Consider the following 129,994-nt stretch of genomic DNA (forward strand, 5'->3'; position numbering starts at 1 on the left):
ATCAACAGGTCTCATATATAACAAAAATTACACAAGGTTTATTGACTCAAATAAAATACTCATTTTTATTTTCTAACACCTCATCATTTATCTATATTAGAACCAACTGATGTTGATCCCAACCGAGTAGAACATGCTAATTCTATAACAGGAAATGCTTACAAATAGCACCAAAAAAAAAATTTTAATTCAAAATTGAACTATAAATCATTTTGACCTTTTTCAAAATAAAAACATAACAATCTAGCTGATTTGAACCACATTTCTGTCTCTAAAATAATCCAAAGCTCAAACTTGAGCTGCTCAACCACATTATCATATTTGACCTATATTTATTTTAACAATTAAAACATAGCTGGTTCATATCAATATTAAACATTATGAAAAACCAATGGTCAGCCCACATGGCCTTTGATCTGTTCATTGAAGATCTCGAGTAGGTATATCTACAAAAGAATAAACTCTGAGCCAATATACTTCGTATATAAATGAGAGTGAGTGAGGCTGGTCAAATATAATATTGGTTGTGAGGGCTGCTAACAGCAAGAGTGTGAGGGTTGTCATTACCAACATGGTAAGAGGGCTGCTACAACCAAAGCAAAAAGAGGCTGCCATTACCAAAATGGTAAGAGGGCTGCTACAACCAAAATGAAAAGGGGCTGCTATTATCAAAATGGTGAGAGAGCTTACACATGTCAAAACAAGGTGGGGGTTATACATGTCATCATGAGAAGGCTACACATATCAAAAAGGGTTAGGGGCTGCCATTATCAAAGTAGAAATGGGATTTGCTAGACAGTTTTATGAAAAGCCATTTTGTGGCTCACTTTTGCAAGCAATTCAGCCACTTCATAGCAGATTTTGTAGATAGGCCAAAGGAAAAGACAAACTAAACTAATGTAGCTAATTCAACCCCATGTGAAACCGAACAAATGTTTGAAGAATTCAACAGGTATAATTTTGAGCTAAATTTAAATGAGGAATAGGGAATGGGGAATGGGGAAACTTATATATCCATAATAGCACAGTATACACCCATATTTCTAAGAGTTAGCATCACAAAATCAAGATGAACAGTGTGGGGAAAATTGAATTTAAGAGAGGAGAAAAGAAAAAAAAATCTAGACATATCCTTCTAGTCTCCAATGTATACTCTACAGTCATTGGAAGAATATTTACAAGATAGATCAAAGCACAGACAATGTTGACTAGAAAATATACATTTATCCCTCCATCTACACCATCCAATTACCAACTCCTTTCCATTCTTTTGATATTTTTTCAAACCAAAATACTCTTTGAAAAAAGAAAAAAAAAATGACCTAATGACATGTGACAATATAAACACTTACATAAAAAAAAATTAGATGAATAACAAAAAAAATTAGATGAACTAAATACAAAGTTATCCAAATAGAAACAACAACTCAGATATATATATATAAATTAATTGCAATCTCATTCTACCAGATTCTTGTTGACCATAAATTTACACTATCATATGACAACACTAGCACAATTACAAAACTTATTCTGTATTCTAAAGTAGACTAAAATCAAGCTTCAAGGACTTAAATTCCAAACTCTTCCTTATTAGTATATAATTACATGCCTTTTTACAAACCAGAACATGAAAATCAAGATTCACACAATATACTAAATTTTTTTAAATCATTTATAATCAAATTTCTGCAATAAAATTCAAGAAATTCAATCTGTGTCTTGAAACTCAAAACAAATCAGATCATAATTATTTGATATGTCGATTATTTCCATCCATGAACATAAAAAAAAATAATTAGTGAAATTTCGAGTAAAAACAAAAACAGAGACTCTTACCTGAACAAGAAAAATTTATAACTTGCTGAAGTGAAATTCACCTCAAGCTCTTCAAATCACAGTGCAATCCTCAAATGAAAATCTACAAGCTTGCGACTACTACTCATCTACTGTGCCTTTGCTAATTTTGACAAAAATGAAAACAGAGGAGGAAATTCACCAAATCATGTATAAATTCTCTAAAGTCATGGTATAATCTTTGTGATCTAACATGTATAAGCATAACTCCATGACTTGATAGTTCGGATCTGAAATCGTGAGGTTATATATCTGAGAATGATGTTTTAACAAAAGCTAGGGTTTAAAAACCAAGAAAACAGGTTCTAGATAAGAACAAAAGGTAGATAAGCATTGAGTATATAACAAGGAAGAAGAAGACTTGGCTGGAGAAGAAAAAAAAAGAAAAGTTAGGGTTTCAATGGATGAAGAGAAAGGATTTTATCAAGAAAAATGAAGAAACAAGGCAACAAAATACGGATCTCTGCAAAAGATGAATATAGAATGCCGGTTGGAATCTTGCCGGAGCTTAGACAAGTTCGCCGGAAAAACTACCGAGGAAGGAGAAGATCGAACGGAGGGTTTGGTTTTTCTAAACTCTCTCTCTAATCCTCTGCTAGGGTTTCTAATTTGGGGAAAACTTAATTCCAGTAAAAATGAGAAAGCCTTTTCTATTTATAAATGATGAGGATAATTTTTGGCCACTACAAGTTGACAAAACACCCCCTATTAGTATATTTCTACTTGTTTTTATAAGAAAATGGGTGGTTCAAGGAAATTGTTTTAATGAAAATAAATTCGAGTCCCTTTAATTACAGGGACACCCCCTCTGCTGCAATATACATTGACTGGACTACCCCTAAACTAGATAAACCACACTCCTTCTGCTATCTTATGCTCATACTACATTATCCACCTTGCTTATTAGCTGGGCAAACCCTATCGGATTTTTCTGAAATTTTAGAGGGATCTAAATGGGGTCCTAACCTACCTTGAGGCACAATTTGAGACTCGAGAACACTCGTCCACTAGGGTTTCTAATCAACCAATGCCATTAGGGTTCGGTCAAAATGGGGTGTCTACAATATCATTTGGCAAATTCGATATTGGCACCACCATTTTACACCATGTAATCAATCCGTGTGAAAGTAGTAACGTGGGGCCCACCTTAGAAGAAAACAAAGTATCAAATTCATTACCACCGTCCTTACAATTTATAGTATTTTTCCTTCTTGGTTTAACTCCACCTGGGCAACAATTCATGCCATTTCTATGCCATGCATATATACATATATATATATATATATATATATATATATATATATATATATATATAGTGGGCCCCCATCAAGCTATAAAAAACAAGTTTCTATACAAACAAAAGTCCTTGTTGTCACCTTCCCATGAATATGCATGTTTGCCATTTTATAATCATCTGATCCATGCACAACCCATTTAATAACAGCCCTTGAATTTTGTTCATCCAAACAGCCCATTATGGATGATCCTAACCATTGATTTTGTTAATCCGAACCCCCCATTTGGCAGCTCATCACATGGATGATCCAAACGGTGCAAACTGTGTTGGTTTAGGGGGAGAGAGACAGAGATGAAATAGGGAAAAATAGGGGATTGCCAATATGGAGGAGAGAGAGTACGCAGTGGGCACCTTAGTGTCATCCAAACCATCCAATTTATTTGCAAATACATATGTTGGTGGCTTCTAAAAAAACACGCCCAAATGGGTCCCATGTATGAGCATATGCATGCCCACTTCTTTGGTGATCAAAACCGTCCATTTGTTGGATCAACATGCGAATTAGTTGTGCCCCCAAGAATCATTTTCGTGGGCTAATCCAAGCCATTCACTTGATTGGGCCCATATAAGTTGCATCACAAATTATAATTTCCATTGGTGAGGCCCACTTGGATTTTAATGTTACTATACGATCCTCATCATAGATGATCTAAACATCTTCCGTTTGAATGATCTAAGCGGTTCATAATGACCACCCTCCATTGTACTGACTTTCCAAAAAATAATTCGATTGTTGTTGATATCTACACCCCTTCCAATTCCCACACAAGATTTGATTTGAGATCCCACCACACAATTTCCATCTAATAGTGTGAAAATCCAGAAATATCCTTGAAACACCAAAAACAAGAAAATACCTTAGTAGCACCGCTTTAAATGACAAAATATGCATGCTTTTCCTACCTAGAATTCACACATAAATGTGCTCATCAATAAGTTATCCCTCTAGACTAGCCCATAGGTTGAGAATTTAGGTGTATAAAGGTTCTGTTGAAGGGAGGGCAAGAAGGTTTTCTTATCAGCTCTAGCTCTTTATTTTGATTTGGTTTCCATTTTGTATTTGCTTCATTTGAGTTTTTTGCTTTGCCTTTGATTCTAATGAGAATTAGAACTTTTGGTCGATTCGAGCAGTAGTGGGTTTGCATCCTACTGAAAGCTAAATGTTTCTATAAAAGAAATGGCCAACAGGTTTATATTAATACTCACATCCATTTGATGGCCCGAAGACTGTGCTTATGGAAAGAAAATCACCTGTGCTGATATTATTTTTACTATAGTAATAGTAAGGTGATGAGTTACATTCTCAGGTTCAGAACAATCTGTTCTATAGTTGTCCTGAATTCTTTCTTCAAAAATTGGATCCCAAGTTGTGTCCGGATCACATTCTCAAAATGATTCATGGCATTTATAAGAGGCCTTGCACACTAGGCATGCTTGGGCGAGCAGATCCCGCATCAAGTCGACGGGTCTAGGCATGCTTGGGCGCAGATCCCGCATCGTCTCGTCGCGTCTGGGCGCAAACCCGTCTCGTCTCGTTGCGTCTTCAGAAGTCGTCACTAACAGCACCTTTGGTTGGCACTGGTGGTTAGGCTGGTTGGTTGTGCCTGCCCCTTTAGTCATTCCACTTTGAATTTCCATAGTGTTGTCAAGTAAGTTTTGAGCTTGTGAAATGATTTCTATTGAAAACTTTAGACATGCTCATCTCGAAACCTTTATTGTGACTATTCGTTGAAAGATTTTCATTCCAAACATTGAATAATTAGTCATGGGATACTAAGTATGTTATTAAGAATAATCTTATATTGCTTTAGTAAACAATATAATTGTTATCCATCTTGCTTATAATTTCTGGTGCTTATGACTTATCTTATTAAGTTGATGATATATGTTACCAAAAATATCTCTTGTACCTCAATTGAGTTATGAGTATTAAAGTGCTCTATGAGAATGATTCATAGTGTAATATTCACAGGCGATGCGGTGATCATCAAATACTTACAGCTGATTATTTTTAGTTACATTCGGTGTTTAATTGTTGTTGTTAAGGATATTTTATCCGAGAAAATATAATAGAATATAAGGGTCCAGAATACAAGAAATAAGGATGTGAGGCCCCTGATAGACATATTATCATATCATGATATATGCAGCTTATCCCTTTATACTTTAGTTCCTCTTGTTATAGAGGCGATGAAGGTGCTAGCCCAAGCCCATCCTTAGGGGACATGCTCAGTCCAAGTAGCGTACCCATCCTTTGTATAGTAGACTTGCCTGATCTTTTAGACGCCTTTTAGATATTAGAACCCTTCTCATTGCAAGGGCAATGAAAGAGTTATCTAGAGCCCTCTATTTTAGGAGACCATTATGGTCTAATTAGTGTGTTACTGTAAGCCCAAGGGTCTACTCTCCTATCTTGTTTTGATGATTCTAAACATAATTGATTGTGTTTTTGAATACTAATCAATTTGCTTTGAAGTGTTGTGTTTAAGATATGATTGATCATTGAAGAAACCAACACTCAACTTGGTCATGCTTAAAGGTGTACCAAACAAGAGCCAAAGGAGCTAAGTGTAGCTCACATCATCACTCAAGCAAGCATCCAAAGATGGAAGATCATTTGAAGACCAAAGCTAAAGAGGGATCGAAGATTGCATAGGTATCATTGTACATCCATTCTCTTTAGATTTTCAAGTCAAGGCAAAACGTTTTCAAAGTGTTTTCAATTTGTATTTCAAAGAACACTTAAGAACTTAAAATGGATTAGTGAATGGTTATGTGGTGGACCAACATGTTGGGACCCTCATAAACATTCCAAAATAACCATAGGAGTTGAGTTCCAAAAGCTAAAAATCAAACAAGCAATAAAAATAAAAAACTGCGGATTTTTAGGCTTCTCGGAACTCCGAGCTCGGAACTCCGAGAGTTCCCTCGGAACTCCGAGAAAAGGTCCAGTAGCGTCTGGACATTTTCTCGGAACTCCGAGAAAATTTCTCGGAACTCCGAGAAATGGTCCAGTAGAAATTTTATTTCTTCTGGCCGTTGTCTCGGAACTCCGAGAATATTTCTCGGAACTCCGAGAATTCTCGGAACTCCGAGAATGATTCTCGGAACTCCGAGAACCTTGCGACAACTCAAAAAAGAGCCGTTGGGTTTTGAATTAAAATTTGTTTTTTGTTATCTACACCCCCAAACGGTCATATTTTGAGGAGAGACTATTTATACAATATCTAGAGGATTATTTCTCTCTCTCTTGATTTTTGAAAAACCCTCTTAAGCACTCAAGCAAACTTGCAACCCTTTCAAGCTTAAGATTTTTAGTTTTTTCCAAACTTGCCTTTCACTTGTGAACCTATTGAGTTTGGATTTAGAGCTATCACTTGCAATCTTTGTTGAAGAGCAATCAAGGAACTACAAAGGGCATCAAGCTTTCAAGAAGAAGCCAAGCTATCAAATCTTCCATATCTTGTATAGGTGGCTAGGGCATTCCTTTTTTAATTCCCTAGAGAGCAACCGCTTAGAACTCGGCGGAGAAGGAGAGTCTTTGTAAAGGTGTAAGGGCATCCTTGTTTAATATCCCTTGGAATTGTAACCGCCTCGGAGCCGGGCATCGTGGAGGTCTCCAATAGTGGAATCCCTCAAGTGCGACCTTGAGTAGAGTGGAGTAGGCCGTTGGCCGAACCACTATATATATCGGTGTGTCATTTCTCACTCTTGCATTTCCATTATTGTTTTGGCTTGGCATTTCACTTTGTTCTTTCAATTATATTTGCACTAACCAAATATTTAATTAAGTGAAGAAAAATTCCAATTAGGGTTTATAAATAATTTTCAAAAGGCCTAATATTGAGTTAAATTCAATTCACCCCCCCTCTTGAGTATTTCAGTTACATTAGGAGACACACTCTGTCTCATTAAGGTAGCCTTTCTTCGAAGCAAGCCTTATCATATAGGACCTCTCTCTTTGGAAGTTTGCTTTAATTTGGTAGTGAGTTTACCCATAGGAGGCATTCCTTGCCTCACTTATAGAAACCCCGTATTTTGGTGGCTTTTATTAGAGAGTCTTTGACTCATTCATCTCGTTCTTTCATAGTGATATTAGAGAGTCTTTGACTCATTTCCCCCCTTTCTTTAGTTGTTAATTAGGAGTTTCTCCTTAGTGTTGTCGTTGCTCTTCTTTATTAGAGACTAACATAATCTCATTAGAGCTTTGCCTTTTAGGATCTTAAATCATTTCCTTGTCATTGACTTTGGTTTGCCTGGTTTAGGGGTTTCCCCTATTGATTCTAGGGTTTGGCCTAGGGTGTTGCTTTGTGTATTCCCTTAAGTCTTTGACCAAATGGGTGAAATCAGTTAAAAATTCAGAAAACATCTTAAAACAGTTTAAAATCCAAAAAAATATTGAAATATCTTACAATATCAAAAACATTTGAAAACATCAAAAACCTAAAAATATCTGAAAAGGTTAAAAGTTTTAGGAGCGTAGTAGGAGAGTTCGTTTCGAACTACGTTGGCTTGATCCTCTTCCACGAGGTACGTAGTGCAGCTTGGGATCTTTATCCCAAGTCCAGCCAAACTTTGTAAATAGATTGCATAAAAATCTTTAAAACCTTGTTTTCAAAAAGATCTTCGTCTAGAGTTAGGATTTTGTCCTAGGTAGAGAGTTTTTTTTAGAGATAGGGGTTTGTCCTTGACGTATTGTTTATTTATTGTGTGCTTGTTTTAGAGTTAGGAGTTTGTCCTAGAGTTATAGGAGCGTCTCCGTCCGGTCAGTTGGCGATCCACATCGCCGACTGATGACTAGAATAGGATGCGTTAGTCTGCCCTTTGTTTTCCTTAGAAAACACAGCCTAGTTATACATAGGTTGTAGGAACCACCTGCATTAACTTAGGGCTAACCTACATTTAGTTAGGGCATATAGGGTGTCCTAAAATCTACATTTCATTGGAATTTAAATAATTGTTCATGAAGCTTTAATAACTAGTCCGGTCTTTTAGATCGAATTTAGGATAGAGGTCTAGGTGTCTTAGGCATCATAGCTTAGAATAGGCGCGAAGAACTACGTTGCTTTGATTCTCGTGAAGGCGGGGATACATAGGCTTCTTTAGATGAACATCGGACCATCCAAGGACTCGGGCTCAATCGTTTAGAGTCTTAGGATTTGTTATGTTGTGTGTTTTGCTATATTATCTTACTTCCATGCGCAGCCTTATACCTTTAGCTGTAGCATGTATGTGTCTGCACACCAGAACTTAGACACCCATTAGGCATGTCACTCATAACTTAGCAATGCTTAGGTGACACATCTTTTATTTATGTTGTGTTTGCTTATTATTTCATCCCCGAGTCATGCATGATTAGGTAGACGTCTTCTCGGGGATATTTGTTTCCATTTTACATGATTATGCCCAAAACTCTTTGGAGTTAATAATAAATGGCATAAGAGACCAAATGCTTGCACTCGGACGAATTGGGGGTGCTCTTCAGACCTTCCCCATTCATAATCAGGCACGAGCGCATATATATTTCTGGTTATCCGTTGCATAGAGGATTTGTTTTGGGGTTCCATAGCCTATCCATGGATGGCGACTCTGAGTTATTTTAGGTGCGTCTTGGTTTCGAGCCTTGGCTCCGGATCAAGAGGTATCTCTTTCTTTTTATATCACCACTCGTGCTATGCTATGAGGGTGGCACCGTTTCGAGAGTTCCTTGGTAAAGCTCTCTTTCACGTGGATGATCCAAGAGGCCGTTGGGGGCTCGTCTCTCACCTCTCTCTCAGATCGGGGTCCACACACATATACCCATCTAATGGGTCTAAAACACTGGATGAACATTGTCCAACTTCAACAAACCCTAAACAATCATTTGTGAATTATTTTTGGGTAAAAACTCTCACCAACCTCTTGTGCCTTGATTTGGAGAAAATCATTTGAGATTGGTTTAGGCTTTAAAATTGTGATTGATTTTTGAGAGAATCTTATGGGAGCTTGAGTGTGCATTTTAGCCTACTTAGAGGCAAAGCTAATCTTCTTCTTCGTTCAATTGGTGGCAAGGGCATCCGTGTTTAATTTCCTTGGGTGAAGCGCTTAGAACTCGGCGGAGAAGGAGAGTCATTGTAAAGGTGGAAGGGCATCCTTATTTAATTCCCTTGATTGTAAAAGTCTCGAAGCCGGGCGTCGTGGAGGTCTCAATAGTGGAAATCCTCAAGTGCGACCTTGAGAAGAGTGGAGTAGGCCGTTTGCCGAACTACTATAAATCTTTGTGTCACTTGTGTGATTGGTATTTCTCTCACTCTCTTATTTGATTATTTGTGCTTGCATTGCTACATAGAATTGAGTAAGTAGTTAGCATTGATAATCAACCTAAATATCTTAACCATGCTAACTAGGCTATTAATCACTTAATGAAGTTTGCTAATCAACAAGGTTTTTTGAACTTACATTAATTTATTTTAAGTTCAACCATTTCAAACTTAATTAAACAATGGATAAAACAATGGTGAAATTGGTAAAAGTTTTGTAAACATCCTATTCACCCCCTCTCTAGGTTGCCAAACCAAGTCACTCCTTAGATTTCAAGATCGTTTCTCTTGTAGATTTTTAAAGTTAAAAATCTCTCTAGGAGCATAAGCTTTAATACCAAATGAAATACATGTGTGACAACCCAAGAGGGGGGTTGAATTGGTCAATTATAAATTTTAGTCTTAATTAGGGAAAGATTAAAAATTAATCCATTTCATGAAGCACTAATTAGTCTAACCCTTGTTCAAATAGGTGTGTTAATAAAAGCTAGGGTTTAGAGATTCAAATAATGCACATTTGCTAACCCTTGTTCAAAAAGATAATATAATGCAATTAAGGTTTATATATTTAATTTAAGTGCATTTACTAACCCTTGTTCCATTTAAAACATAATCACAAGTTAGGTTAACCAATCACCACAGTGCATGAGAAGGAAAGGAAGAGAGAGAGAGAGAGAGAGACAATGAACACAAGATTTATAGTGGTTCGGTCTATCACAAGACATACTCCACTCTTCACGTCCATGCGCGAGTTCCACTATCTCAATCCTCCTTCAAGTCCGGATCAATGAGCCATTACATGACCAAGCTTTTTCATTCTCAAGGGCCAATGCGAAGCCCATCTGCACGAAGCCTTCTTTGTGACAACAAACCCTCATATGCCGTCTTCACCTTTCTTAATGGGTCGAAGAGGAGACCCTCATCTTCACGATTCTTAACGGGCCGAAGAGAAGACTCTCAATGAAGAACAAAGAAAATAAAAACTCTCATGCCTCTTGATAGGGGGATTACAACTTTGAAAGCTCACAATCACTCCAAGAAAATACAAATGTAAAGCCATATGGAGTGCCTCTTGATAAAATATAAAAATGGAAGATCAAAGAGGTTTTTAGCTTTTGATTAAAAACTTGAAGCTCAAAGAGAAAATGGGATTTGATTTTTCTCAAATGTTCAAAAGCTTATTTGAATAGGTTTTAATAGCGTATATATAGTGTATTTGAAAATATGACCGTTTGGGGGTAAAACCGTAAAAAACTGGGTTGAAAAAGTCAACATACGAAAGCCCCAACGGCTAGTTTGCCCGACCGTCGCGGTCGATCGAGCCACCGCGGTCGCCCGCCCCTATCAGGCACCTTTTTTTTATTTTCAAATTTCTTATCGTCGCGGTCGACCGACCCCATGGCGGTCGCCAGGCGAGGGCTACCTGTTTGCTCAAAAATTCGGCTAATAAAACCTATCTCGGTCGACCGACCCACGGCGGTCGCCCGCCCAAACCAATGACGGATTGTTCTTGGCGTTCCAGGGACACCTCTGTGGTCGCTCGGCCCAATAAAATTCAGCAAGTGCTGGATTTCCAACTACCTTGCTACGGTAGCCCGGGACACCCCGGTCGACCGACCCTGTGTAAAATTCCATTTTAACTTTAAAAGATCAGGGGCTTGTGGGCCATGGTCTTTGGGCTTAAGTCCTAGGTTTTCAAATACATTTTTGGGTGTGTTGATGGTTTTCAAAGATGTAAAATGTTAAGTGTAAAAACCATTTGAAAACCTTTTGAAAGTGCATTTAAACATAAAATCAAGAGGACTCCAAATACAATCTAAAAGATGTAAACCTTGAGTCTTCGTAGAATGTATAGGCTCATTTGCACTTTCTTGGACTTCTTTTGCTTGGGTGAACATCTTGAACTCTGTCTTGGCTCTTGTGACTTCCTCCAATCTTCAAATCATGTTGAAAGGTGCATGAGGAGTCACCATGGTATGTTCATCTTCAAGCTCCTTCTTGACACTTGTTGGGAACTTGTAGGATCTTCACGTTGAGCTTCTCGACATGGACATCTCCAAATGTTGATGTCTCCAATGTAGGTGCAAGCTCTTGGTTCCTTTGCTTTCTTATTCACAAGCCATGTGTTGAGATGAGTTGTGTGATGGCGATTATGACATGAAAAATCTGTATACAACACAACACCTCAAAGCAACACATCATCCCATAAATGCTAATCAATTTGGTTTGGTAGCATTAAAACAAAAAGGTAAGGTGAATTATTAGACCCATGAGAACCCTTGGATTTACAGACGAAAAATCATGTTTTTCAAAATCAAAAGAGACAAAAAATCACATTTTCCAACCCTTACCGACCAATGTCAGCCAATTTGGATTTCCTCCTGCGAATTTTTTGCAACCTGCGAATTACGTGGTTTGAAACCCTATAAATAAGGGGGTAAGTGTAAAATCAGAATTTAACTTCTCTCTGAAGAATTTTTAAACTTCTAAAATCCCTCTTTTTGGTTTTTCTAGTTCAAAAACCCTTCTGCCTTCCAAAAAATCCTACTTTCTTTGCTTTAGAAGAGAGAAGTAGAGAAATACTTAGGTAGCTCACGCTAGGTGTCTGCATTCTGCCGAATTTTTGAATACTTGAAGTGACATTATCAAAATAACGTTGTTACTCTGCTGAATTTTGTAGAACTACGAGCTATTTTTCCATAATAGCGCCGTTATTCTACCGAAATCTCGGCAAACCCGAAGTCCCTTCATCCAAATAGCGTTGTTACTCTGCTAAATTTTGCAGAACCACGAGCTACTTTTCCATAATAGTGGCGTTGTTCTACCAAAAGCTCGACAAAACCCGAAGTCCCCTTGTCAGCATATCGCCTTTGCACTGCTGAATTTCGGAGAACACAAGGCCCTATTATCTAAATAGCGCCGTTGTTCTACCGAAATCTCTGCAAAACCGAAGCTCCTTCGTCCAAAAAGACCATTGTTCTGCCGAATCTCGGCAAAACCGAAGCTCCTTCGTCCAAAAAGTGCCGTTGTTCTGCCGAAATCTCGGCAAAACCAGAGCCTCCTCATCTGATCAGCGTCGTTAAGCCGCCGATTTCTTAATAAGCCCTCTCGCACCACCAGTACATTTACATTTATTTTTCGGCTTTTTATATTTACTTTACAAAACTCGGTGCAGGGTAGTTACGGGGTTAAGGGCTCCGTTTGCCCTAAATCATGTAATGTCAACCCTTCTCCTCTCTGTAAATAGGGCTACGTTCCCTCTCCTTATCCCGTCACTCTATATCTGGTCCTACCATAGACAAACGAGACAAAGACGAGAGACCTGGCGCTCCATGGTGTTGGACAAACGGAGGGAATCATAAACCCAGAGTTTCTTTTCCTTCCTGTACTGTCTTTTCCGTTTGATTTAAGTTAACATGATTGTGGTCAGCTGTGAGATCTTTCGGGACTCATAAACAGTATACGATCTCAATAAGGATAACTACCGCTTATTTTTGGACTTTTTATAAATTCATTTTATTTACATTCTGGAACTAAGTATAATCCAAATAAAGGATAAAAAGATAAGTTATCCTGATTAAATTCTTCTAAAAATGCCAAATCAAATCAAGAGACTGGATTCATCCGGGCAAGAGGGGTGCTTAACACCTTCCTCGATTGTAACCATGACCCTTAGCCAGATATCTGTAAAGACCATGCTTTAACAAACATAGCAAAATTACAAGGTTCTAGGCCCAGAGCAATAGAACCCCTTGAGTTACTGTTCTCCCAATGAAACTCGGGTACTACTCCCCTTTTCATCGGTAGAACAGGCACGGGTCCTAGGCCCTAACCTAGGTGGCAACTCTAAGTTTCTCTTTCTTGCGAAGTCCGGATCACGGTCCTGAGTTCGCAAGAAACGCAGATCAACTAACACTCCCAGAGAACCCGATGTGGTGATCCCCTACCGTCTTGCGAGCACGGGAAAAAACCGGCTCCCACACTAGGGCATTTTTAAACTTCTTATTCTTTTATAGTACACAACTAGTACTAGTCTTGCCTGCATGCACGTGTCATGAAGTGGCTTGTCTCAGTCACCTAGGCAAGAAGAGTGGGTGCGACGATAGGATTGCGCACTGAACATGATCATATTAGAATAGCCTGTGGACAGGATATAGTAGGGCTATTCTACAAGATAGGACCCTTTTCATGTCCTTCGACCTGAGGGGTCATATTGGTCTATAGGCCCGTCCTTTTTTATTAGTCTATCTAACAGTGATTCTCTTAAGGATCACTTGAGGGTAGTACTTGAATGTTGGACAAACCTACGAGACTAATTGGGTTGCTCGACAAGGAATTCTCTGCCCAAATTATTGGGAAACATCTACAATTTTGGTCAGAGCAGTAGGCCTATAAAATTACATGGCCAGGTAGATTTGATAAAAGGGTTATCAAATGATTTTCTAAAATATATTTTGAAATGATTTTAGCAAATGTATTTGCAAGCCTGAACTACTTAATTGAAAGGTATACCACGGGTGGGCACAGGAGGTAGTCTATGTCCACCCTCCGTAGGACCCAACTCGGTAGATGTGGAAATTGAGAAGGGACTTGCACATATTAGATGCGATCAGGGGTATGATGATTCGGCGGTTATCTTTAGGATTACGTCTCGATGGAGGCTACTGATCCAATGCGATTTTAGTTTTGACTCTGGGGCAAGAATCGCAGTGGGCCCATCTTTGGGTTCTGCAGGATCGACCATTGAATCCCTACAACGATCCCACTCACAACTTGAATGGCCCGTTTATATCTATTTGATAGGGGTCTCGTATTTATTGGATTACATGGAAGAAACTAGTTTCGTCGAAAAGGGAAAGATATATGTAGTTCCTATGGTGTATATGCACTATAGGATACAATTGGAATACCAATTTAGTTAAATGTAAACTAAAGGGTATTTTGGGAATTATAGAAAATATGGATGGAGTTGTTATCCCATTGGATGAGAGGAAATAAGTTTATTTAATTAAAAAATATGGGTGGAGCTGTTATCCCATTGGATGGGAGGAAATAAGTTTATTTAATTAAAAAATTAAATAAACTAATGTAAGTTTAGCTTATAGAATCGTTTTATTAAAACAGGCATAACTTACTGACCTCTTCACCAAAATTAGTGTAGTACTCGTTTCGAACAACTTTGAAAAATCTAAAACTTTGTAGTTTATGATTTTTTTCTGATTCGGCCATTTAATTGTCCAAAATGAAGTCGAAAATTGGCCACCAGCTTTATAGTGGGAAAGTGGAAAAATAGAGAATGTATGAGATTTTTTAGGGATTGTCTTTTATCCAATAAAGTAACCCACATTTTGCAAAGAGCAATAAACACCACACCTGGAATGTGTAAAACGTCCAAAAAGGTTTTAAAAGGAATCCTATTATATTTGCTTTCTAATTTGCACAAGTAGAAAAATTAGTTTTCTAATTACAAAATGATCGTAAGAGAAATTATTGAAAACTTTGAGAATAGAAATCCAACTCTATTTAAACCTCAATAGAGACGTTTTCTAGTCTGTCCATAAGCTGAAAATCACGCCCACTTCTCTCTCCAAAAAATGTCCAAGCATTCTCTACTTCTCTCTTCTTCTAGTTTTTTTTGTTTTTGCTTCTAGTTCTTAGAAAACCCCAAAGCTCCATAAAAAGAATTAATATTCCCTTCCAAAGATCTGATTTGGATCAGAATATAACTGAGAACAAGAGTTGTTCTCGACCCCTTTGTGCAAAACGAAGGAATCCATCGATTCGAGTTGCGGTGCCATAGCAATCAGATCGTTTGAGGCCGTTCGAGGAGTAGATCACGTAGAGGTTCTTCTTCGCAACAACAACTGAGATAAGATTATATTTTATTATTTTATTTACTCACCATCAGATCATCTAGACCCTAAGATTCCTGGGCTTAGGGCAAAATCAATGAAATTTTTTTGTTCTACCCGATTTATTCTTCCGCTGCGTGTAACGATTTTGCCTTGGGGTTACAACCCTTCCAACAATAACTACACGGCTCAAATAGAATGAAAATGAAGAGTCATAGGAGAGGAACCACAATCAGGGTGGCGGATTTTTAAGCCATGAGAACCTAGGGTGGAAGACCTAGGATTAGGGTTATTTACTTATTTTTTGTTTTTTTGTGTTGTTTTTTCTGTGTGTGCGCGTGTGTGTGGGAGAACTAGGGTTAGGGTTTAAGACATAGAGAGCAAGGGAAGAAGGGAGTGTCGTGGGAATGGGAGGGGGGGTGCCGGGGGGGGGGGGGGGGGAGGGATGGGGTGCGTGGTGCCAGGAGGATGGGAGGAGGGGGGTTGCCGCGAGGCAGTGGAGGGAGCTGGGGGTTGCCGCGAGAGAGGGGAGTGGATCAAGTTGCTGGTGGTGCCGCGGGGGTGGGGTTGCAAGTTAGGTTAGGGTTAGGTGATGTGGGGAAGAAGAAGAGAGAAAGGGGTGGCAATGGTGGTCCATAGGGGATCAAAACCTTAGGGCTCTGATACTATGTTAAATGAGAAAATGAGAGAAAGAAGTGAGTTACGAGAGTCCTCCCAACACGCAAGTATTTATATTAAATGAGAGAAAGTACAAAGACAGCTCTGTTTGGTTGCCGGGTTTTTGTATTTCCTGGGATTTATGTGGGAGAAAAAAAAAATCCAAGGAGATTGGTGGGAAAAAAAAGTCCTAGAAGCATCCCGGTAAAATAAAAATCCCATGTTTCTTTGGCCGGACTATGGTGGGAAAGAAAATGCTTTGTTTGGTTGCTTGAACTGTTGGGAAGAAAAAAATTTCTTCTCAAGCTTATTTTTGGTTCCTGGGATTAGTTTGGGCCCACTAACCAAACGTGGGTTTCCTGAGGAAATCCCACAAAAGTCTCAAAAATAAAAAAAATTCCGGCAACCAAACGGAGCCAAGCATTCCACATGTATTCTAACTACAATAATTATGTCTGAAACATGATGGGGAGTCTCCTGAAATTTCAATGCAATATTAGCGACATCAAAATTTGAAATTCCAATAGATGTCGAGTGTTTGTGCAACCAAACACTGCCTAGATTTCATTTTCTAATGGCAGCCGAACAAGGGTGGGTTCCTGCTTTCTTCCAACCAAACTGAGCCGGCCCCCATCTTTAGTCCTAACCGACCAAGGCCTAAAAATTCGGTATATTCCGCCTAGCTCTCCACGCTTGGCCTGCATGTTTGTTATGCTGGCTACTCAGAGAGAGAGAGAGAGAGAGAGGGTAAAATCGCTACGAAATGGCCATTCTCTCTCGTTCAATCCACTCAGCATTTCATTCGCCCCGAATTCTTTTCCCTCCCCCTCTCAGATTTTCATCCTCCCCACTCTCTTCATTTCTTCCTCTTAATCTCCTCCCTTGTTCCTACCTAGGGTTTCCTATTTTGAGAACGCGCCAACGTTCTGGTCTCTATCGTGTCATGAACGCTGGCCCTCCGTCTCCAAAATCCGATGAGCCGTTTGACAAAGATCCCTTGTCGACTATAGGTCAGGATTTAGCATAATTGAGAAATTTTTTTAACAGGAAAGTGCATATTTGGGCTTTCATGTGCCTATAATTTCTAATATAAACGTGCAAACTAAAACCTAGTTTTGTTTATGGTTTGAATGATAGTTCCAATTTTCGTAAATTCGTTGCATTCTTAGTGCTTGAATTCCACGTTCTTCGTCATTTATTGTTTGAATTAGTTCAATTGGACTTGCAGTTATGGTCAATTTATGATTTCACTATGTGTTTTTTCCCTAAAGTGTTTGATTGTATGATTTATTGTATAGAGATATAAAATATGTATCTGATATGGAAAATAGTACAATTTGAATGGATTTTTTTTTGAATGGTACAATTTGAATGGATTTTGAAGCACTGAATCAACAATTTGGATACGCATGAAAATGAAAGCTTCTATAAATATAAACACAGATACACCCAATACTTGGAAACTCATTGTCCATGGATAAAGAAAGACCGTTTAAACATAAAAAAAAATAAAAACTAGAGCAAACATGGGCCTTGGTTCTGTGTGATCTGTCATGTGCTTTTTCCCAAAAGTTTTTGATTGTATGATTTATTGCATAGAGATATAAACTATGTATCTGATCTGTAAATATAGTACAATTTGAATGGATTTTGAAGTGCTGAAAAAGATTGGTATGTCTTAGAGCACGGTTCTTTGACGTTGGAATATGGTATTACTTTCTTATATTCGTTATTATATCATAGGTAATGTTTTGGCCGGTTTGGATACCTCCCATTTTGTATTTGGATTTGGAATTGAGTTTTGAATACAAATTGAATAGATCCGGCAGCTCATGTAGAGGAGACAGAGAGGGAAGGGGGTACTTCCTAGTCGAGGGGAGAGGTTGAGGAGCAAAGAGGGTGAAGGAAACTGCCACATCTGTGGATTTCCAATTTCTTATTTCCACAGCAAATTTAGAAATATGATGTTTTTCACTGTCAGCTGCTGAATTAGAAACCCAAGAATTTGATCCGATCCAAATTACAATGCAAAAAGGGCTGCAAATGTGAGAAATTCAAATCAAAATCTTCTTGGCATCCAAACGGGCCCTTATAGTATTGATGTTAAACTTATAAAATTTTCAATCCGCTGTCATAAACTTTGGCTCCTGAACAGAAATTACCTTCTGCCTTGAGGATATCCCATGACATGATTTGGGTGATGTTGAGGGATAAATTATGAACTCATGCTATACAAAAAGTTTGCTTAGTCTCCAACGGAACAGGAATGCATCATATTTTGTATTTAACAAGTGAAAACTGTTATTGAATGAGGGAAAAAAAGATAAATATGCGTGATCAAATGAACATTTTAAAACTTTACAGCGATGCAACGGCTACACAATGGAGGTAGGAAGAGCTTGTTTCATAATGGGAAAATTAGAGTAATGTGTTGATGAAAGTTTTTTAAATGATAACTATTCAAGAAAAAAAGTTCTTTAATGATTGAAAATTTCATGATTGTTTTTGAATGGTAGATAGCAGTTTCATAATGAACAAAATGATGATGAATTGGAAATCCATTTCAAAACTATATTGTTGATTATACACCTTTGCACCCAGCCTAGCTTTGTATTTATCCATAGAACCACCAATATTTAGTACACCATTTTCACCTTACGACATTCTTAACACGGGAGACGAGCTACAACATCCCAAGTGTCTTTTTATGCAATGCATTCTGAGAAACAACCAATTACTCCAAAATATTAAGCCTTTGGAGATGGCATTATTTAATCTTTTATACTTCAACCCTCTCCCACATGTGGCCCCTCTTTTTAAGGTTGGCCTACACGTGGCACATGTGACCCCTCTTTTAGGTTGGCCATTGCATGTGGATTTTTAATGTCAAGGAGTTTTGAACCCAGGACCTTTGGTCTGATACCATGAGAAACAACTAATTACTCCGAAAGCTTAAGCCGTTGGAGATGGCGTTATTTAATCTTTTATACACACATTCATTTCTCCTTATATAGAATAACCATTTCTCAATTTTCACATCTTCTGTAAAGGAGATGGCTCAATTGATGAAATGACTTGGGTGTTCTAAGCTGGTGTTTGTGCAGACAACTTTAGTAATTTTCACGTGACTGCATAGTACTCGTATTGTCATTTTGTGCAAGCCTAGTCAAAGAAGGGTTGGAAACTGCAGTGGACTCCCCCTTTATCTCAACCAATTTTAAGGGAATCATAAAAGTCAGGCTTTAACATGGCATGAGATTAGAATCTTACAAGAATAAAATGTGGAATCTACACCACCTCGTGTACCCATTGCTGCGACCAACAAATGTGTACATGATGACATTTGGAGAACTTTCTTCAAGTTGTGTAAGATATATGAGCATAACAAAAACAGCCTCATGAGCAAAGAGTATTTGTCAGGCATCTGTCTTTTCTGCATCTAAAGAGGGGCATCTGCCTCGAAATTGTCGATAGCAATATGTTAATGACATGTTGATGTACGTAATGCCTTTGGTAAGAGATGTTGCAGAGCTTAAGAGATGTTGTAGAGCTCCAAATGAAACATTATTGGCAAAACTTCGTTAGTAAAATGCTCGCTCTACGTCTTTGTGACTCCATAATGAAACAAAATACGTGGGACTGACAATTACTGAGATGTGTACTCGCACCATCACTTCTTTGGTGTTTAATACAGTTGCTATAGTGTTCAATACTAATGTGCTGAAGCAAGATAAAGCAGAAAATACATTTATGTATGTTTGAGAAACAATATCCAATTAAAAGGACTAAAATCAGCAACGAGGCTAACATAAAAACATGGTCCAGATAATGATGCAACAATGCTAATACCCTACACGTCAAAATAAATTAAATCAAATGGAAAATTACACAAAATTTTATTGGATGACAAAAAAGGAAGTTCACGATGCGTCTGGAGTTGAATGTAATTGAGAGACTTTTTTTTTGGTAGGTAAGCTGGGATCGAACCTGTGACCTCAAGGTTGAGAAACAAAGCCTCAACCATTGAGCTACAGGCCCAACCCCATTGAGAGACTAAATATTGTAGAATGTGATCATTTGCGTGCCCTAGGTGAGGATGCCAAATTGAAGATGGCAGATAGTGGGGACAAAAAGGTAGAGATTGCCTTAACTGATTCATTTGCAAGGAGTTTACCCGAATGTAAATCCTTCACAAGTAAAGATAAAATAACAATGAAGTTTGAGATGTAAATTGAGAAATTGAAAGAACTTACGTTAAATGTTATGAGTGGTATAAAACTTTGGGTACAGTAAATGAGCTAAATGAAGATTATATGGATTCTAAACCAATGTGTGTGATGGGTAGAGAGGATTGATAATCCGTGACGTTCCTGTGGGAACCAAAATAAGGGATAATACATGAAAAGTACCCCGTTTTAATTACAACATTTTGTGAGCGTCCATATCTAATAACCACACACACTGAGGGATGGAGGGAGGAAGGGCACCTTATAGATGATTTTAAATTTGTTAAGACCAAGGACCAATGTTGCAGAATCTTGGGGTCTATTAATACTATGCCCTCTGATTCTAGTAGTCGAGGACCTCTTCCAAAACCATCACTCGAAGAGCTAATTGTGTGTAATGCCTTAAATGTTTCGTTGTGTGAAGGCTTTTGTGTGAGGGGCTTAACCAACGCTTTTGTAATTGAAAGAAGACCATCATGTTGGATTCATAGTTTTACATTTCCACCAAAACTTACTTGGAACAACCAAAATGTTTTCATTTCCATCCCTGCCAAAACGCATGCCGAAATCGGAACACTGCGAAATCAAAACCGTAAATGTATTATTGGTATGCTATACTAGTATGTATTATATACTTATATTAATACTTATATTTATATGAATTTGATGTTAAAATGTAGTTTATGTATTATGTATGTCTATTTATAAGAATTACTTGTGAAATGTGGTATGTACTGAATTATCATGCATACGCGACAGCACATGTCACTACGCATTTTTTTGTTAAACTATTATGGGTGAATTTTTGGTTATGTGATGATCTTTTAGTATTTATTTGCGCTTATTCTCAAACTTCCTGAAGCTTCATCTTAAATGTCCATCATATGCATATGTTTCCTTAATTTTACATGATTTCGATTGAAATTTCTGTCTGAAACCAAACTGAAATCGAAATTTAAAACCTTGGTCGGACAAGAAGCATACATAATTCAACAAACATGGGGAATGCTGATCAGAAGAGATAAAACATGTGGGTCCTTTTGTTTTCTATTTAGTAGATGGAATAAAAGAGGTTACTTTCTAAAATTGTTTAACCTACACGGAAAGCAAGTGGACCAGAAGCCTAAGTGTCAAAGAGGGCTTAAAAATGAAAACCAACTAAATTGGAACTTGCTTAGTTTACCAATGGCCTTTATCTTAAGGATATGTCTCTAAGGAATTTTCAAATGATTTTAAAAGTATTTTTAACAGATAGTAGGCTCCCTTAGCTTTCCAGAGAGCACAAGATCATCAAAATCGGATAAGAAACGAGAGGGATATGAATTTATGAAGTTTACTGTGCAAATTGGAAAATTCCTGTAGGTTGGCTTCAGCGTGATTATCATCCTTGTGCCTCAATTTGGGAAATCTTGAAGGGATTAGATCGTAGGCTTCAACTTGTACATCCTTTGAGAGATAGATTTGTGGGGAGCAATCTTAATGTATTTGCCTTGTTAGAGGCATTGCATTTTTCATTTTCCTTATTTGTATTTTGGCGAGTGCTTGGAGACACAGAGCCTTCTTCTAAAGCGAATGGTGGGAGCGCAGAGCCATCTTCGACGGCAAGTGGTGGAGACGCAGAGCCATCTCCGTTTAGCAAGTGTTGAGGCGCAATGCTACCTCCGGTCATTGTATTGGTTTGATCTTCACCGTTATGAGGATCGGGTTTTAGTCACCATCAAAGTTTTGGTGGAGTGAATGTAGGCCTCGGTTTAGACCGAACCGCTATAGAAATCCCCGGTGCAATCTTTATCACACTCTATCTTTTCATTTGCACTTAGATTTTTATCTTGCTTGAGTTTATTGGTAGAATTGTTCTTTTGTTATAATTTGGTAATTAAGTTTTCAAAAGGGCAAAGATTTTCGAAAACCCAATTCACCCCCCTCTTGAGTTGCCATCACCTGGGCCTAACATTATTAACAATTAACTTTGCTTTTTTACCATATAAAAGCTATCTATTATCAAGGGTGGAGAGAAGAGAGAAAAGGAGAAGTGAAGAATTTCGTGGGGTTTCCCTTTCATTCTATATATTCTAAAATACAATTCCAATAGCTTTCATGCAATGGAATATAAAGTCGTCAAGCTACCATTAGTGAGATGCATCATAATGCTATGTGTTATTTCAGATATTTGGAGTTGTTGCAGATGTATCATAATACTATGTGTTATTTCAGATATTTGGAGTTGTTTGAGATTGCTAGTCTTCGTTCACCATTCCAATAGCTTACATACTATGTGTTCACTTAAGCACGTGCTCTTTTATGGTATTAATTTGGATGCTTTGGAGTTGTTGGAGATTGTTAAAGTTATGGGTTGCAGGGTAGATTCTCTTCCCATGAGATACTTAAAATTAAAATTAACTTTTGTGTTATTAGAGCTTTTGATTGGGATTTAGTGTAGAAGCTTGAAAACCAAATGCCCATGTGGAAGGGAAGACATCTATCTTTACTGGCTAGAGCGACTTTTGTAAGCCCGTTTTCCTACCTTCTTGTTGTAACATTATATGTTTTGACTTAGTGTGAGGAGTAATTATTTCCTAGTTAGTGAGTAATAATTGCATTGAAGGTCTGGTAAGGGAAAAATTGTCTACATATAGACAATCTATTTCTTAATATGAATTCTACTCTGTACATCTCACAATATTGGGTTTTCCCCTCCCTGATCAATACTATAATTGTTAATTTGTTTTCACAGGAGAAACATAGACTGCTTTGAACATCTACAATTTGATAAGTAATAATCATTCTGCAATAATTTTTAGCTGGTTATCTTATGTTCTATGCTCTCCTCCACCCTGTCCTCCTCCTCCTCCTTTTTTATATCAGGAGAAACTTTATGGTTTCGATCTTTGGAGCGTGGTTTGAACATTTAAACTTTTTTGATCAGTACGAAGAACAGTGACTATCAAACCTACGAGAAGGGAGTTTTTTTTGTCCCTATTCTTTTGAGACATGGATTGTTTTCTTGTAGTCTCTTGGAGCTATATGACAGACGTCAGCACACTGACTTGTGATCTCAGCGTGTCTGATAGCGGTGAAAAGGCTTTTACATATATCCATTGTTTTAAGATTTATGGTTATTTTAATTCCAAGTTTAAGAATCATCAATTTGGACTGTATGGTTAAGAAATTCTTCAAAGATCTGTTTGCAGTTTCAAGCTTTAATGTCAATTAAGGGTTAGAGTCCTATTTTTTCTTTGATTGGAGGCTTGTATGTGTTTCTTATGTCTTTTATTTTATTTTTCTACATGTTACCTTTCTCATTTTGGTTGAATTGGAGCTTTATGGTATTGCTGCTAATGTAACTTGACAACAGGTCTGTGTTCTGATTCTCCGAATGATGTGCTACAAGAACATCATTTTTCAAGGCAACCAACTTGTAAAAATTGAAGTTTCTCCTTTTAGTCTCCGAGTTCTTATGTGGCATTAATGTTTCCCATATTCCTCCTTACTATACTCCTCCCTCCTGCTTGGAAATGCGTTTTTTCTTATACTCTGAAGGTATTATCATTGATGCATGGTTTTAAATTTCGGCCGAAATATTTCGGTTTCGGTGGAAACCAAAACGAAATTCACTGTGAGTCGGAAAAGTACCAAACTTCGCCGAAACGTTTCGGAAATTTCGGCCGAAACGTTTCGTTTCGGTAAAATTTCGGTGAAATTTCGGAAATTTCGGTGAAATTTCGGAAATTTCGGTGAAATTTCGGAAATTTCGGTGAAGTTTCGGAAATCGGTGATGACCGAAACCGAAACCGAAACCGAAACCGAGATTTAAAACCTTGCATGGATGGAATGGATCACTACCTCCTTTTTATTTGAGGATTTTCTCAGTGAGGAATGTGCAGGTTTATGGTTGTTCGTAGCATTGCGGTGGGGCTGTGGAGGTGTTTGAGAAATCTCCTTTCGCCATGTTTTGAAGGTGTCAGTAACTCAGTGGCTCCCTCTTGTATTGGTCTAAAGTCTGGGTAGAGTATTTGTCTCCTCCCTGCTTATGTGATTTTTTGGTTGTACGCCTGGTTGGGGAATCCAGTTTGGAGGAACGTAGCAAGAAATATGCAGGACTTTGTCACCTTCATCATTGCTCTCAGTGGGTTGAGGGTGACTTCTGTTTTCTTTATTTGAGAAGTAAGCTGAGATTGTGCAGTACAATCAAAGTTGTGACGTTTAGAATATTACATTGAGCTGAGGGGATCAACCCCACTTTCCATTGTTATTGTTTTGTTACAAGGATTCAAAACTGACTGGAAGGTAAAAAGGGGGTCACTATGTTGCTTCTAATTGTTGAGGATAGGGCCCACTTTACGATGTTATAGTCATTGGAAAGAAGTTGCTTCTGTTTATTTGATAAAGCCTATTCTGGACGGCCCTAATGGCTTACATGTAATTTTCTTAGATGATTTATTATAAATATGATGAATTCGTGGGGTGGTATCTTCAACCCAATTCTTTCTTCTCCCGCTCTCTTCTTCCCTTCCTTCTCCTCTATCTTCTTCTACTTCCCTTCACTCCAACATAAACGGACAAAGGCTCTTATTGACATCATAGTATCAAATCACTGGATTTGATCTTGGTTCATCTTTTCTTTTGATATCTTCTTTGACCTCCACCTTCATTGAGGATAACATCCAAGAAGAATGATGCATATTGTAGGCCCAATAAGTGGCATATTTGCCCCTTAGAATTTTTAGGATTTTTATTTCTATGTTTTAGTCTTTAGGGATTTTATATTTCATGTTATTTTATTTCCATGCTATTTAAATTGCCTATATATAGGCCTCTTGTATTAGGGTTTTTAGAGATTTTGGATGATGAATGAATGAATGAATGAATGAATGAATGAATTGAGAATAGAGATTCTCCCCTTATCCCTCTTCTTCTTCCTTTTCTCTTTTTCTCTTATCCTTCTTCTCATATTTCTTCCCTCTAATTTCTTGTCTTCTCTCTTCTTTACTAGTGGATTCTAGGGTTCGTCTCTCCTTCCCTCCTATTCTTTTTCTCTTCCCCTTATTCTTCTCTTTTCAACTCTATCTTCTATTTTCTCCCCTGGATCACATCAATTTGGTATCAGAGCCTGGTTCTTTTTCTCTTCTCTATGCATTTTCAATCCCTAAAACCTGTCCTAAATAAACCTATCTGCCCTTACCCTAATCTTATAACCTCCCAAACTGGTTCAACTATACATTCTTGCCAATACAGCAGCAACCATTCTGGCATTTTTTTCTCATGAGGAAGAAGGGTTGAAAGCAACTTTTGTTGTGCGCTTCTCTCCCGAGGGAAAAGAATATGCTTCGTAGGGAACAAGAAAGTGGATCTTCTGCTAATCTCATCCAAGCAAATCTCGCCCAAGATAAGAAAGGAAATCTTTCAGTGTGAAGCTTTCCTTATCCTGCAAACCCAAGATAAGAAAAAGATATCCTTGCCTTGCAAGATAAGCAAGACACTTGTACAACGAAAGAGAGACACGTGAAAGCAAGTTGCCTATTAAACATTCCTTTCTGGTTAATACTTGAGAGGTAAGTTTTCTGGATAGATATTGTTGTACGTGTCAATAGAAAAGGAAACCTGCAATAGCCTTTTATGTTATTTGGTAACCTACAGCAGTAGGTAACAAGTTACAAAAAAAGAGAGAGAAAAGTTGTTGTCAGTGACTTGTGCAGTAAGTAATTTGTGGAGTAAGTTACTATCTAGTTTTGCATAGGTTGAGAGCCACCCAACAATACGATAGTATTGAGGACCACTGATTATTGTAGCCTGTGGCTGAACTAAAGGTGATTAAAAGAGACTATTCTAATGGGAATTTTGCACCGATGTCTTCTGCAAATTTATATGCCAACTCTTCTGCATTGCATCTGAATTATTCAACACTAGCCAAAGGTTAGAAATTGAGCCGATCTGGGCCATCCATTTCGATCTAGGGGTCCTGATGGTCTGATCTATTTGGATTGAACCATACACATCAAATTGTACGTGGCAATCAGATCACTACTACCAGAACACACCACGGAAGAGAAAAAGTCTCCAATTCAAATCATTTGAGCCACCCTTAGATCGAGGATCGATCTCGGCTGTTCGTTCAGATCAAGTGAGAATCTTTATCGTTACTCTCTCTTTACCGGGCCTTTTTAGGTGAGAATTTGTCCATGACGAGTTGTTTGGAACGACGTGACATCCATTCTCTGCAGTCCATGGTTTCAGCCAATCTTCATCATATGTCGATTTTGGTCCGATTGCTAATCTAGGCCATTTGGGAGTTCGATCTGAGATCCGCAAAAGGCATTTTGTTTCTTTCAATATCACGGACAGATCTAACGGCTGATTTACACAGATTCAATTTGGGGGGCCATGCGACATTGATTCGCCCCACAATGACTGCACCACGAGTTCCATATTTCTATGGTTCTGATCAAGGTTGCCAGGGCGGGATTCGAAAACGGGATTCGATTCCGGATTCGAAAGCGGGATTCGAAGGTTCCAGGGATAGTTGGGAGCGGGATTCGATTTTTCGCCAGGGATTCGCCGGGGCGTCGTCGGGGAGTCGCCGGAGAGCGATAAAAATTAATAAATGATAAAATTTAAGGAAAAATACATGAAAATCAAAATCTAAGCATTCAGCTGTACACCATTAAACATAAACACAGTGTTCTAAAAAGCGTTGGGTGGAGCTGGGCGGCTGACTGACCTCCCAGCGCCTAGGCCGCCTAGGCATTTTTAGGCGTTTTTCAGTTTTTTAGATATTAATATATTTTCATAATATCTTGCATTTTTTATATAAAATATAAATACTTAAATACATTTTATGCATAAGCACTAAACATTAAATAATAACAAAAGGTCAAAAACATAATAAGAAATTAAGTATAAAATACTTAATAATTTAAGTATTTAACAATACAACACAAATCTATGACAAAAAAAAAAAGATTAAAATCCAAGCACTTCTTCACTCTTCACCAATCATTGTCCTCTCCCTCCAAGACCAAGACTCTATCTTCATCTGAGTCTTCAAACCCGCCCCGCCTAGGCCCACGTTCCGCGCCCAGGCGCTGCCTCATCGCCTGGGCGGCCGCCAAATAACGCCCAGACGGTGAGACCGCCTTTTTAAACGCCCAGGGCCTAGGCGGTGCGCTTTTTCTGCGCCCAGTGCCTAGGCGGCCTGGGCGGCCGCCTTTTAGAACAGAGCATAAATATGATTCTCCAAATACCAAATTATAACAGTTTTTTCATTCAGGAGCCAGGAGGCCCAGGACTCCACCATTAAACAAAAAATTCAGTTTCAAAAAAGTCAAATATCAAAATTATTACAGAATTTCTCCAGTATTTTTAAATAAAAAGAAATAAAGTTAAGCTTTTCTCTTTCCCTTCGAATAAACAGGATCAGTTCATCCTCTTCCTTCTACATTTTCTGTAAAGGAAAAGTTTAAATAAATGAATTAATATTTATAAGACTATAATATCTTCAACGGGAAATTGAAAGTGTTAAAGATTTTAAATATGTCTCTTCAAATGTGAAATTGTACCTACCCTTGTACGTTCTCCACGCCCCAGGAAACTAGTAATACGACCTTGAGTTTTGGATGATCGTCCAATTTCAGGTTCCGAGTTGCTGACCACTCTTGGAGTCCCAGATCCTGCAGCTTCGTCATTGTCGTCTAAGTCACGAATAGTGAGTGAAGGACTTGAAGGTAATGCCTGAGATGACGCACGAAATGTAGAAGGTCTAAGGAATTCATCATCAAGATCCTGCCATTGCATATCCTTCATTTTGCTAGAGGAGTCATCCATAACTGGGAGCTCTGGGTTGATGTCCCATTTCCTATTTGGTCATTCTTTGTATGCAGCTGCATTATATCTAAATAATAGATTTTAAATTAAATAAATAATCTGACATAAGTAATGAAAAACAATTATTACATGCAAAAACAAAACAAAGAACTTAAACCTGGATAGGAGTTGAAGATTTGAGTGGGATGTACACAAGGGTATCGGTACGATGTGAATTTAAGCGATTACGCTTTACGTTGTAAATGAAGCTATACGTGCACCATATTCTCTTTGCAGAAGATGTGCTGATAGGCTGTGAGAGAATTTTGATGGCCACTGACTGTAACTCCGATACATGACTTCCATGAAAGTTCCACCATTTGGTCACAGACACCTTGGGATCTTTCGCATCCTCCCTGGCAAATTTACTGGAAAACCTTCCAACCCTTCCTATGAAATCATATAATTGACGTCTAATCGTACCACTCATCTCATCATCAGGGGAGAGATCCTTAATGGCTTCATACACAACATCCATGATTTTAGGGTCTTTATCTAAAAATAAAATTGAATAATTGGTCAGTCGGCAACATAAATGAAGATAAATACAATTACATTAGGAAAACTCACAATACGAGAAACAATTATATACCTGGGATGACTCGTTTACCATCGCCTGGTACTGGAATATTGAGATATGAAGGGTCATAATATTTTGGAGTGAGTACATGAGCCAAGGCCTGCATTCGAACATTCATCTTCCCCCATCGTTCCACCACATTACCATGAATATGATTGTACATGTCAGGCACATCTTTCAAGTTATCTTTTATTTGCCGTAACATATTGTCCATGCCTTCGTACACTTCTGATGTTAGACAGCCTTCCTGGTCAGTGAACTTAATCATTTTATAGATGGGCTTCGTAATTAATAATCCCAATCTTATGCTCGTCCAAAAGTCATCAGAGACTATACAGTTAGTTGTTGTCTCACCGCGTTCTATCATCACTCTGTTGGTTCAAGCATTCAACCAATCAAAATTCGTAATCTCTCCACTAACCAAACCTAAATAAAGAAAAAGTTAGGAATAATAATTATCCATAACCAAGCACATCATTCAAGCATTTTTAATAAACCATCTAATACTTACATAAAGAATGACGGAACTTCCCGAGAAGTCAGATCCAGTAGATCGGCGAGCACTATCTAGGCTATCAAAAAGTTCGGCTAAGACAGTAGGAGCTAGATTTTCACCTTTGCGAACTTGATCAACTAAGTCTACAAAATATAGCGGGATCAAGTCCGATAACTCTGATCGGCCCGGAAAGAGAAACATTGGATAAGCACATAGTGCTAAGGCATTTTCACGGCAACGACGATACTCCTTATCCAGTTCTCTACTTGGTGAAAAGACTTGTACTAGCTTGTGCACGAAGATACTACTTGCCTGACGGTAGTGAGCTAGGGACTTCTGTGGCACGCCAATCAGACGGCTCAACGCCTTATCATAGCCCTCCTTAAAGGAAGGCTTGGACAAGGGACGATCAGGAGAAATGCAGAGCATCATGCAAATATCTTCATGAGTCGGAGAAAGCTCTTGCATTCCAAAACGAAACACATGTAAATCTGGATCCCAACAACTGATTGCGGCACGAATCAAACCCCAATCAACACAGACAGAGGCAATATTGCATAAGCTGCATAGGCCCACCGTGCCAAGATTAATGCCTTCCGCTTGCTGCAACCCATGGATCCATGCCAGTAAACCATTGTTGGAGACCATTGTTGGAGACTTGAGACATTCCACTCGCCATCACTCGTACTACTATCGATTGAGAGATGATAAACAATATCTTATTAGCTCAATTTGATAGAGTTCACAATTCACACTACTATGGATATAACACCAAGATCTAGGATTAAAAATACTATTGACATTGGCACTCGCTAGTCGCTACCATGTATCTGATTAAAAATAAGAGACAATTTGCGCATTATTGAAGGTTTATGTGAGAAACAAGCAAGCAGTGAACCATTCTCACACAAACCATTCTCACAGAATGGTTTATGTGAGAAACCATTCACACAGACAAGCAATGAATCATTCTCACACAAACCATGTTCACATAATGGTTTATGTGAGAAACCATTCACACAGAAACCTCAAGCAACGAACCATTCTCTCAGAAGCCTGATTGTGCTTTTTGAGAACTGTAATATCCTCTGACATCCCTTTAAATACTACACGACAAACAAGTGGAGCGCATGTTTATAAAAAACACTTGGAGCAGATATCATTTCCCTTAACAAATATTGGCTAATCAAGCACAAATATAAGTATTTTAAACTAAAAATACTAATCAACAGTGTGTTAATACTAAAAAGAGTAAAGACAAGCTAAATAGAGATTAAGCACAATCATTTTAAGCACAATCAAGCTTCAATATCCCACAAATTAAGCACAATCATTTTATTTGGGCAGTGATATTCCCCCCCCCCCCCCCCCCCTCTGATGGATATTTCCCCACCTCTGAAATAATGGCTTCTTTTTCTTGAAATACAAACAAAAGAAAAAAAAAACAGAAGATTAATGTAAATTTCCAACACAAATCTGTCCATTCATGCAATCACAGAAAAACTAAGCTTTCCATTAACCCAGAAACAAGCAGAATCATAGAAACCATTAACCAAGAAACCATTAACCATTAACCTTAACCATTTAAAGTTTTAAACCAAAAACATTCTCGGTTTCTGTGAGAAACCCTAAGTCCCTAACCCAGAAACCGTTAAAGAGCGGGGGGATTCATCGGTTCATCCTCAAGCAGTGAACCATTCTCACAGAAATCATTCTCTGAGAATGGTTTCTGTGAAAAATGCCCACACAAAAACCGTTAAATGGGGGGGAGGGGGGGGGGGGGGTTCATTTTTGAAAAAAAATTGAAATATGAGATACCTCTGTTGATCTTTCTTCTTCTTCTTCTTGCCGTCGCACGGTCTCCGGCTGGCGGGGTTTTAGAACGGAGGGAGTGAGGGAGGGGCTAGGGTTTCAGAGAAGAGAAACGGTGAAAGAGGGAGAGATTTTCTAGGGTTTCCCAGCTAAAATGTTGTTTTCTACGATTTTTTAGGTTTTATAAAAAATTTACCAAAATGCCCCGACTCAATTTTACCCCCTATTCTTTCAAAAGTTGTTAAAATCTTAATTTCACATCAAAAATGGGAATCGTGATTCCTATAACTAAAAAAAACAGATTCTACTAAATGGGAATCGCGATTTTATATACTGGTAAATCCCGATTCTCATTTTTTACAATCGCGAATTATAATTTCCTGAAACGCGAATTCATAATTTATAAACTGCGATTCCTAATTTGGGATTCGCGTTTCCTATAGAATCGATTTGAGATTCCCCTATTTTGGGGAATCGAATCAAGAATCTGATTCGCGAATCAGGGATTCGCGATTCCCCACTTGTATGAACGAATTATGCTTCCTTGGTTCTGATGCCTACTACTATCCCTATGGAGATTACGATGATGCGTGTCTAAAATGGATCAAGACTCTTGATGCATACCATAAATACTATGGTTATGATCATCAAATGCCATTCGTCTAGTTAGGGATACAGTTTGCAGAGATGCCAAGGTGAAATGGAGACAATTCTTGCGAGAGCGCAGTTACTTAGGCATATCTTGTTTTAGTCGATGGCAAGATGTTCGTGATGATTTCGCGAAGGTTTATGCTCGAAAGGCTTATTATCAATATCATCAGAAGCAAAGACAAGTCCAACCTCGGGGAGCTTTGGAGAAACACACTCAAGCTACTTTGGATCAGCACTCGGACATGATAGCGGGTATGAAAGTAACCATGAGTCGCATTAAGAATTACTACTTTGCGCTTACGGCTCCCATAGAGACCACGACTATCAGGAATTCATGCTCAGCCTACCCATCTCCTTCTTCCCCTGTTGATGAGGCTACATCTCTAGAAGGGAAGGAAGATGCCACGACTGATATTGCCGACTCCCACGACATGCCATGCACAGATGATGCTAGTGGTCTACCAGAGGCCATTGTCTTAGAGCCAGACACAGGTATTTTCAGTGGTCTGTTAGATGATATTGTTGATGAGGCCGACGTCGATGAGCATGATGATTCTGAGATTCTCTCAGGGCCGCCGAGCATCTAGAGAGCGAGCTTGACACTTCCACAGCGGAGGCAAATATTGTGGCTTGGCCACGTGAGGCTGGCCCATCGACAGAGTCGATAGAGCACGGTCGTGAGTAAGAGGCGAGTGTCCTGACCGATGAGCCATTACCAGAGATAGATGATCGAGAGCACATTGTGGAGGATTGCCATATCTTTGAGCAGATTGCAGGAATTTGTGCTAACACAGAGGAGATATTGGTAGATATTATTCATGCGGATATGGTAATGCCTATGGATGTTACATCCAGCACAGGCGAGATCACTTGCATGTTTCAGCAGATGATTGGATTGATTGGGATTACTGTTTCTACATTCTGTTGTACTTGTCAGGATGGATTGCTTATGCCGATCTCTATTAGGCAGATGTATGACACCGATGGTCTTCTATTACTACTGGAGTGGGTCATTTATATATTTGATCCAGGTGCACTAGAACTTGAGGTGAGTTCTTTTCAACAAGGGTAGAATGATGCGTATTGTAGGCCCAATAAGTGGCATATTTGCCCATTAGAATTTTTAAGATTTTTATTTCCATGTTTTAGTCTTTAGAGATTTATTTTTCATGTTATTTTATTTCCATGTTATTTTAATTGCCTATATATAGGCCTCTTGTATTAGGGTTTTTAGAGATTTTGGATGATGAATGAATGACTTGAGAATAAAGATTCTCCCCTTATCCCTCTTCTTCTTTCCCTTCTCTTCTCTTATTCTTCTTCTCATATTTCTTCCCTCTAATTTCTTGTCTTCTCTCTTCTTTCCTAGTGGATTCTAGGGTTCGTCTCTCCTTCCCTCCTTCTATTCTTCTTCTCTTCCCCTTATTCTTCTCTTTTCAACTTTATCTTCTATTTTCTCCCCTGGATCACATCAAAGAACCATTAAATCTGATCGTGCCTTCCCCCTTACTGGGGATCACACCTTTTCTTTTCTTATGTTTTCTGTGTTGGGTTGAAGACTTATATTTGATTATGCATACACCAATATTGAGGATCACGTCCCTATTATGGATCAAAATCTAGATCTGGACCAGATCTGGACTAAGATCATTACCCTCCCTTCAAAACCCTAGATCTTACTTCTACTCACCTCACAACTCTTGACCCTTCCTCTACACCTTTCGAAACCCCAGATCTATTAGATCATATTCTCAACCATTCGAAAGCATGATCTCCCTAAATCTATCTTCTCATCCATTCAACCCTTGATGCCATACCCTAGATTGACACCCTTGATACCCAGATCTATCTCATTGACCCCCAGATCTAATCCCATTCCTTCTCTTAACCCCAGATCCCATTGCTCTGCTCCGAAATAACCCTACCTCTCTTTCTCTCTCATGCCTTGAACACTACTATTTTCCATCCCCCAAACCCCGATCTTTCTCTTCATTTCGAAACCCTAAAACCCACATCCTCAATCTGCAAAATCCCTTTCATTCCTTGTAGGCCCAATCCCTCATGGTTCCCATGGTAATCCATGGTGTTTAAAATAACCATACTCCATTGTGCTACTTGAAGGAGGTTTCTTCACGCCAATTTAATATATAAATTAATAAATCAAAAGGATGATGATGTGACCTGATTTTTAATTCATTCAAGAAGACCGAGTTGTCCCCTTGTTGTGGACTGTTAGGCATATGAATGGATTGATGCATTGTGCCAAATTTGACTGTTAATGAACTGTTGTTATGTAATTAAGGATCATGCTGTTGCTGGATTGTTGTGCCGTAGTGGACTGGTGGTGAATTGTTGTGGCGTAAGAGGCCAGTTGAGGGACTGTTAGTGGACTGCAGTTCCGTTTGTTTCCTGCTGATGATGTGTATGGTCTTACTGTGACCGTGCTGTTTTTTTGGTGCTTGATGCTTTCTTTCTCTTCCCCAGTAGGAATTCTGCGATAGATCCTTTTTCCTTGTGACGACTTTTGTTCTGCTGTCTTGCTGTTCTTAATCCTTGCACAATGAGTTATCGTGTCTTCTCTCATGTGTGACGGTAAACCTTCATTCATGGAACTGTCATAAAACACACTTTTGTAAAGCTAAATGGGTCAAATTACCTTATGTGTGCCCAATCAGTCAAAGTTGCCTTGGCTATGTTGCATCAGTATGGGTACGAGTGTCGGATTCCGACATGAATAACAAGTGTTAGATTCATTAAATATAAAAAAGAAAGATTTGTGGATTCATCGAAATATTTTAATCAATTCTTAAATTTTAAATTTGGTATATAATAATCTATGATTTGTAGAAACGGACATGGGTGTTGCGTGTCAACACTGACATGGAGTTTCAAATATGGAAACCTCCCAAAATGTAGAAATGGGGACACAACGAATAGGAGGGACACGGCTACAGACACACATAATAACAAGCTGATTTTGTGCAATTATTAAAACATGGTAGTGCCAAAATGCAGAAAATTAAGAATAATAGGTCTGGTAGCAGTCATTGCTTAATGTGTTATAGGTTTGTATCCCTTTATATTTAAAACAAGTAAAATAAGTTTTGTAAAAAAATCGCCAAAAAATTCGCCACATAGGTCACTCCAACATATGCCTACTTTCCTTTTTTCAGATTTTTAATAGCTATGATTGATTTCAAGAGCATTGTTGCTGTGTTTTTCTCCTTTTTTTTTTCCTGTTTTGAGTGGGCTTAAAAATATGGAAAATTGCTTGTACGGCAGCCTTGATGTTGACAACTAGCCTTGATGTTGTCAACTTGACACACTTGCAGTTGTAGTAACATATAGGCTTTCAAGAAGTTTAGAGTGCAGTAAATACAGTCGTCAGAACAATCCTTATAGACAATATAAAAGCAAAGCTTGCAATTAAATAAAAAGTTATAACTAAAAGCTCACACCTGACCAATCAGCAGAGCTCTCATCTGACTAATCAGCTGAGTCTCTCTTTTCTGTTGACACATGCAAACTACATGTACACGAACCTAAAAGTAAAGATAAGGTACGTAAAAGATAGGTAGGTTTCTTTTTTTGGTGTAATAGTATAGGATACCTTCGCTTTTTTGCTTAACAGAGTAGGACCACAGTACAAAACTAGCGGACGTGTCGACACGTGTCCATTCCGACATGAGTCGATGGTTAAAAATTGCCGCATCGACTAATCATAGTTAATAATATGATTATAAAAAGTAATATATTGAAAATTTTAATAAGTTAACTATATATACCACTGACAGAAGTATGTTAGAAGAACTGAACGTCTATAAGCCACTGACTATTGATCTTGAAACCTTAAGACAATAGGGAGAGTTATTTTAGGTTGTGAAATTCCTATGTGGACCTGGTCATGATTTCAATTCTATACGTGGACAAATCTTGGCTAGGAATGAGCTTCCTTCCTTGAGTAGTCGGTACTTCCACCTTCAATGTGTTGGCCTCCTTTCCTCATCCAAATTGTCCTTTAGTGAGGAGCTGGCCTTTGCATCCTCAACTAGCTGTGGAGGGTCTGTAGTAGTCATATTTCTAGTGGCTATGGATGTGGTCGAGGCCGTGACTCAGGTGTGGAGGTAGACGAGGTGGTAGGAAGTATACTTGTTGTGGAAGAATGAATCACATGTTTGATATATGTTGGGACAAATTTGCCAAGCCAACCTGGGCTAATCAAGTGTCCTATTCGGAATTCGGAGACAATACTTCTTAACAATGTTCCATCGAGACTAAACCATCGGCACCCATGCTCATGATGTTTCCAGGCTCTTACAAAGATAATGAAGCATTGCTCAGGGGTTCTCTGTTATTTGTCATTACCTCTCCTCATTCTCTGCTACAAAGACTCGCATGCGTAATGCTTGCCTTGTTGCCTCTAAGTGTGGTTCATCTTGGATTATTGATACAAGTGAGAGGGTTTCAAAGTTTTTGATACTAGTAGAACTTAACAAAGTCAAATAGTCCTCTATATTTTTTAATAAAAACACTACTGATGTAAGATGATCTATAAGAGGAATTTAACAGAAAATACCAGAACTGAACTTGTGAGAAAAAACTGATTGTTGGCAGGATTTGGGCACAATAACAGGTTCAGTTTTTAGATGATTTAAGGTTAGGATTAATTTGGACAGCGTAGGTTCTTGGAATCTCTTTTTGAAGGTTGGAAGCATTCAAGAATTATATACTAGGAACATCACTTACTAACTTCCGCAGGAAGTAACAAGAAAAAAGTAGCGGAAAATTCTAAAAATGAATTGTTCGTGTGTGTGGGATCAAAGTGAAGCAGTTTGTGTTTGTAAAACTTTTGAAGCAGTTCATTATTGCTAGAAAACTAAAAACTGGAAATCAATTGTGAGTTGATGATTGGAAGCAAGATGAGAATGAGAACTGAAATTTAAATAGATTTAAATACCTTTTGATAGAAGAAGAAAGGAGTATATATAGCCGGCGACACCAACCAATCCAAGGGTATCACACTTGTGAAACAACCAGTTACTCCAAAAGCTTATGCTGTTGGAGATGGTGTTATTTAATCTTTTATACTTTAACACCCCCCTCACGTGTGTTCCCTCTTTTTAGGGTTGGCCTACACGTGGCACATCTGGTCCCTCTTTTGGGTTTGGCATGTGGATTTTTGCTATCAAGGAGGTTTGAACTCAGGACCTTTGCTCTGATACCATGTGAAACAACCAGTTACTCCAAAAGCTTAAGCTGTTGGATGGTGTTATTTAATCTTTTATACTTTAACAACACTGACTGTATTCCTTAGGCATCATATCAAGAAGAAGGAATATTATGTACATAAGTTGCTTGCAACAAATATAATTTTATTAATAAATCATCATAATCATTTCGGCCAAAGGCCTACATTATCTAGAGTAAACCCCATGAATTGCGTATTTAGTTCTCAAATCTAAAGTGGAAACTCAAAATCCTAGGCAACTTAAAGTTTCAAAAAGACCCGTCCAAAAAGTTCTAATTTTATGACTTTCCCAAAAGAGAGACTACGAAATTGGAAACTACTCTAATTAAAGCACTTAACCAAAATTGGAAATACCTCCAAATTGAAGACTAACTCTAAGCAATAAACTTTCGTCAGTAACTTTAAAGACTCCCAACCAAAATAGAAAAAACGGGCGGCCCAGTGCACGAGGCTTCCGCCATTGCGGGGCCTATGAGAAACAAAACCGAAAGAAAAGTCCTTTTGATAGGTACGACTCTTTGACCTTGGTCAGCCAATCAAAATGACAAAACTTCTAAAACTGGACTTCTAACATCCACTTCTAAATTTGTGTGTAGATGGAAAGAGGACTGGCAGCAACATCACACCTGATCCATGCTTTTACCTTTACCCACTTTTGCATGCGTGAGGGCATCAGTCCACCTCTCGATTCTGTCAAGCTGTATAGTCTTGTCTTCTTTCCTCTAATCCTTCAACCTTTTCAGTTGCTTCTGAATCCATGGGCTGATAAGAGATGACGCGGTGAACTGAAAAATATTTAGTAGGCAGAGGAAAAGAAAGCAAAAGTGACTCTCGTGGTAGCGACAAACTATAGAAAAAACCGAGAAATACCTTCTCAACAAAGATCAAACACAAAATGTCACAAAATGTCAAGTAGAGATGCAAAGAAACACAATCTCACACGAAAGAACATAAGGTTTACGTGGTTTGGCACTGTGCCTACGTCCACAGGATAAGAGCTTTCATTATTTTGGTTTATGGTTACAAACTTTGTCTTCTTGGCCAAGAAAACACAAAGAAAACCTAGCACCCTACAACTCTAACATGTGGCTTATATATCAATGCCAATACATCGAGAAAATTACCGAAATATTCTTTAGCTCGACCTGCGTGTGTGTGTCATGCACATTAGTCCGTCAGGGTCCTGTATAATGTCAGAATACAAGACATATGTACAACAGTCAAGATCTGTCCGTTCATCACTATGATGGTTTTGTGGTTGATGCGAGGGTCCGAGTTGATACGATCATGGCTTTTTGAAGCACTCGGCCCATGTTCTTCCAAGGTTTTAAATCTCGGTTTCGGTTTCGGTACGAAATTTCGGACGAAATCTTGTAAAAATTTCACCGGAAATTTCCGAAACGTTTCACCGAAATTTCCGAAATTTCACCGAAATTTTGTACTTCACCGAAACGTTTCACCGAAATTTCCGAAACTTTTCACCGAAATTTTACCGAAATGAAACGTTTCGGCGAAGTTTGGTACTTTTCCGACTCACAGTGAATTTTTCGTTTCGGCCGAAATTTAAAACCATGTGTTCTTCATGTTCTAACCAGTTCGATCACCAATTTTGATCTTTCGGCCTTCGATCGGCTTAGATTCATCTGTATCAACATCACCCACATCTAGGATAAAAATATAACTAAAAATAAAAATAAATCTTAAAACTAAATAAGTCTCATGAAATAAACAACTAAATAAACTAAAGTATATGGCTACTGGATCACATCAGTTCCCCATTGTGGGGAAGAACTTGACTCTGTTGAGTAAAAGCGTGCAACATGTTGAAATATATCATCTTGAAGTCTCCACACAACTACACTGCATCCAACCATGAACACTCGAGTAGTCCTTCGCCAATGAATGATGTATCTCTATCGAAATCCATGAAGTATTTTTCGTCGTTCGAATATCCATAACATAAACTCCGAAATGTAACATAACGATGAGAATAAGCTCCGACAAATTTCTAAGGTGCTAATGATGACCAGCTCCAATCACGAATCGAAAGTATTGATAGAATGTCGTCGATAAAGCCCCCATGCTGTAGAAGTGCTCTATCTAACATTGATCAGCGCTCTCCACTTTCCCCTCAATACTCAGCTGCAAGCTCTCTAGCACCTCTTGATGTACCTCTTCGATGTAGTGGACAAAGGCGTCGGCCTTGGCAATGCCTTTCCTAGGACAAAATATTGTGATACGATCTCGGATGTTTGGAATAGAAAGACCCCAAATAGTATCAATGAGTTGGGTCCTGGAACTATATTATATAAAGTTATAAACTCTATCATGGATGAAATGAAGTTCCATCGATGATATCCCTGACCAACAAAGCACTTCCATAAATGTTCTAAGTTGTGTCTGATCATTTCTGTCGGTTCATCTGTTGGAGAGTAGTATGTGCTATAAAATTGAAATATAACCCCTATTCTGCTCTATAAAATTCTCCAGAAATGAGATATACATCGGAGAACCTAGCTACACAAATCGTCATGATATGAGATATCAAATAACCTATCAACAATAACAATGATGGACTTGAATCTCCTTGCAGTACTTATTGTAGAAGAATACATGACGGTGTTGGACTTTAACTTTTAATAGACTGACTTACCATGAACTGGGTCACACAAACTGTCCCCTCATAATCCCTATCAATATGGTTTCATCGTGCTGGCCCTCATGATATTGGTCAATCGTCCCCTTATGTGGAGCACTTTCATCATGGGGACCATTTCCTCCCTCAAGGTCAGTTTCATCGTCATCATTTACTGGTTTTGTGTTACGTGGTTAGTAGTCAATAATTAATCCTTGTGGAATAGGACTTTAGTTTTTATTTTCTAAGAGTCCAGTAGAAATAAGTCTTGTGGATAGGTTAGGACTGTGACTTGGTTGAATGATGCCAGTGGCAAGCATCTCGGTAACTAATCTTTCAATTTCTGCTTCTTGGAGATGGGGATACCGATATGGCTTTGCTGAAACCGGTCCCTGTCCTGCCAATAGTGGAATTCTATGATCCTGCGCACGCCTGGGAGGGAGGCCTTTAGGTTCTGCCATTAACTCCTTAAATCTTTTTAGTAGTCATCCCACTTGGGAAGAATTCTGAGAATAATCTGGTTGTGCTCGTGGAATTCCCAAAGAAAATATCTGCAGTAGAGCCCCTCCTTTTTTCTTTCTTGCTGCACGTTCTATAACATGACTAGATACAACCTTGTTCTTAGGAAAAGATAACCGTTGAAGTGCGGCCTCCTTGCCATCCATCTTGAATTTCATCTGTAACTTAGAGAAATCCTATACAATAGGCCCTAGAGTACTCAACCATTGAGTCCCTAAGACTACATCATATCCCTCCAGTGGTAATAAATAAAAGTCAACATAAGTAGGGACCTTTTGTAGATGCAGTTGAACATGGGTGCATTTACCTGAACTCGTAAGCTTGTCGCCTGAAGCCACCATGACCTCAAATGGGCCTCCACATATGGGCTGCAGTCCTGCCTTCTCACCCACACTTGTGAGTACTCCCCGAGTCTTTCAGTACAGTAACGGTTATACCACCGAGCCTGCCATTAACCCTCATTGTTTCAGGTGCACGGATTCCTGCCATGGCATGGAGTGAAATTTCTGGAGTTTCCACTGGTGAATCGTCAGATCCTTCTTCAATCTCCATCTCGACATAATCCTCACTCTCCTCTTGACACGCCTGAATAAGAAATAGTCTTTTACAGCGATGCCCCGGGCCATACTTTTCGTTGCATCTGAAACAAAGTACCTTTCGTCTCCTTTCATCTACTCCTCGGGAGTCAGCTTTTTTTATTGTTGTAGTTGCAGAAGTCATGAGTGTTGAAGTGCGCGGCTGAGGTGTAATTTTAGAAACAGAACTTATTCCCCTACGTTGAGCACTGTTGCACTCTTCATACAAGCGTGCCAACCCAATAGCAGAGGACAATGAAGTGGGTTGTTTGGCTTGCACATCAGCTCGAATAGAGTCTACTAACCCGCTGATGAAGCAGCTGACTTGTCGGGCTTGAGGCAAGGCCCCGACCTTGGCAAGCAATTGCTCAAATTTGGTCTGATATTCACGAACAGATCCAATTTGATGTAGTTTGGTTAACTCGCCAAAGGAGTCATGAAACTGGTTGATACCATATCGCGCATGGAGCCCTTGTTTGAACTCTTCCCAAGTGATAATCACCATCTCCTACTTGAGAATTTGGTACCAAAGTTGTGCCTTGTCTTCCAGGTGAAAGGACGCAACGTCAACACGTTCAGCCATTGGTGTGTCATACAAGTTGAAGAATTGCTCAGCCCTGCACAACCAACTGGTAGGATCTCTTTCGTCAATAAAGCAAGGAAAATCCATCCTCACCTTGTTGGGTGCGTAGGAGTTGTGACATTGGTTGCCGTCATAATGCCCCCCAGTGCCCCTTGGTAGAACTGCAGAATTTTCACCCTCCTCGTGATTGACGGACTGATTGGCGATACTGTCCATCCACGTGGTGAGTTGATTAAACAACTCGGTCATGCGGTTCATCATCTCATCTTGCTTCTTTTCAATCTGCTCCACACGCTGGTCCATAGCCAGGCTCTGATACCACGGTGGTACAGTTCCTTTTCCTATTGTGAAAGTAGATAAAGAAACCAAAATTTAAGAAGAACAGAGGGTTAGTTCGAGGAAACCCAAGCCTCCAAAGCAACACAAAGTGTGAGATAATTCATCGATGTCCTTCATTCATTACTTGAACTCTTTTAAATAGAGTTTTGATTGCAACAGCTAACAAATTGCTAAATAAGAGGAAACAAATATCAGCTACCAAATAAAAAGCGAGAGTAAACTAACTAGCTGCAAAATAGTAGGAAGACCAAGTCCTAACCTATCCACAAGACTTATTTCTACTGGACTCTTAGAAAATAAATACTAAACAGTTCTATTCCACAAGGATTAATTATTGACTACTAACTAGGCACGTAACATTTTGTTTGGTTAATTTTACTGTCGAATGTCCTAACACGGACAATCAGATGATTTGTGACTCGGTTAATCACATTTGAATCTTAAAAGTCCACGATCCATGCTTGTCTCACCTACCGGTGGTCATGGTTTTAAATTATGGCTGAAAGGAAATGAAATAGCTGAAATATTTTGATTTCGTCTCCCACCGAAACAAAATTCACTTAGATTAGGAAATTTATAAGATTTTGCTCAAAGTTTTTGGGATTTCATCCGAAATTTCGGTATTTCATTAAGGGTTTTGTTAACAGGTGCCTGCATTAAGGTGCATTGGGAAAGGAATTTTCCAATCATTTTTCACATTGTTTGAGAATTTTACAAATGTTTTGAGTCATTTTTATCAAAACATGTGTAAAATTCCTTTCCCTATGCACCTTAATGAGTGCCCTAAGGGCCCTCATTAACAAAACCCTTTCATTAATATTTTGGTCGAAAGATGCGAAATATGCAGCTTTTCATACATATAAAAAAAAAAGCAAAGTGACATTGCAACAGAAATGCTGACAAAAATCAACTCCACTCTCAGAAAAGTGAAGGAAAACAACATTCCTTTAAGATATTTATAAAAAGGGACAAAATAAAATGAAAAACCAGCGGCGAAGAATCTTATCTAGATTTTTGCCGTGATTTTGTAACGAAATGTTTCCATGATTTTACAAGATTTCGGCCGAAATTTTGTTCTGTAACCGAAATGTTGCCATTTTGCTAATAACTAAAACCAAAACCGAAATTTTGCCGAACACTTGGAGGGCTGAAATTGAATGAACTCTATAAGTGAGACTACTTAGACTCTACAGGGAATTCGAATGCCTAGAAGGTTTATGGTCATGGAAGTGACAAGAAATCTGAGCTGGTATTTCATGAGCATTAAATGGATCCTAATTAAACGAAACAACAACATGCATTTCCATAACAACATAAACATAAGTAACTGAACAACAAGGATGTTCAAAGAAACACTAAGCTTATGAATTCAACCATCACAAGAAATCCAATCCATCCATTCAGATTCCATAAAATAATCCCACTTGAAGAAAATAGTCCTCCAATGAATAAAATTCAGATCTAAGGTGAATTTGTTCTAGAACATAAGACTTACTAAAAAAACCACCTAAGTATGGCCCAAGCAAGGTTTATTAGGGTAAGATAATAAGTGTGTGAAAATGGGATTAGGGTATGATGTATGGCTGATAATGGTAGAGTTGATTGGGTTAGATCTGGGTGTAAAATTGATGGGAGAAATAGATCAGTATCGGGTATGGCATGCCTAACCTTGAGCATTGATCATCCCCTTCAGGCAGTGTCTGAGAGGGGAAGAGTGCCGGGGGGGGGGGGGGGGGGTGGTGGTGTGTGGAGGGGAGGGAGTTTTGGGGTCCTATGTTGACGCAAGAGGGAGCTTCCCATTTTTTGATTTCACAAAACATGGGTTTGGGAGAGGGTGTGTTATTTTGTTTTTGATTTTTGAAATGGTAAGGTTGTGTTAGGGTTTTATAAGGAGATCTTGCGTAAGTAGTGGACTCCTAATGGAAGCCAATATAAATAAAGAGGGTTGAGTGGTGGGTCCTAAAGGCCAGTAAGATAAAAGGATATATAGCTTGGGTTTAAGTGATGGTTAGCCATGGGTAAAGGGAATAGATGTAATTGATGGAGGGCTAAGGGGAAAGGGAATAGATGGCTCCTGAGTTGGCCATGGGAAAAGAGTAAAAGGTGGTCATATGTGGATGTGGAATCCTCCCCCCTCCAAACCTAGGATAACCATGTACTGAAAATGGAAATAAACAATAGAATAACTAAATAAGTCTCTCATAAAAAAAAAAAACCTAAGTAAACTAAAGTCTATTGCCGATGGATCACATCATTGTGTATCCTCTTCTACTTCTTTTTCTCCTCTCCTTCCTTTCTTTTACCTCTTCCCTTTACTTTTTCTCGTTTCTTGAGAGAGAGACATTTTATGCATCATGCCACCACCAAGTTTATCACGTAGACAACATACCTTTTTTTTTTGGAAAAAAGGTAATATGAGTTCATAACCAAAGATACAAAGTGGTGTCCCAATAAACAGCAATTTGCAAAAAGAGAATACATGTTATCCTAAGGGGAAGAATCGGTTGCTTATAGCTAGATAATATACCATTTACCTAGATTTTGGTTTGGTGGAGCTTTTGAAATTCCTGTTTTTTATGGGTCGCCATCACAATGCTCTGTTCTCTAGGAATCTTTTGCTTTTCACTCTTTCAATTCCAAACAATCACTACTTTTAATGTCCCAATGAACAGCAATTTACAAAAAGAGAATACATGTTATCCTAAGGGGAAGAATCGGTTGCTTATAGCTAGATAATATACCATTGACCTAGATTTCGGTTTGGTGGAGCTTTTGAAATTCCTGTTTTTTATGGGTCGCCATCACAATGCTCTGTTCTCTAGGAACCTTTTGCTTTTCACTCTTTCAATTCCAAACAATCACTACTTTTAATGACAGACCTATATAACTTATAAAGAGACGAGGCTTGAAGTTGATCTTCCTGGACCTCATGTTATTTTTTGTGAAACAGGTCTGGAAGCAAATTTCTATAGGATCCGTGATGGAGCACAGATATTCTTTGCTGTTCTTTTCTGGATGTCTCTGTTCTTCTGGGCTAGTGCATGGGATGGGAGGGACAATGGCAGACCAAACAAGGGATCTCGATTTAGAAGGTGAACCATTTAATGTAAATAGATTTATAGAAAGAATCATAATATACTTGAAAATCAAATGCTCTTATACAGATTAGTCGAAGAGATACGTTGTACTGGTTTGAGATGGAACCGTTGTTACGACTAGTCTATTGCTAAAAATCCAAGTTTATGTATCTAAACACAGATATCAGTAAAACACCTCATTCAGATATCTTATATGTGTTGATGAACATTTGTATGCTTTAATTGTCGGATTTGTATACATTATGTGATAGGATGTTTTTTTTTTTGGGGTAATGAAAATCCTAGTGGATGCTAGTGGTCATTCTTTAGTGTGTGTGTATACTCATCCGGGGCTGATAATAATGGGTCAATTTATTTATGTTATCATTGTCATGGGATCAAAGCTTTTGTTATTAAGCTCGTCAACTGATTTGATCAATTTGTTTATTTATTTATTCATGGCCCCCTTTCTTATTTTGTTTCAATGTTTGCATTGGATCTTTCAATCTATTAGTTTTTGGAAATTGAGCTATGAATCTTAAGGTTCTTTATGCTGAAGGCAAGTTATCATTTACTGGTTTTTATACTGTTTTGCAAAATCTGAAGGGACTTTATATGCTAGTTTTTTAACCTAATCATTGAGAACTAGCAGTACAACAAAGCGTACAACAAAGTAAGTAGTTCCTTTATCCAAATATGGTAGGGTGGATATCAGTCCCCTATATATATATATATATATATATATATAAGAATAGTGTTTTTGAGCTAGAGCTCAGATAAGCTTATCTGAGCTCGAGCTCATAAACAGGCGTGGGCCCACATTGTTGGGGGATCCAAAGCATTCATTTGGAAGCCCTATCATGGATAGGGTGTCCACAAAAAGTCAGCTCCATTGGATCATCCTAACCCTTCCATTTGTGGAGGGAAAAATGGGCAGATTTGTGGAGAAACAATATCTGTCCATTTTTGCCTCCACAAATGGAAGTAATTTTTGGTTCACACCCTATCCATGATAGGGCCTTTTAAATGAATGCTTTGGATCCCCACCAAAACCATGGGCCCACATGAGTTTTTGACGCTCGAGGTTAGATAAGCTATCCGAGCTTGAGCTTAGAAACACTATTCTCTCTCTCTCTCTCTCTCTCTCTCTCTCTATATATATATATATATATATATATATATATATATATATATATATATATATATATATATATACTGATTCCCTTGATCTGGGAGGTGATAAAAGTTCAACTTGCGACCTACGACCATAGAGAAAGCGTCAGCGGTCCCAGAGGTTTGGTTTCTGGAAACCGCTTCGATAGTCAAGTCAGGTCAGATATCGATTCCACAGTTAAAAGACCAAGTAGTGGAGTCATGAATATGGGAGAAGATAGTTAGAAAGAACCTCTCTCTCCATTGAGCGTTGAGCTCTTTATAGGCAAAGGGTTCATTACACTGAGTCCTGGTGTGAGCACTACGTGTCAAAGACTTATTTGTGATCTAAATCATAATTACCCATCATGAGATTTGTTAAAGTATAAAAGATAAATAACGCCTTTCTCCAACAGCTTAAGCTTTTGGAGAAGTTGGTAAGTTAACATGGTATCAGAGCCAAAGGTCTCGAGTTCAAACCTCCCGGACAGCAAAAATCCACATGCGTTGGTCGGCCCAAAGTGGGACCACATGTGCCACGTGTTTGCCAAGTGGGCCACATGTGCGGGGTAGTGTTAAAAGTATAAAAGATAAATAACACCTTTCTCCAACAGCTTAAGCTTTTGGAGAAGTTGGTAAGTTAACAAGATTAATAAATGCGGGTGATGTACAAAGAGGCCTTCTTGGAGGAGGGGATACGTTGTCTAGCACACACGTGTGTGAGTGGGGAGGCGGTAAGGGATTGCTTTGGTCAGAAGGAAGGAAGGGTGATGTGGTGACCATATTGGACCTTATCTGAAGACACTTGTTTCTAAAGAATATCTGAAATCTCGCATCAAGAAATTGATTTTATGCTAATCCCATCATAAGGCCCCCAACTTCCCCGAGCTCTTTTTAAAGGGTCGGGGAAGTAATTTTATCCTCCCTGGGTCAGTGAGTCCTTTGGAGAGAGATTCTTTAGGTGGGAATTTGAACGATCAGGTTCTTTAGGGGTTCATATTTCAAGAAGATGTCCTGACGCCGTTGATATGGGTTGATGCTCCTCGCATTAAATGAGGATGTCACAATAGGGTGATTGAGGTGCCTAGAGGAATAAGACAGCGCCACATGTTTTAGGGTTTCCGCTTCCCAAATTGACGGGATTTCTTGGCAGCGTAATTCCTTTTTTCGGGTATATATGAGTAAAATAAAAAAGAAAAGGGGTTTTAATGTTTTCTTCTTTCCCAAGTAATCTTCATTTCCGCGTTTTTAATCTTTTCTGGCGAGTCTACATATTTTCCGGCTTATCCTTTTCAGGGGTGTTGATGTTTTTCTTCCGGTTTTTCTGACGTGTTTCCTCAGTTTTTCACGCTTTTTAGTGAGTCTTTTATCCTGCGACTATTTTCTTTATTTTTTACTTTTATCTTTCTTTTGTTTGGAATCATGTCGATTACAACCGATTTCCAGAATCCCGCAGAAATAGATGTCTCCGCGGAGTCATCTGATTCCTCGCCGATTCGTAGGGTAATGGAGAGCGAAGGTGAGAGTTCGGTGGAGGAGTCTGGCATTCGTGCAGAGGCGTCAATAGAATCTAGTAATAATAGGGACGACGATGACTCCGAGAGGGTTTCCAATGGTTCCAAGTCGACTTCTTCTCTGAGGAGCAAAGTGTACCGGCTTGAGGGCTTCATGATGTCCGTAAGCCTTTTAACAAAGGAGGATATTAGGAGGGTAAGAAAGGATTATAGAATCCCGGAGGAATATGGGCTTCGTCTTCCCTCGAAAAACGAACGGGTCTGTGCTAGCTCAAAGGAGGGGGAGTTTGCTTTCTATGAGGAGGCCTTCCGGGCAAGGCTTAGGTTTCCAAATGGATGGAGGTATCTACTGGCCTTCATGGCCAAGGTAGAAAAAGGAGGAAATGGGGCTTCATTTTTTGTGCTTTGAATAAGCCGAATGGCGAGGAAGGGTGGTGGTATCTTCCGCATCGTAGGAAGGTTAAGATCAAGGTTTTAAATTTCGATCGAAATCAGAAATTTCGGGTTTCGGTGGAGAACGAAACTGAAATTGGGTAAATCCGAAACCGTACAAAATTTCGAGATCGAAATTTTGTTCCAAATTTCGTTTTTCCGAAAATTTCAGGGAAATCCCAAAATATCTGGAATTGTTATCGTTGTTTAATATTCTCCCGAAATTTTAGGCGAAAGTACCGAAATTTTAGGGCGAGATAAATCTCACTTATTTGATTTCGCCCGAAATTTCGGTTTCGTTGAGGGACGAAATGCATTACGAAACCAAAATTTAAAACCTTGGTTAAGATTTCCTCGGGGGTTCCTTCCTCAATTAAGGGGTGGAAGAATGAATTCTTCTTTGTACGTCCCCCTCGGGATGTGTTATGGTCCTTTCCACCCACATGGAGAACGGTAATAGTAGAGGATCGAGGTCCTTTGCCCGTGCTGGAGGTAGGGGTGTTCGTTTGGTTATAACTGAACCGAATAGACCGAAATTTGATAATCGAAATAATTTCGGTTATCAAATTTCGATAACCGAAACAAAACCGAATAGTGGGAGAAAAAGAGGAAAAAAAGCAAAATCTTGATTTGGATAGGAGGGCTAGGATCATCCTATCGAAATGATTTTTTGAGCACAACCTAATTAAGTTGTGATAAATCAAATGGACAGTTTTGATCATCCTACGGAGTAACCATATGGCATTTTTTTTTGGAAAAATAATGGTTTTTATCCATAATTTTGGTTATTCGGTTAACCGATTTTTTTTTTGCGATAACCGAAACCGAACCCGAATAACCGAATTTCCAAAAAAAAAAACCGAAACCAAATCAAAAAGAAAAAAAAACGAACTGAACCGACCAAACCAATTCGGTTCGGTTATAACCGAATAATGAACACCCCTAGTTGGAGGGGGCTGAAGCAACAATTTTCCATCGTATCTTAAGAGGCGATCGCATAGATTGTAAAGAATTCAGGTTAGAAAGGAATTTGATAAAGTACAAATTGGCAAATGCCCTACTCTGAAGATCATAGCAGGAGGGTCGGTGATAAGAGGGCCACGGAACTTGATGATAAGGCCGAGGAAATTAAAGGTCCCGACGATGACTCCTTTTCGAGGTTTGCTACTAGGCTCGTTTGAGAAATGGTTTACGTTCTATCCTGACATGTTTTTCTTTGGTAGGAATGGCTCCGAAGAAGGTCTCAGCTTCCCCTCGGGATTCTATGGCAATTGCGGAGGTTTGCCCGGATTCGACCGAGGGTACTCCGCGACCGTCTTCAACTTCTTCAAAGGGCGGTTGGGAGCAAAGATAAACGATCGGGTGCGGAGAAAGGATCATCGAAGAAGGTTTCAGGGACAAAAGGGAAGGTTCCTAAGGAGAGTCGTTCCCATAGAGTTGATGGGTGTGAGGATACCCAGATGATTTTTTGCGGCACAAGATTAGAGAAGGAGCTTGTGGAGATGCAACGTGGTTTCTTCCAACCTCAAAGGATGGTCGGAACTGAGGATTCAGCAATTCGGAATCCGTGGGTGGTAGTGGAAATGGGGTTCCAGGGAGGAGCTCCAGGTGACGCTGTCTAATTGGGAAACACTTCTCAGAAAGAGATAGCTATGGGTTATTTTTGGCATATAGAATCTGTAAGTGGTCCTTCGCTTCTTAATTTTTCTTTGGTTGAGAGGTTAATTTTGCTTCCTCTTCTCCAGGCTCAGGCTTATGGGAAAAGGGCCATCACGTCCATGCTAGAGTCGGAAAACGAGCTGAACGTATGGCGAGAGCCAAGGATGGGAAGCATGATGAAATAGTCCAGAATCTCGAGGGAGAGCTAGAAATGGCCAAAGCCTCGATTCATTCTTTGGAGTCTTCTCTTAAGGAGATGAAGGAGACCTTGGAGAGGACAAAAATAACCGTGGCCGAGGCTAGGGCATCCTTTGATAAGAAGCTCCAGCAAGCCATAGATCAATATAAGGGATCATACAAATTCCAAGTAAAAGTGGCTATGGACAATATCCCATTTGAAGCCGACGGTTACGCTAGAGATTTTGCCGAATGCCTGGCCCGGGTATAAGAGATTCAGTTAGACTTCCCGATAGACAGGCTTGTCTCTCCTTCTAGGGTTGGCAGAGGGGTCGGGGTGGAGATGGAGCAAGTGCAGCGGCCCCTCAGAGGGTTGATAATTAGCGGGTTTCTTTGCCTCATGCCTTCCGGCTTTCATTTTGTAGTAATGTTTCTTTTGTTAGGATCTTCAATGTAAACAACTCTGCGAGGCCGATCTTTTATCATATTTTTGACAAGACTGACTTTGTATTTATTATTCATTTTTTGAGATTTGTTCAAATCTTCCCGAAGTTGAGGTGCGGTCTGAGAGTATCTAGGTTCCATAATTTTAACTTTGGGTTGTCGTATCAGCAAGGAGCCGGGGGGTCAAAAGATGGAAAGTCGAAGAATCATGACCTCTTAGGAATTTAAAATGTCGTTTTGGAACGGTTAATGACGTTTTGGGAGGAAGAGTTGTCATACTAATGAGACGTTATTCCCGTTATTTATTCCTGAAGTGCCACGTATTCATGCAGCGCAAATTCCCAATCGAAGGGACTTTTTCGGAAGGGATCAGTTTTTATATTTAAAGAGGCATTCATTGTCTCTTTTTCTCCACATCCTTGGTCATTCTCTGTAGTTTTCTTCCTTTTCTTTATTTTCGCTATTATGTCAAACACTCCGGGTATTATGTCAAACACTCCGGGTCTTCTCAGCCGGCTGGGGAAATCCTGGTGGGGGAAGCGTCGAATAACCCCGTTTCCCCTATCCCATCGGCCGGGGAAATACTGGTAATTTGAGTTGGGCATAGAATTAGAGCAGGTTGGTTAAAGTTATTTATTCCTGAAGCGCCACGTATTCATGCGGCGCAAATTCCCAACCGACGGGACTTTTTCGGAAGGGATCAGTTTTTCTATTTAAAGAGGCATTCGTTGTATCTTTTTCTCCACATCCTTAGTCATTCTCTGTAGTTTTCTTCCTTTTCTTTATTTTCACTATTATGTCAAACACTCCGGGTTCTTCTCAGCCGGCTGGGGAAATGCTGGTGGGGGAAGCGTCGAATCACCCCGGTTCCCCTATCCTATCCGGCCGGGGAAATACCGGTTCAATTCTACATGAGGAAGGAGAGATTGAAGAGGATGTTAACCATAGAATAAGAGCAGGTTGGTTAAAGTGGAAGCTTGCCTCAGGAGTTCTGTGCGATCTTAAAATTCCTACCAAGTTGAAGGGAAAGTTTTATAAGACAGCTGTGAGGCCAGCCATGTTGTATGGCTCAGAATGTTGGGCCACCAAGAAGCAGCATGTACATAAGATGAGTGTAGCGGAGATGCGAATGCTTAGATGGATGTGCGGCCACACAAGGCTAGATAGAATTAAAAATGAAGACATTTGTAAAAAGGTGAGGGTGGCTCCAATTGAAGAGAATATGAGAGAGTACCGCTTAAAATGGTTTGGACATATCCAACGTAGGCCTTTGGATGCTCCGGTGAGAAGAGGCGACTCGTGCCAAATTGATGAAGTAAAAAGAGGTAGGGGCAGACCAAAAACAACTTGGGTAGAAACAATGAGGAAAGACTTGATAGCTAGGAACATAGCAGAGAACATGACCTTGGATAGAATAGAATAGAAGAAAATGATCCACGTAGAAGAACCCAACTAGAACTAGGATTAGAGCCGGGTAGATTCCTTTTACCTTCATGAATTTTTTCTAAAGGATTCATTTAGTCGACCCAACTAGTTTGGGACAAAGGCTTTGTTGAGTTGAGTTGAGTTGAGTTGAGTTGGGCTCTTCCTCTGATATTCCTAGGCCTCCACCAGAACCGGTGGCGAAGAGCACAAGGAGTGGACATGGAGGAGGCACTCCCGGTGCCACTGGTGGTCCTCTTGCGGTATCCTTGGTGAAAACTGTTAGATTGGTTGTAAAACTCCGAGCAAAATCGCTACACGTTGTGGAAGAATAAACCGTGTAGAACAAAAAATTTGCTCTAACCCAAGATTCCTAGGGACTAATTGATTTTAATGTGATTTAATAAACATAAATATAAATACCTTATTTTGCTGATGAGAAGAAAAACGTCTGCGTGATATACTCTTCGAAAATCCGCCAACGATCTAATCGATGCGAAACCGCAAGTTGAACCGATGGATTCCTTTCTTTGCATAAAGGATCTTGTAAACAACTCTTTGTTTACTTTATAACCTGATCTAAATCAGATTATACTGTGGGAATATGTATTTAGATCAATGGAGCTTTATTCGATGTTTGTCTTTGACTTAGAAAAGACAAAACTAGTTGATGGAATTGAAGAAGAAGAGAAAGTCTTTGGGATGTCTCTACCAATTTCCAACACATGGAATTATGGAAGAGCTCTCACAAACTCTATTCATTTGTCTTGTATTTATAGAGTTCTCATTTTCCATATACACAACCCAAAGCTTCTAGAAAAATCTCATAAAACATGAAAATTAGACACAATTAGAAGCTCCAATTTGGAAACAAGCTAGTTGGCTTTTTCAAAATAGAAATCAAACAATGTGGGAGTGTTTTTAGAAATTCTTGAACTTTTAGAAATCCCTAAATTTAGTTTTTTCCAAGTGAAAAAACGTGGGAGAGTGTTTTTAGAAATTTTTTACTAGAGATGAGTAAGTTATGACTATTTAGTAAAACCAGTCTATAAGCTAAACTTACAATTATTTATTTAATTCTTTTAATTAAATAAACATATTTCCTCCCATCCAATGGGATAAAAAGCTTCATCCATATTTTTCTATAATTCCCAAAATACCCTTATGGTTTATACTTAACCATTTTGGTATTCCCAATGTATCCCATAGTGCATATACACTATATACATTGTATATATCCTTTCAATGCATCCAATGCCACGAAACTAGTTCGTGTAAGCAACCAAATAAATGCGGGACCTCTATCTAATAGATAATAATTGGTCAATTGAGTAGTGAGTAGGATCGTAGCAGGGATTCAACGGTAGATCTTGCAGAACCCACAAGTGGGCTCCACTACGATTATTGCTCCGTAGCTAATGCTACAATCGCATTGAGTCAGTGACCTCCATCGAGACGTAACCTTGAAGATAACCGTCAAATCATCATACCTCTAATCACATCAAATGTGCAAGTTCTTTCTCCAAGTTCACATCTACTGAGTTGAGTCCTACGGGGGGTGGACATCAACTACCCCTTGGGCTCACTCACGGTATACCCTTCAGTCAAGCAGTGTTGGCCCACAAATGCATTTGCTGAAAACATTTCAAAACTTATTTTGTGAAATCCTTTTGATAAACATTTTATCAAATACACTTGGCGAGGTATTTTTCTAGGCCTACTGCTCTGACCAAAATCGTAGTTGTTATCCTATAAAATAGGTAGAGAATTTCATGTCGGGTATCACTATTGACCTCAAAGGTTTGTCCAACACTCCAGTACTACCCTCTAGTGACTCCAAGAGAATCACGGTTAGATAGACCAAGAATGAGAGACTCGCCAACAGACCAATATGACCCCTCAGTTCAAAGGACATGTAAAGGGTCCTGTCTGGTAAAATAGCTCAACTGTCTCCTGTCCACAAGCTATTCTAATGTGATCCTGTTTAGTATTCAATCTCATTGGCATACCATTCTATCTTGCTTAGGGTCCACTACCCGAGTGATTGAGATAAGTCACTCCACATCTTGTGCATATTGGCAAGATAGATGCTAGTTGTATACAGAAAGAGGTGTCCAACCTCAACCCCAATTAGGAGCTATTAAGGTCTGCAAATAACTAGAATCCCATATCTCCTTGCTCCCTAGGATCTGTGAATCCATGAGTGTGGATTTCCAACTTTGCTACCTAAGGACAAATACGTGTCAATAACAAGTAGCATGTCACACATATTTAACTTATAGTTACCCATTAATTGTCATGAAAAGAAACTTTTATTGATTAACATGCGAAATATACTGGATTTTAGGGCACCTACTCTAACAAAAGCGAAATCGGTGGAGAGGGGGTTGTCCTCCTCCCGCAAGTGGTTGCGGGCTTCTAGGAATCAAAGGCGTCCGATTTGGGCCATTTCGTTAAGAACTATCGCAAGTTTTTTGCATACGTAATTTCTTCCTATCGTCGTTTTCCTTTTCTGCTTTTGCTTTTTCCCTTGAGCAGCTTTTTCTTCTTGTTTTTCTTTGTTTTAGGGTCAGAACCGGAACATGGCGTTCTATAACCGCATGCTGGAGCTTGGCACCGAGGTGGAGAGCCTCAAGGTCAGGGTGGGCGAGTTGGAAGAGGAGAATTGGACTTTGAGGGTTCAGCTATTGGGTGCTAGTCCAGGTAGCGGGGCACGAGAGGTGTTAGAAGGTAGAGAGCTCTTCGGACGGGTTTGCTGGTTAGTGGGGGCCTTGGCGTATATGCCTTCGGCGATCGTGACAAGTTCCTTCTAGTGCTTGTAACAGACCGGGTGGCAGAAAATGGTTCTGAATGGCGGGGCGTCTTTTATATCTTGTTGTTTCAGTTGTTTAAACGTATCTCCGAACTTTTTATTTTTGTAGTAAAGTATGTGGATGTTTTGGCCTTGGAGGCTGTTTTACCATAATCTTCAATGGAACATTTCTTTTACTCGTCTTATCATTTCATGCAATATATTTGTCCTAATAGTTTTCTTTTGGTATTTGATTTTGAATGGTAGAAAAGATATTGGGGATGACTTTGCAGAAGAGGTCCCTTTTTCCTCCTTCAGAGAGTTTTGATAGCAAGAAATTGCATCTGGGCTGAACCAAGGGTGGCTTTAGCCGAAGATTTGAGGGGTCTAATTGCTTCCCTTGAGGCCCATTCAGGTGGGATTCAGTCATTTTTAATGGTTCTAAAGGCAAATTGCCTTGACATAACGTTATTGACCTTTAGGTGGGACCCGGGTTCCATTGATGTCGTGCCGCAATACCCAACCGTGTAAGGTGGGATCCGGGGCCCTTTGATGTCATCCTCGGTATCTCCGACCATATAAGGTGGGATCCAGGTTCCGTTGATGTCGCGCCGCGGTACCCGACCGTGTAAGGTGGGATCTGAGTTCTTTTGATGTCGTGCCGTGGTACCCAACTGTGTAAGGTGGGATCCGGGGCCCTTTTATATCGTCCTCCATACCTCCGACCATATAAGGTGGTATCCAGGTTCTGTTGATGTCATGCCGTAGTACCCGATCGTGTAAGGTGGGTTCCGGGTTCTGTTGATGTCGTGCCGCGGTACCCGACACCATGTAAAGTGGGATCCGGGGCCCTTTTATTTTGTCCTCGGTATCTCCAACCATATAAGGTGGGATCCTGGTTCCGTTGATATCCTTCTTTGGTACCCGACCGCACAAGGTGGGATCCGGGTTTCGTTGATGTCGTGCTGCGGTACCCAACCATGTAAGGTGAGATCCGGGGCCCTTTGTTGTTGTCCTCGGTATCTCCGACGATATAAGGTGGGACCGGGTTCCGTTGATGTCGTGCTGCGGTACCCGACCGTGTAAGGAGGGATCTAGGGGCCTTTGATGTCGTCCTCGGTATCTCCTACCATATAAGGTGAGATCCGGGTTCCGTTGATGTCGTGCCGCAGTACCTGACCGTGTAAGGTGGTATCCAGGGCCCTTTGATGTCGTCCCCGTTATCTCCGACCGTATAAGGTGGGATCCGGGTTCCGTTGATGTCGCTTTTTATTAAATACGCAGTAGTAGCGAATTCTTGAGGTGAAGGGCCTTCATTCTTTTGATTTTTAATCAATTACATCATGAGATACTTCCTGCACATAGACGAAAGCAAAAAAAGAGGCCAAAAGGGAGAAAATGTAAATTCAAATTCTTAAATTGTCAGATTGTATTTACAATGGAAAAAAAAGCCGTACGGCTCCTATTCTCTGTGCTGCCAGTGTCAGGGGGTTTCAGTTGGTTTTTTAGAGCCATGGGCATGCCTGGAAGACATGGCTGTGACAGACCCTTTACGCTCGTGGGCGCGTTTTGGCAAGTTAGTGGGAGTGGGCGCCCTAGCATAGTTGGTTCCTTTGAGAGTGGTGAAATAGCAAGTGTGAGCCTGACCTTGGTCGCTTCACACCTCACCGATCTCTTCCTTGGTAGGTAATTTCATTTCTATGTGGGAAGTGGAGACAATAGCCTTGAGGTCATTGAGCACTGGTCTTCCAATTATGGCGTTGTAAGCAGAGGAAACACGCACCGCATGGAAGGTCTCCCAGATGGTTCTTTGCAGAGGTTCTTGCTCCCAAAGGTCACATGCAAGTCTATTTTGCCTTCCACTTTTATCGACCCTCCTGCAAATCCATAGATTGACCAATCCACGAGGTTGAGTCTGTCCATCCCTAAGTGCATATGCTTGAATGCATTGTAGTGGAGCACGTTCACCTAGCTACCATTATCGACTAAGATTTTGCTAACATTTTAGTTGGCAATCAAGAGGCAAACTACCACTGCATCATCATCATGGGGGTTAAGGACATCCTTGTAGTCCTTGTCAGAAATTGAGATCACTTGTCCTGTTTTAGGGAGGTCGGGGCAGCTGGCCCTTCAAGGGAATGTATTCGATCGGCATAAGTCTTTCGACTGGTTGTAATTGGACCACCCACAGTGAGTCCCTCGCCCCCCCCGGATATTAGCCTGATATAGCGCGCCTTCCCTGTTGTGGGTCGGCTGAGCGTCAAGGTCGCTCATTCCTCCGTCTTGTCGGAGAGTTGTGACGACTAGGGGATCGTCACCGGGTAGGGGACCTGCGAGCCTCAAGCCTCGGCGGGAGTTGTTTGTTCTGAGAGGGAGGCTGTATATACTTGTTAAGATGGCCAGCCTCAACTAGTCTTTCGATCTCTTGCTCGAGGTGACGGCATCTATCAGTGGTATGCCCATGGTCCCGGTGGTAGTGGCCGGGCCTTCCTCCCTCGTCTCTCAGTCTCTCTCGGCCATTGGAGGAACTCCTCTCCCTGATTTCATAAAGAATATTGGAAATCGTGTTATTCAGAGGGGGAAGGTTGTACATGTCAGGGTTCAGCAGTGGTCCTCGAGGAGGGGGTCGGTTGCTGTGATAGGGCTGCTGATTCCGCCCAGTGGTCGCTCTAGGTTCCTTTCTACACTTCTCTCCAGTTCTGAGACGAGCCTTCTTTTTCTGCAGCGAAGAAATCCTATGAAGCTACATATTGGTTAACGTGCTTCATCAGCGCCTGAATGTTACGTGGGGGATCTACGTTAGCGGACAACTTTAAGTCCCTGTCATGGATATCGGCTTTTAAAGAAGCAACGACCATATCAAAGTTAACATTTTGTATCTGGTAGAGCTCCGTGGTGAATCGGGCCAAGAAGTTTTGCATCCTTCTCCTCGCGCAGGGCTAGGAGTACATCAGCGGGCTTCGTGCGGGGGCAATTGTTGCCAAGGTCGGCTAACTCTCGTCCGAGCTCTTGAAAGGAGGAAATTGAACATAGTTTCAGATGTGTGTACCAGGCACTGGCTCTGTTTTTTAGGAGGGACCATAAGGCCTTGCACATGAAGCCCTCCGAGCCCCCCCGGGAAACTCATTGCGTGTCGGAAGGTTTGAAGGTACTCCAGGGGTTCCGCAATTCCATCGTAGAAGCCGAACCGGTAGAGGTCGATGGCAGGGTCCGCTAGAGCGGCCTCAATGTTTGGTGTGAAAGGAGAATCGGCCTCCTTTTCCCACTCGTCTAGGAGGTTGGTGCCCTGGGGTCTTTTGATATCCTGACGCATTTCTTGCAGCTAGCATTGCAGGTCGAGCATCATAGGATGCGGTGGGGCGGGGTCAGCAACGACTTCTTGGGGGTGGACCTGGGAGGGGTGTACTTCAGCAAACGGTGGACTCCCCCTGCTGATGTCCTGGGTTGAAGCTCGGCGCAGTAGGGCGTGAGGCCGGGCTAGCCACTGATGCAGAGGCCGCATGATCACGTGGCCAGTAATTCCCCTGACATCCACCCTCCGGGTAGTTGGCGCCCGCCTCTGTAAAGTTGGTCATGGGGTTCACTGCTGGAGGGGTGATGTTAGGGGCTACTCCGACTGGAGGAGGGACGCCACAGAAAATTGTTTGGAGTATTCCCTACATAGTGCCCATTTGTTGCACCAACCCATCATACATGTCCCTCACGGGAGCAAGCGGAGAGGCGGTGGACGCAAGAGATCCACCTGCCATCAAAGGCTGGTGGTCGATAAGCAGGTGAGCCTTCTCGGTGACAGAACGTCGATTCAATGTACTTCTTGTAATTCTCTTACTTGGCGGTGGGTTATTGCTCTTAGTCATCTCTGACTAGATTTACAGGTCCCATGGATGATGGCGCCAATTTGATGGCGTTGAAAATTGATTCCCTTGATCTGAGAGGTGATAAAACTTCAACCTGCAACCTACGACCACAGAAAGCGTTAGCGGTCCCGGAGGTTTGGTTCCGGGAAACCACTTGATAGTCAAGTCAGATATCGATTCCACAGTTAAAAGACCAAGTGATTGAATTATGAATAAGGGAGAAGATGGTTCAGAAAGGACCTCTCTCTCCATTGAGCGTTGAGCTCTTTATAGGCAAAGGGTTCGTCACACTGAGGTCTGGTGCGAGCGCTACGTGTCAGACGTATTTGTGAGCTAAATCATAAGTACCCATCATGGGATTAATAAATGCGCATTAAATGCGAGTGATGTACAGAGAGGCCTTCTTGAAGCAGAGGATACATTGTTTAGCACGTGTGTGAGTGGGGAGGCGTAAGGGATTGCTTTGGTCTGAAGGAAGGGAGGCTGCTGCGGTGGCCATATTGGACCTTATTTGAAGACACGTTTTTAAAGAATATCTGAAATCTCGCTTCATGAAATTGATTTTTTGCTAATTCCAATATATATATATATATATATATATATATATATATATATATATATATATATATGAGGAAAATGATTGTGAGCTTGAAGCTCATATAGGTTATATGAGCTTGAGGGCCCAAACACATGGGTCCCACATTTTTTATGGTGATCCAAACTATTCATTTGCAAGACCCCATCATAGATAGGGTGTGTACCAAAAATCAGCTCCATTGGATCATCCTAAACCCTCCAAAAGCGGAGGGCAAAAATGGGCAGATTTGTGGCAAACGGTGTCTGTCCATTTTGCCCTCCAATTTTGGATGGGTTAGGATGATCTTATGGAGCTGATTTCTTGTAAACACCCTATCTATGTAAGGGCCTTTCAAATGAATGCTTTGGATCATCCTAACAATGTGGGCCCACATGTGTTTGGGCCCTCGAGCTCATGTAAGCTATATGAGCTTCAAACTCACAATCATTTTCCTCTCTCTCTCTCTCTCTCTCTCTCTCTCTCTCTCTATATATATATATATATATATATATATATATATATATATATATATATATATATATATATATATATATATGGGAATTATGGGGGCGAGGTTTCTGAGGTATCGCATAGGCTGAGCAACCCACTAAAATACACCATCTCCCATGTTGTTTGACTCATACAACCCATTCATTCCATAGGACCTCGCATAGATAGGGTGTTCCTAAGAAACAATCTCCATACCATCATCCTAACCATTCGATCTATAGAAGCCAACTTCCTAGCCATCCATTCTAAAACTCCACAAATCAACAACTACCATGATCCTATGGAGATGATTTCCTAGGGACATCCTACCTATGGTACGTCCTATAGAATGAATGGATTGGATGACTCAAACAACATGGGAGATGCTGCATTTGCAGTGCTGCTCAGGCTGCGCGATACCTTAGAAACCTTTTCCTGATATATATATATATATATATATATATATATATATATATATATATATATATATATAGAGAGAGAGAGAGAGAGAGAGAGAGAGAGAGAGAACGGTTTCTACACAGTGTAGATAAGTTATCTACACACTAGCTTAAAATACAATGGAGGGCATATTGTTTGGGTGATCCAAACCATTCATTTGATTGGCCCTCACATAGATAGGGTGTCCACAAAAAATCAGCTCCATAGGATAATCCCAACCCTATGATTTGTGGAGGTAAAATGGACGTGTATAAACCTTCACAAATTTGTCCATTTTTTGCCTCCACGGTTCGAAGGGTTAGGATGATCCTATGAAGCTGATTTTTTGGGCACACCCTATCTATGTGAGGGCCATCAAATGAATGCTTTGGATCAGCCAAACAATGTGGGCCCCTGCTGTATTTTAAGCTAGTGTGTAGATAACTTATCTACACTAGTGTGTAGTAACCGTTTCCTCATATATATATATATATATATATATATATATATATATATATATATATATATATATATATATATATACTAGTGAAGAACTGTACGGACCACATCATAGGTTGATCCAAACCGTCCATGTGATGGAACACAACATAAATAGGTTGTGCCCCAAAAATCATTTCCATAGGCTGATCCTAGCCCTCCAATCTATCGAGGTTTCCATAATATGTTGTTCCTCTCAAATCGGATGGTTAAGATCACCCTTTAGATTTTTTATTTAAAAAGCATAAAGGAGGGGGGTAAGATTGAAATTATGTGGCTTTATGGGTTGATCCAAACCGTCCATGTGATGGAACACAACATCAATTGGTTGTACCCGTAAAATCATTTCCATAGGTTGATCCTAGCCCTCCAATCGATATAGGCTGATCCTAGCTCTCCAATCTAGAGGTTTCAATAATTGTTGTTCCTCTTCAGGTGCCCGGAATCCGTCAATATTTTGCAAGTGTCCTTCAGGTGCCCAGAATCCGTCAATATTTTGCAAGTGTCCTGCATGAGTAATATAAAGTACTTATTTCGTCATTGTCATATGTCTTTACCTCTTCCCGGTAGTTTTTTTCCGTAATTGTCATAGACAGGTACCTTGTGTTGGTACTTTTTGTATGTAGATTACGATTTTACCCCCAAATAAGTTCTCATATGTTAGATATCAGCAAAGGGGTTAATGGTAAAAGAGTAATGATGATGGTAGAAGAGTAATGATGACTGCTATATTTCGGGTGAATTAAATGTCTATTTTACCCTCATAGATTGTATGTACAGATAAGTGGGGAGGGCAAAAAAGGGTAAAAATCATGCACACTGACGTGTTAAATTGACAATAATTCTCCAATTTCTCTTCTGCTATATAGTAATATATATATATATATAATATATATATATATATATATATATATATATATATAGAGAGAGAGAGAGAGAGAGAGAGAGAGAGAGAGAAAACGGTTCCTACACATATGTGTAGATAAGTTATCTACACACTACCTTAAAATACAGTGGGGGCCACATTATTTGGGTGATCCAAACCATTCATTTTTAAGGCCCTCACATAGATAGGGTGTCCACAAAAAATCAGATCCATAGGATCATCCTAACCATTCAAACTGTGGAGGCAAAAAATGGACTAATTTGTGAAGGTTTAAAGACATCCATTTTACCTCCACAAATCGTAGGGTTGGGATGATCCTATGGATCTGATTTTTTGTAGACACCCTATCTATGTGAGGGCCTTTAAAATGGATGGCTTGGATCACCCAAACAATGTGGGCCCCCACTGTATTTTAAGCTAGTGTGTAGAGATCTCTCTACACATATGTGTAGGAACCATTTTCTCATATATAGAGAATAGTGTTCTTACGCAGCTGCTCAGATAGCTTATCTGAGCAGCTGCTTCAAAAACTCATGTGGCCCACATTTTTGGGGTGATCCAAAGCGTTCATTTGAAAGGCCCTTCCATGGATAGGGTGTGTAGTTGTGTACAAAAAATCAGCCCTATAGGATCATCCTAACCCAAACAAAGGTGGAGGGGAAAATGGACAGACACTGTTTCTGACCATTTTTTCCCTCCACAAATGACAGGGTTAGGATGATCCTAAAGGGCTCATTTTTGGTACACACCCTATCCATGAAAGGGCCTTCCAAATGAATGCTTTGGATCACCCCAAAAATATGGGGCCACATGAGTTTTTGAAGCAGCTGCTCAGATAAGCTATCTGAGCAGCTGCGCAGGAAAATTTTTTTCTCTCTCTCTCTCTCTCTATATATATATATATATGGGAATTGCTAGCGTCCATCGCAAAAGGCATTTTGCTGCTGGTCTGTCGCACGTCAGACTAGCCGCGAAAAGCCTCTTGTGATGGACCCTAGCAAATCCCTATATATATATATATATATATATAGAGAGAGAGAGAGAGAGAGAGAGAGAGAGAGAGATTTTATACGGTGTAAGCCCTTATAGTCCCTTATTTTTCAAGAAGCACTGTACGGACAACACTACAGGATGATCCAAACCGTCCATGTGATGGGCCATAACGTAAATAGGTTGTGCCCAAAAAATCATTTCCATAGGATGGTCCTAGCACTCCGATCTATAGAGGTTTCCACAATATGCAGTTCATCTATAGATCGGAGGGCTAGGATCATCCTATGGAAGTGATTTTTTGGGCACAACCTATTTACGTTATGGCCCATCACATGGACTGTTTGGATCATCCTGTAGTGTTGTCCGTACAGTACTTCTTGAAAATAAGGGACTACAAGGGCTTACGCCGTATAAAATCTCATACATATATATATATATATATATATATATATATATATATATATATATATATATGAGAAAACGGTTCCTACACATATGTGTAGATAAGTTATCTACACACTAGCTTAAAATGCAGTGGGGGCCACATTATTTGGGTGATCCAAACCATTCATTTTTAAGGCCCTCACATAGATAGGGTGTCCACAAAAAGTCAGACCCATAGGATCATCCTAACCATTCGAACTGTGGAGGCAAAAAATGGACTAATTTGTGAAGGTTTAAAGACATCCATTTTACCTCCACAAATTGTAGGGTTGGGATGATCCTATGGATCTGATTTTTTGTAGACACCCTATCTATGTGAGGGCCTTTAAAATGGACAGCTTGGATCCCCCCAAACAATGTGGGCCCCCACTGTATTTTAAGCTAGTGTGTAGAGAACTCTCTACACATATGTGTAGGAACCGTTTTCTCTCTCTCTCTCTCTCTCTCTCTATATATATATATATATATATATATATAGGGAAAACTGCTCGAGCTCAAACAACTTATATGAGCTCGAGTGTCAAAAACTCATGTGGGCCGACATTTTTTGGGGTGATCCAAAGCATTCATTTGAAAGGCCCTTAGATAGGGTGTGTAGCAAAAATCTTGTCCACAGTATCATCCAAAGCCATCCAAAAGTGGAGGGAAAATGGACAGATGTTTCTCCACAAATCTGCCCATTTTTTCCCTCCACAAATGGAAGGGTTAGGATGATCCTAACCACCTGATTTTTTGTGGACACCCTATCTATGTATGGGCCTTTCAAATGAATGGTTTGGATCACCCAAAAAATGTGGGCCCACACTCTTTTTGTGGACACCCTATCTATGTATAGAGAGCGTGGTTTCTGAACTCTAGCTCAGGCCGAGCTAGAGTTTAAAATACACCATCTCCCATAGTAGTTTGACTCATCCAACCCATTCATTTTATACTACCTCACATAGAGAGGGTGTTCCTAACAAACCAACTCCATACCATAATCTTAACCATCCGATCTATAAGACCATAATTTCTAGCCATCCATTCTAAACCTCCACAAATCATAACCCAAATCATAACCATAACCCTAACCATAACCATAACCCTAAGCATACCCTATAAACTAAATGGGTTGGATGACTCAACCAACTATGGGAGTAGTGGTTTCTGAGCTTAGCTTAGAAACCTTTTCCTATATATATATATATATATATATATATATATATATATATATATATATATAGAGAGAGAGAGAGAGAGAGAGAGAGAGAGAAAGAGAGGAGAGGAAAGTGATCCTGAGCTCGAGCTCAGATAAGCTTATCTGAGCTCGAGGTCAAAAACTCATGTGGGCCCACATTTTTGGGGTAATCCAAAGCATTCATTTGAAAGGCCCTTACATGGATAGGGTGTGTACCAAAAATCAGTTTGTTAGGATCATCCTAACCCATCCAAAAGTGGAGGGAAAATGGACAGATACTGTTTCTCCAATGATTTGCCCAATTTTTCCCTCTACAAATGGAAGGGTTAGGATGATCCTAACCCCCCTGATTTTTTATACACACCCTATCCATGAAAGGGCCTTTCAAATGAATGCTTTGGATCACCCCAAAAATGTGTGACGCCTGAGTTTTTGAGCTCGAGCTCAGATAACCTTATCTGAGCTCGAGCTTAGCAACACTTTTGATGTGACAACTAGAAACACAGTGGCCCCTCATAGATAGGGAAAAGTGAGTATGAGTGGCCCCTCATATAAGCTTATATGAGGTGACGGCTAGAAACACAGTGGGCCCACATTTTTTGGGTGATCCAAACCATTCATTTTATAGGCGCTGACATCGATAGGGTGTGCCCAAAAAAATCAGTTCCATAGGATCATCCCAACCCTTCGAACTGTGGAGGTGAAATGGGCAAATTTATACCCGCCCATTTTCATCTCCACAGTTCGAAGGGTTGGGATGATCCTATGGAGCTGATTTTTTGGGCACATCCTATCGATGTCAAGGCTTACTAGATGAATGGTTTGGATCCACCGCAAAAATGTGGGCCCACCTGTGGATCCCGTCCGAAGGTTGTCTTGTCCCCTTCCGTGACCCACGAGGGTGTGTGTTACGATAGCGCTTTTGTCGATTGATTTTGAATATGATTGCTTGTCTCGTAAAGTTGAGATTAAGATCCTAACTTTACGAAAGAAGCCATGACTAGAGTCGCCACCTAGGTTAAGGCTAGGTCTCATAGTTAACTCTGTAGGTTTAGTCCACGAAGCAAAGTTGGGTAAGTTACCTGATTACAAGAAGGGAAGGTGTTAAGCACCCTTCTTGCCCGACAAATGTCGATCTTTACTTTTAAAAGCTTTAATTGTTTAAGTTCTAACTAAAGGGGATAAAATGGATATTTTTTTTGAATTAACCTAAGGATTTCTAATTATTCACAGTTTAGACTCATGCGGGCCGGGAGGGCATCCTACATGCAACTACATGCCTATTTTTTGACGTTTTATGAGATTGATGACTTAATTTGAGTTGAATTAGATTGATTGAATTGAGTGAGCTACATTACATGCTCCAAAGACTAATGTAATGGTCCTATTGTTGCATATTCAGTCTATTTATGAACTTTGGATTCCAAGAATTCTATTTTGGGGAACCTAGAGTGTGATTTTTAAGTTTCCCTAAATCTAGAACTTTATGTTTTGAAGATTGGGATTTTTCAACTTAAGTGATTACGAGTTCTTGGATTCTTTAAGATTTTCGAATTCTTTTGAGTTCCAAATTTAAACAAATACAACTAATCATGCAAAGAAAATAACTAACATGCAGAGTAACAAAACATGAAAAGAGAAAGCAAACCAAAATAACTAGCAAGATACCTAAATATATGATTTCTAAGCAATTAATACATATAGAAATCTAAACATTCAATTAATCATGCAACTAGGCAAAAAGAAACGTCTAACATGCAAAAAGGTTTAAGGAAAAGGGGAGGGTGAAAAAATGAATAGAAGAGAAGAAGAAGGGTGTGGGGGAACGGAAAGGATGGAGAAATGTGCGACTGAACTTGGTTTTGCCAAGTTGCCTACGTACCCTGTGGTGGGGATCAAGCCACACGTAGTTCCGTGGGTGGTTGAGATCGTTAAAGATGGAATCAGTGTTTGGATTGGGAATTGGGTTTGGCTTTAGCTTTGGATTTAGAGAATTGATCGTTGGATTTGGGGTTTGGATTGGGTCTAGGTTGGACTCGAGTCCGGTTGGATTCGGGTTACGGTTCGGGTCCGAGTTGGACTCGGTTGGGTCGAGATTGGTTAGGAGGGTAGAGTCTCTTGATGCGCTATTAGATTATGGGATGCTGTTGGTTCTTGGTTTTTCAGATACTAAAGGGACCTATAGATTGGATTCTAGAATGGGTATGGTTGAATCGGATATGGATGATAAGTATTTATGGATGGGCTGCTGTTGGATGGCGTAGGTAAAGTATGTGGCTGATGGGCATGTATTAGAAATGGCTGATGGGCATGCATTAGATGGCTGATGGGGTGATGGCTATGTATTGGATGGCATGGGGGCTGATGTGTATGGAATGGCATGGGGGCTGATGTGTATGGAATGGCATGGGTTGAGTTCGGGTTGCGGTTCGTGTATGGATTGGGGTATGGGCTGAATTGTATGGGGTTTGGGCATGAGTATGGGCTGGATCGTATGGGGTTTAGGCATGGATAAATAGAGCGTGGAGGTGGTTATTGGGTGAAAGCGTAGGTGATAGGGGTTAGGATACATGGTATGTATGATATTGATGGTTATATTGGAGATGGGATGTATGGTATACATGGTATATTTATGGATTGAACTAATGCAAAGATGGATTGGATAAAGGTTAGACTCATGTTCTGTTGGAGAACAGAGGTATGGTGTATGGATATGGGGGCTGATATGGGTAAGAGGTTTCATGGTCTGTTGGAATTATGCTATATGAGCATGGTGAATGGGCATATGGGTTTATGAGATGATGACCGAATGGATATGGGATATAATGGGTTCTGTTGGCTATGGGATTTAATGGATGTGGTGGATATAAGATGGATGAAGCTGATGGCTATGAAATGGTATGCTGATCGGGTGGAGCATGGGGATGGGTATGTGAATTTGGTGGGGATTAAATAAGGATGAGGGCTGCTCGGTTGGGGTTGGGATCGGGTTGCGGGTAAGGGGTGTGACTTGGGGGGCGCGGCGTAGGGGTGTGGGTTAGGTGTATGACTTAGGGGCGCGGCTTAGGGGTGCGGGTTAGGGGTATGACTTAGGGGCGCGGCTTAGGGGTGCGGGTTCGGGGTATGACTTAGGGACGCGGCTTAGGGGTGCGGGTAGGTTAAAGAAGAAATGACAAGAGAGATAAGATGAGAGATGAATATTATCTTGGTCATGCAAATTTCTTAAACTTTATTCCTTTCACAATTTTGGAAAGTTCCCTTAGTTGTGAAAAGCCTCTTAACTTGGAATTAAAGTTTCTTTCTTAGAATTTAGCCACTACTTCTTAACAGTTGAAAGATATAGAATTTCCTTCCTAAAATTAAATTGCTCTTCTAAATTTAGGATTTGCTAATGAAATCTTCCAATCTCAAGTTCATATAAATTACCAAATTTGCAAAAAATTTCATTAATTAAAGAAATTTTCTAAACTTAGAATTCTCTAAGATAAAGAAACTTCTAAAATCGATATAATCTTGCAATTTTGGAAACTTTGAAATTTAAGAAATTTTCATGACTTTGAACATTCTTCTTTTAGCATAAGAAAATTATTCGGACTTACCTCTCCGTTGTTTGCTGTCGATCCTCTTTTCTTGATTTTTTTGATTTTCCACAAATTGACGACGGAAATTAGAATAGCCTAACCCGGCCAAATGTTTTCGATGAGCTCGTTCCAAGAGAAAGAAGTGTGCTGCGATATTCGGCCAAGGGTTGGATGGAAGGGTTCGGCTATTAGATTTGATTTTCGGGTTTTGGGCTTTGAGGGTTCGACTATGATAGAGTGTGGCCAAAGTTGGTTGGGCTATAGGTTATGGGGTCTGATGGGGGCATGCTCTGATGAGTAGAAGGGGCAGGTTCGGATGGCTACAGATTAGATGGCTACAGGATGTTGGGTAGAAAATTGGAGTATGAGTTTTGTATACGTATGGTGTATATGGAGATGGGCATAACGATGAATGTGGGAGTAAGGTGAGAGTTTCAGTTAATTGGTGATGAGGGCATGAGCTAAAACTATGGTTAGAGAAGGAGATTGGGTAACCAGTTATGGGGAGAGAGAGAGAGAGAGAGAGAGAGAGAGAGAGATTTCGTAATGGCCCTTCTTCGGTTATTTTTTCTTGTCCTTTGGGGGGAGGGATTGATAGGTATTTATAGAGTTTGGATTGCAAGAATTTCTAAGTTTATGGCTTGCAAGATGTAAGGTCAAGATTAAGAGTTGATATCTTGGAAACAAAAAGGATGGACAAGATTGCAAATGCCCAAAATATTCTTTTCTTACTTTGGAAATCTCTTTATTGGCAAAAGAAAACGTCCATATTGGACGTGAACTTATGGAGAATAGAAAGTATTTGGATGGCAAGGGTTGAGCACCAAAGTATAGAAATAGTTGAAGGATTGTGCCACTTGTCTTGGAAATTTTGCATATTGAGAAACAAATTTGGAGTACAATGGAAACCTCCAACTTGGGTTTTCTTTCTGTAATTTTAGCCACAAATCAGTCCAATTGAATGAGGACATGTGTGCTCTTGAATTTAAAACAATCTTTTTGAACCAATGAGCTCACGCCATCCATTCCTCTTCCAAATTTGCAAATATTCCACAAGAATCTCCAAAATATTCCTAAATCCAAAAACATAGGAATGATATCACGATGGTCACGTTTTCCAATGCATGGGAAAACGTGCACAAGAAGAGAGAGGAAATGGGAACCCAAATTGTAGAAAAGTGGATTTTTGGGAGATTTTGTTGCCAATTTTCAATGATCATTCCCAATTATGAATCCCTGATTTGTCCTTGTTCTTTTAATCCCAATATTGCTATAGATATTTCAAATTTAATTTTTTTCATCCAATGAGAGCTGTCGGTTTTTAACGGCGGATCATTTTTCCAACCGTTATCAAATTGGTGATCCTATTAGACAAACCAACTTGATCAACTTTGGATCGATGATCCGAGCCTTCAAACTACCAATTGATGAGTTAAAATCTGTTGTTGATCATAGGATTGAATACTTTTGACAGCTCTCATTTATTCTCACTGATCCGAGGCTTTTCGCAGGTTTTACACTCAATGAAGGGATCCAACGTTTAATTAGGATTGGGATCGAACTCTATTGATTCAATTTTGACCAAATGACCTTAAATTATTGGCAAAGACACTTACGTTAATCTCAACCCTAGATTTGATGATTTAAGAAAACTTAGATCTCAGAATGGAGTTAGGGCTTGGGTTATGAGGTAACGTTACCTAATTCTACCCTGATTGATGATCCGTAGGGTTGGATTAAGGTTTTGACGGCCTTAAGTATATGAATTCACAAGAGAGGATCCCTCACAATATTTAGTACACCCAAGCCATCAAACAAGGTATTTTCGAACCTTTTGGGCCAACTACTTCTTACCAGGCAAATCCTGCCGTACATTTTAGACCTTGGGAGTGTGAGATTGAGTGATTTAGAGGAAAATTTTCACGGATCAGTATGGGGTTATCGTAGGTTAAAGTGTAGCAAAATGAGAGTCTCTACACCATTGTGTTTCTAGCCGTTACCTCATTTAAGCTTATATGAGGGACTGCTCATACTCACTTTTCCCATATATATATATATATATATATATGAGGAAAGTGTTGGTGAGCTTAAGCACCCCAATCACATGGGTCCCAGATTTTCTGTGGTGATCCAAACCATTCATTTGCAAGGCCCTATCATAGATAGGGTGTGTACCAAAAATCAGCTCCATAGGATCATCCTAACCCCTCCATTTGTGGAGGACAAAAATGGGCAGATTTGTGGACAAATAATGTCTGTCCATTTTGACCTCCACAAATGGATGGGTTAGGATGATCCTATGGAGCTGATTTTTGGTACACACCCCATCTATGTAAGAGCCTTTCAAATGAATGCTTTGGATCATCCTAACAAAGTAGGCCCCAATGTGATTGGGCGCTTAAGCTCACCATAAGTTTGGTGAGCTTAAGCTCACCAACACTTTCCTTTATATATATATATATATATATATATATATATATATATATATATATATATATATATATATATATATATATATATATATATATATATATGAGGGCTAGGTTCTAGCTCAGAATACACCATCTCCCATAGTTGTTTCACTCATCCAACCCATTCATTCTATACAACATCACATAGATAGGGTGTTCCTAACAAACCGTCTCCATACCCTAACCATTCGATCTATAGGAGCCTAATTTCTAGCCATCCATTTTAAATCTCTGCAAATCATAGCCATAACCATAACCGATAATCCTAACCATAACCATAACCGTAATACTAACTATAACCTATAGAATGAATGGGTTGGATAACTCAAACAACTATAGGAGATATGGTTTCTGAGCTCTAGCTCAGGCTGAGCTCGAGCTCAGAAACCTTTTCCTATATATAAGTAAACAGTTCCTGCGCTCGAGCTCAGGCAGCTTATCTGCACTCGAGTGCAGGAAATAAGGGTGGGCCCACATTTTTTGGTAATCCTAAGCATTCATTTGAAAGGCCCATCATGGATGGGGTGTGTACCAAAACTCAGCTCCATTGGATCATCTTAGGATGTCCATTTGTGGGTGAGAAAATGGACAGATACTATTTGTTTTAGAAAATGGACAGATACTGTTTGTTTTACAAATCTGCCCATTTTTTCACCCCACAAATGGAAGGGTTAGGTTGATCCAATGGAGCTTATTTTTCGTACACCCCCCCATACATGATGGGGCCTTTCAAATGAATGCTTAGGATCACCCAAATAATGTGCGCCCACCATGTTTCCTGTGCGCAGATTAGCTTATCCTGTGTGTGTGTAGTCAAAAGTTTTGCCAATTAGACAATCCTTTATCCATTTGTCCAAGGAAAAAATAAGGGAAATGATATTTCCCCCCCTAAAACGGATAAAATCCCCTACCCCTTTTACCGGTTTCTGTGAGAATGGTTCACTGCTTGAGGATAAATTCACCCCCTTTAACATTTTTCTTTGCCTTTAAAACTTATCGAAAAACGTTAAAGGGGGGATTATATCCGTCGGGGAGGGGGGTATCAGTTCCCTAAAATAAACCTCAGATTTCTATCCCTATGACGATCGGACACAAAAATGTCTGGTATTTTCAAGAGAAGGTCCCACTTGGTAGATTGGAGGGGGCTTTGCAAAGCCAAGTATGCTGGGGTCTGAGAATTAGAAGATTGAGAATGGATAATGGATTTGGAGATTTGCGGAAGATCACAATCAACTATGGAGAAGTAATTGCAAATAAAGTACACCAAGGCTTCGGATGATGGGCCTCTTTGGATGATTACAGATTTAGAGGAGCTACAATGTGGAGGGAGATTTTATCTAGATTACATCGGTCAAGGCAACAAGATCAGGTTCTGGCATGACGTGTGGTGTGGGGAAGCGCCTCTTAAGAGGAAGTTCCTAGATTTATTCCTTGTGGTATCAGATAAGGGGCGCCTTGTCAAGGACTCAATCTAGGGGCATGATCGTGGTATTAACTGGAGTGTTCAGTTTCACATGAATTTTTTTGATAGGGAGCTTGATAGGGTGGCTAATTTTGTCGAAATGCTGGACTCGATCATCGTTAAAAGAAATAGAGGACAAGAGGGTGTGGGTGTGTATAGCGTGGCTAATTTCGTGGAAATGTTGGACTCGATCATCGTTAAATGGAATAGAGAGGACAAGATGGTGTGGGTGTGCGGGTGTGAGAACCAAGTGGAGCTTTCTCAGTTCACTCTTTATTTATCCATTCATGTTACCATTTTCGCCTGCCCGCCCGCAAGCAGAGCTTGGAGATGCCATGCTTCTCCTAGAGTATTTTTCACCTAAACTGCGTGCCCCATTAAAATTATTGTTGTGGATCATTTAAGGAGGCGTAGGATGATCATTGTGGATTATTGTGCTCTCTGTCTGGAGGCGAGAGAGACCGTGGACCATCTATCAATTCAGTGCAGGTTTGCTTGGGCAATTTGGTTGTACATGTTAAAGGTTGCTTTGATTCAACTGGCCCCCATTCATTCACGGAGTTTCCAAAGGAATTCATAGCTGCCAAAGGCATATTTTTTTCATTTCTTGTGTGGTGGCCTAGTGTATTGTCGGAATTTAGAGGGTTCATGGAAAACTCCTTTAGAAGATTGTGGCACGAGATTCGGTTAGGCAAACGACAGAAGGATGACTCCTAGATGGTCGCCTCCTCCACCTAGAGTGCTTAACTTGAATTTCGGTGGATACAACCTAGAGAATCCTGGGCCAACAGGAGTTGGCGGGGTTCTACATGAGCAGGACCACGAGGTGGGTGGGATGGAAAATTGCTACTATGATGGAAGTTTTTTTTTTTGAAAGATACTATGATGGAAGTTCAAGCTATTCTATGAGGCATTCGCCTCCTGGATGTGAGAGATTGACCGTGTGATTATGGAGAAAGATTTCAAAATGTCGTTAACTAGTTAGTTAATGGATCAAACTACCATTGGAGGTGTGCAGACACCATTGAAGAAATATTAGCTAGAACGGACGGATCCGCAAATAACGAGGTATGCCACTAAGCTTGCTCTGGAGTTAAAAGAAAATCCGTTGAAGTTTTTGATTTTCTTCCACCCTAAGAGGATAGAGATGTATTGTTTTCTATGTCTCGTATTCTTATTTTTGTTTGTTCATACTGGCCATCTCGATCACCTACCGTTTGGCCTCTTTTTTGATTGAATATAATTATCATTTGAAAAAAGTAAATCATTTCAACACAGGTTTTTAGGGTGGCAACTCTCTGATAGGTTTTTAGGGAGGCAACTCTCTCTTTTTTAGCAGAGGGCTTAGCGAGAAAGGAAATGGTCTATTATACGGTGCTGAGTTCATTCACTGTATGTAGTACAACCCATGTTGGTTGCCCGTATATGCTAAACCCATGGTCCTAAATTCTGCAGTTTCAAATGGGTTCTTTAGTAACCTACCCGAGAGGGTACCAATGGCAAGAGGAAGCCTGGTTTAGTACGAAGTATCAAAGTTGCTAATCTACCCTACTTACACTTGTATCGTGTTTGAAAATGGTCCGCCAGTAAGTTCCACCATTTATGTACAGTTTCACAAATTAGACAATCATATCCATCTGAACCATGAATTTTATTGTAGAAAACTGGTACTTATTGGACAAGTGAAGAAATGCCTCACAGTGAACTGAAAATAGTCGATGCAAACATGTACAAAATGAGACGGGTATCTTTAGGAGATGGATGGTGCAACCCAAACCCATTCATATGGTGGGGCCCACCATTTTACACCCGTGACTGGGCCCACTATCTCCACGCAAGTGCATGCATAGGTTGGTACCCACCATTTTACACCGTGCTTTGATAGGGTGGAATGGTGGATCCCACAAACTCCACTCAAACCCAAGCATTAGTGGGCCTCCACTTTACCTCTTGTTGTGATGCTGTGGGTACCACCCGATCTCCACCCAAATACACTTAGAGGGTGGGGCCACCATTTTACATTTCATGTTATGATGGGGTGGGGCCTATTAGTCTACACTCATGCATAGCATGGACCAAGAATGCTAGTCTCTCTCTCTCTCTCTCTCTCTCTCTCTATATATATATATATATATATATATATATATAGAGAGAGAGAGAGAGAGAGAGAGAGAGAGAAGGGTTGCTGCGCTCGAGTGCAGCTAAGCGAGCATAGAAATAGGGGGGGTGGAGCCATTGGGGAGGTGATCCTAACCATTCATTTGGAGCCTTCATTTGGAGCCTAACAAATATCAGCTCCATTGGATCACCAATGGGTGTCCATTTGTGGGGCCAAAAATGGACAAATACTGTTTGTCCACAAATTTGTCCATTTTTTGCCCAACAAATGGACACCCTAAGATGATCCAATGGAGCTGATTTTTGGTGGACACCCTACCCATGAAAGGGCCCATCAAATGAATGCTTTGGATCCCACCCAAAATGTGCCCCCACCCTGTTTTTGTGCTCGAGCTTAGCTAAGTTTAGCCGCGCTCGAGCGCAACAACTCTATCCTTATATATATATATATATATATATATATATATATATATATATATATATATATGCACGAACCGACAAAGAACTGTACGGACCACATCATAGGTTGATCCAAACCGTCCATGTGATGGAACATAACATCAATAGGTTGTGCCCGTAAAATCATTTCCATAGGCTGATCCTAGCCCTCCAATATATAGATGTTTCCATAATTAAAAAAGCATAAAGGAGGGAGGTATGATTGAAATTATGTGGCTTTAATGGGTGCCTTTGTTAAAAGGCATAAAGGAGGGGGTATGATTGAAAATATGTGGGTTGAATGGGTGCCTTAGTTAAAAAAAGTCAAAAAAAGTGTTGTGTAATTCTCATAGAATTTTGGGAGAAATTCAAATAATTCTCTCATTTTCTCTTTTACTATATATATATTCTAGTAAAAAATCCCGGGCGATACACGGGCCGACAAAGAACTGTACGGACCACATCATAGGTTGATCCAAATCGTCTATGTGATGGAACACAACATCAATAGGTTGTGCTCGTAAAATCATTTCCATAGGCTGACCCTAGCCCTCCAATCTATAGAGATTTTCATAATTAAAAAAGCAAAAGGGTGGGGGTAGGATTGAAATTATGCGGCTTTAATGGGTGCCTTTGTTAAAAAGCATAAATGAGGGAGTAGGATTGAAAAAATATAGGTTGAATGGGTGCCTTTGTTAAAAAAGTAAAAAAAAAAAGTGATGTGTAATTCTCATAGAATTTTGAGAGAAATTCAAATAATTCTCTCATTTTCTCTTCTGCTATATATATATACACACACACACTAGTAAAAAATCCCGTGCGATGCGGGGCCGACAAAGAACTGTACGGACCACATCATAGGTTGATCCAAACCGTCCATGTGATGGAACACAACATCAATAGGTTGTGCCCGTAAAATCATTTCCATAGGCTGATCCTAGCCCTCCAATCTATAGAGGTGTCCATAATTAAAAAAGCATAAAGGACGGGGGTAGGATTGAAATTCTGTGGCTTTAATGGGTGCCTTTGTTAAAAAGCATAAATGAGGGGGTATGATTGAAAATATGTGGGTTGAATGGGTGCCTTTGTTAAAAAAAATAAAAAAAGTGATGTGTAATTCTCATAGAATTTTGGGAGTCATAGGTTGATCCAAACCGTCCATGTGATGGAACACAACATCAATAGGTTGTGCCCGTAAAATCATGTCCATATGCTGATCGTAGCCCTCCAATCTATAGAGGTTTCCATAATATGTTGTTCCTCTGAAGGAGCCCGGAATTTGTAAATATTTTTAAAGGTGTGTCGAATTCGTAATATCCTCTAAAAATAATAAGGAAAAGTAGTTTTTTCGTAATTGTCATATTTTCATACCTCTTCTTTGTAGTTTTTTAAGTAATTGTCATATCTAGGTACCTGTTGTCCGTAATTTTTCTCCCAAACTTTATTATTGCTAGCTTCTTTCTTTACGTATTATTGCTAGCAACCTTTTAAGAAATACGATTTCGGTGCAGTTTTTCATCAATTCTAATAAGACAAATCTCTGAATACATACAATTGTAAAGGATGGGCGAGACGTAGCGTTCGGAGAAGGTGGCTAGCAAATCAAGTTTCAAAATTACCATAGCGACGTGTTAATGCCACAGATTTTGTAAATAATTCCTAACATTCATATCTTTTTTACCCTCACATAGCTAGTATGTACACATATGTGGGGAGGGCAAAAAAACGGTAAAAATCATCCTCATTGACGTGTTAAATGGACAAAATTCTCCCTTTTCTCTTCTGTTATATACTATTAGATATATATATATATATATATATATATATATATATATATATATATATATATATATATAGCGGAAGAGAAAATGAGTGAATTATTGTCCATTTAACACGTCAATGGGGATGATTTTTACCGTTTTTTGCCCTCCCCACATATTTGTACATACTATCTATGTGAGGTTAAAATCGTAATCTACATACGAAAAGTACCGACACAGGGTACATGTCTATGACAATTACGGACCGAGAAGAGGTAAAGACATATGACAATGACGAAAGAACTACTTTATATTACTAATGCAGGACACTTGCAAAATATTGACGGATTCCGGGCACCTGAAGAGGAACAACAATTATGAAAACCTCTATCGATTGGAGGGCTAGGATCAGCTTATATCGATTGGAGGGCTAGGATCAACCTATGGAAATGATTTTACGGGCACAACCAATTGATGTTGTGTTCCATCACATGGGCGGTTTGGATCAACTTATAAAGCCACATAATTTCAATCTTACCCCCCCTCCTTTATGCTTTTTTAATAAAAAATCTATAGGGTGATCTTAACCATCCAATTTAAGAGGAACAACATATTATGGAAACCTCTATAGATTGGGGGGCTAGGATCACCCTATGGAAATGATTTTTGGGGAACAACCTATATATATACTAGTAAAAAACGCATCGGGCCGACAGAGAACTGTACGGACCAAATCATAGATTGATCCAAACCGTCCATGTGATGGAACACAACATCAATAGGTTGTGCCCGTAAAATCATTTACATAGGCTGATCGTAGCCCTCCAATCTATAGAGGTTTCCATAATTAAAAAAGCATAAAGGAGGGGGACTGGATTGAAATTATGTGGCTTTAATGGGTGCCTTTGTTAAAAAGCATAAATGAGGGGTTAGGATTGAAAATATGTGGGTTGAATGGGTGCCTTTGTTAAAAAAAGTGATGTGTAATTCTCATAAAATTTTGGGAGAAATTCAAATAATTCTCTCATTTTCTCTTCTGCTATATAGTATACTAGCAAAAAATCCTGTGCGATGCACGGGCCGACAAAGAATTGTACAAACCACTTCATAGGTTGATCTAAACCATCCATGTGATGGAACACAACATAAATAGGTTGTGCCCGTAAAATAATTTCCATAGGCTGATCCTTGCCCTCCAATCTATAGAGGTTTCGATAATTGTTGTTCCTCTTAAGGTGCCAAGAATTCGTCAATATTTTTACAGGTGTCCTGCATTCTTAATATCTAACTTTCCGTAATTTGACCCGCACATAGTGAATAAGAAAAAGTAGTTCTCGATTTCCAACCTGACTAGGTTCAACCCGACCCAACCCGATTTGCAATTTCATAAACCGACCTAACCTAATTTCCAATTCGGGTTGGGTTGGGTCGGGTTGGGTTGGGTCGGGTTGGGTTGGGTCGGGTTAACCTGATTTGATATGGTACCAATTGTTGACCACCTCAACTCAAGCCGGGTTGTTTTGGATTTTGAGAACCAATAGTGGGTCACCAATCACCAGTTTTTAATTCACAATCGGTTCTCAAAATCCAAACCAAACAGGGACTAACAATTAACAAAGGGAAATGTTATCCGCACTACTATTTTTTGATGATCACACTCCTCACTTTATTAAAGTATGGTATGGCCCGCACCATATGATTATCCAAACCGTCCATTGTGGACTGTGGAGACTATTTCAATATTGAAAAAGAAAAACACATATACAAAACTTCTTCAGATGGAGCCCAAATTCGGGTTTCGGGTCGAGTCGGGTTGCCCGACAGCCCAACCCGACCCGATTTCCAATTCGGGTGATTTTTCCCAACCCAAACGCACCCGATTTGCGAAAAAGCTTAACCCGACCCAACCCAAATTCGAGTTGAACCCTTTGGGTTCGGGTTGAACCCCACCCGCGTGGGAACATCCAAGTAACAACGTTGGTTTCAAATTATATATAGTGCTAATGTCCTCACTACCATATTTTATAATGGCACTACTCACCGTATTTTGATGATCGCACTCCTCACTTTATTAAAATGCACGGTATGGCCCGTACCATAGGATGATCCAAACTGTCCATTAGATGGGCCACTGCCTACATAGGTTGTGCCCCAAAAATAATTTTCATAGGTTGATCTGAACCCTCCGATCTATAGCCGGTTATAGGTTGATCCAAACCGTCCATGTCACAACATCAATCGGTTGTGCCTGTAAAATCATTTCCATAGGTTGATTCTAGCCCTCCAATCGATATAGGCTGATCCTAGCCCTCTAATCGATAGAGGTTTCCATAATTGTTGTTCCTATTCAGGTGCCCGGAATCCGTCAATATTTTGCAAGTGTCCTACATGAGTAATATAAAGTAGTTCTTTCATCATTGTCATATGTCTTTACCTCTTCTTGGTAGTTTTTTTCCGTAATTGTTATAGACAGGTACACTGGCTCGGTACTTTTCGTATGTAGATTACGATTTTACCCTCAAATAATTTCTCATAGAGATAGATGTTAGATATCAGCAAAGGGGTTAATGGTAAAATAGTAATGTTGACGTGTAAATCCCAGATAAAAAGAAAAGAAATTTCTTTTTCCTCCCGCTATATTGTAGTAGATACCAGTAAAAAACCTCGTGATATGCACGGGCTGACAAAGAACTGTTCGGACCACATCATAGGTTGATCCAAACCGTCCATGTGATGGAACACAACATCAATATGTTGTGCTCGTAAAATCATTTCCATAGGCTGATCCTAGCCCTCAAATCTATAGAGGTTTCCATAATTTGTTGTTCGTCTGAAGGTGCCCGAAATTTGTAAATATTTTTACAGGTGTGCGGAATTCGTAATATCCTCAAAAAATTAATAAGGAAAAGTAGTTTTTTTGAAAATTGTCATATTTTGATACCTTTTCTTTGGGTTTTCTCCGTAATTGTCATATCCAGGTACCCGTTGTCTGTAATTTTCCTCCCAAACTTTACTACTAATGATTATTATTGATTATTATTGCTAGCTTCTTTCTTTACGTATTATTGCTAGCAACCTTTCAAGAAATAGTATTTCCGTGCAATTTTTCATCACATCTAATAAGACAAATCTCTGAATACATATAATTGCATAGGATGGGCGAGACATAGCGTTTGGAGAAGGTGGCTAGCAAATCAAGATTTGAAATTACCAGCGAGGTGTTAATGCCACAGATTTTGCAAATAATTCCGAACATTCATACCTTTTTTACCCTCACATAGATAGTATGTACAGATATGTGGGGAGGGCAAAAAACGGTAAAAATCATCCATATTGACATGTTAAATCGACAAAATTCTCTCCTTTTCTCTTCTGCTATATAGTAGCGCGCGCGCGCGCACACATACACACACGTCAAAAACCCCGTGTGATGCACAGGCCGACAAAGAACTGTACAGACCACATCATTGGTTGATCCAAATCGTCTATGTGATGGAACACAACAGAAATAGGTTGTGCCCGTAAAATCATATCCAGAGGCTGATCTTAGCCCTCCAATCTATAGAGGTTTTCGTAATATGTTGTGCCTCTTAAGGTGCCCGGAATACTTCAATATTTTGAAAGGCATCCGAATCCGTAGTATTATGTAATATGTTCACAAAAATCCGTAGTATTATGTAACCTATGTACCCAATCCGTAATAAGTGACTTTGTCCACTTTTTTTTATTACAAAAGCATAAAGGAAGGGAATATGATTGAAATTATGTGGCTTTAATGGGTGCCTTTGTTAAAAAGCATAAAGGAGGGGGTAGGATTGAAAATATGTGGGTTGAATGGGTGCCTTTGTTAAAAAAAGTCAAAAAAAGTGATGTATAATTCTATTAGTATTTTGGGAGAAATTCAAATAATTCTCTAATTTTCTCTTCTACTATATATATATACTAGTAAAACACGATAGGAAAAAAAGGTTTGACTTAATTTGTTTTTTAACAGAAGTATTCAAAAAAGAAAATTGAAGAGGTCAATAACCAAAAAATGAAGTTAAAAAGAGGAAATATTTCTGAAATTAAACCACAACAAATTAAATCCAATCGAAGCTAACTTCTTTTGGTAAGCTATGGTAAACAAAACACCCAGAAAATCTTTTCACTGAGCAAAAAACAAAAGATTCATCAAAATGTACAAAGAAATGTGGTTGAATTGGAAAATCTTAATTTAAGCATGGGATAAAATGTGCTTATGTGAGATGCAGTCCATACCAATTGCTTCATGTGTTCAGTCATATTCATTTTTATTTATTGTTTACTGAATATTGGACTACATTATTATTATTTATAAATGGTTATATTGGACTAAAAATTAAACGTAATATTGAGCCCAATAATCAGCTTTGGACTGAAAATCTAAGGCCGTGTTTGTTGTGGAATTTGAAAATGTGTTGTGAGTCCAAAACTGAATATTGAACTCAACTTATATGTCAATTGGATCATCCTATGGTGTAAGTTGTAAAGTTCATTTTTCTAAAATACAGGGTGAATTCATCCTAGAAGGGGGTGAATTTATCACCTCCCAAAAAACATTGCTGTAGTCAAAGCTAGTTTGAAGCTCCATTAAATGGACGGTTTGGATCATCCTATGGTGCTTTATAAAAAACTGCTCTGAAGGTCCATCATATGGACGGTTTGGATGAATCGTATGGTGCTTTCTCAAAACAACTATTTTTTAAAACACTTGTTTGAAGGCCATCAAATGGGAGGTTTAGATCATCCTGTGGAGTTTCATATAACATTTTTGTTTATCTCGGGATTTCTTAGCCACCTTCTCTAAGGCTACTTCTCGCCCATTCTTTGCAATTGCATATGTTCATGTGATGTTAGCCCATTGTTGTTGACTTGTTAAGAGATTTGTCTTATTATTATTGAAGTGTGGAAACTGCAAAGATTGGCAGAAGTATTTGTGCAGAGGTGGGGTAGCAATAAATCATAATGGGTCGTAAGTGTTATAGACAAATTATGGTCACATGGTACCGAACTAGGAAAATGATGAAAAAAATACCGATAGCTTGTGCCAGAATATGACAATTATGGTAAAAACTACAACACACATGCCACAAGGTATGACAATTACGGACAAAGAGCGAGACGTGGCCTTCGTTTAGCAGTGATAGGGGCGTCATTTTGGAGAGACCATAAGGGCATTCATGCCATTTTTTGAGAAAAATCATTAAAGGTGAAGGTTGGGATGGCAGAAAATGTAAATATTATTGCTGATGTGTAAATCTCAGATAAATAGAAAAGAAATTCCGTTTTTCTCTACCTATATATAAATTACGGTCACATGGTACCAAAGTAGGAAAATGATGAAAAAAATACTGATAGCTTGTGCCAGAATATGACAATTATGGAAAAAACTACAACGCACATGCCACAAACTATGACAATTACGGACAAAGAGCGAGACGTGGCCTTCGTTTAGCAGTGATAGGGGGGTCATTTTGGAGAGACCATAAGGGCATTCATGCCATTTTTGGAGAAAAATCATTAAAGGTGAAGGTTGGGATGGCAGAAAATGTAAATATTATTGCTGCTGTGTAAATCTCAGAAAAACAGAAAAGAAATTCTGTTTTTCTCTAGCTATATATATATATATATATATATATATATATATATATATATATATATATATATATATAGTGTCCCTGCACAGTTGCTCAGATACTGCATCAAAAACTCATGTGGCCCCACATTTTTAGGGTGGTCTAAAGCATTCATTTGGAAGGTCCTTCCATGGATTGGGTGTGTACCAAAAATGAGCCATTTAGGATCACCCTAACCCTGCCATTTGTGGAGGGAAAACATGGTCAGAAACAATGTCTGTCCATTTTCCTCTCCAACTTTGATTTGGTTAGGATGATCCTATAGGGCTGATTTTTGGTATACCCCCTATCCATGGAAGGGCCTTTCAAATGAATGCTTTGGATCATCCCAAAAATGTGGGCCACATGAGTTTTTGAAGCAGCTGCTCAGATAAGCTATATGAGTAGCTGCGTAGGAACACATCTCTCTCTCTCTCTCTACATATATATATATATATATATATAGAGAGAGAGAGAGAGAGAGAAAACGGTTCCTACACATATGTGTAGAGAGTTCTCTACACACTAGCTTAAAATACAGTGGGGGCCCACATTGTTTGGGTGATCCAAGCCATCCATTTTAAAGGCCCTCACATAGATAGGGTGTCTACAAAAAATCAGATCCATAGGATCATCCCAACCCTACGATTTGTGGAGGTAAAATGGATGTCTTTAAACCTTCACAAATTAGTCCATTTTTTGCCTCCACAGTTCGAATGGTTAGGATGATCCTATGGATCTGATTTTTTGTGGACACCCTATCTATGTGAAGGCCTTAAATATGAATGGTTTGGATCACCCAAATAATGTGGCCCCCACTGTATTTTAAGCTAGTGTGTAGATAACTTATCTACACATGTGTAGGAACCGTTTTCTCATATATATATATATATATATATATATATACTATAATTAGCCGGAAGGGTTTTTTACTGTTCCCCGCCACGTGTCGTCGTCCCTTACTCCCCCAGCCTCTTTTTTTGTACTTCTTTCCGGTTGAACCCTCCAACAAATTCTAATTTCCTTCTTTACCACGAGTGTTTTTTGGTATGGGAGATATTTTTGTGGGATTTTTTGAACGCTTCTATAGCAGAAGAGAAAATGATGAATTTTTTTCATTTATTTGAAAACTCTGTGCAATTAACACGTTAAGGTGGTTGATTTTTACCGTTTTAAGGCTCTTCCCGTGTATCTATCCACCCATTTCGTGGGGGTAGTTTTGCCCTTTCAGTAGCCTTATCCTGAAAGGAGAAAACTACTCAATGTATGTAATTTAACACGTCAAGGTTGTTGCAGAGATATTTTTCCTTTTCTATTCAACGTGTCAAGTCATTCTAGAGATATTTTTCATTTTTTTTGTCTCTATTAACACAAGACAAGAAAGAGGCCTTGAGTTCTCCTCTCTCGATGGCTATATAGAAGGGTAAAATCGTACCTCCACTCTCTTTAATATGTGTCCTCCGTTTCTCTCTCTGGAAAGTCAGAGATATTTTCTCCTCAGCAACTTCTATGCTTAACCCAACACGTGTCATTTTCTCTCTTCCATCTGTCCCCAAAAACCCTAATATCCCCACTGTCCTTACTTTCAGAGAAGAAACCAATATATACTGGCCAAGAGATCATGGCCAGTACTTGAGCTCTGAGGATGACTTCTAAACCATGTAAAGGGTTTAGAAAATAGAAATCATGTTTTCCTTTCATTCATTTACTTCCTTGATGAATTAAAGATACTATGCTATATTCTTTTTCCTTTTCTCTGTTCAATTTACGAGCTCTCTGTCTTGCTAGTTTTTTTTTGTTTAGCATTAAATTTTTTCACTTTTTTGTGACTAGACTAGAGATTAATCCTTTATTTGCTTGGCTTTTGGAGGGATTTCAAGTCGTCTATCTGACTAATTTCTTGCCTTTGTTCTTCTTTGCAACGGATAACCATATATCATCAGCTTCTTCTCCATTTCCTGCGAAGAGACGTTTTGGTTGTGCTATCACTCACAATTGTAATGTCCAAAAATCTATTGACCTGGCACTTATGGCAAGCAATTTCTTGGAGGATGGGAGCATCGGGACTGATTCAAGTTGCAGTACTGATGCTACTCTGGTTTTATTGATCTTACCCATCTAGCCAACCAAAATTTGGTTGGTACTATTTTCTAGGCACTTTCTTCTTTTATGAGTTTTTGGATTAATATGTGAATTATTTATATTTCTATTTTGTGGATTTGATTTTACATTTCAGTTGTGTTTTGAGTATAGACATTTTAATTTCACCTGTGTGGATTTATCTCTGCTGCTTTTATCTTTGCTCTGTGTATTACAAAGAGATCCATGGATTATGAACCACTTATACAAAGTCCAGTTACGGATTTGCTTGCATTTTATAAGTTTGTTGGGTCGTTGATGCTTCTTCTTGGATATCAAGAAAAATGCTCAGGCTTTAGCATCTGCTTCTTTGACAAAAAAGTGCAGATTGGTCATTATACATTTTAGTATGGATTTATTAGATGCACGCCACCTATTTGATGGAATGCCTCAAAAAAGATATTGGTACACCGGATTCGATTATTATAGCAAATTTATTCATGCTTTGATCCATTACTTTCTTTCTTTTTTCTTTGTCATTTTTTACAAATTAATTTTTTTATTTGTTTGGTTAAATTTAGCCCATTTTATGGACAAATTGATTTTACAAATTACTCTTTCTTTGTTTTCTTTGCTTTAATTTTGTCCATCTTAGGGACTGTTGAGGATAATTACTTTCAAGAAAGAGATCATCTTATGGAAATGATTTTTGGGGCACAACCGTTGTGGCCCATCAAATGGATGGTTTGGATCATCCTATGGTTTGCCGTATAATACTTTTTGAAAAATACTGAACTATGCAAGGTTACACCAGGTAAAAGCTCTAAAATAAGGGGGTTTGGGAGTATCATAATCCTACCCCTAAAATTCTTGGGGCACAACCTATTTACATTTAGACCATCAAATGATCCTCCATAGGATGATCCTAACCATCCTTTCTATAGTGGTTTCCATAACACCCAGTTCCTTTTTAGATCGAAAGGCTAGGATCATCTTATGGAAATGATTTGTGGGGCGCAACCTATTTATATTGTGTCCTATCAAACGGATGGTTTCGATCATCCTATGGTGTTCAATACAATACTTTTTGAAAAATACTGGGCTGCAAGCTTACACCATATAAAAACTCTAAAAATAATGGGTGTGGGAATATCATAATCCCACCCGTAAAATTCTTATATAAAGGGTAAATTTGTCATTTTTAAATTTAAAATAAAATGTGGAAAGTAGGTTACTGTTTTTAGTGCATAGTAGGTTACTGTTTTTAGCCAAAACTCCTACTTTTGTTAATTTCTTTGGTTAAATTGAGCCCATTTTAGGGTCATTGATTTTATAAATTACTTTTTTCCGCTATTTTCTTTGGTTGAATTTAGTCCATATTAGTGACTGTTGAGGATGATTACTTTCTAGGAAAGGTCATTACCTCATTTATTGTTTCCATGTAAAATTTAATTTTTAAGAAGATTTTAATTATGATTGTTTTTTTCACAGTAGTCTACCAGCCAACCTCTATATTTTCATCCCCCATGCTGCATCTTTGTTTTTTTTTTTTACTAGTATCTACTACAATAAGCTGGGATGAAAAGAGGAGAGTTTTTTGATTTTTTTGAAAATTACATGAGAATTACACATCACATTTTTTGACTTTTTTTAACAAATGCACCCATTCAACTCATATAATTTCAATCCTACCCCCTCCTTTATGCTTTTAACAAAGGCACCCATTAAATCATATAATTTCAATCCTACCCCCTCCTTTATGCTTTTCACAAAGGCACCCATTAAAGCCATATAATTTCAATCTTACCCCCCTCCTTTATGGTTTTTTAATAAAAATCTATAGGGTGATCTTAACCATCCGATTTAAGAGGAATTATGGAAACATCTATAGATTGGAGGGCTAGGATCAGCCTATGGAAATGATTTTTGGGGCACAACCTATTTATGTTGTGTTCCATCACATTTCAATCTTACCCCCCTCCTTTATGGTTTTTTAATAAAAAATCTATAGGGTGATCTTAACCACCGATTTAAGAGGAATTATGGAAACATCTATAGATTGGAGGGCTAGGATCAGCCTATGGAAATGATTTTTGGGGCACAACCTATTTATGTTGTGTTCCATCACATGGACGGTTTGGATCAACCTATGACGTGGTCCGTACAGTTCTTTGTCGGCCGATGCACGGGTTTTTTACTAGTACTATATAGTAGAAGAGAAAAGAAGAGAATTTTTTGAAAATTCTATGAGAATTACACATCACTTTTTTTGACTTTTTTTAACAAATGCACCCATTCAACCCACATATTTTCAATCCTACCCCTTCCTTTCTGCTTTTTAAGAAAAACACCCATTAAAGCCACATAATTTCAATCTTACCCCCCTCCTTTATGCTTTTTTAATAAAAAATCTATACAGTGATCTTAACCATCCGATTGAAGAGGAATTATGGAAACCTCTATAGATTAGAGGGCTAGGATCAGCCTATGGTAATGATTTTTGGGGCACAACCTATTTATGTTGTGTTCCATCACATGGACGGTTTAGATCAACCTATGATGTGGTCTATACAATTCTTTGTCGGCCCGTGCATCGCACGGGATTTTTTGCTAGTGTATATATATATATATATATATATATATATATATATATATATATATATATATATACCTACTCACTTGTGTAGTTAAGTTACCTACACACTAGCTTAAAATACAGTGGGGGCCCACATTGTTTGGGTGATCCAAACCATTCATTTGAATGGTCCTCACATAGATAGGGTGTCCACAAAAAATCAGATCCATAGGATCATCCCAACCATTCAAACTATGGAGGCAAAAAATGGACTAATTTGTGAAGGTTTATACACGTCCATTTTACCTCCACAAATCGTAGGGTTGGGATGATCCTATGGATCTGATTTTTGTGGACACCCTATCTCTGTGAGGACCATTCAAATGAATGGTTTGGATCACCCATTATGTGTAGAGAGTTCTCTACACACTAGCTTAAAATACAGTGGGCGCCCACATTGTTTGGGTGATCCAAGCCATCCATTTTAAAGGCCCTCACATAGATATGCTGTGTACAAAAAATCAGATCCATATGATCATCCCAACCCTACGATTTGTGGAGGTAAAATGGATGTCTTTAAACCTTCACAAATTAGTCCATTTTTTGCCTCCACAGTTCGAATGGTTAGGATGATCCTATGGATCTGATTTTTTGTGGACACCCTATCTATGTGAGGGCCTTAAAAATGAATGGTTTGGATCACCCAAATAATGCGGCCCCCACTGTATTTTAAGCTAGTGTGTAGATAACTTATCTACACATGTGTGTAGGAACCGTTTTCTCATATATATATATATATATATATATATATATATATATAGAGAGAGAGAGAGAGAGAGAGAGAGAGAGAGAGAGAGAGAAAACATTTCCTACCCACTTGTGTAGGTAAGTTACCTACACACTAGCTTAAAATACATTGGGGGCCACATTATTTGGGTGATCCAAACCATTCATTTTTAAGGCCCTCACATAGATAGGGTGTCCACAAAAAATCAGATCCATAGGATCATCCTAAGCATTCGAACTGTGGAGGCAAAAAATGGACTAATTTGTGAAGGTTTAAAGACATCCATTTTACCTCCACAAATCGTAGGGTTGGGATGATCCTATGGATCTGATTTTTTGTAGACACCCTATCTATGTGAGGGCCTTTAAAATGGATGACTTGGATCACCCAAACAATGTGGGCCCCCACTGTATTTTAAGCTAGTGTGTAGAGAACTCTCTACACATGTGTAGGAACCGTTTTCTCATATTATATATATATGTGTGTGTGTGTGTGTGTGTGTGTGTGATGATATTTAACCCTTGATGTGATCAATAAATAGCCATTGTTTCACATTCAACATGATCTGATCAACCTGCTAGCAGTATGTTAAAACAGAAAAGCTAATGGTTCACATGCAAAGGGTAAAATTCCATTGTTGAACAGTTAAGATTGTCTGATCAGTTCATGATGTGGGGGTGGCCCATCTATGGTGGGCTCCACGGATTTTATTACCTTTACTTCTGTCATGTACAGACGATATTAGGCAACCTGACTCTAAATTTTTCCACTGCAAATAATGTCCTTTCTAAATCTCACAGTTGACTTTTTTGGACAGATAATCTCAACATCTCATTGTTAACCATCTTAAAACTAGTTAGGTTATAAGTTAGTGAACTACTAGACTGCAGCTTGTGTGGAAAATATTAGATCCGTGTTTTATACTGGGAAATGTTATCGGCACTACTGTATTTTGATGATCGCACTCGTCACTTTATTAAAAGTACGGTATGGCCTGCATCGTAGGTTAGGATGATCCAAACCATCCATTATATGGGCCACAACCCAACCTAAATAGGTTGTGTCCTAACCCTCCGATATATAGAGGGTTAGGATCAACCCTCTAACATTCAATACCTCTACGGATCGGACGGTTAGGATACGGTTTGGATCATCTTAAGGTGCCGGCCATACCGTACTTTTAATAAAGTGAGGAGTACTGATAGCATTTCCCTTTATATTACTACCTTACAACTGATCTTAATGTCGGATACAGAATTTTCTCTTTCCCTTGGGTCGATCGTTTTTCCGTTACTATCATTACTGGTGGGACCAACCACGGTTTGGAAGCTATTCTATTTAAGATCGGGAAAAAATTAAAAATTAATTAAACAAAATAAATGGGAGAAGCAATGGTATGTGTTAGACCGAAAATCGGTAACAGGTACAGCAGTGGCGTAAGAGCTGAGCTGGATGACCAAAGGAGCTGAGTTCTGAGGAATCGAAGTGAGGGAGCTGAGTTCTGCACAGTAGCAAACGAGGTCAGAAGACCAACCCGGGTGTTACTCCGGACAGGCCCTTCAACACTCAAGTCAGTAATGAGCAGGAGTGCAGAGCTAGTTTAAGAGTTTCGAGGGGAGGAGGTTTTTCATTACCCTTGGTTTGAGCTTTGAACCTCCTTTTATAGAGGGAGGTTGATGACGTGGGGTTGCCCACCCAAGGACAGGTGGTGACCTGCTATAGGCTGGAGTCCACCTACTCCAGGAAAGGTGGTGGCCTGCTAGAGACTGGAGTTCACCTACTCCAGGACAGGTGGCGGTCTGCTAGAGGCTGGAGTTCACCTACTCCAGGACAGGTGGTGGTCTGTGATAGGCTTGAGTTCACCTACTCCAGGATAGGTGGTGGCCTGTGATAGGCTTGATTTCACCTACTCCAGTACAGGTGGTGGCCTGTGATAGGCTTGAGTCCACCTACTCCAGGACACGTGGGGTTGCCCACCCAAGGACAGGTGGAGGCCCGCTATAGGCTGCTGTTTTTACACCCCATCAGTTGCCCCCCAGTTCTCCAAGTCATTGTAGTGACTTGGGGAAGTGTGGTGAATTACATTCCTGAATGGGCGGAATCTGTTCGGAAATTTGCTGGAGACGAGTTCGGAAATGAGTCCGGAAATTTGCTGGAAACTTGCTGGAAATGAGTCCGGAAATGAGTCCGGAAATTTGCTGTAAATGAGTCCGGAAACTTGCTGGAAACGAGTCCGGAAATTTGCTGGAAATGAGTCCGGAAATGAGTCCGGAAACTTGCTGGAAATGAGTCCGGAAATGAGTCCGGAAACTTGCTGGAAATGAGTCCGGCTTGGGCCGGACTGACTTTTGTCGTTTAGCGAACTCGCCATATCCAGTCCGGCTTGGGCCGGACTGACTTTTGTCGTTTAGCGAACGCGCCATATCCAGTTCGGCTTGGGCCGGACTGATGCACGAGCACGTAACGGATGCCCTTAGCTTCTTGGAGATACGCGCGTATTCGCTTACGCCTTCGCCTCGAAGTGCGTGTCGTCATTAATGAAAAACACGCGGCCTTTATACAGTGGCTTTTGAAGTGCGTGCCTTGTATTAAATGCGAACCGCCTCAGCAAAGCTTATAAAATGAGGTTTTTTACCTTTCATTTTTTACTTCTTACTTTTTTCTCGCCTCCTCCTCTCCTCTCTGCCAGTTCGGCTTGCGTAGTGCGTGGCTCTGAGCATTTGTGGATTGGGAGCTTCCTACTCTGCCCGGTATTCTTCTCAGCCTTTCTTTTTTCTGCTTCATGTCCCATAGTAGTTCTAGTTCTGAGTCCGGTTCGGAGTCCGGTTCAGAGTCCTCTTCCAGTAGCTCAGAGTCTAGTCCAGTAATGGCAAGTCCCAATATTAGAGTAGAAATCGTAGATAGCGATAGCGAGGTGAATAAGGAGGAGGTGATTCTTGATCTCAACACGACTCCACTCCCAACGGATAGTTATCTCCAAGCAGGAGGGAGTGTTGGTAGTGACGCCGCGGAGGCGTCCACAACGTTTCTTCCTGGCCAAGCCGTTGAGGTCATAGCTAGGGCCCGGATGGAAGCCAACTCGAAATACAACATACGGGCTCTTGTCGAGGAGAACTATCTTGATGAGTCCATCATGAGGGACATTAGAGACAGATACTGCGTTCTCCCCAGGTTTGGGCTGAGGGAGGCGACAGAGGGAGATAGGGCCTGCAACGAAAGCTCCGACGTCTGCATCTACGATGAGTCATTGAGGGCTAGACTCAGGTTCCCTTTGCACCCGTTCTTCGCCGCGGTGCTTCGATATTACGGACTGCCCCCGGCTCAGGTTGCCCCGAACTCGTGGAGGTTGCTGACGGGCTTCGTCTATCTTGTCCAGGGCCGGCTAGAGAGGAACTTATCTGTGCCGTTATTCCGCGCTTATGCCCACTTAAAGAGGCACAAGGAGGGGGGCTGGATTTACATTAGCCAGCACCCAGAGTTGAAAATAATAACTGGCATTCCTTCTTCCATACACTTGTGGAAGAATAGGTTCTTCTACGTTGATGACAGGGAGTCCAGTGAGCCCTGGCCGGTTTCTCTAACATGGGATGTCCCTGACACAGTAGCACTAAGTCGCAAGCCGCTTCTAGAGGACGAAGATATGAGGACATTCGCCCTAATGCGTGAGGAGCCGGAACGAGGGGGCCTCATTCTTAGTACTGTGACCCCGGCATGTATGTGGCTAGACTTGCTTTAAACTCCCTGTTTGTTTTCTTTTCGCTTCTGACTGTCCTATTCATGTTCACTTGCAGAGATGCGGCAACAATCAACGGTCGAGAGAATAAGGCAAGGGGCTTTTCCAAGGGCTCAGCAGGGGGCTCAGCAAGTGGCCCAGCAGAGCCAGAAAAGAAAAGCAGCTGAGATGGCGAGTCCGGCTCCTACCTGTGGTACCCGATCCCGCGAGAGGGGTGGGGCGCGAGCCGCCGCGCTCTCTCTCTTGGTCTCTCGTATCCACGCGATTGGCGTGTGCATTTTAATATTGATTTGAATTCATCTTTCATGTGAACTTGGGATCACTAAGGCAATCCGAACTCCACACGAAAGAGAATGACAGAGTCGCCACCTAGATGTGGGATCTAGGACCCGAAATTAACCAGAAATCTAGACTCGCTACCTGGTTACGAGAATGGAAGGTATGGGGAGTTATCCACCACATGCACCATTCCTGCCCGATAATCGGTCTTCGATTCCAAAAGCTAACTCTTTTAAATTTATTTTAAATGGCTCATTCAACTCTATGTTAAAGTGCGAACTAAGTGACATGCATCCTAACATCTAATTTCAATGTGAATCCTAAATGTGTATCTTGATTTATTAATTTGTCTGGATTCAATCTAAGTGAAAGTTCTCCTAGAATTCTAATTTCATGGAAAGTCCTAAGTGATTTGATTAAGTATTTACAAGAAAATTAATATACAAAACACCACAATTTGTTGTGGTGCCGACTCGCGGGTGGTATGCCATCAGACATCCAAGCTGCCTACGTACCCAAGCCTCACTGGGATCAGAGTCGACGTAGTTCGGTGCACCTAAGCTAAGTTACATATGCCTAACTCAACTAAGACACCGACCTAGACGGGATTGACTGTTTCAACAGTTTTAGGAGAAGTTATTTAATTCAAGTTGAAGATTTTATTATCTTAGGATTTCATCTAAGATGCTATATGATTCTCATCTAAATGCAAATGGTCCCTTAGACTAATGCAGGTTTGCCTTACATCCTAGTTTACTAGGCTTGTCCTAGGGAAAGATTGGGTGACTAGTGTAACTAGACCTATGGCACGGTTGCTATACATAGCAAGCGTCCGTGATGAGGCCGGACTCCTGACTCTAGGACTCCCTAAAACCTAAGACTCCCTAAAACTTAGGACACGACACGACACGACACCAGTGTTCCTAAATTGGGCTCTAAGGGTTCCTAAAGGAATTTTGAATCCACCGGCTCTTGGGAATCTCGAATTCTTTTGGGTTTGTGGAAACTTTTAGAGTTTTCTTGAAGCTTTTATTATCTGAAGGTATTTAGTGTGTTTGGTAGCTTTTAAAGTTGTTTATTTAGAAGGTTTTAGTTTCATTTGAAATTTTTAGTGGTCTTTTGGTTAATGGCTTTTAACGGATTTTTATCAGTGGATTTTAAATGGGTGAATTTTAGTTTTGTTAATTTTAGGTTGGATGTACTTTAGATTAATGTCTTTCGATTTTGGTTTGGAAAATGACGTTAACACAACCAAGTTTTGACAATTGCACAAATTCGACAAACCATTGACCATTAAAAGATCTGACAAATGCAGCCCACTAAAACTGTCGTAACTCTTTAACCGCTTGGCCAAATTCAACGTACAAACATGCGTTGGAAAGATCTTTTATAGGGCTACAACTTTGTAGTTCTCCATTGTTTGTAAATCTGTGATTTAGAGGTTCGAATTTGTGTTGCAAACAAAAGGACAGCAACATTAAACTGGAAATGCCTAAAGGTGTGCCGCAACCATTTTGGACTTAACTTTTTAACCGCTCGCTGTCTGATCTAGCACGAATACTCGTTGGAAACGGCACGAAAATATCTACGACTTTGTAGTTAACCATTTCCCACGATTCTGTTGATTAGAAGTCGAAAAATCTGTTTAAAGTCTAACAGCTAGCACTATGACGGGAATGATATTGGCACCCCCATGTTTTCTTTTGATAGTTCTTATTTTTTTAGTGATTAAAAGACGGTGAATATGAAAAATGGCTTGAATGGGCCTGAGATTAGATTCAAATGGGATGTTTGAAAAAGGGGTTGTTTTTATCTACTTGGCAAGGTGGGGTATGGATATTGGGTTCTTGAGATTGAGTGGGGGCTGTTGTTATCAATTGAAAGATGGAGGTTTTGTAAGCCAAATTAAATGGGTTTTGATAATTCATGTAAAATTCAAGTTTTCTTTCTTGTAAATGTTCAAAATTTTTAATGAATTGTTTTCCCAAAAGAAATCTAAATTCCCTAACAAGCCAATGATTTCAACATCCCATTGCAAATAGGTTCTAATGACCCTAACACATTAATTATATTTAGCATAAGTGAGAACATGACCAAGGCCAAACTAGTACAAAATTAAACATGACATCAACCAAAATATACGCAAAACAACACTCAATCCTACAAATATAGAAAAGAAAATAAAATTCCAAAAGACATACCTTTTTGTAGACGATATTCCATGCAAACTTATGGAGAAGAGGGATTTGGTCTAGAGAGAGGGCTTGAATTTTCTAAGAGAGGGGTTCTCTCCTCTTTTCTTTTTTTTCCTTCATTCTCTTTGGTGAGATGAGAGGGTATTTATAAGAGAATGGGATAGGAGGTTAGGTGAGGTTAGGTGAGGTTAGGTAAGGTTAGGTGAGGTTAGGTGATGTTAGGTGAGGTTAGGTGAGGTTAGGTGAGGTTTGGATGGTTATGATGGGAGGAGAGGTTAGGTGAGGTTAGGTGAGGTTTGAATGGTTAGGATGAGAGGAGAGGTTAGGTGGTTTTGGATGGTTAGACCCAGGTCATGATCTGCCATTGATCTAACGATTTACGGAAATCGGGTCTCGGAATGGAATCAGGGTCCGGGCTATGAAGTGACCCTAGCTTATTTTGTCCCGATTGATGATCCGTAAAGTCAGATCAAGATATTAATGACCTAAAACATATAAATCAATGATAGAGGGGGTTCTCACATGGATTTAACACACTAATTTATTTGTTGATTAAAACAAAACAAAATGGGGTGTCTACAGATGCCCCTCTTTGGTAGAGATGACGTAGTCATTGAATACCAAAGTTAAAAATGACAGAACCATTTTGCGTAGTTTTAATCGACAAAGGACTCTCTAGATACAACGCACCTTAACATAATGCAAAACCTTAGATGAAACCCTAGAACTTGAATAATAATAAAAACTCGATGCGGCGCCGTTCACAAACGGGCAATTAGAGAATGAGATATCATTTTCGAATGGATTCTGAAGGGAAAGGACAAAGATCGCTCTCAAACAGTTTTTAGAAGGAGATGAGACGCCGCTCACAAGCGGGTTCAACGAGGATAAGAAGCATTCCCAAATGGACTTGGATAATGAGGCACCGTTCACAAACGGCCTCAAGGAGGATAGAAAACCATTCACAAATGGACTCGAGAAAAGAGGCACCGTTCACAAACGGGCTCAAGGAGAAGACAAGACCATTCACAAATGGACTCGAGAAATGAGGCACCGTTCACAAACGGGCTCAAGGAGGAAGATACCATTCACAAATGGATTCGAGAAAAGAGGCACCGTTCACAAACGGGCTCAAGGAGAAGACAAGACCATTCACAAATGGACTCGAGAAATGAGGCACCGTTCACAAACGGGCTCAAGGAGGACGATACCATTCACAAATGGATTCGAGAAAAGAGGCACCATTCACAAACGGGCTCAAGGATAAGACAAGACCATTCACAAATGGACTCGAGAAATGAGGCACCATTCACAAACAGGCTCAAGGAGAAGACGAGACCATTCACAAATGGACTCGAGAAATGAGGCACCGTTCACAAACGGGCTCAAGGAGAAGACGAGACCATTCACAAATGGATTCGAGAAATGAGGCACCGTTCACAAACGGGCTCAAGGAGAAGACAAGACCATTCACAAATGGATTCGAGAAATGAGGCACCGTTCACAAACGGGCTCAAGGAGAAGACAAGACCATTCACAAATGGACTCGAGAAATGAGGCACCGTTCACAAACGGGCTCAAAGAGGACACGAGACCATTCACAAATGGACTCAGAAAATGAGGCACCGTTCACAAACGGGCTCAAGGAGAAGATGAGACCATTCACAAATGGACTCAGAGAATGAGACACCTGTTCACAAACGGGTTCGAAGAGAAGACGAGACCATTCACAAATGGACTCGAGAAATGAGGCACCGTTCACAAACGGGCTCGAAGAATTTAGGGATTTTTTTATGAACTTGAATTTGACGTAGGAATGGATTTTTATTTTTATTTTTTAATTAAGGATTTGGATTTGATAAAATTTTTTATTTTTGGAAAATGAGGTACCGTCCGCAAACGGGCTCAAGGAGAAGATGAGACCATTCACAAATGGCCTCGAGAAAAGAGGCACCGTTCACAAACGGGCTCAAAGAGGACATGAGACCATTCACAAATGGACTCAGAGAAAAGAAACCTGTTCACAAACGGGTTCAAGGAGAAGACGAGACCATCCCCAAATGGCCTCGAGAAAAGAGGCACCGTTCACAAACGGGCTCAAAGAGGGCATGAGATTTTTCATGAACTTGAATTTGACGTAAGATTGGATTTGTTTGAATCGGGGATTGGTTTTGATGAATTTTTTATTTTTGGGAAATGAGGTACCGTCCGCAAACGGGCTCAAGGAGAAGACGAGACCATTCACAAACGGCCTCGAGAAATGAGGCACCTTTCACAGAAGGGCTCAAAGAGGACATGAGATTTTTCATGAACTTGAATTTGACGTAAGATTGGATTTGTTTGAATCGGGGATTGGATTTGATGAATTTTTATTTTTGGGAAATGAGGTACCGTCCGCAAACGGGCTCAAGGAGAAGACGAGACCATTCACAAATGGGCTCGAGAAATGAGGCACCGTTCACAAACGGGCTCGACGACACAAGATAGCTTTGATTGATGAATTCAACAATGAAAAATTTAGAGATTTTTATGAATTTGAATTTGACGTAGGATTGGATTTTTTGAATTGGGGATTGGATTTGATGAATTTTTGATTTTTTGAGAAATGAGGCACCGTCCACAAACGGGCTCAAGGAGGACATGAGACCATTCATAAATGAACTCAGAAAATGAGGCACCGTTCACAAATGGGCTCAAGGAGAAGACGAAACCATTCACAAATGGACTCGAGAGATGAGGCACCGTTCACAAACGGGCTCAAGGAGAAGACGAGGCCATTTGCAAATGGGCTCGAGAAAAGAGGTACCGTTCACAAACGGGCTCGAAGAATTTAGAGATTTTCCATGAACTTGAATTTGACGTAAGATTGGATTTGATGAATTTTTTATTTTTTTGAACTCAATGAAATCGGGGATATTATGGATCGTGCCCGACAAAGATGTTGGAAACTAGGACTTTGACGAATGATGAAACGGCAAACCTTTAGAACGAAGAACCATTACTAGCAAGAATGGATTAGGAACATTTTTATGAAACTTCAACAAGATTTTTCTCAAAGAGACTGCTGGTCTTGTCTTCTGGGGATTTTGATAACTGAAACCTTGAACAAGACATTTGAGATTGGTAATTTAGAACAACGACTCTCTTGGATATTAACATGGAAAAGCGGGATCTGCTTCTTGACAGGTGTTTAGATAAACATTTCTTGACCAGGATAACTAACCGGAAGGGAATTATGAATTTGAATGGTTCATCTTTCTGAGAAATTGGCTCAACCACCATTGCATCTGAGGTTCTTCCAAGCTTAAGGTGCCTTCCTGGGGTATGATCTTTTTACGGAAGCTGGGCTTTCTGATGTTTCTACTTCTGAATTTTTCTGAGCTGATCTTCTTTGAAATGAAGTTGTTTGACTAAATTCTCGAGCTCTTTCAGGTATAATTGCAGGGAGCTGCCTAGGCCTGGCCTCCTTCACCAAGACAGTTACATCATTTGGACATAGGAACGACAATTGACTCTTTCTAAAGAGAAAACTTAGATGAAAGGCACTACTCAAAGGATTGAGCAGCCCTGAAGGAGTGAACTTAGAATAATAAAGATTGACTGACTATACTGACAAACATAGTGATGCTTCTGACTTAGTTAATGTTTTGTTTGGTAAGTCTATCCTTTCAAGGAATAGTTTTTCAATTGGTAAACACCGGACTTCTTCCTCGAAACAGTAATGCCTCAAGAATTTAATTACGACCCCTAAGATTGCTTAGCTTCAATGCCCCCAGTTTTGAGGATATCACTTGAATTTGCTTGAACTTCAGTTGATCTTCAGTCTTGATACCGGCTGTTGCCTTCTTATACTGATTCTCTTACCGTGACCAAGTCACCTCTTCAGGGTTTTTAACTTGGCGGACCGCGCTAGCCTTAACTTTTGCCTGAACCACCTTTCTAGGTTTTCGATCCAGCAGGCTATCCCCTTAGCTTTTGCCTAAGCCGCCCTTTCGGGTTTTCAACTTAGCAGGGAAATGATCTTAAATTTTGCCTAGACCGCCCTTTCAGGTTTTCAGTCTAGCAGATCTTCAAACTCCATTTTTTTTTTATTCATCATCATTTTTTTTTTTTTTTGTTTCGGGACCTAGATCATTAGTTCTGAACACCGGAAGGACTTTATAGGTAGGATAGGGCTTTTCAAAGAATGGCTTAAGGTTCAACAAAGATTTCGACCGAACCTGTGAATAGGTTGCCTACATATCCCAAGGTAGGAATCAGGTCGTGTATAGTTCAGGGGGAATGCCCCTAGTTTGAAGATAAATTGTTCGAAAGTTTATTGATTTTTCTTTTTTTTTCTTCTTTCTGGAATAATTGACTTATCTTCTTTAGGAACTTGTCCCCTTTTTTTTTTTCTGAAAGGATTGAATTTCTTTTTTTTTTGGATTGATTGAATTGCTTTTCTTTTTTGAATTGACCGAACTCAGTTTAACCGAGCTGCCTACGTACCCCAGTGTAGGGATCAGGTCTCGCGTAGTTCGGGGCGAATGCCCCTAGTTTGATGGGTTTTCAAGAAAATTTCATTTAGGCTCGAAGGGTTTGCAAACCAGTATTCTTTTGACGTTGGGTTCTGATTTTGGGATTTATTCAGCCAAAGGAGGCCTTCCGATGTTCAGATTGGGAATCGATCTAGGTTACTAGAGTCCCTCTGGTGCTGATTATTATTTTATTTTTTATTTTTTTTTTCTTCTTTTTTTTTATGGAGTTTGACGGCATTTCCAGGTAAGAGATAATATATCTTCTTCTTTCAAGATTCTAATACGCGCCTTCGACTTTCATAGAGCAAAACTTGTTCTTCGACATCCTCCATCTATGGATTTGTAACTCTTGATATCTGATGATCACTTTTCAATGCTTGCTCTTGAACTTCTTATCTCGAATTTGATGGCTTCATGTTATGAATTTGAGAACCAAGGTCATCGATTGGAAATATGAAAGTTGTTTCTACTCCATGCCCCTTGCATAGCATATGATATTCACTTCATTCATTTTCTTTGAGCTTTCCATCTATGTCTTGCCCCTGGTATCGGTTGTAGCTTTTCTAGACAATCTTCTTATTCTTGAAATAATTTTATCAATTCTTCACACTCTTTAGAGGGTAATGTATTTTCAATCGGCATTCACTGAATCAAAGTTTCAGTGCCAGTGTTTATCATTTCAATTTCATCTTTGAAAGGTTGGGATTGGCGCTCCTCCTCTCGTTCAAGTAATTGCTGTGACTCAAGTGGAGTTTCGTCAATTTTGTCCTCATTTGAAGAGGGAGTCTTATTTTAAGATCAGAAGCACACTTAAGAACAGACACAAGTGAACTTTTTGGAACTGACCGAAATTTTATTTAAAGAAAAGCTATTACATCAGACGACCTATCCTGAACATGCTCAGGATTCACAACTCTAAATAAGAAAGGGAAACAGAAGATAACTTGCCTGGACTAGGCATTGACCTTTAACTGTAAGACCGGACTCAACAATTATACTGACCATGATGACTGACTCAACATAAAATAGTAAGTGACTAAAACTTTAACTGCTGCAACTGTTTGGCGTTGAAGGCTCGGCGAAGGCTGGTTCGTTCTGAACATCATCATGGCTGATACTTTCAATTTTGGACAATGATGACTGATTCGCATAGGGAAATGCCCCTAGCTCAAGGATTCTGAGAGTGAACTCTGAAGGACTTAGCAAAATAATCTTGAAAAAGGTAGCCCCTAGAGGAGGAAGAGATCAAGGGTACAGGCAAGATTGGATCATCAAGATTGCACGATCAAATGATTGAGACACAATTTCCGCCAATGAAGACACAATCGAATCCCACAAAAGACGAATGATAGACACATGATCAAAAGATGAGATTGCATAGGATTACTTTCAACGGATAGATCATGAATGACTAATCCTATGAGATCTTTGGAAATGATGGGATTTATATCCTAACCCCAAAGGGAAAGTTTTTATTCTTCACACATTTTATCAGTGTTACCTGAAGGCATCAACCCTAATCCTAATCTAGCGGAGTGGAGATAGGATCTCAACTCATGACTTTGTTTATGTACCTAGGACCGATCGTAGCCATTGGAAGATGGACTACGGTCTAATCTAGACACAAATGGGTAGGATATCCTAAACTAGGCTCACACATGTGATGCACATGTGTTCGTATACTACATGCATGTGTGGGTTAATCTAGGGGTAAGGCCAAGAGTTCCCTTAGCGCGAATCCATGTTCGATATACTGTACCAGTGTCCGGCGTATCAGTACGTGAACAATAGATCCGTTTACGCACCATAAAGGTACTAGGCTAAGGGTGGAATGCTTCTCTAGCACAGAGGCACCAGGTGATGAAATCCCAGTCAACCATGCTAGATAACACTCCGGGTTCCTAAAATAGGACGTGTGTGAATGTGAGATGCAAGGGTTTAGATGCAAGTGATGTAAGTGTGTGCAATAAGTTCGCGCAATCTATGATGCCTTCAGGTTTTGTTAAATTAAGTTCGAGTAAAATGTGATGAGAGAAAATAAAACAAGACAAACTAATCTAACAAGTATAGAGTTTTTATGAGCCAATTAAATTAAATTCAAATGAATTATCTTTTGAAATTTTAATGAAGTTAGGTGGTCCCCAGCAGAGTCGCCAGACTGTGGTACCCGATCCCGCGAGAGGGGTGGGGCGCGAGCCGCCGCGCTCTCTCTCTTGGTCTCTCGTATCCACGCGATTGGCGTGTGCATTTTAATATTGATTTGAATTCATCTTTCATGTGAACTTGGGATCACTAAGGCAATCCGAACTCCACACGAAAGAGAATGACAGAGTCGCCACCTAGATGTGGGATCTAGGACCCGAAATTAACCAGAAATCTAGACTCGCTACCTGGTTACGAGAATGGAAGGTATGGGGAGTTATCCACCACATGCACCATTCCTGCCCGATAATCGGTCTTCGATTCCAAAAGCTAACTCTTTTAAATTTATTTTAAATGGCTCATTCAACTCTATGTTAAAGTGCGAACTAAGTGACATGCATCCTAACATCTAATTTCAATGTGAATCCTAAATGTGTATCTTGATTTATTAATTTGTCTGGATTCAATCTAAGTGAAAGTTCTCCTAGAATTCTAATTTCATGGAAAGTCCTAAGTGATTTGATTAAGTATTTACAAGAAAATTAATATACAAAACACCACAATTTGTTGTGGTGCCGACTCGCGGGTGGTATGCCATCAGACATCCAAGCTGCCTACGTACCCAAGCCTCACTGGGATCAGAGTCGACGTAGTTCGGTGCACCTAAGCTAAGTTACATATGCCTAACTCAACTAAGACACCGACCTAGACGGGATTGACTGTTTCAACAGTTTTAGGAGAAGTTATTTAATTCAAGTTGAAGATTTTATTATCTTAGGATTTCATCTAAGATGCTATATGATTCTCATCTAAATGCAAATGGTCCCTTAGACTAATGCAGGTTTGCCTTACATCCTAGTTTACTAGGCTTGTCCTAGGGAAAGATTGGGTGACTAGTGTAACTAGACCTATGGCACGGTTGCTATACATAGCAAGCGTCCGTGATGAGGCCGGACTCCTGACTCTAGGACTCCCTAAAACCTAAGACTCCCTAAAACTTAGGACACGACACGACACGACACCAGTGTTCCTAAATTGGGCTCTAAGGGTTCCTAAAGGAATTTTGAATCCACCGGCTCTTGGGAATCTCGAATTCTTTTGGGTTTGTGGAAACTTTTAGAGTTTTCTTGAAGCTTTTATTATCTGAAGGTATTTAGTGTGTTTGGTAGCTTTTAAAGTTGTTTATTTAGAAGGTTTTAGTTTCATTTGAAATTTTTAGTGGTCTTTTGGTTAATGGCTTTTAACGGATTTTTATCAGTGGATTTTAAATGGGTGAATTTTAGTTTTGTTAATTTTAGGTTGGATGTACTTTAGATTAATGTCTTTCGATTTTGGTTTGGAAAATGACGTTAACACAACCAAGTTTTGACAATTGCACAAATTCGACAAACCATTGACCATTAAAAGATCTGACAAATGCAGCCCACTAAAACTGTCGTAACTCTTTAACCGCTTGGCCAAATTCAACGTACAAACATGCGTTGGAAAGATCTTTTATAGGGCTACAACTTTGTAGTTCTCCATTGTTTGTAAATCTGTGATTTAGAGGTTCGAATTTGTGTTGCAAACAAAAGGACAGCAACATTAAACTGGAAATGCCTAAAGGTGTGCCGCAACCATTTTGGACTTAACTTTTTAACCGCTCGCTGTCTGATCTAGCACGAATACTCGTTGGAAACGGCACGAAAATATCTACGACTTTGTAGTTAACCATTTCCCACGATTCTGTTGATTAGAAGTCGAAAAATCTGTTTAAAGTCTAACAGCTAGCACTATGACGGGAATGATATTGGCACCCCCATGTTTTCTTTTGATAGTTCTTATTTTTTTAGTGATTAAAAGACGGTGAATATGAAAAATGGCTTGAATGGGCCTGAGATTAGATTCAAATGGGATGTTTGAAAAAGGGGTTGTTTTTATCTACTTGGCAAGGTGGGGTATGGATATTGGGTTCTTGAGATTGAGTGGGGGCTGTTGTTATCAATTGAAAGATGGAGGTTTTGTAAGCCAAATTAAATGGGTTTTGATAATTCATGTAAAATTCAAGTTTTCTTTCTTGTAAATGTTCAAAATTTTTAATGAATTGTTTTCCCAAAAGAAATCTAAATTCCCTAACAAGCCAATGATTTCAACATCCCATTGCAAATAGGTTCTAATGACCCTAACACATTAATTATATTTAGCATAAGTGAGAACATGACCAAGGCCAAACTAGTACAAAATTAAACATGACATCAACCAAAATATACGCAAAACAACACTCAATCCTACAAATATAGAAAAGAAAATAAAATTCCAAAAGACATACCTTTTTGTAGACGATATTCCATGCAAACTTATGGAGAAGAGGGATTTGGTCTAGAGAGAGGGCTTGAATTTTCTAAGAGAGGGGTTCTCTCCTCTTTTCTTTTTTTTCCTTCATTCTCTTTGGTGAGATGAGAGGGTATTTATAAGAGAATGGGATAGGAGGTTAGGTGAGGTTAGGTGAGGTTAGGTAAGGTTAGGTGAGGTTAGGTGATGTTAGGTGAGGTTAGGTGAGGTTAGGTGAGGTTTGGATGGTTATGATGGGAGGAGAGGTTAGGTGAGGTTAGGTGAGGTTTGAATGGTTAGGATGAGAGGAGAGGTTAGGTGGTTTTGGATGGTTAGACCCAGGTCATGATCTGCCATTGATCTAACGATTTACGGAAATCGGGTCTCGGAATGGAATCAGGGTCCGGGCTATGAAGTGACCCTAGCTTATTTTGTCCCGATTGATGATCCGTAAAGTCAGATCAAGATATTAATGACCTAAAACATATAAATCAATGATAGAGGGGGTTCTCACATGGATTTAACACACTAATTTATTTGTTGATTAAAACAAAACAAAATGGGGTGTCTACACTACCCAAGACACTGCGCCTCCCCCGCCTCCCAAAGGCAGAACCTCGGTGAAACTGGTTGGTGCCTTCGGCCAAGGAGCCTGTTCTTCAAAGTCTAGTGGCACACCCGCAGGAACTGGAGCCCGTCCTCCCCCAGCGAGGGCAGGAGACAATGTTTTTCGGCCCAATTGGGTCGTTCAGAAAAATGATACTAGCCTTGGCGAGAGCCGAGTAGCTGCTGAGATCCTGAGCAAGTGTATCCTCAGCAAAGATAAACAGCAGGTTCTCCATGAACCGCCAGCTACGGCCGAAGAGGCCGTATTCTCTTCACTTTATCAGGTAAGATGGCCAACGAGTATGCTCATTTTCTGTCCGTCTTTTGCTTCGCTTTCCTGTGTTAACACTTGCTTGTCTGCGTCTGTAGATTGGAGTGTACTTCAATGATCTTCAGGGGAAGAGTAAGAAGTTCTCTGAGGCGATCACAAAGTCAGAAGCGGAGAATGGAAAGTTGGCGGAGGAGCTTCAAACGAACATCGGGTGGGTAGAGGCGGAGAAGAAGCTGCTTAGAGAGGAGCTGGCCCATCAGAAGCAGAAGGCAGCCGAAGCCCTCAACTCCCAGAGGGAGAGAGCCAAGGAGAGACAGATAGAGGCCGTGGCGGAAGCCGTCGCGGAGGCCATACAGAAAAAAGAGAACGACCTCTTTAGTTTGTCCAGTGAGGCCTACAAGATTGGATTCTTTGACTGTCTTGAGCAGGTCAAAGCGTCCAATCCAGTCGTGACCCTGACCGGCCTGAATATCCCTGATCCACCGGCGCTTGACGACGAGGAGCCGTTAACCACTGCGGCCGTAGTAGTCCCGGAGACGGACTTACCTCGGGGCAGCAGCCACGGGGTTTTCTTGAGCTCTCTTCTTTTTTCTTTCTGAGCCATCTCATCTGATTCTTTCTGTAATGGTCTTTAGAGACCCAACTTTTGTAACAGGCTTTCGAGGCCTCACCTTTTGTAATGGTCCTTAGAGACCCAACTTCTTCATGAATAGAAATCATATTTTGATGTCTACTTGCTCTCCATTTGTCTGCCTCTGAATAATAATACTGTTTGATTTCTTGTTGTGGGCAGACATTTGAGATGAATTAACTTGCAAGTTTCCAAGTTTTGGTAAACTGGGTTTCCAAGCGTCAGATACCCAGGTTTAGAGAACTAGGTTCCAGATAAATAATAAATACCCAAATTTTAGCGAACTGGGTTTCCAGATAAATAATAAGTACGCAAGTTTTAGCGAACTAGGTTTCCAGATAAATAATAAGTACCCAAGTTTTAGCGAACTGAGTTTCCAGATAAATAATAAGTACCCAAGTTTTAGTGAACTGGGTTTTCAGATAATAAGTACCCGAGTTTTAGCGAACTGGGTTTCCAGATATAAGTACCCGAGTTTTAGTGAACTGGGTTTCCAAGCGGCTTTGGTTTTTGCTGTCCGGGCTGGTTCCGGACTAGGAGTGAGCTCCTGGTCTTTGCGGAGACGAGCCGTGGCGAACCAAGCAGCGAGTACCCTAGTTTTAATGAACTGGGTTTCCAGATATAAGTACACGAGTTTTAGCGAACTGGGTTTCCAGATAATAAGTACCCAAGTTTTATTGAACTGGGTTTCCAAATATAAGTACCCGAGTTTTAGCGAACTGGGTTTCCAAGCGGCTTTGGTTTCTGCTGTCCGGGCTGGTTCCGGACCAGGAGTGAGCTCCCGGTCTTTGCGGAGACGAGCCGTGGCGAACCAAGCAGCGAGTACCCTAGTTTAATGAACTGGGTTTTCAGAAGGTGAGGGGATCTGCAAAAGAATTTCCATATCATTTATATTTAACACGTATTTACATTTACAAAATCACCTTTTACGCCCGACGTTTGGCTACTGATAGTATTTCCTGAGATTCTTGGAGTTCCATGCGTGGGGTAATAGGTGCTCCTCCAGTGTCTCCAGCTTATAACTTCCTAGGCGAATTACTTCTTTCACTCGATACGGTCCCTCCCAGGCCGGGGAGAGTTTTACGAGTTTCGTTGGTTGGGAGATGGCAGCTTTCCTCAGGACTAAATCTCCTGTTCGGAATTCTCTGTTGCGTATCTTTGAATCATGGTAGTTGGATACTTTCTGCTTGTAGGCGGCGACCCTGATTCAGGACTCTTCCCGGGCTTCCTCCAGCAAGTCGAGGTTCGCACGGAGCCCGTCATCATTGAGTTGCTCACTGAAGTTGGTGACTCTGGGAGACGGGACGCCCACATCGACGGGTATTACCGCCTCCGTCCCAAAGGACAAGTTGAATGGTGACTCTCCCGTCGATGTGTGCGGGGTGATTCGATACGCCCACAGGACATGATAAAGCTCATCTGCCCATCGGCCAGCCTTATCATCCAGTCTCTTTTTAATCCCCTGAAGAAGAATTCTATTTGTCACTTCTGTTTGCCCATTCGTCTGAGGGTGCGCCACTGAAGTAAACCTCTGCTCGATCTTCAGGTCAGAGCAGAATTTTCGGAAGTTGCGGCAGTCGAATTGTCTACCATTGTCCGTTATCAAAATGCGAGGAATCCCAAACCTGCAAACTACTGACTTCCAGAAGAAGTTCTGGACGTTTTGCTCTGTGATCTGGGCCAGAGGTTCAGCCTCCACCCACTTGGTAAAATAGTCAATAGCAACTACTACAAACGTGCGCTTCCTGGAGGCCGGTGGAAAGGGGCCTAGGATGTCCATCCCCCATACTGTGAAGGGGAGTGGGCTGATGATCGGGGCCATCGACACAGCAGGCTGGTGGATAGTGGGAGAGAATTTCTGGCATCTCTCGCACCTTTTAACCAGACTCAGTGCGTCTTGCCTTAAGGTAGGCCAGTACAGGCCTCTGAGCAACACTTTGATCGCCAGGGCCTTGCCCCCCCAGATGTTCTCCGCAGATCCCTTCGTGCGTCTCTTGCAGGGCGTAAGCGGTGTCGCCGAGCCGGAGGCACTTTAGGTACGGGAGGGTGTACAATCTTTTGTACAGGCTCTCACCACTGAGGGAAAATCGGGCGGCTCTCTGTATCACTCTGCGGGCTTCTTTCTTGGCTTCAGAAAGTTTACCACTGCGCATGTATTCAATGATTTCGTCCATCCAGCACGACTCATTCTCCACCTGCATTACTTCACCGGCCTCACTTTCGATACTGGATTTCTGTAAGAAGTCCATGCATATACTCCCAAGAGTAGTGTATCCGGAGGCAGCAAGCTTGGACAACACATCTGCTTTTGCATTCTCTGTTTTGGGGATTCTAATGACCTCAAAACTTTTGAACTTGCTGGCTAGCTGGCGGACCTTGGAGAGGTATTTGATCATACGCTCGTCGCGGGCCTCATATACTCCTTGAATCTGGTTTGCAACCAGCTGGGAGTCGCAGTATGCTTTAAGCCTCTGGGCTCTGGTCTGGACTGCGAGATTCATCCCGGCGAGGAGGGCTTCATACTCTGCCTCATTGTTGGACGCGCGAAATCCAAACCTCAAGGCATAATCTGCAGTGAAGTTATCGGGTCCGGTGAGAACCAAACCGGCTCCACAGCCACCCTTGTTCGAAGATCCGTCGACGTATACTTCCCAGTTTGGTTCGACGGTTGATGGATTCTGTTCTGCTGGTGCGGGGATGATTGCTGCTTCAGTCCCATCTTCTGATTGTTCCTTCGTTGTGAATGCCTTTTCCACAACTGGGGTTTGAACAATTTCGGATTCAGTGATCTGTTGGGGGATGGTGCACTCAGCTACGAAGTCTGCCAGCACTTGAGCCTTGATCGCTGGCCTTGGTACGTACTGGATGTCGAATTCGCTCAGCTCCACGGCCCATTTCACGAGTGTAGACACCCCATTTTGACCGAACCCCGGATAACCCTTAAACATCTTGGTTTGAATAATTTTCCTCTAAATAAGTGAATTAGTGTTTCCAAATATGCCCTAACCTGGTTTAGAACCTCAACAATGTGTCCGCCAAATTTCGTCGAAAACCGTCAGGGTTTGCCTAGCAAGCGAGCGTAGTGCAGTATGCATAGTGAAAAGGCAGAAGGGGAGTGGATTGTCCATTCAGAAAGGTGCCCATATCAATCCAGAAAAGAAGAGAAAATGTGCCCTGTTTTCTACTTGGACCACCCCTTGTAGAGTTAAAAAGAGCATTCATAATACACTAGAAGGGGCTCTTAAGAGTAAGAGAAGGAGTGCTAATATATCATTATTTTGTATGGTCATTTTTACCCTAGTCCTCCCCTCGTAGCTAAAAAGAGTAGTCGTGAAATACTAGATGAGTCTGTCCAAGGCAAGAAGAAGGGGACCGAATTTGTCCTTTTGGCTTGTCTTGCAAGCATCGAGCAAGGACCATAGGATTAAAAGGGAAATGGATGGCTGAGATTAGGAGGAGGGTGGCAACCCTAGCTATAAAATCATAAATCTCGTGGGTATAGAAGAGGGATTTTCGTAGAAAATGACAGAGTAGAGAGAAGAGGGAGAGAAAGCAAGAGGAGATCAAGTCCTCTTCTCCGACCGGCCAGCTACCCAACCACCATCCCTCTAACCACCATTCTTCTTCTTCTTCTTCTTCTTCTTCTTCTTCTCAAACCCCATTTAACCCAAAACCCAAATCCGGCAGATCCTCCTCTCAGCCGCACTTCACGCCACCACCATCTTCTCCGGTGGAAAGTCCCCAAATCCGACCGAGAACCCTCTTTACCACTCCCTCTTCAAACCCTCTTCCATCCATTTCAAAACCCATCCACCTTCAACAAAACAGCCAGAAAACCCATTTCATTTTCCCCTAAACCCTCTTTCATTCCTTCAACCTCTAACCACCACCTCCATCCCTGCTCCTCATCTCCAAAACCACCCCCATTTTCATCTTTGCAACTCCGGCCGGCCACCTCTGTCACCTCCGACCACCATTATCAACCCAGCCATCGCAGCCACCCCATCCATCTTTACCTTCATATTCATCTCCATTTTAGAAAATCAGAGAGAGAGAGAGAGAGAGAGAGAGAGAGAGAGAGAGGATTTGGGCTTTCTTCTCCGGCGGTTTTGCCGGTGCCGGCCATCTCCACCTCCATCTTTGCAAATCCGACCATCTCCTTTCTCAAACCCCACCATCATATGCCCTGTTTTCTTCAAAAACCATATCTAAACCACCCCATCTGAAATTCAAAACCCTCTTCTTCTACTTCCATTACCTAGACCTCCATCTCCACCACCATCTTCTCCAAACCCACCTTGAAACCCATTTCATTATCCCCATCTCCACCATTTTCTACCTTCTCTGCTCGAGCCACCACCCTTATATCTCCACCCACGTCCATTTCACCATTTTCCAAAACCCCCAACCTTGTCTTCTTTGGCAGCCCCGTCGGAGCTCCGGCCTCGCACCCCCAATTTTGTGCAAGAGCAGAGAGGAAGAGAAAGAGAGTTTTGGGCTGAGATCCTAAGATTGTCATGAAAAGGTAAGGAGAAAAAGTGAAAAGGACTTCTTGGGGTTCATCTATTTTGGGTTTTGGAAGCTGGGAGGAATGGAGGAGAATGATTTGCAGCCATTTTCTTTGATTAGATCTGTTGCTCCGGCCACTTTTCCCATCTCTGGTAATTATCTTTGATCACCCTCCATCGCTCCATTACTCCCACAATCAGCTCCTTGGCCGTCAACTTCGCTCCGAGAACCATCAATTTCTGTAAATTCTGTAGTCCAGCGAAATTTTCTGGCTATACGCCATACCCGAGCTCCATTTGATCTTCTTCGGCTACGCCAACTCAAATCCGATCACGGCACTCCGGTCTTCATTGCAAACCCCATCTCCATCTCTGCAAATCCCCAAACCGTAGATCTGTTCATTTCTCTTATCATCGCCCTTGTTCGTGGCTGGATGGAAAAGGAGGGCCTAGACGAGAAGAGACTAAACTGAAGCCTTCGGTAACATCAGTAACAGGTAACATTTTTACCATCTTGTATTTTTTTGAAACCTGCAAATTTGTTTGCTCTAATTCTCTCAAAATATGGCGTTGATTCGTGGGTTTGGATGCTAATTTGATCTTTGAATGCAAGATGAAAATACAAGTTTCTATGATGAATGGAGGGTGAAGTGATGTATGCCTAATTGATGTAGGAAATCAGATGATACAACTATCATCTGATTTCACAGGAGACCCCATGTCGAGGGTTTGATTGTGTTCATTATTTGATCTCGTTTCTTTACCTCATATCGAAGGAATAAATGTTTGAATTATCAGATGATAGAGTGTGTTGTCATTTGTATGGTTATTCCCCTGTTAGATCTATCATTTGTATTTTTGTTTTCTTGGAAGATTTAAAAAAATCCATTTGGATATGATATTACTGAAAAAAATATATTTTTGTTTTGGATTTGTAATGGCCTCAGAACATAGTGGGTTGAATGCCTTTTCTTGTGAAAGCTAAAAATAAAAAGCATGTTGTTATCACCAAATGCTGTGAGTGAATGAAAAATGAATCGCATGTTTCCCTTCACTGATTGGTCTATGATTGTTTTCTTTGAAAAATCATAATTTTTCCTGGATATTACTTTATTAAGTTCATCTTGAGGATCGATAGTGATGATGTTGTGATAGTAACTATGCCTGATGGTCTTTAGATCTTACAGTTGTTGAGTATTTTGTTCAAGGCGTGATGGTCATGATCAGTAGTGTATGAGAGTTGTCCCATGGTTACCTTGTCTTCCCAAGCAATTCTCCTTAACTTTCGCAGGAAATAATATCAATCAAACCATCTGTTGTTGAATATATGATTCTGGAATAGGTTTTTTGGGACTAGTTTCATCTTGTTTTTGATCTTTGATCTGTGAGGAGGGGCTTAATTCTTTACTTTAGTTTGGTTTGGATTTGAGGCTCTTAGCCTATATTTGATGGAAATGTCTCTTTTCTTGAAAATTGGTGTCTATATCCCCATGTTTCTATAAGGACATTAGCCCGCGCGCTCAGAGCCCCACTCTTCTCTTCTTCTCCTGCTCTCCCCTCAGGTTTTGTGTTGATATCTGAGTCTCGTTTATGAGCCTCTTCCCGTATGCGTGATTTTCATCAGAGTTTTGGATTGTCTCCAGCATTTGATCTTTCCATGGGTTTTCAAAAATCTCCCTCTCAGATTAGGGCGATAAAGGCGCTAGCCCAAGCCCATCCTTATGGGACTTGCTTAGTCCAAGTAGCATATCCCTCCCTTGTATATAGGAGACTTGCCCAGTCTCATCAGAGCCCTTGCTTACGTCATTTGTGTCTCAGAGACAAGCCTTGTCTCATATAGAGAGTTTCCCCTTTAGGAGGCTTACCTAGCCTCATGTTAGAGCCTTTCTTGCTTGAGATCTTAGATTGTTTTCTCTGTTCTTGGGGCACTATCTTTCTTGTTGTGGTTTGTCTCTTTGAGACGCCAGTTGCTTATTTGGGGTTTCCCCCTTTAGATTTAGAGCTTTGCCCTAGTTTGTGGTGTTACTTGCGTGTTCCCTTTAAGATTGAAAACATTTAAAGGTTCAGAGCATTGGAAAAGCTTTAAAATCCAAAAACATTAGAAATTTGAAACTCAAAAACATTTGAAAACTTCAAAAATATCAAAAACATTTAACAAACAGAAAAATCCAAAATCATCTAAAGTGTTGAGTAGTTTTAGGAGTGTAGTAAGAGAGTTCGATTTTCGAACTACGTTGGCTTGATCCTCTTCCACGAGGTACGTAGTGCAGCTTGAGATTCTTATCTCAGGTCCAGCCAAACTTTGTAAATAAATATATTTTAACCTTTTTTTCTTTAAAACCGTGTTTAACAAAAATCTTCCTCTAGAGTTAGGAGTTTGTCCTAGATAGAGAGTTTTAGAGTTGGGAGTTCGTCTTTGATTTGTTATGTGATCGTTTGTGTTTGTGTTAGAGTTAGGAGTTTGTCCTAGCTAGGAGCGCCTCCGTCCGGTCAGTTGGCGATTCACATCGCCGACTGATGACTAGGTCTAAGATGCGTTAGTGATCCCATTGTTTTTCTTAGGACGCACAGTCTAGTTACACATAGGTTGTAGGAACCACCTGCATTAGCTTAGGGCTAACCTGCATTTAGTTAGGGCATATAGGGTGTCCTAAAATCTACAATTCACTGGAATTTAAATAATCGTTCAAGAAGCTTTAATAATTAGTCCGGTTTTTTAGATCCAGTCTAAGATAGAGGTCTAGGTGTCTTAGGCATCCTAGCTTAGAATAGGCACGAAGAACTATGTTGCCTTGATTCTCGTGGAGGCGGGGATACGTAGGCTTCTTTGGATGAACATCAGACCATCCGAGGACTCGGGCTAAATCGTTTAGAGTATTAGGATTTGTTGTGTTGTGTTATATTGTATATTTTGTTGTGTTTCTTACTTTCTTGTGCTGACTTATACCTTTAGCTGTAGCATGCATGTGTTCGTCCACCAGAACTTAGACACCTGTTAGGCATGTCACTCATAACCTAGTTGTCATTAGGTGACACATCTTTTATCTTACTTTATGTGTGTTTATTATTTCATCCCCGAGTCATGCATGATTAGGTAGACGTCCACTCGGGGATATTTGTTCCCATTTCACATGATTTTCGCCCAAAACTCTTCGAGGTTAATAATAAATGGCATAAGAGACCAAGTGTTCGCACTCGGGCGAATTGGGGGGCTCTTCGGACCTTCTCCATTCGTCACCAGGCACGGACCTTTTGTATCTCTGGTTATCCATTGCAGACAGAGCATTTGTTTTTGGTTCCATGGCGTGTCCATGGATGGCGACTCTGAGTTATTTTAAGATATATCTTGGTTTTGAGCCCTGGCTTCGGATCAGGATGTATCTCTTTCTTTTTATATCGCCACTCATGCTATGCTGTGAGGGTGGCAACAGTTTCGAGAGTTCCTTGGTAGAGCTCTCCTTCACACGTGGATGATCTAGAGAGGGTGTTAGGGACTCGTTCCCTCACTCGCCTATCTCGGATCGGGGTCCACAACGAGTCGTCCCGAGATGTCTAGTCGATGGAGAACTTGCCTGAGTGGCTGATCAGTCAGGACTTTTATAGTGTGGGCTTGAAAATACGGCTTTAACTTCCTGGCTGCCATTACCAGCGCGTAAGCCAATTTCTGGACCCGCTGGTACCTGATTTCGGCGTCATGGAGAACTTTGCTGACATAATAGACAGGCTTTTGCTGGTGGTGCTCTTCACGAACTAGGACGGCAGCTAGAGCCGTGGGGCTTACAGACAGATATAGGAGTAGCTCCTCACCTGGCTCCGGCTTTGACAACAGTGGTGGAGAGGATAAGTACTGCTTTAATTCCTCGAACGCGGTTTGGCACTCTTCTGTCCATGGCGCAGTCTTGAGTCCTTTGACTGCGCTGAAGAAGGGTAGGCACTTCTCTACAGATTTCGAGATGAAGCGCCCCAGTGCGGCCACCATTCCTGTCAGCCGTTGCACTTCTCTGATAGTTTTTGGTGGAGTGAGCTCCACCACGGCCTTAATCTTCTCTGGATTGGCCTCTATCCCTCCCTGGCTTACCATAAACCCCAAGAACTTTCCCGAGCTGACACTGAATGTGCACTTGGTGGGGTTGAGCTTCATGTTGTGCTTCCTCAGGACTTCGAATGTTTCTTTGAGGTCTAAGACATGATCCTGCGCACTTCGGCTCTTGACCAGCATATCGTCAACGTAGACTTCCATGTTACGGCCGATCTGGTTCTGAAAAAGCCTGTTCACGAGCCTTTGATAAGTGGCTCCGGCATTTTTGAGGCCGAAGGGCATGACACGGTAGCAGTACATCCCCTGATCTGTCACAAACGAAGTCTTTGGTATGTCTGACTCATACATTCTGATTTGGTTGTACCCGGAGAAGGCATCCATGAAGCTCAGCAGCTCGTGACCTGCGGTGGCGTCAATGAGCTGGTCAATTTTCGGGAGCGGATAACTGTCCTTGGGACAGGCCTTGTTCAGATCAGTGAAATCAACACAGGTCCTCCACTTCCCATTTGTTTTCTTCACCAGGACTACGTTTACCAACCAGTGCGGGTACTGGATTTCTCGAATGAAGTCAGCCTTTAAAAGCCTCTCCACTTCTTCTCTTATCGCCTGCCGCCTTTCAAGGGCGAAGTGCCTTCTTTTCTGTTTTACGGGCCTGCAGGTTGGGTCAACACCAAGTCTGTGAGTGCTGATCTCCGGGTCTATGCCAGGCATATCAATGGGAGCCCATGCGAAGACGTCTACATTGTCTTGAAGGAACTGGGTGAGGCGGTGCTGGACGCTGCTGCTTAGAGAGGATCCGATCTGGACGACTTTCTCATTATCGTCCTTGCTCAGAGGGATGGAGATGAGATCTTCGGCGGGCTGAGTCCCCTGGGATTTGTCCCTCAGGTCTAGTAGCTCAATTGGCAGTGACTCCACCGCCCTCTTGCCTTTGAGTGCCATGGCATAGCACTCCCTAGACTGGGGCTGGTCTCCCCGGACTTCTCCCACGCCATTTGGCGTTATGAACTTCATCTTCTGGTGATACGCCGAAGCCACCGCGCGAATCAAGTTTTGGCCAGGCCGTCCTAAAATAGCGTTATAGACCGAAGTGGCCCTCACTACCAGGAAATTGACCATGGTGAACGCTTGGCAGGGCGGCTCTCCGACGAGGACTGGGAGTTCAATCTGCCCCTCCACTTTTACGACTTCTCCCGAGAAACCGAAGAGATCTGAGTTTGCCGGCTTCAAACGGTCGTCACCTATCATCATTTTCTTGAAGGCATGATAGTACAGGATATCAGCTGAACTCCTGTTGTCGACGAGAATTTTCTTCACTTCCCAGTTCGCGACGAGCATGGTTAAGACCAAGGCGTCGTCGTGGGGCAGTATCAGGTTGTCCAGGTCTGCGTCTGAAAAGGAGATTTCATTCTCCGTCCTTGTCTTCTTGCTGCATATGTGCACGGCGTTGACTCGGCGTGCATATGCTTTACGAGCAGTAGCTGAGGTGCCCCCCGCGGCCGGTCCGCCCATAATCGTGCCGATGACTCCCCTTGACTGGGGTCGTTGTGCCTCCGGCTGCGAACTAGGCGGCAGAGGAGATCGGTTCCGGACAGGGGGCGGCTGCGACCGTCGAGGGCTGTGGCCCTGAGGACTCTTCTCTCTTCTCTCTGGTCTGCGGCCGTCACTTCGGACATATTTTTTCAAGTAGCCCCGGCCTATCAGCTGCTCAATTTCTTCCTTGAGTTGCCAGCATTTGTCTGTGTCGTGGCCGTGGTCCCTGTGGAACCGACAGTATTTTGATTGGTCTCTTTTGCTCCCTTTGGAGATCATTCTGGTTGGCCACCTCACGAATTCTTCTCCACTGATGGCGGCCAGTATATGTTTCCGGGAGGTGTTGAGGGGCGTGAAATTCTCTTCCCTCCTCTGGGGGACTTCTCTCTTCTGGGGGCCTTATCCTCCCTACGCTGCTTGGTAGGGTTCTTGTCCTCAGAGGTTCTCCTCCGAGTCGAGTCCAGGGCTGCCAACGTTTCCTCCACTGCTATGTACTCCTCAGCTCCAGCCATTAGATCCGCCAGTGAGTGCGGATTTTGGCGAGCCACTGAGCGGCGGAAGTCATTGGATCTGGTGCCCGCGAGGAGCTCGCTCATTGCTGCTGAGGGGTCCAAATTCGGTACTTGGAGTGCCTCCCTGTTGAAGCGGCGGATGAACGCATTGAGAGGTTCGTGATCCTCCTGCCGCAAGGCCATCAGGGATGCTGTTGTTTTCCTTGGCCTGCGGCTGCTCATGAAATGGCGGACCAGATCGTCCCCAAAATCTTCAAAGTTGCCAATGGAGTTCGGTTTAATTCTGGAGTACCAGTCCCGGGCCGCACCAGTCAGTGTTGTCGGGAATGCTCTGCAAAGGAAGCGATCGGATGGGCCGTGGAGAAGCATCATCGCTCTGAACGTCTCTAAGTGATCCATAGGGTCAGTGGTCCCGTCGTATTGCGGGACGGTTGGCATTTTAAATCCTCTGGGTGCTGGGGCACCCATGACGTCGTCGGTGAACGGCGTTCTGCTTGAGAAGGCTCTAGAAGCGGACCGGCTCTGATCCTTTGCTAGCTCTTCTATTCGGTGATCCATTTCTTCCATCCTCCGTAGCATCGGATCAGCTCTGCGGTCCGGCTGGTCCGGTGATCTGTTTCTTTCCACTGACGGGCTCGCCGCAGAGCCGGACTGACTTTCCAGACTCTTTTTATGAGGCCGGAACTTCTCTTGCTGTGTGCGGTTTTCACGAGCTCGGGGCCTTCGCGGAGAGCGGGACCGCGACCTTCGGCGGCAGTGAGGCTCCGTATGCGCATGCTTGGCCCCGGAGTGATGGACTTGCCTTGAGTGGTTAGTCCGGTCTTCATCGTGGCGGTCTGCCTCTCCTCTGTGAAGATTCGACCTTTCCTGTACGGGTCGTGAAGCTTCTGGAGGAGGTTGGGGAGGCGCTTGGAGTAGCTGCTGATATTGGCCGACCAGAGCCGTCATCTGCTGGAAAAGAGCTTGAACTTGGTCCGGAGTGGGCATAGGGTTGAGGTGTTCCGAACGAGCCGGGATCTGTTCAGCTGTTGCAGAGGCTGCCACCACCAGTGAGGCGATTCGCTCACTCTGGGTCCTGCGAGGTAGCACGGTTTGGGTAATCCGTGCGGTTGGTATTCGCGCACTCTTGCGCCCTGCCATTTTTGTAAGAGATTTGAACAGCTTTTAGTTCTGGGGTCCCACGGATGGCGCCAATCTGTTAGACCGAAAATCGGTAACAGGTACACCAGTGGCGTAAGAGCTGAGCTGGATGACCCGAGGAGCTGAGTCCTGAGGAATCGAAGTGAGGGAGCTGAGTTCTGCACAGTAGCAAACGAGGTCAAAAGACCAGCCCGGGTGTTACTCTGGACAGGACCTTCGACACTCAAGTCAGTATATATGAGCAGGAGTGCAGAGCTAGTTTAAGGGTTTCGAGGGGAGGAGGTTTTTCATTACCCTTGGTTTGAGCTTTGAACCTCCTTTTATAGAGGGAGGTTGATGATGTGGGGTTGCCCACCCATGGACAGGTGGCGACCTGCTATAGGCTGGAATCCACCTACTCCAGGACAGGTGGTGGCCTGCTAGAGGCTGGAGTTCACCTACTTGAGTTCATCAAGTGAGCCCCTCAAATGTGCATGGTGTAAAAACAGTATATCGTAACACATTGATATATTGATTGAAGGGTTCTGATCTCTTAGATTGGTGTGATTTGTAACATGCCCACAAAGAAGTTTGACCCTCTCCAATCTTCACCAGAAAAGGACCCACCATTGATGAGTGAAATTAATAAACCAAATGTACCCTATGTTTAGACCTGGCAAACGGGTGGGTCGGGCCGGGTCAACCCGCGGGTGATGCGGGTGCAGGTCCATGGGTCGGGTGAGGAAATGACCCGCATTTTTGCGGGTCAAAATTTCGGTGACCTGTGCGGCCCGCGGTTGGCCCGGGTCAACCCGCAGGTCACCCGCAAATATGGGATTGTAATAATTATTCTGATTTTACAGCATCTGTTTTCCGTAATTGTCATAACATTATATATTTTATTGGTATTTTTTTCGTAATTTTACAATTTTATAACCATTTTTAGGTAATTTTTCATTTAAAACTTTATAAACTTTAGCTTTTTTACTTTTTTGGTGTAATGATTACTTTTTTTCGCTAGCAACATTCGCCGTGGGCTTATCTTTCCGCACTGATGGCCACTTGCCGAGAAATTGCCATAGGAGAAGCTTGGTAGCAAATTCTTATAAAATAAAAATCAGATGGAAATGTTATCAACACTACTGTTTCTTATGAGGGCACTCTCACTTTATTAAAAGTATGATATGGCCCACACCATAGGATGATCCAAACCGTCCATTAGATGGGCCATAGCCTAAATAGGTTATGCTCCAAAAATTATTTCCATAGGATGATCATAACCCTCTAATCTGAATGTTAGAGGGTTGATCCTAACCCTCTATAGATCGGAGGGTTAGAATCAACCAATGAAAATAATTTTGGGGCATAACCTATTTAGGCTATGGCCCATCTAATGGACGGTTTGGATAATCCTATGGTGCAGGCCATACCGTACTTTTTATAAAGTGAGGAGTTCCCTCGTAAAAAACAGTAATGATGATAACATTCTCAGAAAAATTAAAAAATACTGTAAAAATGCGGGTGACCGCTGGTGCCGGCGGGTTGACCCGACCCGACCCGTATTTTTGCGGGTTGGGTCACCCGCGGGTTAGTTTTTGACGGGTCACTAAAACTTAGACCCGTGCCCGCAAATTTGCGGGTGGGTCGGGTCGACCCGCGGGCACGGGTCGCTTTTGCCAGGTCTACCTATGTTTGTTGGTCAATGGAACATATTTGCATACTATTACATAAAGCCCATTGATCGAACGGTTTTTATCCGTTTTATCAATGTGGTTTCACATAACAGCCCACTCAAGATTTCAATCATGTAAAAAGAACAGATTTCAATAGTGTGGTTTTCATCTTCTTACAACGATTTGTGTGGCTGGAAATTTGTTTCTCATGAAGCTTAAGAGAGGAAATATCGCCGGGTTGGAGAGGGAGAGAGATAGGAAACAAAGGGATACTCAGAGAGAGATTACAGGAGAGAGATTTTAGGTTTGAAAAAATAGAAAAAGAGGGTTTGCGCCACCTTATTAGGAAACTTTTCCGATTAGGATAGAATAGTAACCAAATTGCTATTAAATTGTTAATCCCTATTTTATAGAGTCCAAAAAACGGAAAGGAATTAGGAAACTAATTTGGGAAACCAATACGTCTTCCGTCTTTTGTTTGAAGGAGGTTGCCATGTAGATTGAATACAGGATGGGGGGAATGTCCACGTCAGCGTGAACAGTGAAACCCCCATCCTGCTATAATATAATAGAAGATAATGCACGATTGGCTACCATTTTTTTTTTCATGGTAAATCGGTGTCTCCAAGTTGAGATGAGGGTGAAGTGGCTAAAAATCACGCTACCACGAGACACCAATTTATCATGAAAAAAAATTCACGGTAGCCAAGCATGCCCATAGTGTTATGAAAATGTCACGGTTTTTCACTAGCAAGGAGTTTTTATATGCACGCAAATGCAAGTAAAATACAGTGTATGATCAAAACGATTCATTTGGTGGGCCCGACATAAATAGTACTCAGTGCCCCCAAAATTATCTCTGTATGATAATACTAACCATCGGAGGGATAAATCATTTATGTAGATAATTTTTGCAGCACATTCTATTTAAGTCGGGCCCAAACAATGAATGGTTTTGATCATCCATCAATGTTGGCCGCGCTGTATTTTTTTTGTGTACTTGACTTATGATTGTGTTCCCAAGTATCTTGTTTGCTTGTTAGGGCTTCAGGCAATGAAGCCATGGGCGTGTTCCCACCGTATTGACGAAAGAGGGAAAAAAAAATCTACCCCGTGGTTGATTCAGATGTTTGACATTCTTAAACACTCTTATTCTCATTATCATATTCTACTAAAGAAATGAAGTGGTGCAGAATGGGTAATGAGTCCTTCCAAACAATGAGAGGACAGCTTTTTCAAAGGTGTGATGTGAATGAGTGGGACCGTACTCTCATGTCCGCTCAGTTTTGTGGAGGAGGTGAATGTGTTAGACTTGTTCATTGAAGTGGATGGGTTGTATTTGATCTTGGATTTCAGTTAATGATTTTCTGTATCTCTGGTGAAGTTTCTAAGGCTACCATTTGGTTTCACCGAAAGGGTATCTCCTTGCACACCCTTGAGAAACTTCGGTGGTTGAACTCATCTTCCCACTAACTCCAAAAGAACGAAAATTTAAGTGGGCTCAAAAGATTGTTTATTCACGTTAGTGCTAGCTACCTGCTTTTTGGCAGATGGAGATGGGGTATGCTGTTCTTTAGCTTAGTGGGGCATATAGCTTGTAGCTCTCTGCCTTTTTCTAATCATCATTTGGTTCATATTACATTGGGTTTTAATCCCTTATTTGATGAACTATAGAGTATAGATAAACTCCTATGGTTAGTGATGTCCCTGTTAAATTTCACTTTCATTTAGTCAAAATGTTTGTGTACTATATTACGAAAACCAAAAAGAGAAAATATGTAGGGACTCTTAACAAGGTAGAACTCGCCCCTAAAAGCTAGCCGTTAGAGGAGGGTGCCCATCCCCATCCCTTATAAGCAAATCCACATCCATTGACTTTTCCAATTTGGGACTATTTTTGCTTTCACGTGGAACCCCCAACAATCTCCCCCTCCACGTGGAACCAATGTGGACAATCTCGCCCATCCACGCGGGTGCAACGTGGGAACTACGAGATCTACCCCGAGGGATTATTCCGTCCCCGCAGGCATTTTCTAGGTTATTAAGATCTTCCCCGAGCGACATTCCCGCCCTCGGAAGCAAACCGGGGTTATCATACCCTAGCTCTGATACCACTTGTAGGGACTCTTAATTAACAGGGTAGAACTCGCCCTTAAAAGCTAGCCGTTAGAGGGAGGGTGCTCATCCCTTATAACCAAATCCACATCCATTGACTTTTCCGATGTGGGACTATTTTTGCTTCACGTGGAACCCCCAACAAAATCATGGTATGATCTAAATGAAGATTAGAGTTTTCTATTCTCAAGATGCAAGAATTCAAGCAAATACCATCTAATATGTACTTTTTACACAAAATGCAAAAATTACCCAAAATTAATGGAAAATCATCAGAAGGATCTTAAAAATAATTACCCCTCTTTAAAAGGGTTTAAATGCTTATACGTCTCTTTTCAAGTTGGGTTCTGTTGCTCTTCTATTAGAGAAGTAAAATTAGTTGAACTTTTCTGTCAATATCGATACATGCCAATCTAACAAACATCTAGTTATGTTGATCCTCTATTTACACTATACGTACTGCCCTTTTTCCCTTTTTCTTTTTATGTCCACATTACATTGTCCTATCCAAGCTTATATATCATTGTCGTTCAAAGGCATCTGACCCAAAGCGAGTAGTATTCCTTTCTTTTGATGGGCAAATTAGGTTTAGAGTACAGGAAAAAAATTCAGCATATTTATTGTGAAAGAAACAAGTTACCGCCAGATAAATACCTACCTTCAACATCAAATTTTCCTACTTGTGGACTGAATTGGAAATTCTCATTCATTTTTTAATGTGCTGATTTCAGCATGACAACGTGAATGGTATTTTTTACTTAATTGTAGCTTAAAAAACTGTGGAAAAGACATGTTAAAGAGTTGATATTTTCAAATAAATGAGTCCGAAATGTTTTGATACTTAAAGGCCACCATCCATATTTTCTCATGGCCCTGCTACACTTATGCTGCGTAGAATAAGACCTTGTCATGTTTGATTTGAAATACTTAGTTGATGTTGATTTTATGGAATGATGCTCCCGAAATAATAAGAAACAGCTAAAATATCCTTTTTCAATAGGTCTCCATCATACTAAAAGAAAACAAAGAAAAAAAGAAGGCTGAAGGTGATTGTGGATTTTGAAGGGTTTTGTTGGTACGTGACATTATTGTATTTGCGTACATGGTTTGCGATCCTCTTGGTCCAAAAGGTTGCTTCTTGATTGGTTGAAAGCTTTATGTAAGAAACCATTAAAAATCCTATCTTGTATAATGTAACGCAGAACAGCTTGCGTGTGACGGGATGATATTTTATCTGTGGGGTCTGCGGGGTCTGCCTGCTTTGTCCTCTAGCCTTGTTTGTAAGACTGGATTCTTATTCTAGTGTAGTGGTGCATATTTGGGCATCTGGGTCCGGCGTAAAGGTGGCTCACGGCCTAAAAATCTCCTTGATCGGTGAGACACAGTGTGGACCCCGATCTTGAGGAGGCAGCGAGGGAAAGGGTCCCCGTCGATCCTTGGGATCATCCACATGGAGGAGAGCTCTACCAAAGAACTCTCAAAACAGGTGCCACCCTCACAACATAGTATGAGTGACGATAAATGAAAGAGATACATCTTGATTCAGAGCCAGAGCCTGAAACCAAGATGTACCTAAAATAACTCAGAGTCGCCATCCATGAATAGGCTATGGAACCCCAAAAACAAATCCTCTGTGCAATAGATAACCAGAAATATATATGGGTCCGTGCCTGATTACAGATGAGGAAGGTCCGAAGAGTATCTCAATCCGCCCGAGTGCGAGCACCTGATCTCTTATGCCATTTATTTATTAATTTTGAAGAATTTTGGGCGAAAATCAGGTGAAATGGAAACAAATATTCCCGACAAAAAAATGTTTTCCTAAACATGCATGACCCGGAAATAATACGCACATACGAAAATAAATAAAAGAAGTGTCACCTAATTATAACTAAGTTATGAGTGTCATGCCTAATGGGTGTCTAAGTTCTGGTAGACAAACACATGCATGCTACAGCTAAAGGTATAAAGTCTATACAGGAAAGTAAGAAAACACAACAAAACATACAACACGACTCGATACCACACACGACACAACACAACAAACCCTAAGACTCTAAACGTTTTTGCCCGATTCTTCGGATGGTCTGATGTTCATCCGAAGCTGCCTACGTATCCCCACCTCCATGAGAATCAAGGTAACGTAGTTCTTTGCACATATTCTAAACTATGATGCCTAAGACATCTAAACTACTAAACTAGACTCGATTCTAAAAGACCAAACTGATTTTTAAAGCTTCTTGAGCGATATTCAAATTTAAGTGGATTGTGAATTTTAGGACTCCCTATATGTCCTAACTAAATGCAATTTTTTTAACCTTAAGCTAATTCAAGTGGTTCCTACAACCTATGTGTAACTAGGCTGTGTGTCCTAAGAAAAACAGTGGGTTATCTAACGCACCCTACTCTAGTCATCAGTCGGCGATGTGGATTCCCAACTGATCGGACGGAGGCGTTCCTAGCTAAGACAAACTCCTAACTCTAACACAAACACAAACCATACACACAACAATCAAAACACTCTATCTAAAACAAATTCCTAACTCTAGAGGAAGAGCTTTGAAATATTTTTATATTTTTGAATGGTTTAAATGGTTTATTTACAAAGTTTGAAATATTTTTTACAACAGTTTGACTGGACTTGGGATAAAGATCCCAAGCTACCTACGTACCTCGTAGAAGAGGATCAAGCCAACATAGTTCGGAAACAAATTTTCTAACTACCTTAAACTCTAAGCTTTCAGATTTCAATGTTTTTTTTGAGTTTTAAAATGATTTCAAATATTTTTATGATTTTCAAATGATTTCACCATTTTAGTCAAAGACCCAAAGGGAACATACAAAGTAACATCATAGGGCCAAACCCTAGGGCTAACAGAGAAACCCCTAAACCGGGTAAGCCAGTGTCAAAGACAATGAAATGATCTAAGATCCCAAACAAGCAAAGCTCTAATATGACTAAGATAGTCTCTAGCAATAGAGGAGTTGCAACAACACTAAAAGACAAACAGTTATCTAAAAGATAAACTCCAAAAGTAAGGGATAAACTCCTAAACAAGCACATTAAAGAGAGAGTATAAGTATGTTAAAGACACTCTAAAGAAAGAGTAAATGAGTCAAAGACTCCATAATAACTCTAAAAGAGGGTACTATCAAAACATGAATAATAGACATAAAGGACATAACCAAGGCTCTAATTGAGACTGGGCAAGTTTCCTATACACAAAGGACGTAAACAAGAATGCTAGACTAATAACAGACCGAATTGGTCTCCAACTAGCAGGGGGTACAAGTTGGGATACAACTTGGAAATGGTTCTATAAATGGGGATAAGGTAAACTCCCTAAAGGTAGGCTCTAGACAATAAGGCTTGTCTCCAAAGGAGCACGGCCTAATGAGACATAACGTGTCTCTTAGTGATGGCTCTAGATGACTCTTTTATTGCCCTTGTAATGATGGGCTACTAATGTCTAATGTCTAAGCATGTCTAAAAGGTTAGGCTAGCCTACTAAATGAAAGAGGGGAAAGCAGTTAAGACTGGGCAAGTCCCCTAAGGATGGGCTTGGGCTAACACCTTCATCACCCTTGCAATGAAGAAACTAATGTCTAAGGGTATCTAAAAGGCTAAGAAAGTCTACTAAATAAAAGAGGGGAGTGTTACTTGGACTAAGCAAGTCTCCTAAGGATAAACTCTCTATGAGACTAAAGTTTGTCTCATAAAATGGAAAACTAACTATTGAGACAAAACATGTCTCCTAAAACGGAAAACACTCTAATGAGACAAAGTGTGTCTCCTAAAATGAGACTCATGGAATTTGGAAGGTCTAGATATGACTTGGAAGTGATCCTAGAAGTTTAGATGTCTAGGTTGACATGTAGCACTTGTTCCATTCATTTAGCATAATTTTTTTTTTGAAACACTCTATACAACATGCAATTTTCACAAATAAAGCTCTAAAATACAAAATAAATTATGAAAATTGATCAATATATGATTTGTGACTTGCTAGCATGCTCAATATAATCAAAAGCATCCATTTGAATTGATCTAAGCTCAAAACAACCTTAAAAAGGAAGAAAAGATAAAATTTTCACCAAACATGCAATTTTCACCAAAAAGGGTAAAAAATGCGAAACAATTCATGAAAATCATTCATTATATTATTTTAAAATTGTTAGCATGCTCATCGTATCTAACTATAAGCGTTAACAATGATTTTAGCCCAAAATATCCTTGAAAAGCAATAAAATGCAAAATCACAACTAAAGATGTAATTTTCCCGAAAATGACAAAAAATGACAAGTTAATTATGAAAAATATCCAAAAGATGATTCATGACTTGCTACCAAGCTCAAAACATCCAAAAACAACTACTAAAAATGATTAGAGCTCATGTTTTCCATGATTTCTAAGAAATTGCACAGTTATGTCATTTAGATTAGAAAAATTCAACTTTACATTGAATTTCGGACCCATCAAACATCAAAACCATAAAAAATCCTACGGATCAAAATTGTAGATCTCAGCATGAGTGACATTCTCTCAGTTGACCACTTCATCTGGTTCCGACCGGAAGTGGCCGAAAAACGGCAATTTCCGGCTCATCACCATTAAAAAGCACATTAGTGTTTCCGCTGAAAGTTCACGCTCAGTTTTGACACATAACACATCGTTTCTAGAAACTTTGCGCAAGGACAAAGTTTTAGAAAATCATTCAACGACAACTTTGTCTTCTACGGCTCCAGCCAGATTCGGCCAGAAGCGGTCCGAAAGTTACTTGACGCGATAAATTTCCAAAAAACTTAGAAAAATTAACGCAATGAATGACTGAAACTTAAAAAGATCATAGCTCTCTCATCCTTTGGCCAAATTAGGGCCATGATATGCCAAATTGAAGATCTTGAAAAGTTATACAACTTTTATGTGTATTACGTTTGCGAATTCTAACCAGAATTTAGCGAAAAAGTACAAATACAAATCTGGACAGAATGTATTTTTTGAAGTTTTTCAATATTTTACAAGAGCATTTCACATCAGAACCCATGATCTATCATGGATTTCACTAGATATTCACATCACACACATATTAACGCATATATTTTTTAATTCCAAAGCCTAGCACATCAGATCTAAAGGTTTTCACAAAACTCCTCCAAGAATTCACCATTTTAACCTAAATTTTAAGCTGAAATCTTAAAATTGGCATAACTTCTTCATTTCTTGGCCAATTTTAGGCCATTATACGCCAAATCGAAGATCTGAACGAGCTTTACACCTCTTACCAAGAAATTTTCACAAATTCTAACCGAAAATTGATAAAAAATGGTAAAAACGAGGCTAGACAACACTTAGTTTTTTCATTTTCACATCAAAATTGAACTAGAACTCAAAATCTAAGGTGAATTGCTTTAGATCTTTATATGAGACATGTTTTTAAACATATTTTAGTAGATTTTAACCCTAGGTTGCTAGATCTAATCATTTTTAGGCATTCTCCACTTATATTTTCTATTTTAAGCTAGATTTTCAAAGAAAACTCAAAATCTACTAACCTTTGATGCAAAAAAACCAAAAACTCTATCTTTTGATGTGAATTCCATCATCCTTGAGCTTCTCATTTGATTTCCTCCCATGCTAGCTCTTTTTATTCTTCTTTTTCTCTTTTCCTCACTTTCTCTCTCTAGAATTCTTTCTCTTTAAAATCTTCTCTCTCCCTCTATCTAAAATTAGATTAAGAACCCTAATTTTTTTTTGTTGCAAATGAGAGCCCAAATGCTCTATTTATAGAGATTTTCATTAATTTTTCTCCTCATTAGTTTATAGGACAACCTATTTTCAAAAATTTTACTTTGATTTTGGTTGTAAAAGAGTGGCCATTTGGAAAAGCTTGATGAAAAATTAACTAAAAGAAACTTTTCGCCCATTAAGTTACCTTGGACAACTCCCTATTATGTATATTTTGTGTTTTAACTAAAAAAAATGGGTAATTTCAAGTAAAACTTTTCATGGGCGACATTATAGGGATAATGCACCCCCCTTTTCTGCTCTAGTATAAAAACTGGCTGGTTTACAGGTTATTTCACTCCCCTTTTGCGCTCTCTAACTCGGCTAGTCTTATTAGGCAATTCTTGGTGAATTTTGACGAAAGTTTATGGGGACCTAGTTGGGATCTTACACTACTCTCGGGACAAATTTGGGACTCTAGTTCCCCTATTTAATAAGATTTTCAATCAAACATGGTTATTTAGGGTTCGGTCAAAATGGGGTGTCTACAGATGCCCCTCTTTGGCAGAGCGTGCTTGACGCGCGAAAGCCAAAGCTGAACAGACAACACATTTTGATCGACCCGAAAACAAAGCAAAGCAAATTTTTGGATTTTTAGTTCTAAAAATAATATTCACAAAGGTAAAGCCATAAAATGACTATTAACAAAACTCTAAGATTGCAAGCAATAGGGAGATATCCTCTCACCGACTCTTATCATGGCAACCATGACATCCAAATGAGATGGTCTCTCTAACACTCATGACTCAATTATTCACATCAGTTAACAAGGATCTACAAGCAATCATAAAACACAAACACACACTCTCTCTTTTTTTTCAGCAAGGCTAGATCAAAGCAAACACAACAAGTGCTCAAAGAGCACAAACCAAACAGACAAACTAATCACTTCAACAAAAACAAACCAACTACTTAAAGAGTTCTCTTTTTTTATATGGTGATAAACATTTTCCAAAACAAACATAAACCCAAACACTCAAAGAGTTCTCTCTTTTTTATCATTGTTATATTGAAACTTGTTCAAAACAACTATAAACCTAAACACTCAACGAGTTTTTCCTTTTTTCTTTAAACATTGCATTGACACTTGTCAAAGACAACTATAAACTCAAACACTCAAAGAGTTTTTTTTTTTTTAAACACTGCATTGAAACTTGTCCAAAACAAGCTCAAACCCAAACACTCAAAGAGTTTTTTTTTTAAAACATTGCATTGAAACTTGTCTAAAACAAGCTCAAGCCCAAACACTCAAATAGTTTTTTTTTTAAAAAAAAAAACATGACATTGATACTTGTCCAAAACAAACTCAAACACAAATACTCAAAGAGTTTTTTTTTTTTTTTTAACATTGCATTGTTGCATGTCCAAAACAAGCTCAAACCCAAACACTCAAAGAGTTTTTTTTACTGTTACTGTCGATTAGTCCAAAACTATTCGACCAATTATTGGGGTATTCGAATATTTGAGCCAAACTCAAACATCTAATACCAAGGTGAAACCAAATTTCACCAGGCGATAGCTATACAGACCATTGGTGAAAATACATCTGTTTAACTATCCGAGTATCTCTGACTCCTCTTTTCAAAGGTAGCGAATCACTCCCGATTTACATGGTTCTGCTAAAGAGTTCCATATAAATCCAGATTTGCATGTCCTGCTAAACAGTCCCACACAAACCTCTTCGTAGATATGCCTGACTCCTAAACTTATTAGGTAGCAATACATTACGAAACAATGATTAGGCAAGTCACTACTTGACATTGCACTACTAATCATCCGGGTACTTAATACTAGGGCGAAGGATGAAAAGACCAATCCGTGTAATACAGAATCCGGTGATTTCTTACTTCTTTCTATATCTTCCTTAAAGCTTTTCCAAAAAAACCAGACCGTGCAACACGAAGTCCAGTAATTCTCTCTATTAAAACCTTATCAAAATGATTACAGGAAAGACCAGATCGTGTAACACGAAATCCAGTAATTTCCCTCTTATTATCTTTGAAAATGATCGAAGAAAAACCAGATCGTGTAATATGAGATCCGGTAATTTCCTCCTATTAAAACCTTTTAAAATGATCGAAGAAAAGCCAGATCGTGTAACACGAAATCCGGTGATTTACTTCTCTTTAACACATTTTTTTAGCACTTGAAGAAAAGACCAGACCGTGTAACACGTGGTCCAATAATTTCTTATTCTGTTAAAACACTCTTCAAAACACTTGAAGAAAAGACCAGACCGTGTAACGAAGATTCTGGTTATTTCCTCACTCCATTAAACCTTTCCAAATATTGAAGAAAATACCAGGCCGTGCAACATAGGTTTTGGTAATTTCTTACTTTGTTAAAACTTCTTTTCCAAAACAAATGAAGAAAGGACTGGACAATGTAACACGAAGTCTAATAATTTCTTACCTTATTAAAATCTTTTCCAAAATTATTGAAGAAAGAACCATATCGTGCAACACTAAATCCGGTAATTCCTTACTCTATTAAAACCTTTGCAAAATTGATTGAAGAAAGAACGAAATCGTGCAACACTAAATCCAGTAATTTCTCACTTCTTAAAAACACTCAAAGGATTTTTTTTACTGGAATTTTACTAAAACACGTATAAACTAAACACTCAAAGAGTCTCTTTTTTTTACTGAAACTTATCAAGACACGTACAAACCAAATACTCAAAGAGTTCTTTTGTTATTATATCATTGAGACTTGTCCAAAACAAGTACAAAACCAAATACTCAAAGAGTTTTTTTTATATTTATCATTGTATTAAAAACTTTGCCAAAGCAAACAAAAACCAAACACTCAAATATTACAAATCAAACAAGTACACACTAATCACTCAAAGAGTTTTTTTCATAGCTTTATTAAAATTCTGTTAAAACAAGTGTAAAGCAAATGTTTTTTTTACATGACGGAAGAAAGGATCAAACCGTGTAACACAGAATATAGTAATTCCTTCCTTTATTGAAAAATTTCTAAAACCTTGGAAGAAAAACCAACCGTGAAACACGGAACCATAAATTTCTATCCTTATTAAAAACTTTTCAAAATGATGAAAGAAAAGACTGAACTCTAGAGCACAGAGTTGTCAATTTCTATCCTTATTAAAAAAGAAACTGGTTAAAATGATTAAAGAAAATTTTGCCAACTTTGATTGAATTGACTAATGGATTAGTTATCTCTCGCCGAGAGTAACTAGGAGTGCATGATATTTGCTGAAAGCAAAACCGAAGTAGATTGATGAGATTTTTGAGGTATTGACTCTCTTTAACCGGTACAAAGCATTTTGCTGAGGTTTGAAGATTGCAGGAGTAAATTCTAGACTCTGCTGGAAATTGTAGTTTCTGAAACTTTAACTCCAAAATAAACAATTTGATCAGGGAATTTAACTCAAAGAGTGTGTTCAAGCTTCTCTCATTTTTATTTGCTGAGAATAACTATCCCAGTTATCATTGTGTTTGATATCTTTTATGATGCAAGTTATAAAAGGTGCCCTAGTATGATGTGCTTCGATGACAAGAGTCTTAAGAAAGAAAACCATGGTAAGTAGGAAAATTGTGAGTTTGTATGTGTTCTTTCTTCGGTATAGCGGTAATACCATCTCCACAAACTCTGGATCTGAAAATTCTTTCATTTGCTACTCACTGCTTGTGATATCTTTAACAAACCTGAATAAGAAGTTTCTTACCTTTCTTTGATTCCTAAACCAGGATCTACTATGAATTTTTCTTCACATTTCAAAAGGTGTACACCTGTTCTTTCCAGTTCCAAACATTTTGGATTCTAAAAGAAAACAAGGATGAACAAGGAACAGACTCCTAAGGACTCTTTCAAAGAAAGCTTACAATATTCAAGGGACTTGACTAAATTTTGATTCACCCTTAAATCAAATGTATCATTTATAAATGGTAAGGTCAACCACTCTCAGAGTAATCTAAAAAACCATGTCAAGAGGACCTAATTTCCTCCATATGAATTTCCGTCATGGTTATTACCCCCCTTCGGATTCTCAGTATTAATGCCCCTAGTTTAAAAAGATGTCAAAGTAGATCTCACTGACACTACTCGAATTCCATGACCTTGCCCTGTGTAGTGATTGTTTATCTATCTCTTCGAGTCTCCTCATTACAGGAAGTCACAACTAATGTCTTCCAGGCTTTCAGTCTTGCATACTACTTGTCTCAACTTTCACTCACACTACATGCAATCTGGGATTCTTCATAACTAAGAAACTTCTTTTGCATCTCCTCAACTCTTTGTGGGAACTCTTTGCCTGTGACTGGATTGCCTCTTCAAATTTTTAACCCATCAGATCGCTACCCTAATTTTGCATAAGCCGACTCCTTTGGTTATCGACTTAGCAAGTACATGACTTTATCTAGGCCGCCCTCTTGAGTTTTCAACCTAGTGGGTCTTCAAACTCTCGTTCTTTTCTTTTCTTTCTGTTTTTGCTTTCATTTGCGTTGAACCTTTGGTTGTTTCACCAAAAGGATTTTTTAGGTGGGCTCAGGTTCACAAAGGTAGGATGTTTAAAGCTTAAGCGATTTGGACCGGATCTGGTCTTGCCAGATTACCTACATACCCCAAAAATGGAGGATCAGATCTGCTTAGTTTGCTTTTTAGGGTTTAACAAAGAATGGTTTAGCTTTTAGCTTCAAAATATTGAAAGGGGAATGATTTAATTTTTGTCCCCAAGGTTGACCGTACCTGGCAAGTCAGGTTGCCTACGTAGCCCTGAAGAGGTGGGGATCAGGTCATAACGTAGTTCAAATTTCTTAAAAAAATAAAATGCTCTTGGTTTATAATGTGGTTAGAAAGAAATAGTTTGATTTGACTTTTTGGCCCAAAGGGTTTAGAAATGAATTTTAAAATGTTAGGATTTTGGCTATAAAGGCTCAAACGTCCAAGGATGGCCTCCTAGTGTTTTTGATGTACAAGCTCTTTTGCTTAAGGTTCAAAGACTTTGAGTGTGTTTTTTTAGGAGTCTGGCAGTTTTCTAGCAAGACTTCAACCACGGTGCTCCACTCTCACTTCAGGATCTTGAATTTATGCTCAAGATTCTTCAACTCTCATTAGTCTCTAAATGCTGAAGACGATTCCCATATGCAATCCATCTCATTGACTCCATCATCTGGGTCTTTGATGTTTCTAAAGAGTTGTTTTAGGGTCACATTCCCTTCTCATTTTCTTTTTCCTCATATTCTTTTTCGCTTCTTTTTTTGCTCTCAGATATATGAAATGTCCTTACTCTTTAAATGCTCCACTTCATAATCACACTGAAAATATGCAGCCCAAGTGTGATTTTTTTAGAGCTCAAATATATAACTTCATTTTCTGAAAGTCCTCTCCCAACTCCTTATCAGCTCAACTGAATGTCTGATGCTTCTCTCTAAATTGTTTTTACTTTCAGCTTGATATCTAAAGATAATGAAGTCTTGCTTTGCACATCAACAGGGCATTCACCTGGTTTATCCTTATAGGATCAATCAAGACTACCCTGAACCCCTCTAAACAGGTTTATCAATTTTTTGCGCTCCTCAGGAGATAAAATTTTGCCAATCCATCTTTTCGAGTTTCAGATTTCGATACCACTATCTATA

The 129,994-nt window shown here is 40.2% G+C and overlaps 2 protein-coding genes and 1 long non-coding RNA gene across 4 annotated transcripts; 2 read left to right on the top strand and 1 right to left on the bottom strand.

The window, feature by feature from the left end:
* The first annotated feature begins 16,635 nt into the window (after window positions 1-16,635).
* On the top strand, window positions 16,636-83,277 carry LOC143862223 (uncharacterized). Of its 2 annotated transcripts, none has more exons than XM_077373233.1 (3): window positions 16,636-16,972; window positions 44,437-44,578; window positions 53,931-54,360. In XM_077373233.1, the coding sequence occupies exons 1-3, from the start codon at window positions 16,726-16,728 to the stop codon at window positions 54,037-54,039; spliced, it is 498 nt and encodes a 165-aa protein (XP_077229348.1). In that variant the 5' UTR covers window positions 16,636-16,725; the 3' UTR covers window positions 54,040-54,360. The 2 variants fall into 2 exon arrangements, 1 of the variants encoding a protein (XP_077229348.1); XR_013240224.1 differs by lacking the exon at window positions 53,931-54,360 and adding an exon at window positions 82,923-83,277 and having other exon boundaries at window positions 16,638-16,972.
* A 4,295-nt stretch (window positions 83,278-87,572) lies between these two features.
* Window positions 87,573-90,289, top strand: LOC143862237 (uncharacterized). The gene is made up of 2 exons (XM_077373246.1): window positions 87,573-90,133; window positions 90,212-90,289. Coding segments are annotated over exons 1-2 (933 nt in total). The 5' UTR covers window positions 87,573-89,202; the 3' UTR covers window positions 90,214-90,289.
* A 7,687-nt stretch (window positions 90,290-97,976) lies between these two features.
* LOC143854326 (uncharacterized) lies at window positions 97,977-102,044 on the bottom strand. The gene is made up of 2 exons (XR_013237483.1): window positions 101,595-102,044; window positions 97,977-98,373 (listed from the first exon to the last, which is right to left on the bottom strand). It is a non-coding gene; the product is annotated as an uncharacterized LOC143854326 (long non-coding RNA).
* Window positions 102,045-129,994: the final 27,950 nt, after the last annotated feature.

This window comes from Tasmannia lanceolata, unplaced genomic scaffold, assembly GCF_043159265.1.
Source record: "Tasmannia lanceolata isolate RefF3 unplaced genomic scaffold, GAP_Taslan_0.1 ptg000003l, whole genome shotgun sequence".
NCBI classification, from domain to species: Eukaryota; Viridiplantae; Streptophyta; class Magnoliopsida; order Canellales; family Winteraceae; genus Tasmannia; species Tasmannia lanceolata.

Excerpts from the sequence above, each read along its gene's own strand:
- LOC143862223 (XM_077373233.1), top strand. The coding sequence starts at position 16,726 with ATGGCCATTCTCTCTCGTTCAATCCACTCAGCATTTCATTCGCCCCGA. Across the intron at positions 16,973-44,436 it reads AGATCCCTTGTCGACTATAG|GTCTGGAAGCAAATTTCTAT; the intron begins GTCAGGATTTAG and ends TTTGTGAAACAG. Across the intron at positions 44,579-53,930 it reads AAGGGATCTCGATTTAGAAG|GGTCAGAACCGGAACATGGC; the intron begins GTGAACCATTTA and ends TCTTTGTTTTAG.
- LOC143862237 (XM_077373246.1), top strand. The coding sequence starts at position 89,203 with ATGTCCCATAGTAGTTCTAGTTCTGAGTCCGGTTCGGAGTCCGGTTCA.